The sequence below is a fragment of the Nannospalax galili genome, unplaced genomic scaffold (assembly GCF_000622305.1).
Source record: "Nannospalax galili isolate Female #2095 unplaced genomic scaffold, S.galili_v1.0 scaffold3, whole genome shotgun sequence".
Classification (NCBI taxonomy): Eukaryota; Metazoa; Chordata; class Mammalia; order Rodentia; family Spalacidae; genus Nannospalax; species Nannospalax galili.
In genome coordinates this window covers 681,782-798,331 of record NW_008351466.1, presented here as the reverse complement: position 1 = coordinate 798,331, position 116,550 = coordinate 681,782, and the positions used below count along the sequence as shown (strand labels likewise).

At 41.2% G+C, this 116,550-nt stretch overlaps 5 protein-coding genes across 6 annotated transcripts; 2 read left to right on the top strand and 3 right to left on the bottom strand.

Moving 5' to 3' along the window:
• Positions 1–16,330: 16,330 nt before the first annotated feature.
• Positions 16,331–20,014, bottom strand: Timm8a (translocase of inner mitochondrial membrane 8A). The gene is made up of 2 exons (XM_008848328.3): positions 19,634–20,014; positions 16,331–17,373 (listed from the first exon to the last, which is right to left on the bottom strand). The coding sequence occupies exons 1-2, from the start codon at positions 19,760–19,762 to the stop codon at positions 17,212–17,214; spliced, it is 291 nt and encodes a 96-aa protein (XP_008846550.1). The 5' UTR covers positions 19,763–20,014; the 3' UTR covers positions 16,331–17,211.
• A 507-nt stretch (positions 20,015–20,521) lies between these two features.
• Positions 20,522–65,314, bottom strand: Btk (Bruton tyrosine kinase). Its single transcript, XM_008848327.3, has 19 exons — positions 65,152–65,314; positions 53,818–53,988; positions 53,117–53,215; positions 48,631–48,699; positions 45,954–46,035; positions 35,852–35,980; positions 35,279–35,346; positions 32,859–33,046; positions 32,236–32,298; positions 31,608–31,662; positions 31,307–31,386; positions 31,003–31,130; positions 29,325–29,399; positions 28,541–28,712; positions 27,835–28,051; positions 27,081–27,145; positions 25,147–25,265; positions 24,129–24,286; positions 20,522–20,975 (listed from the first exon to the last, which is right to left on the bottom strand). Exons 2-19 carry the CDS (start codon positions 53,956–53,958, stop codon positions 20,904–20,906), a joined length of 1,980 nt encoding a protein of 659 aa, XP_008846549.1. The 5' UTR covers positions 53,959–53,988; positions 65,152–65,314; the 3' UTR covers positions 20,522–20,903.
• Positions 65,315–67,832: 2,518 nt separating this feature from the next.
• Positions 67,833–71,916, top strand: LOC103746226 (60S ribosomal protein L36a). Its single transcript, XM_008848359.2, has 6 exons — positions 67,833–67,845; positions 69,128–69,276; positions 69,666–69,771; positions 70,195–70,262; positions 71,451–71,573; positions 71,854–71,916. Exons 1-6 carry the CDS (start codon positions 67,833–67,835, stop codon positions 71,872–71,874), a joined length of 480 nt encoding a protein of 159 aa, XP_008846581.1. The 3' UTR covers positions 71,875–71,916.
• Positions 71,917–73,335: 1,419 nt separating this feature from the next.
• On the bottom strand, positions 73,336–83,841 carry Gla (galactosidase alpha). The gene is made up of 7 exons (XM_008848326.3): positions 83,578–83,841; positions 79,642–79,816; positions 78,528–78,705; positions 77,341–77,432; positions 75,782–75,943; positions 75,197–75,394; positions 73,336–74,853 (listed from the first exon to the last, which is right to left on the bottom strand). The coding sequence occupies exons 1-7, from the start codon at positions 83,769–83,771 to the stop codon at positions 74,590–74,592; spliced, it is 1,263 nt and encodes a 420-aa protein (XP_008846548.1). The 5' UTR covers positions 83,772–83,841; the 3' UTR covers positions 73,336–74,589.
• A 162-nt stretch (positions 83,842–84,003) lies between these two features.
• On the top strand, positions 84,004–89,854 carry Hnrnph2 (heterogeneous nuclear ribonucleoprotein H2). Of its 2 annotated transcripts, XM_008848324.1 has the most exons (3): positions 84,004–84,184; positions 85,751–85,820; positions 87,666–89,854. In XM_008848324.1, exon 3 carries the CDS (start codon positions 87,719–87,721, stop codon positions 89,066–89,068), a length of 1,350 nt encoding a protein of 449 aa, XP_008846546.1. In that variant the 5' UTR covers positions 84,004–84,184; positions 85,751–85,820; positions 87,666–87,718; the 3' UTR covers positions 89,069–89,854. The 2 variants fall into 2 exon arrangements, with proteins under 2 accessions (XP_008846546.1, XP_008846547.1); XM_008848325.2 differs by lacking the exon at positions 85,751–85,820 and having other exon boundaries at positions 87,666–89,670.
• Positions 89,855–116,550: the final 26,696 nt, after the last annotated feature.

Sequence of the window (116,550 nt, the reverse complement as noted above, 5' to 3'; positions counted from 1 at the left end):
ATAATTGTCTTTTGGGCTTGTGAATTGACTCAGCTGGTAAAAGCACTTGCCACACAAGCCTGCCGACCTGAGTTCAATCTCTGGAACCCAGAATAGAAGGATAGAACTGACTCCAAAAGTTGTCCTCTGGGGGCTAGAGGGATGGCTCAGCGATTAAGAGCATTGGCTGCTCTTGCAGAGAAACCAGATTCGATTCCCAGCACCCACATGTTGGCTAAAAACTGTCCTTAACTCCAGTTCCAGGGGAATTCAACACCTTCTTCTGACCTTTGCAGGCATTACATGACACAGGTGCACTTACATACATGCAGACAATACACTCATACACTAAAATAAAAATAATAAATACATTTTTTAAAGTTGTCCTTTGACCTCTACACACATGCCATGCATGCAGTGTGGTATGCATGCACCTACACACACACACGTATGCAGCACAGACACAGACACACACACACACACACACACACGAGATTTTAAATAATTATCTTTTGAGTAATGCCATATAGCAAATACTATTATCATGATCACTTGTTTTGATGTTTTGAAGACTCATCAAATTGACCAAATATGAATTTAGTTATATTTACCTTGCCCAGGATTCACAATTGAATCTGAACTTTTGCATTGTGAATTCAATACTTCTGGGGTACCTTCACCATTACTTCATTAATTATCACTATTTTCTTCCATTGTCCTGATTTGTCTTTCTACCGCTCATATTTTTTATTTCCTTACCTTTCTGTGTTGTGTTCTGTATCTGACTGACTGCAGTCATTATGTGGCATAATATATTTATTGAGTTTTTAGTTTTTTTTTTTAGTTTTTTATTTTTCTGCGTTTTTTTTTCTAAGCTAAAAAGTCTCACTATGGGGGCTAGAGAGATGGCTCATCAGTTAAGAGCACTTGCTGATCTTGCAGAGAACTTGGGTTTGATTCCCAGTACCTAACAACCATCTGTAGCTCCAAACCCAGGGAATCTGAAATCTTCTTCTCACCTCCAAGGGCACTGGGCACACCCGTGGTGCACTTACATACACGCAGAAAACACACACACACACATGAAATAAAAATAAATTTTAAAAATTCTCACTATGTAACCCAAGTATGTCTGGAACTTATGTACAATTCAGGGTGGCCTTGGATTTACAATCCTACTACCTCAGCCTCCAGAGCACTATGGTTAAGGCATGGGCTAGCATACCTGGTGTGATTTTTAATTTTAAAACTTTTTTCACTTCTGAGCCGGGCGTGGTGGTGTACGCCTTTAATCCCAGCACTTGGGAGGCAGAGGCAGGCAGATCTTTGTGAGTTTGAGGCCAGCCTGGTCGACATAGTGAGTTCCAGGCCAGCTGGGGCTACAAGGAGACCCTGTCTCAAAAAGACAAAAAATAAAATAAAATAAAACTTTTTTCACTTCTATAGTTATTTTTCAATACTATTTTATTTTCCTGCCTCTTTTTCCTTCTTTTTGAAGCAGAATTCATATAGTCCAGGATGGGCCCAAGCTCACTTATGTAGCCAAGGATGACCTTTAACTTTTGTTCCCTCCTGTCTCCACCTCCCAATATTACAGTATAACAACTGTATGTGTCATTTATATTGTGTCAGGTATAATCTAGAGATGATGTTAACTATGTGGGATGGTATTTGTAGGTTATATGCAAATAGACATCATTTTATATAAGGACTTCAGCATCCTCGGGGTTTGATATTTGCAGAAGGTTCTGGTGCAGATCTTTTATGGTTCAGAGGGAAAACAGTAGATCATATTTCGAGTCTACTACTAATTACATAAAAATTATGTTATATTTTCTACAAAATACAGCCACACTTTTAATATTACATATTCTTTCCTGTTCTTTTTAGTCCTTTTTTTTCTGAAATTTAAGTCTGTCTTACATTGATAATAATACTGAGCAAAGACCAATTTCCTTTAGTAGGAAATGAAAATAAAATGTGACAAGGAAAAGAGGTTGTACATGGTGAATTTTGATTGGTCATGCTCATCTCTTTCGCCTTATTCCTTATATTTAAGCCATAAAGAATCTACCTTGTGTGTTTGGAAATTACTCTTTTACCTTAAAAATCTACCAGGGTACCATCAATATGGTTTAGGTGGTAAAGCACTTGCCACCAAGCATGATTATGTCTGTTCAATACCTGGAACCTATGTAAAGGAGGAAGGAGAAAACAGACTTCTGTGAGTTGCCCTCTGACCTCCACACATGGTAGTGGCATGTGCATCCCATAAATACAAAATAAATAATATTAAAAAATTCATTTTGGGACTGGAGAGATGGTTCAGCAGTTAAGAAAACTGGCTGCTCTTACAAAGGACAGGTTTCGGTTCCCAGCACCCTCCATAACTCCAGTTCTACAGGATCTGCTGTCTTCTTCTGGTCTCTGCCAGCATTGGATAACATGGATACACTTACATACATTCAGGCAAAACACTGATACATATAAAATAAAAATGAATAAATGATAATTTTTTAAATCTTTTTGAGACAGGGTCTCCCTATAGCTCCAGCTGTCCTGGAACTTGTTATGTAGACCAGGGTGGTCTTGAACTCATAGAGATCCTCCTGCCTTTGCCTCCCGAGCCCTGGGATTAAAGGTGTGCACCACCACATCTGGCTAAATAATAAAGTTTTTAATTAGTTTTAAGCCAGGCATGATGGCACATCATGTACTTCCTCCCTAGTACTCTGGAGGAAGAGGCTGTCAGCTCTCTATGAGATTGAGGCCAGCCTGGTTTACATAGCCAGTTCCAGGCCAGTTGGGGCCACAGTGAAACCCTGACTCAAAAACAACAAAGGGGGAGAGGCTGAAGAACTGGTTCAGTAATTATGAGCACTGGCTGCTCTTCCAAAGGACCCAGGTTTGGTTCCTACTTACATGGAGGCTAACAACCATTTGTAACTCCAGTTCCATGGGATCCATCATCCTCTTCCGGCCTTCACAGCCCTTGCATGCACATGGTGCACTCACAAGTAAGCAAAACACTTATACAAATATTTTTAAATAAATTTTAATTTAAAAAATTAGTTTTAGCCAGGTGTGGTGGCACATGCCTGTAGTCCCAGCACTTGGGAGTCAGAGGCAGGCAGATCTCTGTGTGAGTTCAAAGACAGCGTGGTCTACATAGTGAGCTCCAGGCCAGCTGATGCTACAGGGGGATCCTGTTTCAAAAAGACCAAAAAAAAAATTAGTTTTAATCTACCAGGTCTCTAATTCCAGTCTTGTCCTTTTGTAGTGCTCAGTACACATGTGATTATAACCTTCTTAAAATATATACTTAAAATACTTTAAAGGTTTCCTATCACTTTTTGTGTAACTCAGTGGTAGATGGCTTACTTACCACGTATGAGGCCATGGGTTCAGCTGCTAGTCCTGTAAAAAAACCATCTAAGTTCCTTGTCATGACAAGATTGTATAGTCTATGTCAACTTTGTGAGTATCAACACAAGATTTTCTCTTGTGTGTCTTGCATTAAAATTGCACCAGATTACTGGACATTACCCCAAATTCTACATAGATCTAAGCTTTTATTTTAATAAAAAAAACATTTGATGAGTTTGTTTCCATTACGGTCAGGAAAGTAAAATTTAATAAATTCTAAGCTAGGCATCATGGTGCAAGTCTACAGTTTCAGTACTTCAGGAGCGGAGGCAGGAGGATAAGGAGTTCAAGGCTAGCCTGGGCTGCATGAGAATGTGACCCTTTCTCAGAAAAATAAGTAATTGAACAAATAAATATTAAAAACATTTCTGGTTTGGTTATAATTGGCATGCTTTAAGATTGAATTCAGTTAGTCTGGACGTTTCTATTTTCAGTTTTCAGTATTTTTTCACTGCTTTTTTCCCTGAGAGTAGATTATTCACCTATCATATGTAAGACACATGACTAATACACAAGACATTCTTTTTCCATTTTATATTAAATAGTAATCAATTACATAATAATTGTGTTACATTTTCTAAGTATTATAGCCATACTTTTTCATATTAATGATTCCTCTCTGTTCCTTTTAGTCTGGACTAGAGTTCATAGACTGAACACTGGCATGTAGCCATTCTCATGCTGTATTCTTTTGTAATACACAGAATTCTCATAACCAAAGAATGCGATAGAGCACACAAAACTGCTCTGTATCATAAATCCATGTTCAGAAGCATTGGATTTTTATGATTTTCTTTATGTAAATCTTGGTTTAAAAGCTACTTTAGAGCTGGGTATGGTATTGCATGCCTTTAGTTCTACCACTCTAGAGGCAGAGGTAGGTAGATCACTATGAGATCAAGTCCACCGTAGTCTACACAGCGAGTTCCAGGCCAGCCAGAGCCACACAGTGAGATCCTGCCTTCAAAAAGAAAAAACTATTTTAGGTTTTTGATGCTTGTCAAGATGTGGCTACCAACACATAAAAAAGTGACCTTACTCATATGGTGTCTTAGCCTTGTGTTCTATATTCCTAATGCTTTAATGTTCTGAAACAATTAGCCATTTAAGCATATGTAAAAACATGTCTATGGCACCCACATTTTTCCTTTTACCTTAGGTTCCAATATAACTTTCTATGGCCCTATTGCTAATCCTGTCATCATTCAAAATATTGATATTTTTATATCATGGATATTTTGAAAGTTGATGTTAAAATATTTTTTTCTCTTGATTACAGTTTTGGTGCCCTTTATGTTCGGCACATGAAGCTGATGCCTCATTCACCCAACCTTAATCTTAGCCTAGTCCTTGAATATAAATAATTTATTTGACATTGCTGGATATCTAACAGCAACATAGTTGAATCGGTGTCCTTTATGCCATATTATTTTTTTTGTACAGAGTTCAAAGTTTGAGCACCAATATGGGAAGAAATTTTAGTTTAAAAAATTTAAATATGTATATATACATATAGTATATGTGGTGTGTGTGTGTATGTGCGCGTGTGTGTATGTGTGTATATACAGCCATGTACATATGCACATGGAGGCAAGAGGTTAATGTCAAGTGTCTTCATTGGTTGCTTTCCACCTTATCTTTTGAGACTCTCACTGAACCCTGTGTTCACTGATTGACCAGGGACCTCTGGGGAGCCACATGTCTCCTCCTCACCTTGCTAAGGTTATAGATGTGCGTGACCTCACCTGGGTATTTATGTGGATACCATGGATGTCAACTCAGGTCTTCATGCTCATGCAGTAAGCACTTGACTGACTGAGGCCCCAGCCCCAGTCCCAATATATTTTTTTTTTTTTTTTTGATGATATGGGGATGTAGTTTAGTGGTTAGTGTGTGCTTTGCATAGGTGAGGCCCTGGGTTCAATCCCAACACCACAAATAATAATAGTAATAATAATTGTGTTATTTTGAATAGTTGATTTAATCACATTATTCAAAATTCAAAAAACATAAAGAAAATAATTATAGTAAAGTGTCCCTAATAGTACTACCTCCAAGTAGCTAGTTACTTTCCCCTAAGTGCAACCAGTATTAATAATAAATATCCTTCAAGGGATAATTTAGGATTATTCATGAAAATATGTATATATATTTTGTAATCTTTTTTACAAAAAAATGATAGCTTACTATGTCTTGAATTTTGGCATTTTAATTGAACAGCATGCACTGATATATTGGAGCTCGTTCTATATTAATATATAAAGAGGTTCCACATATTCATTGCTGTATTTCAATATTTCAATATAGGATTATTTAACCCCTACCTTATTGAGAAACACATGAGTTGTTTTCAGTTCGTTTTTATTACAAACTGTCTATATGGCATTTTGTACCATGAGTATATTTATAGGATGAATCCCTAGACATCAGGTTGTGGAATGGAAACTTTTTACATTTGTCAGTCAGATATTGTTAAATTACTGCCTATGGACATGGTACCAAGTTATATTCCCACCCAGTAATATAAGAGAGTATCTGTTTCTTTGCACCCCCATACAACAGTATGTTATCAGATGTTTGGTTACACAGTCCAATTGGTGGGAATAAAAAGTGACATACTTCATGTGTCACTTTTTATTTCTCTTAGATATAGACATCTTTTCACATGGTCAAGAGCCATTTTTATTTCCATGTCTTTAAACTGTTTCATCTGTGATGATTAATTGTACATGTTGACTTGAGTATATTAAGTGACACTGTGGTAGTGAAGAGGAAAGAAATATGGCCATGCATTTAATGTTGCTCTTTCTGTGTCTGAGATCATTTTCTTATCTCTGATTCTTGTACTTTACTATACTTTAGGACAACTAGAAGTCACTCTGTAATCTCTGTAATGCCTTTCCAAGTATATATTTAACTATACTGATAGAAAAGTTAAAACTAAAATGGAGAACACAAAGAGGACAGAAGCAAATACCAAAATTATTTGGTGAACTGTCTGCTAAGCATTATACTGGTACAAGCAGTAAATTACATAGCTAAGGTTGTCTAACTCTTGTTCACAAGATCTGCTTCTGTAAAGATGGAGACTATTTAAGGAAATTTCTGTAATGGCTTACATACACTTAGATATTTGTGTTGAAAGTCACGTAGGCTATAGTCTAAACCCACCAATACTGTGCCCATTAAAGAAATGACATAAAAAAGTCCTGTAAAGGCCTATGTATTTCTGTAATCAAGGCCCAGAACCTTAGCACATTAGCCTGTCTGGATCTATTATTATAATAATAAAGTGAGTTCTCCAACTCTCTGGGTGAGTGTTTGATATCTCAGCTGCCTTATTTTCCATAACAATTGTTTGGAAAATATTATTTCTGTGTGTGTCTGTGAGAATCTTTCCAGATTTGAATCAGTAGACTGAGCAACAAAGGGCCATCTACTTAAGTCCAAGCAGATACTCATTGAGATCTAGTGGGGAAGCCTGATGAAATCCAACTCAAAAAAAAAAAAACAAAAAAAAAACTGAGAATGATCTGGCTTGTTTTGCTTTTCTTTTAATATTGTTGTTATCATTATTGTTATAGGGGGCACGTGTGCAACAACAGGCATGTATATGTTGGTCAGAGAACAAAGTTGTGGAGCCAGTTCTCTCCTTTATGTGAATTCCAGGGATTGAACTCATGTGGTCAAGCCTGCATGGCAAGTGCTCTTACCCATTGAGCTATTTAGCCAGTCCTGCTTTTCTTTTTGTGGAAGGGTCTCACTCTGTAGCTCAGGTTGACCTGGAACTATGTAAGTGAGGCTGGCCCTGAACTCAAGATCCTCTTGCCTCAGCCTCTTGAGTGCTAGGATTACAGGAATGTGCCACCATACTTGGTTCCTAAGAAGGATCCATACAGTAAGGAATTGAATATGAACTGAAACTGTCTGCTAGAAATATGTGTAAAATGTCATAATGCTAAGTAAGAGCCTCTGTTTGCCTTAACTGGGGAGAATGGGACAAATTGTGGATAATAATACAGTGGGAAGAAAAAATCTGAGAGTGTTGCCAGCTTTGAAGAAGAAAAGGTGTCCTTGAGACCTGCCTCGGGAAAGAAAAATAAGAAAGTGCTAAGAAATGGAGACTAGCCCTTAAGATGGAGTGGTATGTCCTGCTAAACAAGGGTGGCAAAGAACAGTTGCTCAGAAGATAATCAGGCAATGTTCATAATCTTGGCTTTATAACAACAATGTGTATCTAGCAATGTCGTGATGTTAGATTCAATTGGAACAATACTCCTTTAGTAAATCAGGTTAGTTATATTATGTAGCAAACAGCTTAAACCTTAAAATATATCTATAGGACTGAATCACAGTTTGACAAATAACTGCTGAGTCCTTGAGCCAAAATGCCTGGAACATAACATTCTAAAGATAGCATAGACTGGGAGTGCGGGTGCTGGAGAGATGGCTCAGCAGTCATGACTCTGTAGTGTTCTTGCAGAGGACCCAAGTTCAGTCCTCAGCACCCACATCAGGTGGCTCAAAACTGCGTGTAACTCAAGGGGATCCAACACCACTGGCTTCCGTGGGCACCTGCACACCCATGTACATAACACCTACCCCAGCACACATGAACATAATTTTAAAAAAAATTAAGGGTTGGCAAGATGGTTCAGTGGCTAGGAGCACTGGCTGCTCTTGCAGAGGACTGGGTTTCAAATCCCAGAACCCACATGGTGGCTAACAACCATCTGTAACTCCAGTTCCAGGGGCTCTAACACCTTCTTCTGACCTCCACGGGCATTGCACAACACGGGTACACTTACAGTCATGCAGGCAATATACTCATACATATAAAAATAATAAAATAATTTTTTAAAAATTTAAGTAAATTATGGGCTGAGAGATGGCTCAGTGGTTAAGAACACCGGTTGTTCTTGCAGAAGACCTGGGTTCGAATCCCAGCACCCACATGGCAGCTAACAACTGTCCGTAACTCCAGTCCCAGGGGATACAACAGCCTCTTCTGACCTCGGCAGGCATTGCATGACACGGATGCACTTACCTACGTGCAGGCAATACATGCATACACATAAAATAAAAATAAAAAAACTTAAGTAAATTTTAAGGATAGCATGATACAGGTTAAACATACCTAATTTGAAATTTGAGAGCCTGAAATACTATGAAAGTCTTTTGTGTGTTGTGCTGAGAACCAAAGGCCATATGCACACTACAAAACATGTCTTTCTCTTTCTGTTATTTCTTCCTTTCTTATCAAAATAAAATGTTAAAAGTCAAATGAATTGGATGTGGTGGTGTAAGTCTGGAATCCCAGCACTTAGGCAGTGGAGGTAGGAGGATTGGGAATTCCAAATTGTCTTTGACTACATAGTGAATTCAAGGCCACCGACATAGCTCACACCGATCCTGTGATGGTTAATCTTGGCTATCACCTTGATTGAATCTGGGATTAATTGAAATGAGAGAAAGTTTCTTGATTGGACTATTTGAACCTAGAAGACCTATCCTAAATGTGGGCATTACCTTCTGATGGCAGCCCATATAAAAGGCCATGACAGAAGGGGGCCTTTGCTTTTTGCCTGCTTGCCTTCCCTCTCACTGGCAAGGTCATCTTGTTTCTGTGGCATTCCTCTGTTGATAGTAGAACCAACTTCTTTGGATTCCAATGTGGACTGAAGACTAGCAGACTTCCAGGGATCCTTTAGGCCTTCAGCACCAGGTTAGAACTGCTGAGACATCCAGCCTCGTGGACTGAACAACTAAGGGATTCTCAGCCTCTCATGGCACAGCCATTGTTGGACTACTTGCACTTTATCCTGTAAGCCAATATAATAACTCCAGATACACACACACACACACACACACACACACACACACACATCAGTTCTGTTTCTTTAGAGAATCCTGACCAATACAGACCCTAACTCCACTTACAAAGGATCCAACACCCTCTTCTGGCCTCTAAAGACTCCAAGCATGCACATGGTGAACATATCCACATGCAGGCAGACAATCATATATATAAAATAAAAACAAATATTTTTAAAAAATTATAGAATATTCTAAGTTATCCTTTAAGTATTTCTGAATTTAGAGGTTTGTTTATGCTCCTTAAATTGGAGGCATTAAATAATTTCAGAGCTTACCCAGTCTTTGGAACTGAGGATAGCCATATATGAAACTCTCTCTGTGTGGCCTGTTCAGATCCATTCTATTATCTTCCTTTCTAGCCACTTTTGTTGCCATTTGAACCCAAGGCATTCCTTGGGTTAGTTAGTCTCCAACAGATATCTTGTCTCTGTCTCTTCCTCCCCCTCCCCTCCCTCCTCCTCCTCTTCCTCCTCTTCTTTTTCAGCAGTGGGAATTGAACCCTGGGCTTTTCTCATTCAGGGAAAGTATTTTACCACTGAGCTATACCTCCAGCCCCTATTTGAAATTTTGTTTTGATACGGGATCTTGTTATGTTGCTCAGGTTGGCCTTGAACATGCAACCCTTCTCGTTCAGCATCATGGGTATCTAGGACTGCTACTCAGCTCCTACTTCCTTTTCTGTCATATTTTTTCCCTTTCAACCTTACTGCAGATTTCTCTCACAGCTTTTTCCTATCCCTAGTCTATCTCCTCCCCTTCATCCCCACATCTACCTCAATCCTTTCCTCTAGTCTCTTAACTAGTGAATTCTCTCAACTAGTCAAATACTCTTATCTCCATTTTTTTGCCCTGTTCCAGCCTCTGTACAGCTACTAAAGCAATATTTCTAAATGCATATATAAGGGTAACTGGAGGACTTCTGTTTATTTCAAGCAATTCTATATATTACTTGAGCTTTTAAAAGCATGCTTGGAGCCAGGCACGATGGCACATATTGGTAATCCCAGCACTAAGGAGATAGAGACAAGGAGGTTCAGGAATTCAAGCTCAGCCTAGGTTACATAACAAATTCCAGACAAATCTGAACATAAGACCTGATCACAAAAAAGCAGCAAAACCAAAAGAGTGCATGAAGTGTTTCTGTTATTTACTTGCCCATGCCCCAGTGGAAGGCTCCACATCCACACACATATGGCAGCACTAATTGGAGTCAGGGGGCTACTAACAGTAATAATTTTGGAAAGTACATGAAACTGAGAGTGAGATGGGAGATAGTAGGGGATAGATATGATCAAAATACATTACCTACAAGCATGAAAATTTTAAAGTATGTATTTTTCTTATTTTGTGCATGGGTGTTTGTCTGCACACACCTGTTTGTGTGCCTGGTACCTGCACAGGTCAGAAGAGAGCATTGGATCTTGTGGAGCTGGATTTGCAGGCCATTGTGAGCCGCCTGATGTGGGTGCTAGGAACCAAACTCAAGTCTTCTGCAAGAACAGCAAGTGCTCTTAACTGTTGAGTCATCTTTCTAGCCTCCAAAATTAACTAAAAAAATGAAAATATCATGTATTACTTCACTGTTTAAAAATCCTCCAATAACTTTCATTGGTTGTAGGAAAAAACTCAAAATTCTTCTTTTTTTGAGGAAGGAAGTTTATTTTGGCTCACAGTTCCAGGGGACATAGCTCAACACAGCAGGGTTAAGTATGACAGAAGGAGCAGGTTGGTCACATTTTATCCATAATCACGAAGTAGAGATCAATGGACCAAAACTCAAAATTCTTAACATAATGTATTCTCCTGGTTTTTTTTTTTTTTTTTTTTTTTTTTTTTTTTTTTTTTTTTTGGTCTTTTTGAGACGGCCACAGCTGGCCTGGAACTATGTAGACCAGGCTGACCTCAAACTCAGAGATATCCACTTACCTCTGCCTCCCAAGTGTTGGGATTAATACACACCCAGCCTTAACATAATGTATTCTCTTGGCGCTATTCTTCAATTAATCAGCTTGAAATGACTTCTTTTGTTTTATTAATTGAGACAGGGCCTCGTGTAGCCCAGGCTAGCCTCAAACTCACTATGTAGCCAAGGATAACCTTGAGTTTCTGATCCTTCTTCCTTCATTCCCTGAGTGCTGGGATTGTAGATATGTGCTACCACAGCAGACTTTGAAGTGACTTACACTTTCTCTTTTTTCTCATAGGTAATTACTCTGCAGCATTATCAAAAATGGTCAGTTCTGAGGCCAGTAAGATGGCTCAGCAGGTAAAAGTTGCTTGCTGCCTAGCCTGACAACCTGAGTTCAATCCTGGGAGCCACATGGTAGGAGAGAACAAGCTCCTGCAGGTTGTCCCTCTGACTTTAAATGGGCACTTAATCACACATAATAAATAAATGTAATGATGTTTTTTAAAGATGCTTAGTTCTGAATAATAACAAGAATAAATAAATAATAACAAGAATAGTGTTTATAGCATGCCAAGTGCTTTACATGTTGTCTCATTTTACAACCCTGTAAGGTAGGTATAACCACCTCAGTTTTATAGATAAACTGAGGATAAAAGAGGTTAAATGAGGCTTTCAGAGCTAGCTCAGTGGGTAAACTGCTTGCTGCACAAGACTGAGAATTTGAGATTAGATCCCCAACACCTGTATAAAAAGCTAGGCATGCAGGCATATGCCTGTGAATCTAACATTGGGGTACAGAAACAGGCATATCCCAAGGACTTTGCTGGCCAGCCAGTCTAGCCAAAATGGCAAGCTCCAGGTTCAGTGAGAGACCCTGTCTCAACACATAAAGTGGAGAGCTCCAGGCTAGCCACACCTGCACAGTGAGAGCTTATCTAAAAAACAACAAACCGCTGGGCTAGTGGAGCACGCCTTTAATCCCAGCACTTGGGAGGCAGAGGCAGGCAGAGCTCTGTGAGTTCAAGACCAGCTTGGTCTACGTAGTGAGTTCCAGGACAGCTGGGACTACAGAGAGACCCTGTCTCAAAAAGACCAAAAAACAAAAAATAAAAATAAAAAACAATAAACCAACACATAATATCTTAACTAACTAACTAACTAACTAAATAAATAAATAAATAAAATAGAGAGCAATAAAGGAAGATATGCAGTATAGACTCCTGGTCTCCACATTCATATACAGGCAAAGACACTTGCACACTCGTGTGCACACAACTGCATATACCATACACACACACACACACACAAGGTTAAATGACTTTCCTAAGGTCAAAGAGGTATTGCAAGGTTTTGAACCCAGTTCAAATTTGCCTTACTCTAAAATTTGTGCTTATTACAATATACAGGTTGAGTATTATTTATCCAAAGCACTTGGGACCAGAAATGTTTCAGGTTTCAAAGTTTTTTCAGATGTTTCAATACTTGCATTTACTCTATCAATTAAACATACACAATCCAGAAATCCAAATTGTTACTAGATCTGAAAAGTTTTGCGTGCTAATATGAAGCTCAAAAAGGTTAAAATTAAGAGCTGGGCATGAAAATGTATGTCTATAATTCCAGAACTCATGAGGTTGAGGCAGGACTGTATTAAGTTCAAGGACAGACTGGGCTACATAGTGAGTACCAGGCCAACCTGAGATACATAGCAAGACACTGTTTCAAAAAAAAAAAAAAACCAAGGGTTGAAAATATAGCTCTGTGGTAGAGTGCTTGCCTTCCATGTGCAAGGCCCTGAGTTCAGTTCCCAGCTCTACAAAACAAAAAGCTGTGTACACTGCTCTTGAGGACTGGAGTTCAGTGCCCAGCACATATGTATAGCAGCTCACAAACATCTGCAACTCTAACTCCAGATTTGATGCCAGAGGCCTCAGCTAGCACCTGCAGTCACCTATTAAAACCTTTTAAAAATATTTCAAATTAATGGCTATGGATAGTTAAGTATGCATGAGATCCTGGGTTTGATTCCCAGAACCACACAAAAAAAGTTGGGCTGGGGATGTAGTCCAGTTTATAGAGTGTTTGCCTAGCGTTCATGAAAGCCCAGCGATCCATCGCCAGCACCATAGGATCCAGGTTTCACTTAGAATTCTTTTAAAAATGAATTATTATTATTATTATTATTATTATTATTATTATATGTGTGCATGCATATGTACAGGGACAGAGTCCCACAGTGTGTATGTGCAAGTCAAGAATAACTTTTGGAAGTCAGTTCTCTCCTTCCACCATGGGTCCCATCTATGGTGATCCCTGGAAATGAACTTGGGTTGTCAGGCATGGTGGCAAGTACTTTTATGTACTGAGCCATCTCACTAGCCTTCATTTGGAGTTTTTGACCATATTTCTGAATCTTGGTTTGCTTTTTCTTATTTTACCTTCTGTATATTACTATGTATCAGAAATTTCCATAATTATATTGAATAGTCTTTGTTTTTGATACAGATTTTTGCAAGATATAGCTTCATATGGACAAGTTTTGTTTCTTAAAAAAAAAAAACAGTTCATATATGAAACGTCCAAGTGCTCAAATGCTGCTCGCTTGTTAATCCTGTATTGCCACACTGCAGTGAAGTTTTCAATACATGAACCCGTGGGGAATATACTCAAACCATATCTAAATAATAATTTGGAAAGGTGAATCTAAATAGCACCTTTACTTCTACATAGATGGAAGATATAGAATACCAGACATTGCTCCATCACCCTTTGATTCTAACAGATGTCAACAGAAATAAATCTGAAGAATATGAATAATTAAAAAAACTGTGCTATTGAGTCATCTTCTGAATAACCTCTCGTTAGTTCAAGATTTTTTATTATAGTATTATATCAGGAAAAACTTTTTAAAAGGACTATCAGATTGCCTTCCTTTGTCTCTTGTAAAGATTTTTATATGAGGTTTATTAACTTGTTACATTCTTTATTTTATGTGTATGAGTGTTGTGCCTATGTGTGTGTAAGTACAACCTGTGTTGTGCAGTGCCCACAGAGGACAGAAAAGTGCATTGGATCCCCTGGAACTGGAGTTACAGATGGTTGTTTGCCACCATGTGGGTGCTGGGAATCAAACCAGGGTCCTCTGCAAGAGCAGTCAGTGCTCTTAACCACTGAATCATCTTTCCAGCCCAACTTGTTACATTTTCAACTTCAAGCTTCATATCTTTTTTTGACATCCTAATTATGATTTTTACTTTCCTTGTATCTATTATTGTAAATGTTAGTTCATGGATTCATCTGTATGGACTTTAGGGCAGACAGTATGCTTGGTTAGTCTGTAGGAGATCTAGGACAATGGTTTAGGTACCAGTAGGGATATGGGCAGGTAAGCTTCCAGGAAGATAGTACCCTCCATACCAAAGCAGCTTAGCCTTTCTACTTTATATATTAGGCTTCTAAAACTTCATTTCAGGAAGGGAGTTTTCTAATCTAATCCTTTTATTTTATAGATGAATCTTAAATTTTCTTTGGGGCTGGAAAGATGGTTCAGCAGTTAATAGCAAGTAGTACTTTTGCAGAAGATCAGAGTTCAGTTCCAAGTACATACATCAAGCAGTTCACAACCTGTAACTCCAGCTCCAGAGGGATCCAAAGTCCCTGGCCTCCCTGTGTACCTGTGCTCATGTGTACAGACCCACACATAACCACAATTTAAAATAACAGATCCTTCTTGGGGGGACTATGTATCTCACTACATAATCCCTGGTTGTCCTGGAACTTATTATGTAGACCAGACTGGCCCGGAATTCAGAGGTCAGCCTCTGTCTCTGCAACAATTTCCTGCCCTAAAAACAAATGAGACTTTAATATTGAATGAGAAGGAATAACATAGTAATAAAACATGTAGACTAAGACTAAAGAACTCTGTGTCACTTGAAGTTTTACCTTCACACATTAAATTTTATAGAGAAAAATTCAACATGAATATATAGATAAATGTATTTATCGGTCAAATAACATATCCTAAGTGCCTGAATTCTGCTCCAACTGAAAATACCACTTTTTTTGAGACAGGGTCTCCCTATAGCCCCAGCTGGCCTGGAACTCACTATGTAGACCAGGCTGGCCTTGAACTCAGATATCCACCAGCTCTGCCTCCCTCTGCTGGGATCAAAGGCATACACTACCACGTCCAGCTGAAAATATCACTCTCAATAGTACTATTTCACCAAGCAACAGTCAGACTCTCTTGGGATTTAAATTATATTACATCACTCATCTGCTAAAATCACTCAAATGACTGTCCATGATATCATGCCTGGTAAAAAACAAGAGACCTTACAATGGCCTACTCGGCCCTACATGACCAGTACATGCCACTCCTCCAGCCTCAATCGAGTGTGCATTTTGCTACCAAACTTTTTCTTACTCTTCTTAGTCATGCCATGGCCTTTTTGTTTAACTAGCCTCATATGGCAGGCAGCTTCTACCCTGAGACATTTGGACAGTTACCTCGGCCATTCTTCTCCCAGTCACTCCACAGGGCTTGGTGGCTTAGTTCTTTCAGGTATCTGCTAAAATGGCACCTTCAAGGCTCTCTATCCATCTCTATAAAATATCAAAGTCCCACAAACATTTCCTAACACCCTTAGTATGCTGTTTCTACATGGAACTTAACTAATCTCTTCAACATTAGAACTGGTTTTGGTTTCGTACACTACTGAATCCCTCTGCCTAAAAACAGTGTCTGGCTTAGAGCAGGTTCAGTTTTGTTGAATTATATTTTTATCCAATCTGCAAAAATTTACTTGTAGTATGTTTATGGAAAAATGCTAAATGGGAACTTGAGGCCCCTAAAATTGTGTATTTGCCCAAATTCATGGATTTGTACTAAAGGTTCCACAAGTAGGTTAACTATCTATACTCTAGCTCAAGAGTGTTTAAAAATTAAGAGGAGGGGAACCCAGTCGATACAAGTTCTACTATTTCTTCCCTGTCCGTCTCATCTCAACATTCCCTCTTCTCACAAAAAACTTCAGGGACCTCTAGAATTGAGAAGAGTTACATTTTAGTCTTGGATTGAACCCACATGAAATCTCTGTGGGTTGCAGATAAAAACCAAAATAGAAAGCCGCTCCATCAGAGTTAAATCTTGTAGAGCTTTTATTTCAGTGATCAAAAGAATGCAGTTGATGGAATTTATGATTAATGTCAGGCATGCACCTCTACCTGAAACTGCTGTTAGTTTTTGACTGGCCTAAACATTGATCATTTCTTTAGGCACATCTGTGAATGTTTTGTATCCTGAAACGTGAATGTTCTGTAGCCTGATATACAAGGTAATTAACTTCTTCCTATGGCACTCTGGCAATGAGAATTACGCTCCTGAGCTAGATTCCTTTATAACTAAGGATTCTGGATTCTCAGGCAGCCTGTTCTACCTTGAGACCATATTTAAAAATAGTTATTTAAGTAAATTATAGGGGATGGAGAGAATCTAAAAGGCTGAATTTTATTAACTCTCCACAGAATCTTTCAGTTCTGATAGTCAAATGAAAGGTAAAAAAGCCCACAATTAAACAGTGCCAGGTCATTTTCCTACTGCTACCTTTTCTGACACAAAGATCTCTCTAAAAATCTGAAATGAATTCATACAAATAAGAGATTTACCTATGTGGTCCCACTATCAAATTATAGAAAGCAGTTCCACTATCAAAATTATACAAAGCAGTTAAGGGGACCTTGAGAAAGCACAGTCCCATATACAGTAATACGCATTTCATAGTTTCATTTATCTGTCAATTATTTTCACATGAGTAGCTTTAAAAACACAACCAAACACACATGACCCTCAATCCCCCCAACACAAAAATTGGTCTTTGTTCATTCTCAAATGACAAGATGTCCCAAGACTGACAAAAAGCTGGGAGTCAATCTTCTCATAGCCATTTCTTCAACCATATCTTCGACAGCTCTTTGTTTCTCGAACTACTTTTCCAAAGAGGTAATGCTGAGTGAGATCAGTCAGAAAGGCTTTCTGAGAAGACTGGTTTGGATTTCTGGGTCTGTTCCAGTCGATTCAAGATGAACTGGCTTGTATCAATGAAGCGTTCAACGCAATTCACAAAACAGGCCTCAGCCCGACTGTCCAACTTTGGCCCAGGCTTATCCATGCACTTCTCCTGTTCAAGATAAGACACAGAATCACAAAGGGAACTTGCAAACCCAAGTAGATGGGTTGGAACAAATTCTTTTGCTTACATAAATAACTTCACCTAAACTATCTGATGTGTTAATACTTCACATTTGGAACCCAGATTCAAAATTGTGTGTGTGTGTGTGTGTGTGTGTGTGTGTGTGTGTGTGTGTGTGATGTGATTAGATTAGAAAGACTGAGAAGAGATGAAATCTTAAAGGAGGTGGGAAATAGAGAAGGCGGGAATATATGTGATAAGAAAGCAAAAGGAACTGTGGGAGAGTAGAATATATGTGTATGAAGATACCACGATGAAGCCCATTACTTTTTATGCTAACGTAAAAAACTAATATAAAAAAGTTCACATTTGGTAACTTACCAATTGTCAGGCAATTTTATACAGACTTGCATTAAATTTTTGTAACAACCCTATGGAATAGACATCATTATCAACCTGCATGTTACAAATGGAAACTGTGGTACGGTTTGCTCAAAGTTACAGGGCTAGAAAATGGTGGAGCCAGGTATTACGGAGCAAGAAAATGGCAAAACTACAAATGAAATAACCTTTGGCTGGACTTGATCATAACCCCATCATGTTGCTTGCATTAAATGCCTCTAACTGTAGGAGAAATGATTAAAGAACAACTCATTACAGTTGGGCACCTTAAAAACCAACCAAGACAATCTATGAACTGATAGTCTGTAACCTTGTCTACTTAAGCCAAAGGATTATTTTTCTATTTTGTTTTGTTGTCTTCTGAGACAAGAATCTTGCTATGTACCCCAGGGTAGCCTGGAACTTGTAATCCTCTTGTCTGTGCTTCCCAAGTGGTACGATCAAAGGCCTATGCCACCACACCCAACAATCCAGGGTTTCTTTCCATCTCCTCAGGAGGAAAGAAAATTGAATTTTTCTTAAAAAGGGGGGCGGGGGCAATAGCTCACAGTCTTTAAAAGTTTTATTCTTTGACAATGTCATACTTGTTTATTATGTATTTTATCAGATTCACCAGTATGTTCTCTTATCCCCTCAACTCTTTCCCAAGTCCCATTCCTACTTTCATGTCTTTTTTAATGACCAAGTTTAATTACTTTGGCTTGCATGAGCATGGGTGTGGGGTTATTTCCTGGAGCATGGCCAATACTAGTGAATATACCACTAAAGAAAAATGACTACCCCTTCCCCAAGCTAGCTTGCAGATTCTTAAAGCGTTCTTAACCACGTGTACTTCAGACCCAAATGTAATGAAATCAAAGACTTTTTTAAAAAAGTCAAAAAGCTGGAGTTGACAGTGCTGTCCAAGTCTGTGATCCCAGCACTTGGGAGGTGGAGGCAGGGAGATCAGAAGTTCAAGGTCATCCTTATATATTCAGCCTGGAATGCATGAAACTCCATCTTTAAAAAAATATCAAAACACTCTGGTACAAGGCAGACCAGAATTGAGCATTTTGTGAGGGTCACAGTCCGAGAATAAGTAAGTTTACAGGAAAGGGGCTAAGGAAAAGAAATGCCTGTAGTTGGAAGCTGTCAAAATAAAAATTTTTCATGATTCTCTGCTTGATACATAGCCTTAGGGGCTCTCTAATTCCGAGTATTATTCCAGGTCTCTAAATTCTTTAAGTTTATATGTCAAAGGAAGGCAGTGTGTTGTGCTTAGCAACCAGAACACTGTAATCTCTGCTACAAACAAATGCCTTCTGCCCCTTTGCCAAAGTCCCCTCACGGAGCAGACTCAATTTCTCAACCTTCAGACCCTAAACGGGTTAGTATTACACAACAACCCACACCACGAAGGCAAATAATGTGTATGCTGGGAGAAATTATGCCGCTTTTCTATTTACTGGGCTAATGCCACTTGTTTTTTCACCAGGAGGGGTTATAACTGGGTAATCTAGGTAAATCCCAGGGAGTCCAGAAATAACAATGGCAGGCTCTCTCGGATTCGGGCTCCCAAAAATAAAACCCAGTATTGGGGACTCTGACCAACCCTGGAGGCCAGCACTAAGCAGCTTCAACTTCGGGTGCCTCAGAGTATTGGGTGGGATACAGGTGTGAGCCTGTGATTCCCCAGTCACAGCCTCCCTGAGTAGTCACCCTTGTCCTTCCCGCTCGGCCCAAGGATCTGAGCAGCCAGAGTGCTGCGGGATTCCAGTCTCTGGAGTCCCAGACGTCCTAGAGAGTCTAGGGGGGCAAGGACATTGAAATGGGCACAGTGTCCAGATCCCAGCCCCGGGGTCCTCACCCAGCAAAGTTCCGTCATCTGGTGCACCAGCTGCTGGAAGCGCTGCTTCTGTGTCTCCACCTCGATGAAATGCTGCAACTGAGGGTCCACCGCGCCCAAACCCCCGGCGGAAGACGACGAGGAATCCATCCCAGGGCGACCACGCGGGCCGAGACGAGCTCAGAACCGACTGCCCGACCTTCACGTGTCTCGGCGACGGAACCGGAACCACAACCCGCCGCCTGGGGTACCGCCCCGTGAGCTCACTGCGTCGGCGCGAAGCCCGACCCTGCTCCCCCTGCTCCGGCGCCCAGCTTTCTCGCCGGCCGGACCCACTCCCTGCCGCGACCCCGCGGCAGACGGGGGCCTGTATCCAGAGGCACGCGGCGCTGTCCGAGAGCGAGCCAAAAAGAAAAGGAAAGAGTAATGGAGAAAAGGAAGTTACTTCATACCACGTGGCCCTTTTGAGGGCAGGTCCTACAACTCCGCCCTGCCCACTTCCAGATTGGCCCGCGCTTTCCCTGCGGTGGCCTCGCCCCCACCCAGAACTGTTCTGCCGGTTAACTGACTACCTCGTTCTAGTTTCTTGATAGTTTTTCTGTTGATGTAGGTAAATGAGTTCTGGCTGAGTTTGTTCCTAGCTCTAAGATTCGTTCAAATGATGTATGTCTACTGTGCATACACGTGGAAGGCTTGTAAATTCATCTCGGATTCTGAGGCTAACTTTAACAAGAGCAAGAGCCGTGAAATGGCGAGGATTCTGAAGTTCTTGATTAGGAACACTCCAAGACAATAACACTCAATTTTCTGCAATACGGAGATAAGGAGCTTCAGGGCGGCCGCGTGATTAATTGATATAGGAGAGACTTTCATTCTTTGTAGTAATTTTATTGTATCAAAACACTCTCCCGTTTTAAAGGCGCCAGTTCAGGCTATCCCGCCCCAAAACTCTAATTAATACCTACCACCCAACGAGCTGTTGGACACTTAGAGGAGCTATTTACATCCTTCCCTCCCCCAAAATGTTCCCATTCCAAATTCAGTCTGTTAATAGTCTTGGGAAATTTTGTCTTGAGGTTAGGGGTAATACCAGGTACAGGAATTCCCTGGCCTTTGCTCAGAAGCATTATCCCAGGGAATGAAAGGGAGACATTCCTAGGTGTAGAGGGGCCCTTATGTACTCAGCAGGAGCACCTAAGGCTCCAGAGCCTGTGAACCTGGGAGTTCCTCAGAAAAAGTGGAACCGTGGCTTGTAGAGGTGAGGAGTAGATCTTGAAGCTTATCAGACAGCTCAGGATTCTTCATCCACGACATCTAGAATGTTGCTCAAGAGAATTTTGAAAGTGGGCCGTTCATCTGCTTTCTAAAACCAAAGAAAAGGTACAGTGTTACAGGGGCTAGAAACTGAAATCCATGAGAAATCCAATGATAAACAATAAAGTATTAAGTTTATTAAGTACATAGAAAATATCCAACAGCATACCCTCTTGATAGCACACACAAAAGAAAAAAGAAAAAAAAAGTATGAAAAATGAAATAGCAGCCTTCCATAAAGGCCTTGTGTTCTTTTTTAAACATTTTTAAAATTTTTTATTTATTATTATTTTTTAAATTTTATGTGTATTGTGTGTATTGCCTGCATGTAGGTAAGTGCACCCATGTCATGCAATGCCCAAGGAGGTCAGAAGAGGCTGTCGGATCCCCTGGGACTGGAGTTATAGACAGTTGTTAGCTGTCATGTGGGTGCTGGGATATGAACCCGGGTCTTCTGCAAGAATAACCAGTGTTCTTAACCACTGAGCCATCTCTCCAGCCCCCTTGTGTTCTTTTCATCTTTAACAACTCAAGTATTTGTGTGATAAGAATTGGCAAATTAAACTGACAAATTGATTAAAACTGAGGACAACAAGTTCATTACCTAATTATACACAGTATACACTCATCTTGGAGCTGAAGTGAAAAGAGCTCTCAAGCATGCTTTAACTGGTTGGCAGAACAGAAAACCTACAAGCAGGGATAATGTGTAGTTAGGTTTCGATGCAGTTTCTAAAAAGCTAAATGAACAAGGACTTGCCATTGCCTGGCATGAACCCTGAGCAGCTGGGGCCTTTTATTGGTCTGGCCTTCAGATAAAGGTTCTTTTGGAGGACCACGGGCCATAAACTCCAGAAGTTTAGGGTTTTGTTTTTGTTTTTTTTTGTTTGTTTGTTTGAGACAGGTGTCACTCTGTAGCCTGGAACTCAGTTGTAGCTCAGGCTAGCCTCAAACTCATGGCAATCCTTCCTGCATCTACTTTCTGAGTGCTGGGACTACATGCATAAACCACTGTGCCTGACTGTTTCAGAGGTATTTAATAAATCAGGAAACATTCATGACAGAATGGTCTCAATCTATCAGAACCAAAGGGCCACTTCTTTCTTAGTGCTTTGAGTTGTTTTTCTTTTTAAAATTTTATTTTAGTTTATGTGTATGAGTGTATTGCCTGCATGCATGAAAGTATACCATGTGTGTGCAATGCCCATAGAAGAGGGTGTCGGACCCCTGGAACTGGAGTTTGGGATGGTTGTTAGTCACCATGTGGGTGCTGGAAATTGAGCCCAGGTCCTCTGGAAGAACAGCAAGTGTTCTTATCCACTGAGCCATCTCTCCAGCCCCTTCTTTTCACTTTTTAAGACAGGGTCTCACTATGTAGCACTAGTTGGCCTGAAGCTTGCTATGTACAACAGGCTGGCCTCAAACTCACCTACCTCTGCCTCCTGAGTATTGAGATTAAAGGCGAGTGCCCAAAGAATTAGCATTCATTTCCTGCTAGAGCTTTAAGTTATCAAATCAAGATTGCTAAGGATTTTCTGAAAACTAGATGAAAGGGTAAGAGAGATGAATCAGCACAAGAGAGCTGACTGTTGTTGCAGAGGACCTGGGTTCCATTCCCAGCACCCACAGCCCAATTTCAGGGGATCTTAGGCCTTCTGACTGCTGCTGGCACCTGCGTACACATGGTGCACATAAACTCATGCAGGCACATATAAGAAAAGAAAGGAAGAAAGAAAGAAAGAAAAAGAAGGAAAGAAAGAAGAAAGGAAGGAAGAAAGAAAGAGAGAGGGAGAGAGAAAAAAAGGAAATAGTGGAGGAACAACCCAAGGTAAAAGCAGCAAAGAATTTTGAGACAGGATCTTCTTGTAGCCCCAGCTTTCCTGGAACTCACTATGTAGATCAGGCTGGCCTTGCTCTCACAGAAGTCCTCAAAACCACTGCCTCCCAAGTGCTGGGATTAAAGACGTGTGCCACCACATCCAGCTTTGTTTCCTTGTTTGAGACAGGGTCTCAGGAGGCTGGCCTCAAACTCACTATGTATGACTTTCAACTCTGATTCTTCTGCCTCCATGACCCAGGTGCTAGGACTGCAGGCCCTGTACCACCACAGCTGGCTTGTGAGGTACTAAGGATCAAACCCAGGGCTTCATGCATGCTATGTAATTACTCTGCTAAGTGAGCCATATCCCTAGCCCCAGAAAAGAATGCATTGTTTGCAACAGTGGGACAGGTTCCTTATTTCCAAAATACCACAACTGCCCATCCGCAACCATCCGTATGGAAACAGAGTCTTACAGGCTCCTGGAACCTTGCTTATATGAACCTACAGCAATGGTGTCATAAGACCCATGGGTGCACAAGACCCGTGGAAACTCAAGTAGACAAAAATCCAGCATAGAACTGGGGAGATGGGCAGCAGGCCCCAACCTCAGCCAAGGAAATATTGGCAGTTGATTACTGCTAGGTGAGGGAGAGTTGAACTTTAAGGGGGTGACTTTAAAGGCTGACTAGACCCCAGCGAATGACCTTGCTTGAGGGATGTCTAGGTACACTAACTTGACTCAATAGGCCTTAAAATAAATGACAGAATGCATGAAATCTGGTGGGGGATGGCTTTTTGGAGAATGCGGATGGGAGAGGGTATAAAGATGATTAAGATGTTTTGTATGAAATACAAAAATTCAATAAAAATACACAAAAAATTAAAAAAGCAGAAAACAAAACAAAACAAAAACAAAAACCCGAGCAGACAAACTAAAACTATTTAAAGCCACTTCAAGGCAGTAGAGTTTTTAAAATCTCATTTAGACTTTCAGCCAGAACAGGTTGGTGGCTGGAAAAGTGGAAGACAGACCAATGAGTTCCTGAGGAGTTCCAGGTAAAGGATGACAGACTTTGGAACATCTGCACACTAATCTGAGTCCCTTTGGTTGTCTGCTGTGGTAGATGACATGCCCCACAGACTCCACTCCTTAAAGCTGAACTACATAATAGAATCTGTTAATGATACACTAGTGAGAACTGGGGTGGACCTGGGAAAGCCTTTGCCAACAGAGGACTGGGATGCAGGCTGGTATCAGAGAGTACATGCAGCTATCATTCTGTGCCCAGATGGCATGTCTTGTGGAGAGTGGGGACTGGCCAATTAAACGAGAAATTAAGTTCAAGGGAATAATTTAGGCAGGATCTCTATAACACTCACCTCATGCCAGCAGCTGTACATGATGGTATATACCCTCTCTGAGGCCAGATGAGGCCTGTAGAGACGTAGGCCTTGAGCAATGTGTTCAGCGGTCTCACTGTTACTAAATCTCTCATATGGCATTTTCCCCAGGGAGTAAATTTCCCACATTAAAACTCCTAGAAGATGAAAAAGTATATTAAGTCAGTTAGCAGTCTTTTGGAATAGTGAGGGTCCTAATCTATCCAGATGAACCTCAAAGATGAGAATGAGCTGATTTCCTCCTCTGTGCATTTTGCATTTATATAGACTTCTGCTATAGTTCTGGCTACACTGATGGCTATCTGCATTTCACTAGACCATTCAGCGACTTTAGAAGAGAGGCTGCATCTTATTGTTTCGGCTGTTACTGGATCTGGCAGCGTGACTAGTACATAATTAGTATTCAAAAGCTTTTGGGTATTGAATGAGTTGTTTCCCAGGATATACTGTAAATTCTAAGAAGACAGGGATTATGTTGAGCTTACTATGTGTGTCCTCAGAAACCCCTGAGGTTCCTGACACATGGTAAGCACCCCCTGAAGATTAGACGAATGAAAGCAAGAACAATCTCTCTGTGCAGGATGCAAAATTGAACATTCCCATTACATTATCTTCCTTTGAGTTGTAATCTGGATTATCTCTCTATCTCTCTGCCTCTCTCTCTCTCTCTCTCTCTCTCTCTCTCTCTCTGTCACAGCATACATGTGGAGGCCAGATGACAACCTCAGGTATTGGTCCTTGCATTCTACTTTGTTTGAAACAGCATCTCTCTTCTTGTTTTTTGGTACATTAACAAAATTAGCTGGCCTATGAGCTTCTGGTGGTTCTCCTGCCTCTGCCTCCCATCTCCTGGCAGGGGCATAGTGGGATTACAGACACCCATGGTACTGTATCCAGCTTTTGTGGGGGTTCTGGAGATTTGGATTCAGGTCATCAGGCTTGCATTTACCCACTGAGCCATCTCCCCATCCGAATCTGTATATTCCTGTCTACTTACCAAAAGCCCAAATGTCAGATTTGCTGCTGAACTTGCTATACATAAGGACTTCTGGTGGAGACCACCGAACTGGAAATTTGGAGCCTACTGAGCTGGTGTATTCGTCATCCAAAACGTACCTGTAAGGGAGTCAAGACTTGTTACTGTTAGGATTTGGGCTGCTTGAGATTTGCATAAGTCTTCTTGGCACACTCCTAAGGGCTACATAAATACATGTTTACAGTCTTTCTCAAAAGTCCCTGCTGGCCAGCCAGTGCCTTCAACAAATGTTACTTTTAACAAGATCCATGTTTCATTTTTTTCTTTTAAAAAAGTATTCATTTGCCTTTTGAGGGATCGAACCCAAAGCCTTGCACATGCTAGACTGGCACCCTATTAATGAGCTACATCCCTGATCCTTTCTTTTTTATTTTTATTTATTTTATTTTTCAATATATTATGTGTATGAGTGTATTGCCTGCATATATGTGAGGGCACCCAATGCAATGCCGTGGGCAGAGATCAGAAGAGGACTTTGGTATCTTTTATCCCTGATCCTTTTTATAGTTTTTTTTTTTTAATTTGAGACAGTCTCACTGACTTCCCCAGGCTATCCTTAAACTTTTGATTCTTCTGCTGCCTCAGCCTTCAGAGTAGCTGAGATTACAGGCCTGCATCACCAGGCCTAGCTCATATCTTGAGTTCTTATTTGGCTTTCCTGATTGAAAATGCAGTTACAATAAAGATAAACTGTAATAAAACCTAATAGGTACTCCTTTCCTCTTCTCCACAGCCCTTTCCTTTGTCTGCTTTCTTTCTTAACATTTTTTTATTCTGCAGTTGCCATTGGAGGTTAGACCAAAGAAATAATAAAGTTAGCAGTTTAACAGATCAAGATAAGATATTGGAGAAATAGCTTACAGCAGCAGGAGGAGGAAAAGAAGGAGGAGGGGGTGAGGAGGAAGGAGCAGAGATAAAGAACTGGGGATAGAACATTAGTGGAGGAGTCTGGGGTGGTGACTCATGCCAGTAATCCCAGGACTCCAGAAACTGAGACAAGACGCTAAGGGAGGATGCTGAGGCAGGATTGCTGTGAGTTCAAGACCAGTCTGGGCTACAGAGTGAGCTCCAGGCCAGTTTGGGAAACTCGAAAAACCCAAAAGGTAAGAAATAAAATGAGGCCGTGCATCATGACAGCACTACAATTTATTGCCAGCACTACAGAGGCAGAGGCAGGTGGATCTCTATGAGTTTGATGTCAGCCTGGTCTACATGGTGAGGTACAGGCCAGCCAGGGATACATAGTGAGACCCTGTGTCAAAAAAAAGAAAGAAAAGAAAGAATATAAGAGTTAAAGAACTGACTTAAATCAGAATAAGAAAAGGAATATGCAGATGGTAGGAAACACCAGAATGAAAATAGAAAAAAGAAACAAAGGGATTAAAAATTATAATGCATCCCTATGTTTGTACTGTGCTATTTTTACAATATATTTTATTAAATTTTTTTACACTTCATATAATACATGTTAATCAGATTTAGACCCCCTCCCTATCTGCACTCCCCCATAAGTCCCCCGCAGCTCCCCCACCAGATTTCATGCATTCTGTCTTGTATTTTAAGGCCTATCAAGTCAGGTTTGTGTCCCCAGATGTCCCTCAGTGTAAGTTCATCTACTGGAGCCTGGTCATCACTTACTTAAAGAAGACCAACACCAACTCTCCCCCACCCAGCAGTGATTGGCTGCCAATAGTTCCTCAACTAAGGTGGGGCAATAATCTCTATTTTTGCTTTTAAAAAGGTCAATATGAAGTCAGGTGTGGGTGGCACATGCCTGTAATCTAGCAGTAGAAAGCCGAGGCAGGAGAATCATGAATGTGAGAGCAGGTAGCATGGACTACACAGCAAGACCCTTTCTCAGAAATAACTAAATAAGATGAAAAAGGCACACTCACCTAGACAGGCCGAAGTCAGACACTTTAACCACTCCTTGATCATTTACCAAACAGTTTCTAGCCGCCTATAATGCAACAGATACCAGTGAGACTGCATCCCTGGCACACAGGTTTAAGACAAAGTTTCTGTCGATCAGTGAAATGAAACTGAGACTAATCGCCATCAGCTGAAGGCACTTTTCCATCTAATAGGAATTAGTTGATGCCACTGTGTATGTGTGTGTGTGTGTATACATGTGTGTTGTGTTCTGTTGTGTGTGTGGTGGATAAACATGTTCATGTGTGCCTGCAAGTGTGCATGAAGCTGTGCACATGTATTTTTGTGCATGGGGAGGCCAACGTTGACTGTCTTCCTTGATCATCCTCCAGTTTATTTCTTGAGACAGGATCACAAAACTGAAGTACATCAATTGGGCTTGGATAGCTGGCCAATGGACTCCAGGCATCTGTCTGTCTCCTCCCAATACCCCAATTCTGGGGTTACAGACATGTGTCACCATGTCTGGCTTTTACGTGGGTGCTGGGGATCTCAATGCAGGTTCTCATGTTTACTTCAAAGGCACTTTACAAATAGAACCATTGTCTGTTGGAATTAAGGCTGAAGACAGTGGACTGACTCACCACTAGGACAGAGGCACACTTAACTTGTGTTTTCTAGAGAAAATTAAAATCATAGCAGTTGTAACCCTCCTCTACAGTGTGTGGTGCTCATTTCACCCCTTTTAGCCCCACCCCAATCCATCTGAGGTCCCACCAGGTCTCGGTGAAGGAACTGCTTCGACTCCAAGTATTCCATTGCTTCACAGACATCCTTGCACATCTCCAGCAACTGCTGAGTCTGGAAGCGGTGGCGCATCTCCCTCAGGTAGTTCAAAAGGCAGCCATTGGCCATGTACTCAGTGATGATGAAGATGGGCCGCTGTTTGGTGCAGACTCCGTACAACTGCACCAGCTTCTCATGGGAAAGATTCCTACAGGAGAAGCAAGGAGGTAGTCCTCCCCTCTTGCCTCTGCAGACTAGTCATAAAGGGGCAGGGGAGCAAAGGGGTTGGCCTAAGATAGAGCATCAGATAAGTTACCATAACAGCAAGGTTACTTTTCTCTTTTCCACTGTGAACCCCCAAAGTGCCTTATATGTGAGGAAGAGCAGGGATTTGGAGCCTATCAATTGAACAGGAAACAAGCCCAGGGCTAACAAAACAATAAGGCAAAATTACAATCATCCTTTCTTTGAAAGGCTCATGCTCTACATCTACTCCCAAATGCTACTGGGATGGGCCACATAATGCTCGACACTATTCTTAACCAGTATCTATGTCAGAGAAACGATTACCTGAGCAGTCAGAACTCCCACCAAAGATTAACCTCGGGCCCTGATCTCATATTTCTCTCATTGTAAGTGATCTTAGACCACTCTTCCTACAACCGAATTGAGAGTTGAGTTTGGGGATGTAACTCACATCATGACTTTGGCTTCTTCAATGAACTCATCCTCAGACATGGAGCCTTCTCTGATCATCTTGATGGCCACGTCATACTGGCCTCTCCATTTCCCATATTTCACTACCCCAAATTGTCCAGTCCCAAGCTCTTTCAAAAAGGTCAGGTCCTTTGGATCGATTTCCCATGATCCTGTCAACAAAGTCTTGGTGTGATTCTTTGGGGAAGGCATATATTCCCTACTAGGGAAGAAATGGGAAATGCAGCAAAGGGATTCTCAGGAGTACTAATCTACATTTACTTGGGTAAATCTCAGGGGGTGGGGGTTACTAGCTGGAGGAATCTGGGCTTTTAAGTACAAATTCATCATATTGAAGGAGTTAAACTAAACAGCCTTCCAAAATCCATTTATGATTATGTTAGTAATGACAGTTAATTAACTCAGAAATGATGTTGAAAAAAATGTTAAACACTTAAAAATAACTGGTGAGGTGACTCAGCAGGTAAAGGTGCTTGCCGTCAGGCCTGACGACCTGATTTTGATACACAGAATCCACATGGTGGAAAGAGAGAACTGTTGTTCCACAAATTGTCCTCTGATTGCCACACAAATAAATAAATGTAAAAATTAAAATACAACCCCAATCAATTCCTCTTCCAGTTCCAGTAGGAACCACTAGAGGGAGAAAAATCATTAAATAAATAAATGCCTTGACCTAAGAACACTCTGTAAGGCAATGTCTACAGACATAACTCTTGTAACTAACTGCCAGTGATCCCAACCCAAGAGAAATAAGCAGTTACCATAGCCCAGGCCCGCAGTAGAAGGCGCATTTTTGTTTTGTTTAGACACTGGGTATTTCAGCCTGGATATGAGTCCTGAAACAGAGAGGTCACATGGTCAGCACTGCATAAGGGATTCCTTGCACATCATCACTCAAAGCCTAACAATTCTAATATGAATCTTTCTAGCTCATTTTGAATCCCAGAAGATCTCCACAGACATTGTTTTCTGAAAGTTTCTCCCCTCACAAAAGTTTTTGGGATCAAAAAAGAGAAAACACTAATTGAAATATACTCTATTGCTGAGTATAGTGATTTACAACTGGAATTTTAGCACCCTGGAGACTGAGGCAGGAGAATTTCTGTGAGGTCAAGGCCAACCTTGGCTACATAGCAAGATAAGGTCTTGACCTTATCTCAAAATCAAATAAAAATAGAAATTAAAATTCCTGAAAAATGCAAAGAAAAAGAAAGTATCTAACTTGTATGTTAATTCAGGACAAGGAACTCAACTTACTGTGCTTGCTTCTAGAACTGAGTGAATTGCTGGGTGCACACTAGGAACATGAATAACTGCTAATGAATACTTTCTGGTTCAATTAGTCACTAGCCTCTTCGTTATCTTTCCTTAGCAATGAGCATCAGTAAACAAGTAAGGCTGAGTCAGGAGAATCATGAGTTCAAGGGCAGCCTGCGCTACAGAGTTGTAGGCCAGCCTGAGTAACATAGTGAGACTCTGGGTCAAAATGAAAAGTAAAACCAAAAAAAAAAAAGCTGGAAGTATATTTCCATAATCAAACACTTGCCTAGCATGTTCCAGGACCAGGGTTCGATCCCCAGCACTATATTTAAAAAGTAGAAGGCTAGAGAAATGGTTCACCAGTTAAGAATTGGTTGTGCTCTTCCAGAGGACTTGAGTTCAGTTCCCAGCATCCATGTTAAGTGGCTCAAAACTACCCAAAACACCAATTCCAGGGGGAAGTAATGCCTCTGACCTCCGGAGGCACTTGTACTCAGACACATATACTCAGATACATAAACATATATGTAATTAAAAATAATAAAAATAGCTGGGTGTGGTGGTCACACCTTTAATCCTAGCACTCGGGAGGCAGAGGCAGGTGGATCTCTATGAGTTTGAGGCCAGCCTGGTCTACATAGCAAGTTCCAGGCCAGCTGGGGCTACAGGGAGACCCTGTCTCAAAAAAACCAAAACCAAAACCCCAAAAAACCCTCCTACACATAATAAATAAACAAATAAATAAATTAATTAATTAAATTAAATAAAAATAGGGGCTGGAGAGCAATTAAGAGCACTGTTTGAATCCCAGCAACCACATGGTGGCTAACAATCATCCAAAGCTCCAGTTCCAGGGGACCTGACTCCATCTTCTGACCTCTACAGGCATTGCACATCATGGGTGCACCTACCCATAAGTAGGCAATACACTCATACACATAAAATAAAAATAATAAAATATTTTTAAAATAATAAAAATAAATATTTTTGAAAAGATAGAAGTCAGTCCCTATTGGGTGCAAAGTCGAACTGTCTCTTGCCTAGCACTCTATCTAGCATGACAGGTTTATTTCCATAGCTAATTCATCCTGCCCTGTGTGGCTGTTCTTCCTCTCATCTCTCTGTCTTGACTTGTGCCTCCTGTTTCTAACAGCCTGCTCAGTTGTCTCAGGTACTCACCTGCAGAGTTGTGCTGATGGTAGTTAATGAGCTCAGGGATCGTGCTGAAAAGGTGTTTCTCAGCCAAGTAATACTGGCTCTGAGGTGTGGAACACACAACATAATGGCGTATCACCCCTTGAGGGTCCCTGAAGAAATGGATGTTTAGTCAGTAACTTGGAAACAAGGGTTAGAAAAATACAAAAAGTGGAGTGAGATGAGTTTTGAATTTAAGGCAGTGGAAGTGGAAGAGGCAACTCATTAGGGTGTACTGGGAGGGCACCCTTGGCCATTTACCCACGGGCCTTGGAACAGTAACACTTACCCTGTAGACTTAGCAAACACAGACACAGTATATTTTCCAGCTTTGCTGGAATCTCTGACGATGAAGCCTCCTTCTTTTCCCTGAAACAACAACAGGTGAAGGTGTTCCCCAGTTCTGGACTTTCATTTACTGTGCACACAGAATGCCCATTGCTTGTGGCCTGTACTCACCTCTTTTTAAAAAATTTTATTTATTTTTATGTATTTTAGTATTTTGCTTACATGTTTGTAAGTGCACCACATATGTACTGGGAGAGGTCAGAAGAAAGCATCAGATCCCAGATTCCTGCCCCTGTACTCACCTCTTGTTTTAGTAGTTGCTCGGCTTGACTCCGGGTCATGTGCTTGGAATACCACCTGTGAAGGGAGAGGGCTTGAGTGACTTCTAGCCTTGTCTAAGTGGCTTGGAGGTTAGAGTACCCTTCAGGGCTCACTAGTTCATATGATTCCATCAATCATTCAAATGTTATCAAGGATCTATCATGCACACTGTACACAGAACATCTTGCCCACACTCAGGTTGGCAATGAGGGCTCATGGAAATGGAGAGGGCAGACAGGGAGCAGTGCTTACAGAGAAGGTGTTAGAGACTGGGTCACTCAAGAAACTCGACTTCAGTGGTGAGGGAAGAAAGTACCCTAGCTCAAGTTTGGTGTTTTTATGCATTCAAATGTTTCCCACGATGGTGTCAGTTCTTTAAATGTAATTCTTCTGAATTTGGCAGTATGAAAACCTGCCCAGCAGGACTTGCGGGGGTGTGACACAACAAGACACAGACACTAACTTGGCATGGTGGCATCATGTGACCGAGTTGTTACTAATTTAAATATGTATCTTGAAATAAACGAAGCTTGTTGAAAGTATCAAAAAGTATATACTGTGTTTTGTTCCTCCTGGAAGACTGTGTGCTGAGAACATAAGCATACTCACTCATACATTTCTATGGAGTCTTCTGCTTCAGTGATGTAGTTACTAGGGATGTAGCCTTCCTGTCTGTAAAAGAAACAATACAGATTACACAGTACTTCGTCATCCTCAGGGACACAAATTTCTAGGCCCACTTCCTTGAACTTAAAACCAATCTCAAATGGAGATATAAACATATACATGTATTATGGCCTTCCCACAGAAATGAATATGTCTCTGATGCCTGGTTAGTCCAGTGAATGTTGGTGATTCTCAACCTTGGCATTGTATGTATGTGCATCTGAGGGGTGACAGAGACTACATGCAGAGCTGTATGCTGGGGAATACTTGAAGAGAGAGTATTCACTGTGCTATGGGAGTAGCCATCTCTGGTCCACGGGACAGGGGAATCATGATGCAGTATGTTGTGTTGGGTAGAATGGGCAGGCACTACATATGCTCTGCTAGGGTGCATACACTCACTCATTTTTTTTGGTCCTTTTTTGACACAGGGTCTCCCTGTAGCCCCAGCTGGCCTGAAACTCACTGTGTAGACCATATTGACCTTGAACTCAAAGATACCCGCCTGCCTCTGCCTCCAGAGTGCTGGGATTAAAGGGGTGCGCTACCACCCTTGGCTTACTCACCCATTTTTATCTCGTGCTCGCCACCATGGTAGGTTGCTCTCCTCCAAGATAAAATATTCCTCACCCTTTCGCAACTGCAAATCATTTGCATTCATTGGCATGTAATCATAAAGGGCCACAACCTTTTTCAGCTCACTTGTGGAGACTGGTGCTGCTGTTGGCTCAGGGGGGAGTGGTTTTTTCAAGATCTGTGTAGTTAGGAGAAAAAGTAATTGGGGGAGGTGGTTAGCGAGTCAGCACATACTGTCCTCTTTTCTTCCAACCCTCTGGTTTACCAAATCAGGCATAATAAAATTTTTGGTCCGCATCCATGCAACAACCATCTTAGGCACACATGAAGATCACCCAGGGAGTGTTTTAATACTCTTATCCAGAAAGTGTTTGTATTCTAGAGTCAAAGCCAGGAAAGCTGTTTGGCACTAAACGTGCATGGTAGCAAGTGACGCTGAACCTCAATTTTCTTCCTTACAAAATAAGCATGGTAATACTTTCTAAACCTCAGAATGGAGTTGAAAATCAAGTTTTTTATTACAGTTATTTCTTTATTTTGGGGGAGAGTGCACACATGTCACAGTGCATGTGCGGAGAACAAAGGACAACTTTTGAGAGCTGGTTCTCTCCTTCTACCATGAGAGTCCCAGGAATCAAAGTCAGGTTGTCAGGCTTGGTGCCAAGTATTTTTATCCACCAAGCCAAACCATCTCTCAGTCCCCCGACCCCCGCCCAATCATATTTTGAAGTGAGATGTTTGCCATGGTGGGACATGACTGCAATCTCAGCATTCAGGAGACAGAGGCACATAGATAGAGTATGAGGCAAGCCAGGCATGGTAGACACACCTGTAAGATCAGCACTTGGCAGGTGGAGGCAAGAGGATCAAGAGTTCAAGATCATCCTTGATCCTGTCTCCTTCAGAGAGAGAGAGGGGGGAGAGAATATCTTGGGATAGATAGTCTGTATCTCAAAATAAAAGAGAGGAAAGAAAGAGGGAGAGGGAGAGGGAGGGAGGGAGAGAGAGAGAGCGAGAGAGAGAGAATGATAGTGTAGGAATGACTTTTATTAATGGACATAATCTGGACTAATGATTTTTTCATTAACTCCAGCAAAACCATGTGTTCTTGGGACCAATGATGGGGCATCTCCTTAGCAACCTCAGTATGATACTCAGCCCAAAAAGATACTAAATGAGGGGCTGAAGAGATGGCACAGTGGTAAAGTTCAGTTCCCAGCAACCATACAGCAGTTAACAACCGTCCATAATTCCAGTTCCAGGAGATCTGTCACCCTTTTCTGACATCCATGGAGATTGCATGACATGGGTGCACTTTTATACATGCAGGCAAAGCATTCATACATATAAAATTAAAATAAGTCAAAAAATTTAGAAATATAGGGGCTGGAGATACAGCTCAGCAGTTAAAAGCATTGACTGCTCTCACAGAGGACCCGGGTTTGATTCCTAGCACTCACAATGGTGGCTAACAACCATCTGTAAATGCAGTTCCAGGGAATCCAATGCCCTCTTTTGACCTCTGCAGGCACTGGACAACATGGGTGCACTTATACAATGCAGGCAATACACTCATACACATAAGATAAAAAAAATAAAATATTTTTTAAAATATATAATGAATGGATGTGGATATGCTTGCAAGTTAACATACTAAAGTGCTGCAAACAGCACACACACCCATTGGAAACAGTGGAGGCTGGGAAGTACGCGTGACCTTGGATGAATGTGAACTAGGGATGAAAAAATCAGAAGGTTGGTGAGGATTAAGGGTGGAGCCAAACTTGAACTTGTACTTCCCCAATGAAGCTGATGATACCAGTATGAATAAATTAGGGGTGTGGCCTGATGGGGTTGGGGTACAGCAGGAGAAACAGGGTTCCAGAGTCACTTCTATCAGCACAGGGTGAGAACACAAACAGCTCCATCTGCACAGGTTGCGGGGACAAGAGAGATCCATCACACAGTTCTGGGAGAAGGAGGGTTCTAATAAATAGCTAGGGGAACTAGCGTCCTCTGAGTTTGGCCCATTCTTAAAAATTTCATTTAAGAGTCAGTCTGTTTGTTCAGGTGATTATGATGTTGGTGTAATAATAAATGTCTCAGTAGTGGTAGAATCTAGAAGTGGATATATGAGTGTTCAGCTCTAAATTCTTTAAACTTTACTATATGTTTGAAAAGACTTTATTAATTTTTTAAAGTAAGTGATTAATTAAAAGGCTGCAAGAGCGACCTGGTAACCCTCTTTTCATTGAAGAGGAAGTCCTAAGAAGATGGGCAAATTCTATCCCTCAGTGTAAACACCAATGAATACTTCCAAGATCCAGGGAAGTCTAAAACTCTGGTGTATTTTCAGGGTTTGACCACAAATTTCCACTTAATCAAAAAATTATGCAATTTCCTTCTATACCTGGTCCTCCTCCGGCGTAGGGGGAAGAGGCTTTTTCGTTTTTCGATGAGAACTCCCAGGTTTTAAGCCTGCAAAACAAGAAGCCAATGATGATGTGGAATGCATTTTAGGAAAGGGCCCAGTGACAGTTTGGTCCTGGACATTGCTGTTGTACACAGTGTCCTTAGGCAAGTCAGAGAAAGAATCTAGGTGCCAAGTCACACAGCTCAGCAGATTTCAGTTCTCATTAACTAATCTCTCCCCCAGTGGTCAAAATGAGCAAATTTGTGTTGTATCCCTGAGTTATCCCCAAGGGTTGATATACCCTTGGGACTGTGATGGAAATAATGTCAAAGAAAGGAGAAATTAGGCTGGCGGCATACGTGCACGTGACACACACACACGGAACTGTGTGCATCCTGATCTCTTCCATTCCTAGGGACGTAGCTACATGAAGCCCTAGGTTTCATACCCAGCACTGCAGACACAAATACATAGACACACAGATTCATGAACATGCGCACACACACACAGACACATATATACACATACACACATAGATGGGAGGGGAATTATGTAGATCAAATCTCTTACTTCCATTCCTGTTCTCCAAAATTTGGCAGCCCATAGCATTTTTGGCTGTTTGAGAACAGCAGAGATACTGCCCGTCAATCCAGAAGCAAGGGTGGTATTTCTGTACCAGGTCACTATTGTACCGGATTACTGTTGTAGGAGAGAAAAAAGAGAGATCACAGAGGACATACCAGAGAACATCCAATTTGCTTGTTTTCCTCTTTGATGGAGGTTGGTGCTGAGCTTCAAACAACTGCTCCCCCCGAACCACCCTGGAGGAAGCAGACAGCAAGCAGCCCAGTTGGTTCATATGACTGTCTTTCCTGTGTGCGTTGACCCAAAGCAGTTCCTGCAAAGTGCTCTTTAGTGATCTATCATGATGAGTATCTCCAGTCAACACGATAAGATTAGCTGATGGCTCCAGAACCCAACGGCAGAGATACTATGTTTTCCCAGTACTCATTACAATTTTCCTGTATGACAGGTGTTGATTATAACCTTTGTTTTTCAAGCTGGGTGTGGTGGTGCATGCCTTTAATCCCAGCACTTGGGAGGCAGAGGCAGGCAGATCTCTGTGAGTTCCAGGCCAGCCTGGCCTACATAGTGAGTTCTAGGTCAGGTGAGGCTACAGGAGGACTCTGTCTCAAAAAGACCAAAAATTAATAATAATAATAATAATAATAATAATATTTGTTTTTCAGACGAGGGCAATAATGTGGCCAGGCCAAACTTATTCTGCATTTCAGTATCCCAATTCCCCAGTTCCCAGTTCCAGTCACTTTTTTCTTGTTTGTTTTTGAGACAGAGTCTCACTATGTAGCCCAGGATGGCCTCAAGCTCATAAAAATTCCCTTGCCTCAGTCTCCCAAGTGTTGAGATAACAGGCATGAGCCACTATGCCCAGATCCTGAGTCACAGGAGAATTTGTAACATATGTTTATAGAATAGTCAGCAGAGCTGAACTTAAGGGAAAATGCAGGTGAGTCTGCATGTAGGAACACTCACACACACACACACACACACACACGCACGCACGCACGCACGCACGCACGCACGCACGTGCACACGCACAGAACTTTCAGGTTCCCAGTGTTCCCAATCATCCTCAGGCCACTGACTGAGGTAGGTGGATTTTTTTTTTGGTATGCTGATTTTGTTACCAGAGATAAACACCATAGCTCCATTTCCTTCCCAGGGCTGGTAAGCTCAAAAAAAATCTTCCAGAAGTCGAAGTAATTTACAGAGTGATTTGCAGACAGGTATGTGTAATTACTGTTCATAATTCAGTGAAACCTTGAGAACCTTAGAATGAGGTGAATTTAAAAAGAATTCAGGAGGGGCGGTGCTGCTGGACAGATGGCTCAGTGGTTAAGAGCACTGGTTGCTCTTCCAGGAGGACCCAGCTTTAGTTCCCAGCATCCACGTAGTGGCTAATAGCTGTCCTTAACTCTAGTTCCAGGGGATCTAACGCCCTCCTCTGGCCTTTGTGGGCATTATACAACATGGGTACACTTACATACATGCAGGCAAAACACTCATACACATAAAAATAAATAAATAAATAAATAATAAATACATTTAAAAAAGCATCCCAGGCTGGGGATATGGCTCACCTGGTAAAAGTGCTTGTTGCTAAAGGCTGAAAACCTGAGTTTCAGTCACTAGATGAAAAAGCTGAATGTGGTGGACGAGATAGGAGTTAAAGAGAGGAGAGTCAAGATGGGTAGTGGAGACAGGAGACTGAGCCTGATGCTTATATATGGAGTAGAAATAAGAGAGACTGTGCCTCAAAAACAAGATGGAAGATAGAGAGATAGATCAGCAGTTAAGAGCAATGACTCCTCCTGCAGCAGACCTGGGTTCAGTTCAGTTCCCAGCACTCATATGGCAGCTAACCACCAACTACTGTTCCAGTTCCAGGGAATCCAATGCCCTCTTCTGGTCTCCATGGGCATTGCAGGCATGTGGTGCACTTACACACATAAAGGCAAAACACTCACACACATGAAACAAAATTAAATAACTCTTTTAAAAAAACAAGACAGAAAACAGACTCCCCAAAAGCTGTCCTCGGAACACGTGCCGTGGCATGTACACAGCCACACATATATACACAATATTTTTGAAAAAGGCATCTAAGCATCATGGTGTCAGACGACCAAGAGAAGGAAACACAGTTGACACAGCTGACAATAGCAAACACTAGGACAAATACCCAGGCTGGTCCAAAAACATGCACATTACTGCTAAGGAGAACAAAACTAAAATATTCCAGTGTAGAAAATAACTCAAGCCTTAAGTGCTTGCTACTCACACTGTACTCCTTTAAAGCTTTGGAGGAGGCCTAGAAGTTCTAAAGGTCATGTTTATTTTGTAGGCAAAAGTAGCATTTTAAAAAGTTCCACCCCCATGTCAGGTGTGGTGGTGCATGCCTTTAGTCCCAGTAGGGAGGCAGAGGCAGATGGATCTTTGTAAGATTGAGGACAACGTGGTCTATATAGTGAGTTCCTGGCCAGCTGGGGCTACCATGTATTACATGCCTGTAATCCTAGCACTTGGAAGGCTGAGGCAGGATGATCACAAGTTCAAGGCTTGGCTGAGGTTGGGAATGTAGTTCAGTTGGTAGAATGCTTATTTAGTATGCACAAGACCCTGGGTTCAGGGCTGGAGAGATGGCTCAGTGGTTAAGAACACTGACTGCTCTTGCAGAAGGCCCAGGTTCAATTCCTAGCATCCATATGGCAGCTAACAAATGTCTGTAACTCCAGTTCCAGGGGATATGATGCCTTCTTCTGACCTCCATGGATATTGCATGACACGGGTGCACTTATACACATGCAGGCAATATACACATAAAATAAAAATAAAATATATATTTTTTAAAAGATCCTGGGTTCAGTCCTCAGCACCTCATAGACCAGGTGTGGTGGCATACACCTGTAATATCAGGTCTCATCTATAATCCCAGGACTCAAGAGGTAGAACCAGAAAGATCAGAAATTCCAGGGCATCTTTGGCTACATAGCAAGTCCGAGGCAAGCTGGAAGTACACAAGACTCTGTCTCAAACAATTAACCAAAATAACAACAAAAGCTGGCATCTTGCTGCTTTTCTTATGGATGTGTGTTGTGTGTGTGTGTGTGTGTGTGTGTGTGTGTGTGTTTGTGTGTGTGTGTGGTGCTGGGGATGAACCCAGGTCCTCAAGCATGCCAGGAAAGTGCTCTACCATTGAGCTACATTTCCAGCCTGTCAGCATGGCTTTCAATATTTTAAAATTTTTTTATTTATTATTTTTATTTTATGTGTACACATGTACTGCCTGCATGTAGGCAAGTGCACCTGTGACGTGCAATGCCTGCGGAGGTCAGAAGAGGCTGTCGGATCCTCTGGGACTGGAGTTACAGACAGTTGTTAGCTGCCATGTGGGTGCTGGGATTCGAACCCGGGTCTTCTGCAAGAACAACCAGTGTTCTTAACCGCTGAGCCATCTCTCCAGCCCCAGCTTTCAATATTTTTAATCACTCTCCCCTGCCTCTCCTCAACCCCGACTTTTCAGTGCTCCTTTCGCTATTGACAAGCTCAGGGTGGTGGCAGTTGTACTACTTATAAATACTTTGAAAAACAATAAAACTAATCAAAACTCTGACTGCCTTTAATTTTTTTGTGAGACAGGTTCTCACTATGCAGCCCTGACTGGCCTGGAGCTCACTATATTGACCAGGCTTGGCTCCCAATGCGTGGATTAATGATATATGCCACTACTCCTGGCATACCTTTAATCATTATCAGGTACTGGTAATTCTAAATAATGTCACTGAAATTCCACCCTACTAGGACTAATTGCTCTGACCACAACCACCTTCTGCCTCCTCTCCACCATACCATTCCATTCATCAAGGACTTTTAAATTTTTTTATTTATTTTTGTGTATGAATGTTTTGCCTGCATGTATTTAAGTGCACCTGTGTTGTGTGATGTCCACAGAGGCCATAAGAGGGCACCAGATCCCCAAGAACTGGAGTTATCAAAGGTTGCTAGTTAAGACCCTCAGATCCTCTGTGCCTTCTATAGGACTGGGCACCAGTAAACGTCACAAGAATATTTAACAATTGGAGACTCTAATAAACTAGTCTATGATTATATGCTAATGAGCGGAAATAAGGTTTCTTGCCCCCTCCATTCCTACCATATTCATTAAGAATCCTCCCAGCAGGGGCTGCAGAGATGGCTCAGCAGTTAGGAACACTGACCGTTCTTGCAGAAGACCCAGGTTCGAATCCCAGCACCCACAAGGCAGCTAACAACTGTCTATAACTCCAGTTCTAAGGGATCCAATAACCTCTTCTGCCTTCCGCAGGCATTGCATGATACGGGTGCCCTTACCTACATGCAGGCAATACTACACATACACATAAAATAAAAATAAATTTAAAAAAAAGAATCCTCCAAGCAGAGCAAAGCGTGACAGCCATGCCTGTAATCCCAGCCCTTGGAAGTTTGAGGCAGAAGAATTGGTAATTCAAGGCCAAACTTCTAGGCTAGTCTGGTCCCTAAAACAACAACAACAAATAACCCCTCTTACATTCCCAAATAGTATCTGTTTCTTAAGACATCTCTTGGGTCTCGTTATGTATCTCAGTGGCAGAGTGGTTGTTTAGCATGTGACCTTGCTGGCTCATGGCTTGTAATCTCAGCATTCAGGAAGCTAAAGCAGGGGGGTTGCCATAAATTTGAAGTCAGCCTGGGATGCAGTGAGTTCTAGGTCAACCTGAGCTACAAAGTGAGACCATGTCTCAAGAGGAAAAAAAAGCAAAAGAGCAACAACAAAAAAGGAGTCTCTTGAAGATCCCTTCTTTTCCTGTTTTTAATTTTTTTGTGTGTTATGTGTTTTGCCTGCGTGTATTAGACGTGAATCATCTACATGCAGTGCCACAGGAGGCCATAAGAGGGAGCCAGATCCTCTGGACCGGAAGTTAGGGACAGTTATGAGCTGTCATGTAGAGGCTTGGAATCAACCCCAGGTACTCTGCAAGAGCAGCCAGTGCTCTTAACCACTGAGCCATATCATATCTCTAGCCCCAGCAACCCTTCTTTTGTTGGCTATCTAGAGCTGGTATTTCTTGCTTCTTGGAAGAGGATTACAAAAGCAGTCAGAAGGGCTTAGGGGAGACTGCTTTCTTAAGCAATGCACAGGTGCACTGTCAGGGAAGCACCAATGGCTGGTACTTAATCTCTGAGTACTTGATAGGTTGATCTAATCTATTCATGTTATTAGGAGAATGTCTAAAATTCTTTTTCAGACATGCATGACTTACTCTTCCCCATATATGTCACTGAGGCTTTGTCTGTGCCATTATTCCATTCATTTTGGTGAGGTCAGGATGATGATGATGATGATGATGTGTGTGTGTATCTTTAAATTATTTATTTTTATTTTATGGGTATGAATATTTTGTTTTGCATATAGGTGAGTGTACTACATGCACGTAATGCCCATAGAGGGTAGAAGAGGGTGTCAGATCCCCTGAAACTGAAGTTACAGATGGTTGCTAGCTGCTGTGTGGGTGCTGGGAACTGAACCCCATTCCTCTGCAAGAGCAGCACGTGCTCTTAACCACTGAACCATCTCTCCAGTCCCAGGATGTGATATTTGAAGTTCAGTTAAGATAGGATTTATTGAGCTTGACCAGAGAGTCAAGAATGACTGTAGGTTTGAAGTATATAGTTCAACAATACAGCATGTACTTAGCATGAACAAAGCCCTGGTTTTACTCTTCTCCCACCAAAAAAAGTGTAGGCAAATGCTGTTGGCATAATATAGACCTGTCCACTATCATATTCAAGGAAATGGAAGGAAAGAGTCCATAGCTAAACCCCAGGGATAAAACCATTGCATGGAAAATGACATTGAGAAAAATACTACAAACCAGGTGTAGTGATACATATCTGTAATCCTACCAATAGAGAGGCTGAGGCAGGAGGATTGCCACAATTTCAATGTCAGCCTAGGCTACAGATTGAGATACTACCTCAAAAACAAAAACAGAGAACACTTGCTGTTCTTGCAGAGGACATGGGTTCCATTCCCAGCACTCATATGGGGACATACAACCACTTTTAACTCCGTTCCAGGATATCCAATGCTCTCTTCTGGCCTCAGCAGGCACTGCATGCATGTAGTGTGTACAGGAAAAACACTCATACACAAATAATAAAAATAGGGACTGGAGAAATGGTTCAGTGGTTAAGAGTACTTGCTGCTCTTGTAGAGCACCCAAGTTCAGTTCCCAGCACACATATGGCAGTTCCTTATGGCTTCCAAGAGCACTCACTACACAACACAACAGGTTTGGATACATACATGCAGGCAAAACACTTAAAATAAAAATAAATAAATCTTTAAAAATTATAAAAATAAAATATTTTTAAAATAAAAGAAAAAAAGTGTGTGGGGGGAAGGGGAGGCGTGAGATGGCACAGCAGATAAAGGCATTTGCAACCAAGCCTGATGACCTGAATTTGATCCTCGGGTTCCATATGGTGGAAGGAGAGAACAGACTCCCACAAGGCAAGTTGTCCTCTGACCTCCACAGTCATTCCATGGTGAGTGCCCACACACATGTGCACACAAAGTAAATCAATAAAAATGTGATTAAAAATTTTTAAAGGAGGCTGGAGAGATGGCTTAGCAGTTAAGAGCACTGGCTATTCTTCCAGGATTCACTTCCCAACATCCACATGGTGACTAATAACCCTCTGTAACTCCAGTTCCGGGGGGTCCAACACCCTCTTCTGGCCTCTGTGGGCATTGCATGACATGAATGCATTTACATTCATGCAGGTAAAACACTTATACATATAAAATAAAAATATATAAACCAAAAATATTTATTAAAAAACAGAAAAAGGGGGCTGGAGAGATAGCATAGTGGTTAAGAACACTGACTGTTCTTGCAGAAGACCCAAGTTCGAATCCCAGCATCCACATAGCAGCTAGCAACTATCCATAACTCCAGTTCCTGGGGATCCGACAGTTTCTTCTGTACTCCACTGGCATTGCACAACATGGATGCACTTACCTACATGCAGGCAATACACACATACACATAAAATAAAAATAATAAATAAAATTTTTTAAAAAACACAGAAAAAGAAAGAAAAGAAAAATAGCAGCTGGATATAAAGTATGTGAGATCCTACTTCACTTTTTCTTTTAATTTGCTTTTTTAAAGCAGGATGTGTATGTCTATGTGGGTATGTGCATATGAATTCTTGTTTGCAAAGGCCAGGGGTGATATATACTCCAGGAGCTGGAGTTACAGGCTGTTGTGAGCCACCTGATGTGGGTGCTGGGAACTAAAGTTCTCTAAGAGCAGTATGCGTTCTTAACTGCTCAGTCATCTCTACAGCCCCATCTGAATTCGTGCTTTAAAAATTAAGTGATAGGATAAACTCCATCCCTAGGGGCTCCAACACCCTCTTCTGACCTCCATGGGTACCTGCACACATGTAACATATATTCACATAGACAAAGACACACACACACATAAATAAAAATAATAAAAATAAATCTAAAAATTTAAGGTATAGCTTTCATGGGATAAATTACCCAAATCTAAGGTGTACAGCAAACCACATTTGTCTACAATTGCTTAATTCACGTGGATTCAGTACTTTAGAAGGCTCTGCAGTGCCCCTTTTTTATTAATTTCCCTCCATCAATAACCAGCATTTGGATGAGGTCTCTTTTACATGTTAGTGAATTCTACTCGGTGCTTTTTAAAACAAATGAAGGATAGCATTGCTAGAATGGTACTTGATGGTTCCCAGACTAGCTCATGTTTGTCATTGCTAGCACATAGGACCCTCCAGAGATTGTTAGGACTTTCATCTGCATCTCCATACTTATTTGTCAGAAGGTGCTTATGCTTTGACTCTTTTGCAAGTCCAAACAGGTTTGATAAGACATTCTCCTGGGGAGTGGGGGGTACCCCCAGCAAAATAGAAGAGAATGCAAGATTGCACTTAGCCACACTGTCTACCAACCACTAACAACCCCACTGAAGTGACAGTTTTTCTGTTACCTTAGCTTTCTGTTTAGCCTGTTGTAATTTTGCTTAATAGCAAAACTTAGCTAACATGGTAAGATTAATATCTTAGTAAATCAGGCTTGAAAACTGGATACTCTTACCATGAATATAGTGGTACTCAAAAAACATTTGTTGGAACCAGGCATGATGGTGCACACCTTTAATCTCAGCACTCAGGAGGCAGAGGCAAGCAGATTTCTGTGAGTTTGAGGCCAGCCTGGTCTACATAGAGAGTTCCAGGCCAACTGAGGCTACAGGGAGATCCTGTTACAAAAAAAAGATTTTAAAAAATTTGTTGGACTATGAACTATGGTGGTTTTGAAGTTAGTGTTCGCGGGGTAAAGGAGCTGCTAACTTGAATGTGTCACAAGTTTCTTCCTCACTTCTCCTCAGCTAGTCTGTTTACTTTCTCCTATTTTTCTTTTTTTAAATTTTGCTTATTTTTTTATTTTATGTGTGTGCGTGTATTGCTTGCATGTAGGTAAGTGCACCCGTGTCATGCAATGTCCGTGGAGGACAGAAGAGGCTGTCAGATCCCCTGGAACTGGAGTTACGGACAGTTGTTAGCTGCCATGTGGGTGCTGGGATTCAAACCCGGGTCTTCTGCAGGAACAACCAGTGTTCTTAACCACTGAACCATCTCTCCAGCCCCACTTTCTCCTATTTCTAAACTAACTTGCTGCCAGCCATCAATGTAGAATCCCAGTGAGTTTTGGGTGTTTACTCCCACAGAAAAGTCAATTCACATATTATTTATCAGTATCTTTCTGCATGAGGTCCAAAAAAGTACAAATACAGATGCCCTCTGTAGTTCTGAGTCAGTCTCTGGGACTACATCTCTGGCTTGTAACAGTAAACTGGTTCTGAGAATGGAGTCTTCAGTCTGAATCCAGGCCCCAGTGCTCATTGGCTATGTGCTCATGAGCAATTATGTCACCTTTTCCAACTTCAGTTCTTTTATTTGGAAGCAGGAGAATGGTAAATCATAAAATTATTGGGAGGATGAAATGAGCCACTATATTTGAAAAACAGCACAGACCCTGGTGTATAGCATATGCTCATAAAATACTCATTATTATTGCTATGAGTCCAAGATTTTTGTGAGAATTAAATGAAATAAATATAAATATAAGCTATTTAGCACACAGTAAAAATTCAGTAAATAAATGGTCCTTTTCTTCTCTTCCTCTTTCAGCTGGAAAGACTTGGTAATTATTATTTGTACTAATCACATTTTTCTTTGGGGGAGTGAACAAGACTGGGAGCGCCAACCCAGTCTTAGATTAGTCTGAGTATCAGAATCTAAATGTTTATTAAGACAAAGGACTGTCATGCAATAACCGAACCATGGCATTATCAGGCTGCCCTCCTTCCTGTTTCTCTAGGCAGCCTTTCCTGATGTCAACTCAACCAGTTAATCTTTTAGTCACTTGACATCTGACTATAGATATATGCATGAGTATATGTGCACACATCCTGTGCTGCAAGCATTTTCAAACAAGTTCACCTTTATCACTCCACAAATTAAAAATTGCACTGGAGAGGGCCAGTGAGATGGCATATCGGGTAAAAGTGCTTGCCACACAACACTGATGACCTGAATGTGATCCTTGGAATCACAGGGGAAGGAGAGAACTGACTCTTGAAAATTATCCTCTGATCGCCACACAAATGTTGTGACACACACAAACACACACACACCTGCCTTCACATACACACACACACACACACACACACACACACAGCTAATCAATCTATCAATCAATCAATTAAAATTTTTTAAAAGATACAAAACTTCATTGGAGAGATAGTGGTGGAAATGGATTGCAAGTCTTTTGTATTATCTTCTATTCATAGAGTGGAACACTAAACCACTGAGACGAAACATACTCTCTCTCCCTCCCACTCTCCTTCCTCCATCTTCCCCTCCTCCCTTTTCTTTGTACCTCCTCTTTCCTTCTCTCTCTTTCCCCTATCTCTTATCACATTTCTTTTCCTTTTGAAAATTACCTGACTTTCAAAACAACTCTTACCATTTTTGAGCTGGTGAATCCAACGCTTTCTCAGTTCTTCAGTTGGGGAGAATACATAGAGCGGTCCTTCATCATATACAACCTGGAATAATGGACACACCAAATTCCAAGGTTAGGATTCAGAAAAAGACCTTGAGACAGTGAATCTTCTTATTGATTTATTTACTTATTTTTCTAATTTATTATTTTTTTATTCCATGTGTATGAATGTTATGCCTGCATGTATGTAAGTGCACCCGTGTTGTGCAATGCCTGTGGAGGACAGAAGAGGCTGTCAGATCCCCTGAAACTGGAGTTACAGACAGTTGTTAGCTGCCATGTGGGTGCTGGGAATTGAACCCTGGTCTTCTGCAAGAACGGTCAGTGTTCTTAACTGCTGAGTCATCTCTCCAGCCCCTAGTTAGCTATTTTTATTTTATGTGTATGAGTGTTATGTCTACAAGTATATAAGTGCATCTGTATTGTGGAGTGCTCATGGAGGACAGAGGAGGGTGTCAAACCCCCTGGAACAGGAGTTACGGATGACCGTTACTTCCCATGTGGGTGCTAGGATTCGAACACGGGTCCTCTGCAAGAGCAACCACTGCTCTTAACTTCTGAGCCATCTCTCTAGCTTCTTGAGGCAGGGACTCTTAAGGTACAATTTCATGTATCCTTTATAGAAAACAAAAATCAGGGTCTTCAGTCAGCAGTGGTTCAGAGGTCAGGGGAACAGCTTGAAGAATCCCTGAACTGTTCATATCCAGGAATGTAAGAATTTGAAGCACTTACCTTTTGAGTACTCTTAAGTCCACTTAATGTGTATTTTGATTTGTGTGTATATTTAGTCCACAAGGTTTTCCTTAACTTTTGAAGGAGATTTTTATGATCTCATTATTAAATTTTGATTGCTATGGAAGAAAATTGAACTGATAGTCTATATGACTTAAGCCTTGATTACTACATATGGTTTATTCACTTGGACAATATAGGGAAAAATTTTAACTCATGGCTATTATGCTCCGCCCCCCAGCAGCCCTCTCTCACGAATACCAGCCCAAACCAAACAAAATTGGAACTACAAACTTACTTCAAATTGAGTAAACATAGGCACCAAATCAATATTTTTAAAATACTTGCCATGTTCATTGTGCTAAGTATTATAGAGATGCATGAAATATGAAAGATTTTCTTCTGAAGCCAAGTATGGTGACATATTCCTCTAACCCCAACACTCTGGAGACTGACTCGGGATATTAAATTCTAAGCTAGCCTTGGATACATAATGAAACAGTATCTCAAAAAGAAAAAAAGATTTTATTCTAACCCTCAGAGAGTTAATAGGCAGCACACAATGAATTCTAAAGTCAAATATAAATTATTTTTGAGTTATGAATTATTTTGGATTATATAATTATGGTGTTTAGTACTATTTGCTCACTCAGCCAAACAACATCATCTTATTCAAAAACAATGGTAGTAAAAACTGTCTGAAAAACCCTTCCTTCACAAGTTTTTTTTAACAGTCAGGGACATGAAGGAAATCACTTCACATTTTTCTTTTTGCTCGTTGGTCTTGCTGTGCTCATAAATCCATGACAGAAAGCCCCCTCCCCTGAGACTTTCCACTTCCTTTTCTGGTTTTCACTGCTGCAGAGGCTGCTATATATTCACAGCATGTGGCCTACACAGTTCTCAGGACACAAGCCAATTTGAAGCTCAACTCTCACGCTCCTTTATGACTTACACTACATCTGACAGAAACATGCCTATCTGGCTGGCTCTTCCCCTATTTCAGATGAGAACAGAACTTAGGTTTATGTGTGTCTAAGCCTTCCCCATACCGACTGTCATAATACCACCCCTTCCCTCCCCTTTTCTGTCTTTTCAACACACAGGACCACCATTAAATAGATAGGCAGAACCAAAAGGAAGTGAAATGACCACTCAGCAAGCAGAGGGTCTTTCTCAATGCAGACCTCATAAACAAGACACACCAGAACAGAACTGGTGCGGCTCTATAATCTCTTTGAAGTGTAGCAATGGAAAGAAACTGTGTTAGACTGGAAAAATACAAAAGAAAATATTCTTCTTGTTTTTTTTCTAAGAAAATATTTTATTAATTATTTTTAGTGTATGAGTGTATTTCCTGAATGTTTATAAGTGCGTCTATATTGTGCAATGCCCATAGAGGTCAAGAGAGGATGTTGGATTCCCCTGGAACTACAGTTACAGATGGTTGTTAGCCACCATATGTGAATTGAACCCAGGTCCTCTGGAAGAACAGCAATTGTTCTTAACTGCTGGCATTGCCATTTTCTGAAAATGTATCTAAGGAAGAGTCATGAGGACTGACTGTTCATTTGCAGATGAATGATTACTTTTAATCACCTTATTTATTCCATAAACATCCTCAACCCCTTGTAGAGAAGATGATTTAATACTTGCGCCTCTTACCTCCAATGTTGGCTGCCTTGTGAATAAACCTTTCTCGTTTCTAAACTAAATTCAGTCAACTCAATTCAGAGATCAACGTACTGTACAGTGGGCCAAACACGCCTGGTCCCCTAACATGACTTTCATGACCACTTCAAGTTCTGTTCACTTGGATGTAGTATCCTTCCCTCTTTCATGTACCCCATCCTTAATGACTTCATTGCAGAAAACTTTCCATAGTGACTTAGATAAAATAACTCACCTGGAAGGGGTATGGAAACCTCTCAATGATTGAAATCTGCTCCATTTCGCTAGATTCTTCACCTCTTCTCTGTAATGAAAGAAGAGAGTAGGGTTACCAAAGGGTGTGTTGCTCTTTTCTGGATTTCTTTAGGCATTGGCTTCACAAAACTCTTCAAAGTCAGTTCTTTGTTTAAACTTTATTTGTTTTTACTTATGTGTATGTTTGTCTTTGTGTCTGTGTATACAGGTGCCACAGAAGAAGACATGGAAATCCCTGGATCTGAAGTTACAGGTGGTTGTGAGCTGCCCCACATAAATGCTAGGAACCTAAGTCAGTTTCAGCAAGTGTTCTTAACGACTGAACCATAGCTCCATCCCCAAAGTCAATTCTTAATGATCACTTCACATAGCCCTGTGGAGACACACATTCACAAGATCCAGCTCATATTCATTCAAGAAAGCCTCATACATTTCACATCATTAGTAAGAACAAAGTTTCTCAATAATTAGTGCTAGGAAAAATATTTAGCCACTAATATTAGGGGAAAGAGAGTAATCAGATAGCTATTTCACATCATACCCCAATGTAAATTTTAAATGGATTCAAGAGATTTATATAAGAGTAGAACTTTAATCGGATGGGCTGTATCTCAGTGGTAGAGTGCTTGTCCTGTGTGCACAAAGCACTGGGTTCAATGACCAGAACTACAACAAATTTTTTTTAAGAAATTAGGATCTGGGCATGGTGGCACACACCTGTAATCCCAGTGCTTGAGGTCCTGAGGCAGGAAGATTGCAATACATTTTAAGCTAGCCTGGGACACACAATGAGCTCAAAGCCAGCCTGGTCTACATGGGCTACAGAGTGAGACCCTATCTCAAACAAACAAAAAAGAAAGAAAGAAAGAAAAGGAAGGAAGGATGGAAGAAAGGAAGGGAAGGAAGGGAGAAACTGTTTAGGTGGAATAAAATAAACCAAATTTAAGGATAAATATTAAACTGGAAGACTATTTTCAACATTTTAACAGTTAAAGGATTAATACTCTCATACCAAAATGTCTTTGAAAGCGTTAGAAACATAGCAAATACTTCAACAAAAATATTAATAAGCAAATAGCAAATGATCAGAAGAAATGATTGTTCAAATTTATAAGTAAAAGTAAGTCAGCAAGGGCTGGACGTGGCGGCCCATGCTTTTAATCCCAGCAATTCAGGAGGCAGAAGCAGAGGCAGATGGATCTCTGTGAGTTCAAGGCCAGTCTGGTATACAAAGCAAGTTCCAGGCCAGCTGCGGCTTCAGGGAGACCCTGTCTCAAGAAACAAAACAAAACAAAAAAGTCAGCAATGAAATACTATTTTTATTCACAGTCAAATTAACTAGTATTTGCCAAACATTGTGGTGAATGCCTTTAATCCCAGCACTTGGGAGGCAGAGGCAGACAGATCTCTGTGAGTTTGAGGCCAGCCTGGTCTACATAGTGAGTTCCAGGCCACCTGGGACTACAGGGGGACCTTGTCTCAAAAAGACCGAAAAAAAAAAAAAGAAAAAGAAAAAGAAAGAAAAAAAGAGAAGTGCACTGTATGTTGTGTGTCAAACCTATAATCAGAACACTTGTAAGATTGATGAGTTCAGAGTCAGCTTGCGCTACATGGTGAGACTTTTGTCTAAAAAATGGGGACTAGAAACATGGCTCAGTGAGTAAAGTGCTTTCTCTACAAGCACGAGGACATGAGTTCAGATCCCCATGTAAAGAGCTTGGCTCAGTAGTACATGGATACGTGTCTCTAAACTGCCAGCACTGGTGGGAGTGGGAGTGGGAGGCTGTTGGAAACAGGCAGGTTCCTGGAGCCTGGAGCTTGGTCGAAAAGTCTAGCTGTCAGCTGTCAGTGAGCTTCAGGCTCGGTGACAGACCCTGTCTAAAAAAAAAAACAGAGGTGGAGACCAGTAAAATGGCTCAGAAGGTAAAGGGGTTTGCTGCTAAGACTGATGACCAGTAAAATGACTCAGAAGGTAAAGGGGTTTGCTGCTAAGACTGATGACCTGAGTATCAGGTGGAAGGAGGGCACTGACTCTGTAACTTTCCCTCTGACCCCCAGATGCATACCATGACACATGTATACTTACCCTACACCAAAAAGTAACCAAAGGTGACTAGTAATAATCAGATATATAGAGGTTCAAAAATTTTAATGTCAATTGCATTGAAAATGAATTTTTCTGTATGAAACTGTATTTTAATAAGGAAATGGAGATCTTTTTTAAAGGTTAAAACCTCATTTAATTTTATGTCTTGTAAGATTTATACTGAGTACAAAATTGTATAACTGTATTAATTCAACTGTAAACCTAAAATTTACAGCCAATTTTGAAAAAGATGCATCTTAGCTCAGAAAGTTGTTCTTGAATATGTCAATGCTGTTGTAATGAAATGCTCCTTCTAAGTATGTGGTTATTAAATAAATAATAAACTGAAGAAAAAAATCAGCACACACACCCATTCCAGGCAATTTTGCCTCGCCACTTGCTGTGGTGACATGTGTCTGGATGCCAGACTCATTTCAAGTAAATAAATTAAAGAAGGTACAGAGTGACAGAAGAAGGCACCCGACTTGAACTTTTGACCTCCACATACACACAGAGGTATGCATGCACCTGCACACACATATACCACACACAGAAAAAAATGTAAAACCAAATAAATTTAAAATACCAACTCCCCCCCAAAGAAAAGGAAAGAAATGTAGATTGAAAAGCAAGATATGTAGTATTATTACATTATAATTATATAATATCTTGTTTTATTACAGTGTATGTATTGCTAGTGGAGAAAAATATCTGCAAATCCGTATACACCAATATGCTAATTGTTATTTTGACTAGATAATGGACTTACATATAATTTTATGTTAGTTTTGTGCTTTATATATTTTTCCAGTTTATCTTAGTTTTTGTGTTCTATATATTTTTCCAGTGTCTATACTTAATATAATCAGGAAAAATAAAGATGGCATAAAAATCAGCTCAAATTAGTAGGTGTTGTGCCTTGAAAAAACTCTGGAAGTTTATGCGAAATACAGAATGAAATGATAAAGAATCTACTCTTATGCTTACAATATCAGCACTTAGAAGACCAAGGCAGAATTTCCATAAGTTAAAGATCACCCTGAGATACATAGTGAGTTCCAGGCTGACCTGGGCTAAAGAGTGAGACTCTTTTTGTGTGTGTATGTGTGTCTTTTTGAGACAGGGTCTCCCTGTAGCCCCAGCTGGCCTGGAACTCACTATGTAGACCAGGCTGGCCTTGAACTCACAGAGATGGGTCTGCCTCTGTCTCTGCCTCCTGAGTGCTGGGACTAAAGGAGTGTACCACTACACCCAGCAAGAGTGAGACTCTTAAAAACAACAAGAACCAAAATGAAAACGAAACCAAAATAAAACTCTTAAAAAATCTCATGGGACTCAAGTTCAGACACAAAGACTCACTAACTCAAGTCTTCAACTCTGACACTGGTAACTAAGGGAAGAAATCCAGTCATCTCTGCCCAGTGTAAAAACTTGGTATAAAGTTAACTGAGATATCCTGCATATCTGCATACGGAAGAAAGATGCTGAATTTTCTTTATTTGTTGAATCTCTCTCTTTCTCTCCTCTCTCTCTCTCTCTCTCTCTCTCTCTCTCTCTCTCTCTCTCTCTCGGAGCATTTTGGGGGGAGGTCAGAGGACAACCTCAGGTGTTAGGCCTCACCTTCTACCTCGTTTGAGACAGGGTCCCTTGTTTCTTGTTCAGCTGCTGCTTGTGCCAGGTTAGTTGACCCTTGAGTTTTCAAGAATTCTCCTGTCTCCACCTCCCATCTTTCCATGGGAGTGCTGGGATTAGTTTTGTGCACATTACTGAGTCTGGCTGTTAGTAGATTCTGGGGATCCTCGGGTCCTCAGGCTTACCTAACAAGTACTTTACCCACTGAACCATCTCTCAATCTCCCAGCCTAAATTGAATTTTCTTTCTCTTTTTTCTTTCCTTCTTAAAAATTACATTGTGTGTGTGTGTGTGCACCTGCACAGCTCTTGTATGGAGGGTGGAGGTCAGAGGTTAACTTTCCAGAGTGTTCTTTTCTGTGGATCCAATGCCAGTTCTCAGACTTGGCAGCCAGCATCTTTACTGGCTCAGCAATCTCGTTGGTCCCTGGAATGAAGGATTTTCTTCTTTTTTAAGACTTATTTTTGTCTCGTGTGTGTATGTATGTATGTATACCTGGGAGACCGTAAGAGAGCACTGGAGCCACCACATGGGTACTGGGAACCGAATCCAGGTCTTCTGCAAGAGCAGTAAGTGCTCTTAACTGATGAACCATCATCTCTCCAGTCACCAGTGAAGAATTTTTCTAAGGGAATACAACTATGGTCCACAATGCATTGCAGCACTACCCTTGTCTTTAGAGCATTTTTAAAATCCCAAGTATCTTAGAGTTTGCAACTCCCCATCTTTGACACTGGCCTCTTCTTACCGGAATCTGTCTTTCTGGTGGAGGATTTTTTTCAGGAACTACTGTTTCAACGCAGGTGATCTTCTCAACATCTATTGAGCCTTTCTTACTACCTCTTCTCTGAAAAAGAATGAGGAAGAAAATGGAGGAAGATTAAGATGATTAAGCAATCAGATGTTTCTAATTTGTTATCTAATCATCCACTGTGGTGAGGTGGCACCCACAGTCTATCAGAGCCTGGGTCTTTTGTTGTTGTTTTTTCCTTCTATTTTTGTCATAGAGTTTTTACACTGTATCACTGTGTAGCCCTGACTGCCCTGGAACTCCTATGTAGCCCAGGCTGATCTCAAAGACACAGAGATCTCTCTGCTTCTACCTCCCAAGTGCTGGGATTAAAGGAATGTGCCAGTTAGAACCTGGTATTTTTGAAGAAAATATAATTCCCCAACCCTCAGGAGGCAGAGGCAGGCAGATCTCTATGAGGTCAAGGCAAGCCTCGTCTACACAGCAAGTTCCAGGCCAGTTGGGGCTACAGAGAGGAAAAAGAAAATATAATTCAAGATCTATTCACCTAACCTTTGAATGCCAAATGGAAGAGTAGATGATTATAAGACCTTTGTCATAAGAAATAACCTCCTTCTATCATCCTGCTGTTCCATAGAAGAGTCAAGACCAAGTCCTTGAAATGGTGAAAATTCAGACGTCTCAGTTGAGAAACTTACCCCACGTTCAAAGTCATACTCATAGTAGGAAAGTTTGTGAACAGTCAAGAGAAACAGGCGCTTCTTAAAGTTTAAAGGTGATGTTTTCTTTTTCTGCTGGGAGCGCTTTAGAAAGATGCTCTCCAGGATCACCGCAGCCATGGCTTCTTCTTTCTGGAACTCACTCTTGTGCTGTTGATAATGAAAATTCATTAATCCTCATCCCTGCTGGTTTCCCCTCAACTTTGATACCTATTTCAAATAGAACATGTGCAACACTAGCAAGGAGTCTTGCTTCTACCTGCCCTCCTCCCACAGGCCCCAACTCTGCCAAACTTTAGGTATAATGGATTCACACTGAACTGGAGGATTGATTCTGCATTTTAAATTTGCAGAAAACTGGGTTTGGAGGCTGGAGAGATGGCTCAGAGGTTAAGAGAACTTGATGTTCTTATAGAGGACCTGGATTCAGTTCCCAGTGCCCACATGACTCACAACCATCTGTAACTCCAGTTCCAGGGGATCTGACCCACTCTTCTGGCATCCATGGGCAGCAGGCACACACATGGTACACATATATACACACAGGGAGACACTCATACACATAAAAATAATCTTTTTAAGAAACGGGTTCCTTATGTAAGGCAATGGATGCTCTAGATGTCCAACAACATGGATCTGAGTGGCAACGTCTAGACACTGAGCTATACTATTTATCCTTTTATAATATGTGTATAGAAACTAAATGGAAAAACCCTCTGTACAACTCTTGACCCGGACATTCCCATAAGGGGTAATGCAGGTGCCAGAATTCCACTAAGGCAGATATTGGACTTTCAGTTCCCAGTTTCCTAGACAGTGAATGCAGTTTTTCAAAAGCTGTCTCACTGGGGACTGTAGTCAAAGTTCTAATAAGAGCATAAAGGCTGCACCTGCACTTATGGACACACAATAACTGCTATCCAACTGAGTTTTCCCAGCCCCTAAAAATGATGTAATTGTCTTGCTGGGTTGAATACCAGCTGTGCTCATTTAGGAAGAGTAATATGCTGATAGCCTCAGAAAACGTAGAATACTCCAGAAAATTCCACAAAACAACCAAAGATTGTGTGGGTTGTGTGTTTGTTGCTGAGGATTGAACGTAGGTCCTTAAACATGTTGGACAAGGATTCTACCATCGAGCTACATCACTAGCCTCGTCTAAATTTTTATTATATATTTTTAACTTCTTTTCATTTTTTTGAATTTTCGCGAATTTCATGCAATATATTTTGATCATGTTTTGACCCCTTCCCCTATCTGTACCCTATTCATCTTAATACATCCCGCTTGACTTTATGTGCTTGGACCTGCTCACCAATGGCTTCTTTATAAACCCCCCCTCCTTATTTTTAGACAGGATTTCCCTTTAGCTCCAGTTGGCCTGGAACTCACGGTGTAAGACCAGGTTGGCCTCAAACTTATAGAGTTCTGCCTGCCTCTGCCTCCCAAGTGTTGAGATTAAAGGTGTGGGCCACCATGCCTGGCTCGGATTAATTTTTTAAACTCCTTTTGTTTTTGGTGGTACTATGTGACCTGAATAAATAAAGTCAGTGCTTTTCTTATTTTCTGCAAAGCTGATTTTTGCTGACTGTAGGGTGTACAAGGGAGTGGTTTTGTTAAAGCCTGCTGCTATCCTATCCACACATTTATTTTGCTCTTCCTGTGGTGTAGAGAAGTCTATGAACTATCATGCTGGGAAGACAAAAATAGATTACATGAACGTCAGAATGTTCTGAATGATCCTTTTGCCTTCTGTCTACCATACAGATACTGCTCCCCTTGCTGTATAAGTCTCTTCCCTGACTCTCTGCTCAAAGTGGTCTCCCAGCAGAGTAACAAACTGACAATATTATATCTACTCAGTCCTACTGCCCAGTTTCAGCTCAAACTCCAGAGAAGCTCCTTTTAATGTTAGAATCATTCATTTACCTAGGAATAGTGATAACAGAGTGATCAAAATCTATTCCTGTGAACTGCTAACTCATCAAGATCTTTGTAATAATATCACATTTGTTTCATGGTGAATGACAATCAAGCAACTCTTTATAATCAAAAACCCAAATTACAGAAGGCACAATAAAACCCTAAAGAAATTGAGTAGGATATGCAGTAAATAGGATCAAAAGCACCCCGACAAAGTATGTCCAACTGTGTGTCTGCTAACAAGCAAAGCACTCACGTCATTTACTTTTCATTGTGTTGTAGGATCTTGGTGGACACACTCCTTGCCAGAACCAGCATCGGCTTCAGTCTTAATATCTGTTCTTATGTTCTATAAGATATGTACTGGATGCTGCCTTCTTTCTTTCCTTCCTTCCTTTTATCCTTCCTTTTTCCTTCCTTCCTCCCTCCCTCCCTCCTTCCCTCCCTTCCTTCCTTCCATTCTTTTTCCCTTCCTCCCATTCTCCCTTCCTCCCATTGTCCCTTCCTCCCTTCTTCCCTTCCTTTCTTTTTTGAACTAATCCAGTTCATACAAGAGGAAGACTTTGTCTCTCTGAAATGTCTGTGTTGAGGTAGGGTTTAGTGGCATGAGGAAGTAACCATCACCCCTCTGAGTGAGCAGTAAAATGGCCTCTACCTTTAGGCCACTGAGCTGGATGATTACCTAGATTTCCTTGGTTTGGGCTGCTTTTCTCCTGTTCCTTATGATGTAATCCAGACTCACACAACCAGAAAGTGTAGCATTTCTTTCTTAGGCCTACTGGATCATTGGTCAATAATGTAAAAGGAGAAATATCTATCTTTATGTCTTATGACTTCCAGAAGGTTGGCATGTAATGAACTGCTATACAATAACAGGTCGAGCCACTGTCTGTAGACACTTATTGTGGGAAGCCCTAATTTTTGCCTCTAACAATTTCATTGGTCCTACAGAGTCAGTTCAACTACAAAGTATGCACAATGAGGGCTGACCGTGCACCTTACTCATGGGGTAGAAATGGAAGAGACATGAATCTCTCTGTCTCTGTCTCTGTCTCTCTCTTTATCTCTCATGTACACACACAGATTCATGTATTCATACAGACAAAAAAGAGAGGGAGAAAAAATAATAGAAAAAATGAATTCTTCCTGTGACATAGACATTATCAGATTACAGCCGGGCATGGTAGCACATGCCTTTAGTCCCAGCACTTCGTAAGCAGAGGCAGGCACATCTCTGTGTTCCAGGCCAGCCTGGTCTACATAGTGAGTTTCAGGTCAGCCAGGACTGCAGAATAAGACCCTGTCTCAAAAAAGTAAACATTACTAAGCTACAACTATAAGAATTACACATAGTCACCTTTAGCAGCCTCTCAGCTATGTATGCAACGGTAGTATTAAAAAAAGAGGACGCTTATTAAAAAGCATCTAGCCATCATACAAATTGCACTATGCCAAGGAATTAATATAAATAGCACTTGAATAGTCAATAAATGAAACTATTACTGGCAGTTAGCTTTTCATATGATAAAATAAAACTCTACTCAGAACAACACTAGAGCAATATTCTGTAAACTGTACAGTTTGCCTATGATTCAGGAGAATCTATGACATAGACAATTACTTAGAAATAACCAATCAATAGTACTTCAAATGGCTACTTAACTAGAATATCTAAGAATCAGCTTTTCTCATTTTTCATTTGAAGTACCAGGTAATTGACCATTAAGTGTCTGACCATTTCATTTCTGTTGGCGGGTGGAAGAGAACTCTTGCTTCAACGCCCTCTACCTTTTCAGGAATTTCAATTTTTAATTAATTAATTTTTATGTATATGAGTGTTTGCCTGCATGTATGTAAGTGCATCCCTGTCTTGAAATGCCTGTGCAGATCAGAAGAGTGTGTCAGATCCCCTGGAATGGAGTTGTAGATGATTGTAAGCCACCATGTGGGTTCTGGGAACTGAACCTGGGTCCTCTGCTAGAGCAGCCAGTGCTCTTGACCCCTGAGCCATCTGTCCAGTCCCTTTATTATATATTTTAAAGATTTATTTTATGTGTGTATTTGCCTGCATGTATGTATGTGCACTACGTGCATGCAGTGCCCACAGAAGCAAAAAGAGGGAGTAAGATTCCCTGGAACTGTAGTTACAGGTGGTTATGAGTCACCAAGTGGGTGCTGAGAATCAAACATAGGTCCTCTGGAAGAGCAGCAAGAATGCTTAACCTCTGAGTTATTTCTCTAACCCCTATTTTATTTTATTTTTTTGTGATGCTGGGGATGAAACTCAAGGTCTTGTACACGGTAGGTGAGTGCTCTATCACTGTGCCACATACCCCAACTCCTGTCAGGCATTATTATGCATTATTTCATTTATTCTTCAGAACAAACAAACAAACAAGAAAACTAAGACTTGGGGAGATTATGGGACTTGTCCAACTTTATTCATCCATAGCTCTTGCCATATTATGTTTAGCTCTTTCTGTTTCTGTGGTACACCATTACTTCCCAGATTGATTTGGGTTGGTTTTACTTTTTATTTTCTTTTTGAGGCAAGGTCTCAGGTAGCCCAGGTTGACCTCAAATTTGCTAAGTAGACAAGAATGACCTTTACCTGATCCTCTCTCTCCTGCCACCACCTCTTGAGTGCTGGACTTATAGGCCTGTATCACCATAGCCAGTTTATGGGGTACTGGGGATCAAATTTAGGACTGCTTGTAGCATGCTAGACAAACACTCTACCAACTGAGCTATATCCCTAGCTGGTTTGGGCCATTGTTTTGTTTTGCCTTCTATGAGGTGTGATGCTATCTACTTTAGCACCCTGGTATTCTGTACATCTGTCATGGAAGAGCGGCTGAGACAAACTGTATCTTCCATGAATACTCAGTAAGAGAAGAAATGTTGACTCATACAGGGGTGAGAGAGAATCCTGAGGCCCTGGCACTTGCATCTGCATATTCCTCCAGGCTGGTAATGATGATCTGTCCCCTTAACTATCAACCCTTCTTTCTTCCACGTGAGGACACTTTTTAGTCTCATGAGGTTTTCTTAGATTTTCCTTCTTTAAACTTCCCACAAGGAGATTCTATCTCACTGGTGGAGTCCTAGAGTAACTCACGGTGGTTTTTCCGGATTTTTCATGGTTAGTGGAAGGAAGAACCATGCTTAGATGACACACCTAACTCTTCTGCTCTTCTATTTCCCTAAGGATTTTTTCCTTAGACACAGGCAGGGCCTTGCTATGTAGCCCAGACGAAGAATAGCATTATACTCCTGGACTCAGTGCTTGGTATCACAGAATTCTAAAATTGTGCCATAGCATTCTGTATTTTTTTGTTTTTGTTTTTATTTGTTTGTTTGTTTTGAGACAGGGTCCCCTTGTAGTTCCAGTTGGCCTGGAACTTGCTATGTAGACCAGGCTGGCTTCAATCTCACAGAGATCTGCCTGTGTCTGCCTTCTGAGTGCTGGGATTAAAGGCATGGGCTACATGCCTGGCTCCTTGGTTTTTTGTTTTCTAGAGGCACTGTCTCACTGTGTAGCTCTTGCTGGCCTGGAACTCACTATGTAGACTAGGCTGGACTTAAGAAGATCCACCTGCCTTTGTCTCCAGTGCTGCGATTAAAGGTGAGTGTCACCAGTCCCAGCTGGCACTGGGTTTTTGTTGTTGCTTCTTTGCTTTTTTTAGGTTTTTGGAGACAGGGTCTCTCTCTGTAGTCCTGAATGATCTAAAACTTCCTATATAGGCCAGTATAATCTCAAATTTGTGGCATTCTTCTTTCCTGAATCTCCTAAGTGTGATGATTACAGGTGTGCACCACTGCACCTGATATACCATAGTTTTGTAAGGAATAAAATACTATTGATGGAGCCAAAATTCCCTGTCTAGTCTAAAATCTTAGTTCCCTACTTCCTTAGAGGGTACCAATATCTTCATACCTAGTTATATTTTATATTATTATTACCTAAGTATTCACAAAGGACAGATAGTGTTGCTTTGCATATTTTAAACAGTTATATATTCTCTAGTCACTTGCCCTTTTTCCCCTCAATGTAATGTTTAATGATTTTAGTTCATATTTTAGTTCATTTTATGTGTATAAAGTATTATCTAAAAATATAATCCAATTTACCTATTTTCATTTTGATTGACACTTAGGCTATTTGTCTTCAATTATAAATAATGTTTCAATGAATATTCTTGCAAAATATTTGTTTGTTTGTTCATTTTGTTCTTTATTGTGTGTATGAGCCGGGGCCATACCCATACCACTGAGCACCTGTGGAAGACAGAGGACAATTTGTAGGAGTTAATTTCCTCCTTCAACCCTGTGGGTTCTGGGGATCTACCTCAGGCAGCAAGCACCTTTGGGCACATCATTTCTCCAGCCCTCCATGAACATTCTTGTAGATTATGTGATCATAATTTTTGCTTTCAGAATAAATTCTCAGTTATTTAGGCAAAGTGGCCGATCCAGGTTCAGCTCAGCTGCCGAGCAATGAGCTTTGTGTTCATCCTCACTCTCCAGCTCCTGCCTTCTGACCCTTCACTGTGGAATCTGGTTGAATTTTTATAGGTCTCTAGAGGGAGAATATGACTGGTGGGCTAAATTTGGCCAACCAAAAATCTCTTTTGTATCCCAACAAGCATTCATCAGATTCTGACTGATATTTTGATAGGCTTGGAACTGGAAGAAAAATCTTTAAGATGTCATGTCCATGGTAATAAAGCAACCTAATTAATATTGTTAAGTTCCCAAGAAACACTGTTTGAACTCCACTGAAACCTACTTATTTTTTCATCACTACAGATAAACAAATTCATGGTGAAGATTTCTACTACATCTGGCTTATTTTTTAAGTTATTTTTTGTTTCCCCAGGGTTAAACATTTTGTTTTACATATCATATCAAAATAGCACATATTCATTACAGAAAATGTTTCAAGTGTGAGATGTTAAAGGTAGTCAATTACAAACATTTTATATAGATGTATTAATATTTTGGCATGTTTCCCCTTTCTATACATGCTTCTTATTGTATTTGGGATTATGTTGAACACACTGTGTATAGTTCACTTATTTTTTTCTAAAATATTTTATTTTTTATTATTTTTATTTTATGTGTATGAGTGTATTACCTGCATGCATGTAAGTGCACAGGTGCTGTGCAATGTCTGAGGAGGTCAGAAGAGGGCATCGAATCCCCTGGAACTGGAGTTATAGACAGTTGTTAGCCACCATGTGGGTGCTAGGAGCTGAATCCATGTCCTCTAGAAGAGCAGCCAGTGCTCTGAGCCATTTCTTCAGCCCCCTGGTGTTTCTCTCTCTCTCTCTCTCTCTCTCTCTCTCTCTCTCTCTCTCTCTCTCTCTGTTTTTGAGACAGGGTTTCCCTGTAGCCCCCAGCTAACCTGGAACTCATCATGTAGACCAGACTGGCCTTGAACTCACAGAGATCCACCTCTTCTGCCTCCTGAGTGCTGGGATTAGAGGTGTGCACTACCATGCCCGGCTCTGGTTCTCTTATTTTTACCATTATCCATCCACCCAACATACTTTTTGTCAAAAAAAATCTAAATTATGTATACTACATTAGTCCAAATGGGCATGGTGGCACCACCCTTAATACCAGCACTCAGGAGGTAGAGGCAGGCAGATCACTGTGAGATCAAGGCCACCCTGGTCTATATAGTGAGTTCCAGGCCAGCTGGGGCAAAAAAGTCAAAAAACAAAACAAAAAGAAAATACCACCATCACCACCACCACCAAGGAAAAAAAAACCAAACCCAAATCATTATTCCTATCTAGGCCTGTGACGCATGCTTGGTATCCCAGCACTCAGAAGGCTGAACCAGGAAAATCACATAGTGTATTTAACCCAGCCTGGGCTACATGGTGAAACCCTGTCTCTAAAACTAACTTAACAACATCAATAATAAGACTAAATGGTTTGAAATATAGCTTAGGAGTAGAGCACTTGCCTAGTATGTACATGGCCATAGATTCAATCCCCACTACCACAGAAACAAAACAAAATTCACCAAAACCTTATCCCTGGTTGTTTTCCCATGTTATCCGTGTCTCCATATAAGCATCTTTATCTAGTCAAAAAGTCTATGCAAGGCTGGTGAGATGGCTCATTGGGAAAAAGTGCTTTTGTCAGCAAGCCTGATCACTTAAGTTTGATCCTTGAAATCCACATGGTGGAAGGAGAGAACTGACTCTGACTTCCACATGGGTGTACACACACACACACACACACACACACACACACACACCCCAAATAAATATAAAAAATTAAGTCTGCACATTTTTCATTTTGATGCATATTGCAAAAAATAGTCTCTAGAAATATTGTAACAATTTCTACTCTAAACAGGTTTTGAGAGTCCCAGGCCCCTTTCTTCCACATCCTTATTTCTTTTTTACTTGATTTATAATAATTTTTTATTCTGGTTTTATTGTAGGCTAATTTTTTTCATTGAGTCAGTGATCTCAAATTCTAGGATATTTTAACCTCCCACTTGTCTAAGATTCAATTCCTCTTGACTCTCTAAAATTTCCTAAGAGAGGTGAAACTCTATTTTCCTTTTGTGAAGAGTCATCAGTGAGATAAGTGCATCCTTAAGGTTCAAATAACCAGTATAACTCTAAGTTTTTACATTGTGTGGCTTATTTGGAGAAGACTTTCAAAGGGTGAAGAGGAAAACCTTTGAGGAAAGCTTCCAGGTTTATAAAGTTCTCACATCATCTTCATTTATTGTATGTGAATCTCCACACAAACTGAAAGTTACACGTGGCCCAATTGTTTCAGGGTCCTCAGGAGTGTTCCCTCCCCCCTCTCCTGATGGCTTCATGCATAACCAAACAGGTTTGAAGTAAAATAGGTCAAGGGCTCCTTCTCAATAAAACTTCAACAACTCCTCCTCCTCCTCCTCCTCCTCCTCCTCCTCCCCCCCCCTGCCTTCTTCTTCCTCCCCACCCCTTCTTCTGTTGGTCTCCAACTCTAAGCAATCCTTCTGCCTCAGGCTCTGGTGTGCTGGGATTGCAAATACACACTACCACACCCAGCTCTTCTCTAATTGCTTACTTAGCTCTGTTTCACTCAAACTTCTAGCCCTCCGTTATCTTCAGACCTCAGTAGTGCTGAGGGAAAAGCAGAGGTTATCGGATGACTCTTTGGAGAACACCCAAATTCTGGTTTTCAGAAGCAGTATCTTCCCCTTATACCTAACTGACTTCCTGGTATGGCTCTAGACCAATGACAAGAAACTCTATAGGAAATTTGATCCAATGAAAATAACAAATCATAGTGACAATTTAAAACTGTATCAAGACTCTATGAGTGGATGGAAAGTTACACTAGTTCTCCCCCATAAGACATTTACAAAGGATTCTAAATGAAAACATCAATGGCCACAAGCAATAGCAATTTGGAGTATGGCAAATTAAATAGTCTGAATAAAAAGGTGAGGCCAGGTGTGGTACCACATACATGTAATCCCAGAACAAGTGAGGCTGAAGCAGGAGGTTCACAGGTTTGAGACCAGTTTGGGCTACGTGGCCTTGACAAAGTGGCAAGATACTGTTTCTAAGTAAATAAATAAAATAAATAGGTTAGAATAGAGCAGATAAGGTATGGGTATAATGCTTTGTTTCCATGAATATTTATAGCTTATTTCAAATAACTGAGAAAGGCTACAGCACTTGTTCTTTAAGAGTTTGGCATGCAAAGTGACAGAATGAACTGAACTACTAACAGCAAAGAGGACAGCCCCTGAGCTGTGTGGAGTCCGTTCCTCTCTGTCTCTGTCATACACACACACACACACACACACACACACACACACACACACCAGCCTCTGGACTGCTGGAGCTCTGTCTCGCTGTGTGGAGTCCGTTCCTCTCTGTCTCTGTCACACACACACACACACACACACACACACACACACGCCTCTGGACTGCTGGAGCTCTGTCTCGCTCTCTCTCTGCCTGTCTGTCTGTGTGTGTTTTCTGTGTCTCTCTGTCTCTTTCTGTCTTTGTCTCTGTGTGTTTCTCTGTCTCTCTTTCTGTCTCTGTCTCTGTCTCTCTCTCTTACACACACACACACACACACACACACACACACACACACACACCTCTGAACTGCGGCTGCTCTCTCTGGAAGGCATGGGATAAACCTTCCAGCTTTGAGACCTGGATAGCCAGAAAGTTGAGATTCTATTTGGAGGTCTGGCAGCTCATCCAAGATTATCTTTCTTGATCATTGTCAGTCAGCCACCTCTTTTATTCTAAATTTCACACCGTTTGCCTCTAGGTAAACCCTGTGGAGGCACTGGTAGGTCTCAGGCAGAACAAAACTAATAATGAACAGCACTTGCTATTGCCAGGGCCTCTTTCAACCACTTTCCACTTATTTACACATTAAGTTCTAGCACTAGTCTTATGAGAAAAGCAGGCAAGAAGGTTAGCAGTAAAGACAAAAGGAAAAAGAACCTGAAGAGAGAGGCAAGAAAAATCTAATGCAATTTAAAGATTATTTATTAAATGCTGACTCTGCGTCGGGGGACATGCTAATCATGGTGATCAACAAAATAAATTGGATAATAAATTGGATATAGAAAAGAGGGGATACAGAAGAGAGAGGGAAGGAAGAGGAGGAAGAGGGAGAAGAGAGGAAATGAGAGGAGAAATAATGAAGACAAGAGAAAAGCCAGCCATGCACATGGTGAGTGGAGAAAGCTTCGCTGTGACCTCAGATGTTGGCCACACTGTCTCGGCTGAGGTGGAGGCTGCTTTCCTCTGGTTCCATCTCCTACCCACTTTTACCACGAGGTTGTCCCAGGCTCCAAAGAATCCTTCCTACAAGTCAGCTCTTATCCAGGCAATCATAGACCTGCTGCAGGCCAAGACAGTAGCCTACACCCTAGTCTAGCTGGGGCCTTTCCCAGCTCATTCTACCGATTAAGATGTAGGAACTTTTAACGTTTTCTCCGATAAAGCAGCCTCTTGGAATCCCTTCTTCTGAGGCCCTCACTGATACAAGTACACATTTTGAGTTTTTAAGCGATATTTGATCCAAAGGGATTGCTTTTTTAGCCTACTGCTATGTGCAATATTTCTTTTCTACCAAACATTCACTACCTATTCAGCTCACTTTTTTTCTTATCCCCATAACCCCCCCACACCTGACCAGTCATCCTCAGAAGACTCTTACAGCCCCCCTGATCTCTGGAAAGAACTGTTAGGGCCTTGTGCTGGTGACACTCCCACTCTCCGTCAGCCTCCTCTGCCAGCATATATGTGGCACCAGCCATGCTTTCCATCTGGCCTTTGGGGTCCCAAGAAAAGTTCCTACCGCTGCTGCCCAGCCCTTGCCTTGGCCCATACCCACCTCAGTCCTGCCTTAATGCAGGTAGCTTCCCAGATGTAATGAGATGCCAGGACTTGGAAGGTGGGACTCGATCTCTGAAGACACTGGCCCTGGAGACATATTCTTACAGTCCAGAGAGGAAGGACAGTCTGAGCAAACCCCACCCTTTCACAGCCACTCAGTTCCCTTTTTTTGTTTCCTGACTTAAACCAATGTCTTTTTTTTCTTCTTCTCAGCAATATGGTGTATCTGGTTCCCTGCTACTGTCTCTATTCCACTCCCACCCCCCAACTCACCCCACCCTTCATTTGCTTGGGACGTCTCTTACACTAGTATCTTAAGGCCAGCTCTGAAAGAAGTTTTATTATTGTTACTGGGGTTACTGAGACCCTAAGATGGGGCTGAGTCAAACATCTCATCAGACTACCCTCCCTAAGGTAAAGGGACAACATACCTAAAGGACTGTGGGCATGATCAGCACAAGGAGAGGAGAGATGCTCAGGCTGGTAGAAATAGAACAAAGGAGTGTCTTTAAGATCTGTCCTCTGAGGCAGGGGAGACTCGGGATCACACAGTTCAACCCAAAGGATAAAGAGGGCTCACAGACAGACTCTGAAGTACATAGCCTGACAGAGGCAGAGACAAGACTTCCCCGGCTGAGTCATTTTCTAAGAAAGCATTTTTTTCCTTCAGATAAAAATGCCAGTATATAAACCCACACAAAGACCTGTGCCCGACCCTGTTTTTTGTGAATGTTCTTTTGTGAATTTCCTTCCTTTAAGATTCAGTCTTATAGCCAGGCAGGGTTGGCACACACCTTTAGTGCCAGTACTTGGGTGGCAGAGGCAGGCAGATCTCTGTGAGATCAAGGCCAGCCTGGTCTACACAGAGTTCTTGGCTATCTGGGGCTACATGGAGACCCTGTCTCAAAAAGACCAAATAATTACAAATAGAAAGACTCAGTCTTATGAACCAGGTCACGGTGAAACACACTCATAATCCCAAATATTGGAGTGGTGGAGGGAGGAGTAGCACAATTTCCATGTATAGGCTACATATGATATTCTGTTCCAATTTTTTTCCTCAAAGAGCAAAAACGTGCACCGTTCTTTTTAATCCTGTACGGCAGTAAACAGGACTAGTTGTGTTATTTGAAGCCCCTAGTTTATGTTCTAGCTTCAATATTCTGTTAGAGGATTCTTGAGGAAATGCCAGCAGTATCTACTGCAGGCCATGATGGTTCAAAGCCCCTGGTGACTGATTTCCTTGCTCACCTTGAATCCTGGGGTACTCTCACATCATATAAGGTTCTGTTGTTGGTGCTGTCTGCTCAGTATTTCTCTTAAACAGCTTGAAGGGGAATAGATGTGGCCTAGTTAATGTGTAGATAGAGGAAGGGTGTGTGTGCTACTCTAGATGACAGAATCAAGGCAATTAGTAGTCAAAAAGACCTTGATCATTTGGGTTGAGACGTTAAAGTCAACAGGGTATTTTACCAGTGTAAAGAATGATGCCTCATAATTGGGCCCCAATTCTGAAATTCGAATGAGTGCTGGTAAAAGTAGGGGAGCAGCAGACCTTGTAAAAACGGTGGTGGGGGAAGGAGATTTGCTGATAGTAATCAAGATAAATATCATGTTAGTAACATGGCTGACAGAAAAGCCAAGAAATGATGGGCTTTCTTATAGAAGTAAAATGCTTAGAGAAAAGTGAATGTGGCACACACTGTTCAAAGCCAGACCATACTTAGAATCCTGTGCTAAGTTCTAAGTGCATCATTATAGGGGAAATTAATGAACAGAGGCCTGCCCAAAAAAGAGGACTGGTAAACGAATTTTGCATTATAAGATAAATAAGTTGTCAGGTATGGTGGAACACACTTTTAATCCCAGTACTTGGGAGGTAGAGCAGGCAAATCTCTCTGAGTTCAAGGACAGCCTGGTCTACATAGCAAGTTTCAGGCCAGCCAGGGCTACATAGCGAGCCCCTGTCTCAAAAAAGAAAGAAAGAAAGAAAACTTCTGGGGATCTAATATATAACATGGAGACTGGTAGTTAATAATACTCTATTGTTTACTTGAAATTTTGTAAGAGAGCAGACTTAATTATCTTCATCCATGCACACAGACATACAAACTGGTGGGTAACTATGGATGGTGATAGACGTGTTAATTTGGCTATGGTAATCATTACACAAAATGACTGTATACAATCATCACATTGTATACTTTGCATATATGTAATAATGCCAACTAAACATATTAAAGTAGACAAAAAAAATCCCCAAACCATATCACATGGGAAATGATTTTTAAAAAGTTTGATCAGATAAAGGAAGACAATTGTTTTTATATTTCCAGGTTACTAACATTTGAAAAACCTTTATAAACTTCCTAAAGGCAGTGAGATTGCTTACAAATTTGAAGAGAGGAAAATACTGTTGGACATCAGGCAAACACTACTGGGCAAAGAAATGTAGTAAGCAATGGTACTTTCATTATTTTAGCAGCAGAGACCATGCAACAAAAATGTGGGTGACCAGAGTTAGTTCAAGGCTCATGGGTGCTCCTGGAGCATTACATAAGCAGAATAAGTCAGCAGAATACTGCAAGGTACCTAACATTAGTCCCTAGACCTCTACCTCCTCCTCCTGCATTCTAGTCCAATTTTCTGCCTTGCAAGTGCCCCCTTCCCCTGTGTAATATGGTGCTTAAGTGTAAGTCTATGGTATTAAACGACCTAAGATCCCATTCCAGCTTGAAAATAACTACCTATGCAACTTTGGATAAGTGAATTTTATGCCTCATATGCCCCAGTTTCCTCATTTGGTAGCTATTAGTAATAGGAAACACCTCCTGGGATTGTCAGTATTAAAAGAAGTTACATGTAGATGCTTGGTATAAGTGCTCTATAATTGTTAGCTACTATAACTGGCAAGCCACAACAGGAACAGTAAAATGAAAGGAACCAGGCTCTGAGGCTGGGGTGTAGTATAGTTGGAAGCTTGCTTAGCATGCACAAAGCCTTGGGTTCCAATTCCAATAATGCATAAACCAGGCATGGTGGCACACACCTGTAATCCCAGCACTCAAGAGGATCAGAAGTGTACAGCCATCCTGAGCTACATATGGATTCAAGGCCAGCCTGGGCCATGTGATGCCCCCCCATTAGCTCTTATAATCAACAGGCCATAACAGTAGCATTGTATGAAAGTAAAAAGAAACCAGGTTCTGGACCCAGACTGTCTGGGGGTGTGTATCCTGAATCCACTCTGGACTGTTGACATTGGACAAATTAACATTCCTGAATCAATGATCTCACCTGTAAAATGGAAAGAACAGTCACTTTCTTTCTAGAATTACTGTGAGAGTTGTATGAGACAGTATTTTAAAGCTCAGCATCCTTCAACCTTTTTCTGCTGGACTGTCTTGAAAACCTTGCACATGTCTGCTGCCAAGGGAAGGGAAGGGGAGAACTGGTGGCTATGTTTTCTCTGTTGGCTGTACTTTTGCTATTTCAGAAGCCGAATAATTTCCTTGTTAGTTTTCAGAACCAAGAGCAGTCAGTTTACTTTTTTGGCTAAAAGGTACTGCTTTCATTGTTCTTTATCTTCAAAGCACTCAGCCTGAACCTGGTCACTGATTAGATCCTTGTGTCCCGCTCCTAGAACAGTGCCTGAAGCAGAATAGCCATTCAATAAACATTTGTTGAATGGGCCCACTGACCACGTGAGAAATGAACAGAAGCAATTTGGATCCCGTCAAGCTTTCCTTGAAGCAACAGTTCGCCCTGAAATATATCCCTAGTCTCCTTCAAATGGGACAGGAGCGCAAGGCTGAGATGAAGGATCCCTCTACTAGACCCTAGTTCAGCTCCAGTACTGGAGATCAAATAGTCTGAGAAAATAGTCTGCCAATAGGGCTGAAGTAACGAAGGAGAGCCCTTTAAGCTGAGCCCTTGCTGAAGCCGGCGTCCGCTGCTCTGACGAATCATCCGAGCCATCTGGGGGCGCTCCTCTGGGATCCTCACGGACTCTATTGTCGCTGTCTCCGACGGGTCTGAGGAAGTGCACCCAGGCACCTCCTATGTACTTCCTTTTCTGGCCCAGCCTCTTTCTTTCTGTGCTGCTAGCGCTCCCGCAAACATGGTAAGAGCCTGTGTCAGGACTCGGTAGCATCCAGCTTAATCCTTGCGCCTCACCGGGATGGTACTGTCTCAGGGTGGGTCTAAACTCTTGCATGACCCCAGTGTACCCAAGAAACCCAGTACTGCCGAAAGCGAGCGACAGGGAGGGAGCCGGGCAAAGGAACTGAAGCACTGAGACGATTTAGCAGTGGGTCCGGTTATTAAGTCATTTCCCTCTTTGAGACTCAAAAGTGCGCTGTGCTTGGTGGCCCATGTGGCTGGACCGCCTTTCAGTGCTGCAGGACCGTTGTGTGTTAGTAGTTGTAGGGTTCATTAACTTCAGCTGGGTCCACGGAGTGCACTGTGCCATTGTCCAATAACTGCACGTTCCGAACCTTTTATTTTTGTTAGGTGAACGTTCCTAAAACCCGCCGAACTTTCTGCAAGAAATGTGGCAAGCACCAGCCCCACAAAGTGACACAGTACAAGAAGGGCAAGGATTCCCTGTATGCCCAGGGTAAGGTGCTTATGTGTGATTTGGTAGAGGTTGGGGGATTCAGACAGACTCTCGCTATGTAATCCAGGCTGGCCTGGAATAAGCAATCCCTCTGCCTCCTCCGCTCCAGTGTTCGGGTTGTTAGAATGCGCACCCGTGACAGTCTCAGTAATTTGGCTTTGATGTGCCATTTGTAAAATGTACTACAAGCTTTATTTTCGGTTTTTGAATTTTTGAGGCAGGGTCATGCTCTGTAGCACTGAATGGTCTGGTACTCATTATATAATCCAAGCTGGCCTGGAACTCAAGAGTAATCCGCCTGCCTCTGCTTCCCGGATGCTGGAATTAAAGGCGTGCGTGACCAGACAGGTCCGTAATTAAAACAGAAGACTTTTAACACGTGGCTATATTGCTTTACAATCTCTTAACACCTTTTTCTTCCAGGAAAGCGGCGTTATGATAGGAAACAGAGTGGCTACGGGGGGCAGACTAAGCCTATTTTCCGCAAAAAGGTTAGTGAGGATTACTAATGGACATGTTTTCCTGCTTATTGTGGTAAGAACCTTGGATTGTCGTCTCTAGCCCCCACACATCGCTGTATTGTATTAATCACAGCAAAATTATCCCACTTGCTGCCAGAGACATCTAGGCAGTGGAGCTGGGAGTGCAACCCAGATCTGACTAGTAGTCTTCACCATCTCAGTATTTACAATACTTCCCCAAAGGGTGAAAGCATGTGCCCTGCTTCCTAAGAACTGAAGTATGTGTACACTAGTCAGTCCCTTGGTTCACTTGCTCTTGGCATGTTTGAATCCTCAGCTCTGGGTTGCAGCAAAATTTGTTGCTGGGTTGCTTATGCCTCAGCGGTAGAGTTCTTGCTAAGTATGGGGGCCAGTCTGGATTCAATCCTTATAATGCCACAAAAAAGGTTATTCGGTGTCTCAGTAGGTGCCCGTCTGGTGGTGGCGCATGCCTTTAATCCCAGCACTTGGGAGGCAAAGGCAGGTGGATCTCTGTGAGTTCAAGGCCAGCCTGGTCTACAGTGAGTTCCAGGAGAGCTCCAGAGACAGAGACCCTGTCTCAAAAAAGACCAAAAAAAAAAAAAAAAAAAAAGAAATCTTAAGATTCCTTGTAGTAACCATCGAAGCCTTCCACTGGCCTCAGGTTGAATGAGTTCCTCTAGCTTTAGCAACCTCTCAAATTAGCACAGTGACTGGAATGAAGCATTTGCTCACAACTCTGCATCTTTGGTCTTCAGTCAGCCTGGTTGTAGAAAATAAAGGAGTGACTTAATTTGGTGCAGCATATAGCTTGGTCTCAGGGTACTAAGAATGCTTCTGCATTTTCATTCATGCAACTTGTTTAGAAGATGGATACATTTTGGCTTTGCAAAGGCTGTATTTCATAGTCACATGAACTGAACTTAGGTGACCTCTTTGTTTCACACAAATTCAAGATAGCATGATTTTATTTTTGAGATAAGTCTCCTGTAGGCGAGGCTGGCCTTGCCTCCCATCTCCAGTGTACTGGGAATACAGGCATGCACCACCCCATCCAACTTCAGTTTTGAGATTACATTTTCTCTTAAATTCATTGGTTTCTAGATTAATTTTGTTCTCTGTAGCTAAATACAAATGATGACAAAAGGTGGATTTTTTTATGCGATGGTTTATGGGGCATTTGATTTCATTTTTTTCTAGGCTAAAACTACAAAGAAGATTGTGTTGAGGCTTGAGTGTGTGGAGCCCAACTGCAGATCTAAGAGAATGCTGGCTATTAAGAGGTGCAAACATTTTGAACTGGGAGGAGACAAGAAGAGAAAGGTATTGTGCCTCTTAGATTTCTAGTTTCATGTATAGTGCTAAATGCTTGTTTAGTCACTGGGCCACAGGATCACACAGTCCTCGAATGTAATTATCATCGCTGAAGGTACAAGCTACATATCCCATATCTGAAATTCTTTAGTAGCATGGTGACTGAATTCAGGGCCTTGCACAAGCTAGGTGGGCACCTCCCAACTACCAAGCTGTACCCCCAACCCTGATTTGTGTAATGATCCTTTTCGAAACAACACCCAACACTTTTTTTCTGTTCTGTTAACAGGGCCAAGTGATCCAGTTCTAAGCTGATTTTGTAATGAAGACAATAAAGTCATGAGTTACTTCATTTGGCTGTGGTGGTTCTTTTAGGAGGGAATAAACTGGAGCTACCAGCAGATTTCCTGCCAATTTTGTGCTTGGTGGTTCTGAGTACGATTTACAATTGAGTCTTGCTGAGCCCGTGGGAAATGTGGTTTGCTAATCTGGTACTTCTAATCAGACCCACTGGCATCCCACTTACTGTATAATTGGATTTTTATCTAAGTTTTTACCCACTTTTTAAAAACGTAGCTGAGATTAATGCATGACATCATTTTTGTCTTACATAGCTGATAAAATCTCTAGCTGCGTAAGTGAATCATATGTACAAGCTGAGGCTGGAGAAAATGGCTCGAGGTTTGGATCCTAGCATCCACATGGCAGCGCACAGCCATCTATAACTCCAGTTTCATAGGCTCTGGTGCCCATACATACATGCAAACAACACACAAAAGTTATCTTTTTTTAAAAAAAGCACAAGTTACTGGTTATCATATAATCTTTTATTTCAAGGTAATAGACCACAAAGAACAGAATGATTTTGAAGTTTCTCATTGACACCTCAGGCACAGGACACTTTTAATACGTCTTGTGTTTAGATTTACACCCCTTTAAACATTTTTAACACAGTCAAGTGCAATTTAACTATGGTGAGATGATTATGTAAGACTATTAAATGCCTCCAACAAGTGTTACATTTCAAATCATATATCTCATCCTACACTTCTGACTGAAGGTTAGAATTTTGTATTTCAACAGTAAAACTGCAGAGCTACAGATACACTGCAGCTAAAAGTGTAGCTTAGCAAGGTGCAACAGTTTTTTAATTACCTTAAACCTGGGTTTAACAAAACTTAATTTTAAGAAAGTAGCCCTGGCTTGCCTGCAACTCTTATTGACCAGTCTAGCCTTGAACCCACAGAGAAATATCCTCCTGAGTGCTACTGGGATTAAGGCATGTGCTGCCATGTCTAGCAACAGTTTTTAAGTTTTTTGTGTGTGAATACATGTTAGAGGCCAACTTTGGGGAGTCTTTCCATCAAGGGTTCCAGGGATTGAACACAGGTCATTAGGCTTGTGTGGCAAGCATTTAGCCACCTGAGCCATCTTGCTGACCCAAACTAATTTTTTTCTTGGTTTTTTGAGACAAGGTTTCACTATGTAGCACTGAGTGGCCTGGAGCTCAAATCTTATCTGTCTCCCAAGAAAGGCATACATCACCATGCCTAGCTTTTTATTTATTTTTGGTCTTTCTGAGACAGGGTCTCCCTGTAGCCCCAACTGGCCTAGAACTCCAGGCTGGCTTTGAACTCAAGAGATCCGCCTGCCTCTGCCTCCCAGGTGCAAGGATTAAAGGCGTGTGCTAACACGCACGGGCTTATTTTTTAAAGGTGGACTTTACATTTAAATTTTTTTCACTTATTTATGTGGATGAGTGTTTTGCCTGCACATACATATATGCCCATGCATGCAATATCATTGGAAGCCAAAGGAGGGCTTTGGATCCCTGAAACTTGAGTCACAGGCTTGTTAGCAGGCATGTGGGTGCTGGGAACTAAACTCAGGTCATTTGTAGGAACAGCCACTGACCCATCTGTCCAGCCCCGAAATTTTACTTGTAATCTAGCTCAGGCTGGCTGGCCTTGAACTCAGTCCTGTCTCAACATCCTGAATGCTAGAAATTGATACACATCTAGTTCCTATTTTAAAAAATGTTTACAACTTTATGTTTATATACTTTGATCACTTCCCCATTATCCTCTTCTCTCACCGAATCCATCCCCAACAATTTACTTCTTTATTGATCAACTTGAATCTTCCAATTTCTCTGAAAATTACCCATCCTCCTTCAGTTTGTAATCGGCCTTTTTGTACTGTTCTGTGTACATTCAGGATATTGGGCGTGTACTTTTTCCTCATGAACTTTAAAAATTTTTTTGACGTAGGCTTTTGCTATATATCCCAAACTGGTCTCTCAAACTCTGCAGTCCTGCTGAATGCTGGGATTATATGTATGGGTCACCACACTCGGTGAGAAGGGGAGTATAAATGAGGATGGTAAAGGAACTTTGAAGCCTTGACTACCAGCTTGTTCTCACAATCAGTTGTAGAAAAAGTGGGAAACCAGAATGTTGCTTGAAATTAGCTATGCCTGAATACCCCAGTTTGAAGATCACTGTTTCCACTGTAGAGCCCCAAACAGGACAGTTCATCTAATGTAGGGAGGTTCTTTGGCATCTTAGGTCATGATTTATCCAGTTACCCTTGGTGAAAGTAAGCTCCTCTGCATTTGTTAGCTCTAGGTGACAGGCAACCAAAGCATCTGAGATTGTCAAATTTCTTCCCACCTGGTATTTGTTGGATCCTTTGAGGAAGCTGGTTTCATTTTCCCTATGGACTAAGGCTGTAAGCAAGCCACCGAAGCACCTCACTAGGCTGTGTATGGTTGACAGCTTGGCTCTAAAATGAGCCAGTACACCTGAAGCATCTTTTACAGTGTCTGGCACAGAAATGGTCAACTAGTTTCAAAAGCCTTTACAAAAACTTACCTCTAGAAGTAGGTTTTTAAAGTTCTGACTTTGGGAAACTTTAAGGAAATAGAGTTTTGTTTTGTTTGTTTTGTTTTTCTTGTTCCTGCTTCCGGACTGCTGGGGTTAAATGTGTGTACCACCATGTCCAGCCCACTTTTGCTTTTAGATATTCAGGCTTGTTCTAGCCGAAGCAAAACAGTCCCTGAGGGATTTATTTGAGTTTTTAAGGTTGAAGTCCATTCGTGGAAGCCAAGCTTGATTTTCTGGGGGAGGAGCTGTGTGACAAAGCAGCCAGGATTGCAGGCTACTCCTAGGCCCAGGGAGGCAACTTTGATGGTATAAGAACAGGGTCCACCAATTTCTTTCAGGTTTCTCACAGCTACAGCCCAGGATAAGTTTGAGAGAGGTCGTTCCCAAACTTCAATGCTGTTTTCCTGAAAAGTCATGAAATGAAGTGTGACTATGTGGTAACTCAGTAAGATGCCTTGACATTCAGCAATGGTAGAAATATCAAGCACTTGACATGTGGCATGGTTTAGAAATAAAAGTAATGGCTCTGGTAACAGTCTTTATAAACCACTTGTAGTCATCATGAAGCATAAGGGAAAGATCACTGGGGGAAAATAAAATAAATCACATCCTTACATAGCAGAGTTAGGCCCGAGACAACTTGGTACTTGGATATTAATAAGCCATCCCAAAATACCCCAAATCATAAACTACAGAAGGCAGGATAATATGTTCCTAGTCAATTGTCTCTCATAAAGCATTACTTACAGTTCTAAGATAGTATCCCTGCTTGCCCAAGGGGTCTTGGTTGATGGCGATTACATCCTTATCCTGAAGCAGAGCTTTGGCTTGAGGGCTGATTTGTCGGAGATCATTGGACATGAGCAGAGGAGCTGCCATGATAGCCCAGAGGGCCATCTGTGTCACTTGCTGATCCCAGCTGAGCCCAAAGTTGCCAATCACTAACTAGGACAAAGAGTGAAATCATTCAGATGGGAGAAGATTAAACTTTTTTTTTTTTAAGACATGTCTTATGTAGCCCAGGTTGGTCTTGAACTTGGAGCAATTCTGCCTTAGCCTCCGAAGAACTGAGATTAGAAACTGGTACCATCATGTCTATTCGAACATTTTTAAAGTTCCCTAAACGATCCATTGAGAGAATCATTTTTCCATAGCACTCTGATGTAAGTAACTCACAGAAGTCTCTTCCGAGGTGTGTAGTTCAGTGCTAGACAGTTTGCTGGGCATGTGCTAGGCCCTTGGTTCAGACCCCATTACCACCAAAGAAGAATAAAGTCACCTCCCACAAACAACCACCACCAAGTTTTGAACAAGGAGGGCTCAGGTCTTTACCATATCTGGGTCATTCCAACCCCCTGGTCCAGCGACATCAACAATTTCCTTTTGGTTAGTTGTTGTCCAGGACAAGATATTCTTTATGCTTCCCCAGGAATCATAAACATCATCAAAATTTCTCCAGTGATTGCAGTACTGTTGTATATCTGTGTAATTGGGCTGTAAAAACAGACAGAACCTTTTACCTTCTAGCTTCCCTATGAGATGAAAACAAACTAATTTACAGGAGGCACTGGTAGACTCTGTAGTCTATAGACTGAAAGTCTCCCCATAATGAACCTTAGGTAACTTTTAGATGTCTGAATATAAGAGAATTTTACTGGAAGACATACACTTCATAAGTAGGCCATAAAGCTTTAAGTCTCTGCTTAAAGTGACTTTAGTACTATTTATTCTGGAAATTCAAACTATATCTAGATTACTGGCATTATGAAAATTTTTTTTCTTACTGTGTCTTCAAACTTCCTAAAATGAGCATGTTACTATTTCTATAATAAAGTAATTATAGTGATCTTAATAAGTAAAAGGATTTATAAAATTACACAGAATGTTATCAAACACAAGAAAATCTGAATTCTAGGCAAGTCATTTGTGGAATGAGTAAGTGTAGATAGGCAGGTATGACACCTGAAGTTTAAAACGCTGAGGAAAAAGTCTATATAAACACTTTAATAAAATAGCAGAGATTTATTCCATAAATACACAGTCAACAGTTGACAAAGCCCGTATGGTAAGGATAGAGTGATAAAGGTCCCTACCCTCATAGAATTTACATTTTAGTCGGGAGAGGGACAAACCAGTGAATAAGTATAGCTGAGCTCTTTTGGGGAAACTAAAACAGTTAATGTGCTAGAAAATGAATGACTGGAAGGCTATTTTAAAGTAGAGAAGAGCTGATTATGTGGCATCTGGTCCAAGATTTCAGTGTTAAAGAGCTGAGCCTTTTAAAATCTTGGGGGAAGACTTGGCACAAGTAACAAGCAAGTGTAAAGCACAACATTATAGACTTGTATGAAATATCTTTATGTAACCCAGAACCATGGACAATGAATATACACCAATGGGAAAAAACAGTATTTGATAAACAGAAAGAAAAAAGTACAGTGAGAAAAAAAAAAACAAAAACAGAAGATGGAGAGGCAGGCAAGAGCCAGCATGATGGCATTTGATTTTGTTCCAAGCGCAAGGGGAAGCCGCTGACATTCTCAGAAGACAGTTCTGGTGCGGCTTGGAAAGCAGTGGGGGTGGGGAAGGAGCAGTAGAGAGATCAGGCTATTGGAGCAGTCTGGGTGAGACAGTGGTCTGGAAGGCCAGGGTGGAGATGAAAGGAAGTTCACAGCGTCAAGAAAGATTTCAGAGATCATACTGGCAGGATTGTTGAGGAGCAAGGCGTGATTGGTGAACAAAAGGAAAAATCAAAGATGATTTCCTACATGCTGGGAGCCGAGACTATAATCACAAGCAGTGGAGATGGTGAGAAGTGTTTCCTTGGAGGAGACCTTTGTCTCCTTTGTACCCAAAGTTCTGAAATTTAGATTCTGGGTTCACTAGCTCACCTTATGAAAAGGCCTCAAATAAAGAGGCCACTCACAGGAGTATACAATGCTTCTGCCAGTTCTGTTCAGGGCCAAGGACATGTACTTATAACCTGTGTGAGAAAACAATGGATAAAAATAAGGGAAAGAAGGGACTTTCCAGCAGATGCTGCACATTTTAAGAGGTTGCCTGGTTAAGTCCATACAGAGATAACTCTGAGGGGTTAGTGTAGAGATGGTGTGTGTATTGAGGAAAGGCAGGAAGAAAGATGTTTCTTTCTCTGTGACATCCTGGATTCTCATATAAGTTATAGTTACTGTGATTTTCAGAACCCTTGAACCAAGCATGCACAGTATTTGCCAATGGCTAGGCATGTAGGGATTCCACACACATGAATAAATGAGAGAATGAACTGGAAGACAGGAGGTCAGAGTTCTAGCACAATGAGAATAATTTCTAGTATTATGACTGGGCATTTAAAATCTGAAGCTAAGCCAGGCGTGGTGGTGTACGCCTTTAATCCCAACACTTGAGAGACAGAGGCAGGCAGATCTCTGTGAGTTCGAAGCCAGCCTCGTGGTCTACATAGCGAGTTCCAGGCCAGCTGGGGCTACAGGGAGACCCTGTCTCAAAAAAGACCAAAAAACAAATAAAATAAGTAAGCCAGGCGTGGTGGTGCACACCTTTAATCCCAGCACTTGGGAGGCAGAGGCAGGCTGATCTTTGTGAGTTGGAGGCCAGCCTGGTCTACATAGTGAGTTCCAAGACAGCTGGGACTACAGGGAGACCCTGTCTCAAACAAAAAAAAATAATAAAATAAAATCTGAAGATTAATTCTTTTTTTTTTTTTTTGAAGATTAGTTCTTAAGAAACCAAGCTACCTTGGACTCAAAGTTCTCATCTCAAATTCCTTCCTTTTGCCTGTGGCTAAATCTCTTCAATCAACCTTAGCCAAAGGCTAAGAAGTTATCAGGGCTAAATCTCTTGAATAAAACACCATTTGGGCTGGTGTGATGAGATGGTTCAGCAAGTAAAGGTGCTTGCCACCAAACCTGATGACTTCAGTTTGATCCCCAAGACCCACACATCGGAAAGAGAAAACTTCTGTAATTTGTCCTTTGACTTCTCAACAGGCACCATGGCACATGCCACCCCTCCCCACAACATACACATTCCATACAATAATGTAATAAAAAAAGAAACATACCATTTACCAAACTTTTCACACTGTCACAGTAACAGCCATCAAATTTTAGCAGATCTACACCCCAGTCAGCAAAGGTCTGGGCATCAATATCATAGTATCCAAAACTCCCAGGGAAGCCTGCACAGGTTTTATTTCCAACATCTGCATAAATGCCTAGCTTTAGTCCTTTGCTGTGGACCTGAAATGAGAACAGTCACCACAATAGGAGGACAATGGTGAAATGGGAGAAAGAGGGACTTATACTAAGGCTGGGGAAGAGAGATGTGTGCTTCCCCAGGTCTTGGGGGCTTGGTTCCAGAAAACTCTCCAGTTTTCTAGTTGAGTTTGTAATCCCCCAATTCTGCTCAAACAGTTCTAACTAACTCTGCAAGTGAACTATAGCGAAGAACTGAGGTGAAAGCTATGAACCACTTTACCATTCCTGATAGGATGCTAAAAGGTCTCATTTTCTAGGACAGCGATAGATTTAGTTTGAGAAAAAAAAAACTGATTAAATTTTACTTAAGCATCTCTGAGCTTCCTTGCCAACTAGGCTTTGACTATGTCTGTTCTAGAGAGTTCACTTTTAGCAAGAATCCTGCTGAGTTAAGTTATCCCCTGACTGTCGATGTTTCCTTTTAATAGTTTTCCATCTACTGACCTCCCACAATTTGCTCATGGGTTATAGATTCTCACTTGTCTTTTGCATTTGGATTGGAACTTGGCTCTTTCTCCTGCAACAGCACTGAATAAAATCCATGTTCACTGCTTTTAGCTAGTGTTGGGCTGCAACGATTTCTGGAATATTTTCTTCCAGCTTCTAAAACGTATTCGTAGTGTTGCAACAGCTTCCCAAGCTTCTATGGAGATACAGGAACACATATGACACAACCAAGTTCTCTTTTTCTCCTAGAGAACTCAAAGGTTTCAGCAAAATACTGCTTCTCTAAGATAGGCCTCAGGGGCTATTACAACACAAGTACAGGCTGATGGAATGATAATTCCACATAATAAGCCTTGGAATTTATTGTTCAGAATAGCAAACATTCCATTTTCTAAGTGTCACATGAGCTGTTTCTCAATAAGCATCTCTAAGTATACATCCCTAAATGAAAAAAAAAAATCAGACACTCACATAATTAGCTAGGTGGCGGATGCCACCAGGAAAGCGCTTGGGGTCTGCCTGAAGTCGGCCTTGTGAATCCCTTTCAGGAGCCATCCAACAGTCATCTATGCAGAGGTATTCATAACCTGCATCCTTCCAGCCATCGGAGACCATGAGCTCTGCCATCTGCATGAAGAGCTGCTCACTGATAAAGAAATTGCAGTAATCATTACAATTTATTAGATGAATGCTTAAGTATTCCCATTTTAAGGCACCTTGGAATTTCACAATTTATTAAAAAATGCAGTAATAATGTGGGAATCACAACCAATACAAGGTAAAATTAACTATCCTTGTAATTACTCTTCTTCTCCTCCCTGGCTACCTCTGCCCTAAGAACTCCAACCTAGTAGGGAGTGAGTTTGCCCAGTGTGGGTGAGACTCTGGGACCCATTCTTAGTGCCACAAAAGAAATAAACAAAACTGAAAATGTTATTGAAACTAAGAAGTCAGGCATGGTGGCAGCAGGCTTGTAATCCCAGCTATTCGGGAGAATGAGGCAGGAGATTTCCAATTCTAGGGTCTCCCAGACTACACAGAACTAAAGAAGGTTCAGTAGAGGAAGGAACTATACAGTGGGCATAAAAAACAGCAACAACAACAAAACAACAGTCTCCTTAGAAATAAACCTAACCTATTTGGAGAAAATGTTATCATTTACAACTGTAACTAGATGGGGAAACTATCTCAAAATATCAATATATCACAAAAACCCCAAACAAATCCCCAAAGGACTTTTGAAGGAATTTGGCAAAAGATTTGAAAAGCTCACTCAAAAGATTAAATATGTATGTTCTATAAAGGAAAGGAAGCTAGTGTAGCTTAGCATTGAAATACAAAGATTAATGGAATTCAAGAGTGATTTCAGAGAGATCCCTGCATCTGATATCCAGGATCTTTTACCTTCCTCAAAGAATACAAAGTTGCATAAAGTCTTCTCTATAAGCTCAACCTCACATTCCCTCTCTGGAATGCTGTCTTTATAACTGAGCCTTTTTTTTCTGATTTCCAAATTTATTCCGCACCCAAATAGAATGGTATTTGCTTTTTACCTTAACCTTATGATTTCTTGGCTTAAAGACCCAAAAGCTAGAAATAAAGGAAAGAATTTGAATGTCAGCTTACATAAACATCAAACTCATACCAAGAAGCACCTGAATTTGCAACATGCTACACCAAAAATAAGTGAAATGGAACAAAAACCCAGACATTGGAGCTACAAAAGGGTACTGACACAAAAGGGCAATCCAAAGGAGAAACAATGCAAAGAGCCAGTTTAACATGTGAAAAGACATTCAACCTGATTAGCGATTGAATGGACATAAGAGGGCCTGGGGTATATAGTATTTTCTGGCATGTGAAGCCCTGGGTTCAATTTCCACAGCTGCAGAAATATGCAAATAGTAACTCAATGGCAAAATTCCGGGTTGGCCATATTATTTCAAAACAGGCATTTTATACATTGTTGTGCACATATTTTTGTGAAATCTTTGAGGAAGGTAGTTTGATAGTATCAGAATAAGCATGCCTTTGAACCTATAATTAGTCTTTTAAGGAAAAGAATCCAGCCTGGCCTGGCGTGGTGGCTCATGCCTGTAATCTATGCACTTGGGGGGCTGAGGCAAGAGGATTGCTTGAGTTTGAGGCCAACTTGGCCTACAGAGTGAGACATTGCCTCAAAATTAAAAGAAAAAAAAATCAAGAGCAAGATATACAAAAACTGAAGAACCCAAGTACCTATGAACAGAAGATTGCACAAATAAATTATAGTATATACACATATACTATTATTTTAGTATATACACATATACTGCATTTTTCTTTTTTTCTTTTTCTTTTTTTTTTGCTTTGTGCCAGACACTCTACTCTGTATACATTTATTTTGGATACGGGGCTTTATGTATCCCAGGCTGGCCTTAAACTCTCTGTGTAGCATAGACCCTTCTGACCTTCCTGCCTCTACCTCCTGAGTGCGGGGGTTAGACAGACATGCATCACTGTTCCCAGTTTATAACGTGCTGGGGTTTGAATCCTTGGGCTTTGTACATGCTAGGTAAACATTTATCAACTGAGCTACATCCCCTGCCCAATTCAGAAAAAAATTAAGTTGGATGTGGTCTTATACGCCTGTAATCCCAGGAAATAGAAGGTGGTGGTAGGAGGATCTCTAGTTCAGGCCAGCTTGAGCTATATAGTGTGACTATGTCCCAAAAAAACCAAGGGCTAAGAATGCAGCTCAGTAATAGAGCACTTGTCTAACAGGCCCTGGGTTATGTGCACAGCACCCCAGGGAAAGTGAAACAAGGTAACCAATTTGCCCAAAAGTCACAATGAAGTAGAATTTGAATTCAGGCAGGGCAACAGGGTTTTGAGGCTACCCACTCATATATAAAGTTGATGCCATTTTTTGAGAGAGGGTCTCACTATGTAGCCGTAACTAGCCTGGAACTCCCTGTGTAGACCAGGCTGGCATAGAACCTAGAGATCCACCCACTTCAGCCTCCCAAGTGCTGGGACTAAAGGCATGTGGCCACACCCATTTTTTAAGCTTTTAAAACTGTTATGCCATTTTTAATGGAAATCAGTAAGATAAATGTTTTTATTTACATAAAAACAAATACAAGGTTGCATGTGGACATCTTTGATTATTTCTGGGTGGTGAAATGAACATGCATTCTTGTACTTGCATTGATCAGTTGCCACAAATTGTATCTCAGGGTCACAAAAGGCTTAGTCAGAAACTTAGCAGACCAGTTTCTTTTGTGATGTTTGATCAACATCCTGATTTTTATCTTTACAGACATTCAGATCAATAACTTATAGAGAGGGCTGTGGCTGGTGCCTTTGGAGGGGGCAGCTGCATCACTGGGTGACCTTTTCTTGTTTTCAATAATATCTGAGAGGCACTCAATATTTGATACCTGATACATGTATTTTTTGAGACAGGGTCTCAATGCGTAGCTTTGGATGGCCTGGGACTTGCGGTTTAGACCAGGCTGGCCTGGAACTCACACAGTTCCACCTGCCTCTGACTCCAGAGCGCTGGGATTAAGGGCGTGTGCCACTACATGAGGCTCTGATACCAGATTTCTAACCTTTTCTAGCTCACAGATTGCTTTGAGAATTTGAAGGTAAATACCTCTTCTCTAGAAAAAAAAATACATTTGCAAACATGGAATTCATTGTCCTATGCATTCCAGAATAAAGACATCTGTTTTAGTTACCTAATTGAGGTGTCATATTTTAAGTGGGGGTATTTCATTGAAAGCTCACTTGTGTGAGATAACTATTTTATAGCTCTTACAGAGTCAGTTCCCTGAGTTAAAAAAAGATATTATCCCAATTTACAAGCAGGAGCATCAGATAGGTTTAATCCAGTCTCAACTCTCACCTTTTTGATGTGTAATGTTCCTTCAGGTCAACCTTTCAGCCACTCAAGGGAAAAGGGCTGAAGGACATCTCAGAGATCCCATGGCTTCTCTAACTCGCTTCAATTACAGCCAAAGAACCCATAATCCCAAAAGAAGAAATGACATTGGTCTTAGTCACCCTCCTACCCACTCCAGCTGTGCTTCCCGCTAGCTCAAGGCTAGTACTAGACAAAGAGCAGAAGCCCACAAGAAGGATCTCAATGGAACCAGAAAGCAAATTAAGAAACCCCCTAGCAGGGTTACAGTGCAGGGAGGGATGGAGCGAGAATGAAGTGTTGACTGTTGGCTTAACTTCCACCCCCGAGAGGCTCAAAGTTTAGGGTTAGTCTGGATCCAAGCTATTTTGCTGGGGATAAAAAAAGCAGCAAAAGTAGGGTATCTAGCCCTCAAGCTCAAATGTTCTCATTCGTTCCACCAAGTACATCCACACGAATACACGGAAGGGAAAGGGAAAGGATCACTCGGTATCTGATACCTGATGCAGGAGTCAGGCTCTTCCTGGCAGTCAAGGTTGCACACGAAACGCTCCCAGTGCAGCCAGCCCATAGTAGGAGTCCTTGCCAAGCCATTGTCCAACGCCCTGGCCCCAAGAATGCCCCAGAAAACTAAAGTCAAGGGGCGAAGCGCAAGCTCGTAGCTTAGCCACAGTTCTCCACTCCAAAGCTTCATGGTCACAGGGAATTCTAGTGTACAGTTTCCTGCAGGTAACCTCTGCTTAAGTTTACCCGTGGGGCAGACCAATCACCGATGAGCTTTTCAATAATGACGCCATCGTTTCTCTGGCAACTGGACGGTTATCTCTAGAGGTGGACCAATGATCAATCACGTAAGACGTACCATTAACCAATCATACTGGCCCTCTCTTCACATTGGCCCACCCCATTTCCAAATAAGAAGGAAGTGCGGCACCTCAGTGATCCCGAGTTAAAGCCGAGAGTTGCTCACGTGACCGAGATCTCACATGACGTAGGCGCTCACGTGATCAATCGCTTACGTGAGCAGAAGTAGTTCTCGTCGTCGTCTATCGTCTCGCTATAGCCATTTGAGGGAAGAAGGAGGAAAATTTCCCGGTCTCGTTAGAGGTTGGTGTGTGGGTGGAAACTGGGGACCCTGGGGTGGTGATAAGGAAGAGCAGAGCGGGGTCTTGGGGCCGCCTCCGCCTTTTTCTTGCTTGACTCCCCCCCTTCCTTCTCCCTCCCCCTTCCCCCTTCCCCCTCCCCGAGTGCCGGGAAGCGGCCTGTGCTGCGCCTGGTGGGGAAATGGTGGACGGTCGTGACTGTGTGCGTGTTTTTGTAAATCGGTCTGTGCGGGCCAGTCTTAGGGGACCTCCCCTCCTTCTCCCCGCAAGAGGGACCCGTAAGATGAAAAGCATTGGAAAAAACACGGCCTCGAGTTAGGAAAAAAAAAAACAACAACAACAAAAAAACCCTAAGACCAGCGGAGTTCGGCTCCATCCTTTCAGGCGCTCAAAGTACCATAACTGCCCTATTGTTGCGAAAGGCCCCAAGTGAATTATATCCTTAAGAGTCAGAGCTAGGCAAGTGATGCGTGCTCGAGAAGCGCCCAATAAATGTTTTCACTTAATTATTTGAACGTTTGTTTTTCTGCTTATAACAAACTGCGTGTTGAATTTTGATCATTTGAAAAAGTAATATATTCGTTTAAAAGAGACACAGTTCAGCGCTACTCAACTCTAGTGGTTGCAGTTACTAAAAGTGTAAGTGTAACACATGTATAAGTACACAAATTCTTAACTCACAAAATCCTGGTTTTTACGTTAGGTAACAGGGTTCTGGTGGCCTAATCAGGAAATGTAGTAAGGAAGCAAAACCTTCCAGCCACTCCAGAGGCCCTGTTGAGGCACAAAGTAGGGTAGAAATCAGCACCACGGTCCCTGGGATGATCCGTCACTGAGAATTAAGGATGACTTGTGGGAAGACTGTTAACATTCGAGATGCAGGCACGTACTGGGCGGCTGGTAGATTTTGAATTAAATCCACTGTGCACCTTTTTCATGAGGCCCCGGGGTTCCAGACCATGTCAGATAAACTATCCATATACAAAATTAGAACATTGTGTAAAAGTTGCTGTGCTATATCCCAGAAAAGCAATCATTTAAATTTTTAAAATTAATTGCACTAAAATAATTATTTTAGTGGACGGTTAAGATCGCACAAAAAATTGAAAAAAAATAACCTGTCACTCATAAACCACTGTTAAGATATGAGGTTCAATCCTGTGCACCACATACACACAAAAGGTTTTTAAAATAGTTGGTGTATTTCACATGCTTATATTTTTCTAATATTGTTATTTTGTTTCTATATAGTGAGTTTAAAGAATTTAAGCTTTAAGGAAGTATGTAGGATAAAAAGTGAAAGTCGTCCTCTGATCCCTTGCCTTCCATTTGATCTTAAATTTTGTATTACACGCATGTACTTGCACATCTCCCACACACTTACTACACATTTGTATAAGTAGGATTATATTATGAATATTCATTCATTTAATGTGTTTTGGAAATCTTTTTAGGTCAGGGCAGATCTCTCTTTAAGAAGTGGTTGCATAGAATTCAGTTTTAAGGAAGAAATATAATTCAGCCATCTCTGTTGATGGCTATTTAGTTTTCTAATTTTCTGCCATTACAGTGCTGCAGCGAACATTTTTATGTATTTCTGTTGACCAGATTCCTGGAAGAAATTCTAGCAGGGTCAAAGGGTATGTGAACTTTTTATTTTTTACATAGTTGAGATTATAAAATAGTTGTGAACTTGGACCACTTAAAACTTTATATTGACTGCTTAATATTCCATTTTTCTCAATAAAATACCATTCAAAGAATATGTAGTTCAATTAAGTGCTGCTCTTAATTTCAGACAATCTCCCTAAGGTACTTAACCTGAAGTGGATTTTCTGTCAGAAGGTGTGGTAAATATTACCAAAATGTTTTTCCGGAATAGTGCATCAGTTTTCAACTCTAGTGTATTAATTTGTGAACTTTCAATAATGTTGAGTTATTGTCACTGTTTAATTTCTACTATCTTGATGGGTGAAAATGGTGATTTTGCTTTAACCTTTATTTTCTGTGATTGATGAGGTTTGAATATTCTCAGATTTTTTTTCCCTATATACTTTTCGAAACAGGGTCTCCCTATAGGCCGAGCTGGCCCAGAACTCATTATGTAGACCAGGCTGGCCTTGAACTCACAGAGATCTGCCTGCCTCAGCCTCCCAAGTGCTGGGACTAAAGGCGTGCACCACCGCACCCAGCTCCCTATATACTTTTAATACCTTTATTCACCTTATATTTAATCTTTCATAAAGTCCTGCAGATTCCATGGTTTTAACATATGTAGATCACACTTTTTTTCTCCCTTTTTTATTGCTGTTTTCTTGAGGTCATTTCTAACTAATTTCCCCGTTTCACCTACTCACCTACTCTCCCTTTCTTCTGTTGAGTGATATGCTGCACTGTTGCCTAGGTGATAAGTGTGAGAGGACTGTAATGACATCACTTGTCTGTTTAAAACCCACAAAGAGGCTATATATATATATATATATGTACATATATAAATATGTATATATATATATATATATGTGTGGGAGTTTTTTTTTTCCATCAGTGGGATAATGTCCCAATGTTATAATAGGGTTTGAGAGAGGTACCGAATCATCATGCCTGTGAATTGTACAAGAGTCTTACATCAGTATATTCAACAGACCCCTCAGGTTCTGTTCTCCTTACCAGCCTTGTCTTTTGATTTTGTCCCCTCTTCCATTTTGTGCTCCTGTGAAGTTCTAAAAATTTATTTATGGATCCCTGAACAGGATGGCCTGTTTCAATTAAGCATTCTGCCTCCAATTGATGCAGTTCATCAACCAATCTTTCCTTTATACTATCTGCTCTTATCTTTGGTGAAGACATACAATTCTCCAATAGGACTGTAAGCCCTTTCTGGCATTATTGATTCTTACATATCAGAGCTGAGTACTGGACCTGGCACCTAAAACATATTTGAATATGTAAACTCCCAGTAATGTCTTTTCCTTTTGTCTCTTAGGCCTTAATAGTTCTCTAATTTTATTGATTTGCATGCATTCATTTGTTGATAAGGATAAGGATATTAGAGGATTTGTTGTTTCTTACGAGTTTTGTTTGCCTTTTAATTTTGTTTAATCTTTTGGTCTAATGAAATTTTTCATACATAGTCAGATACAGTCAAATTTTATCGTTATTTTTATTTTTCTAGCTATAATGTTAATACGTGGTCAGTGCAGAAAATTTAGAATATGCAGGAATGTCCAAAAAAGGGAGGGAGTAAAATCCACTGAAACAAAAAGGTCCTATAATCCTACTATCCAGAAATAACCACCACTAATTATACCTGATACATAATAGACATTGAATACATAATTGTTGAATGAATGAGTTAATTTGGTACATTGTTTTTGTTTATGCAGCTGTCTTTTTAAAAAGCTACTGATGTACATTTTTATTATAATAGTTTCTTTTAAAAAATGTGTACAATTTTCCATGACAATAGTCTTCTAATTTTTTTTAAGCCATATTGAAATTGCATTGAGCCAAGCTTGCCACCAAGAGCCCAACAGTCACCATGATGCTGAGCACAGAAGGCAGGGAGGGGTTCGTGGTGAAGGTCAGGGGCCTACCCTGGTCCTGCTCAGCCGAGGAAGTGATGCGCTTCTTCTCTGATTGCAAAATCCAAAATGGCACATCAGGTGTCCGTTTCATCTACACCAGAGAAGGCAGACCAAGTGGTGAAGCATTTGTCGAACTTGAATCTGAAGATGAAGTGAAATTGGCTTTAAAGAAAGACAGAGAAACCATGGGACACAGATATGTCGAAGTATTCAAGTCCAACAGTGTTGAAATGGATTGGGTGTTGAAGCATACAGGTCCAAATAGTCCCGATACGGCCAATGATGGCTTCGTCCGCCTTAGAGGACTCCCATTTGGCTGTAGCAAGGAAGAAATTGTTCAGTTTTTTTCAGGGTTGGAAATTGTGCCAAATGGGATGACACTGCCGGTGGACTTTCAGGGGCGGAGCACAGGGGAGGCCTTTGTGCAGTTTGCTTCACAGGAGATAGCTGAAAAGGCCTTAAAGAAACACAAGGAGAGAATAGGGCACAGGTACATTGAAATCTTCAAGAGTAGCAGAGCTGAAGTCCGAACCCACTATGACCCCCCTCGAAAGCTCATGACTATGCAACGTCCCGGTCCTTATGATAGGCCAGGGGCTGGCAGAGGGTATAATAGCATTGGCAGAGGAGCTGGCTTTGAAAGAATGAGGCGGGGGGCGTATGGTGGTGGGTACGGAGGCTATGATGACTATGGAGGGTATAATGATGGGTATGGCTTTGGGTCTGATAGATTTGGAAGAGACCTCAATTATTGTTTCTCAGGAATGTCTGATCATAGATATGGAGATGGTGGGTCCAGTTTCCAGAGCACCACAGGGCACTGTGTACACATGAGGGGGTTACCTTACAGAGCCACTGAGAATGATATTTATAATTTTTTCTCACCTCTTAATCCCATGAGAGTGCACATTGAAATAGGACCTGATGGCAGAGTTACTGGTGAGGCGGATGTTGAATTTGCTACCCATGAAGATGCTGTGGCAGCTATGGCAAAAGATAAAGCTAATATGCAGCACAGATATGTGGAGCTCTTCCTGAATTCTACTGCAGGAACGAGTGGAGGGGCTTATGATCATAGCTATGTAGAACTCTTTTTGAATTCTACAGCAGGGGCAAGTGGTGGAGCTTATGGTAGCCAAATGATGGGAGGGATGGGCCTATCCAACCAGTCTAGTTATGGGGGTCCTACCAGCCAGCAGCTGAGTGGAGGATATGGAGGTGGCTATGGTGGTCAGAGCAGTATGAGTGGGTATGACCAAGTTCTTCAGGAAAACTCCAGTGACTATCAGTCAAACATTGCTTAGGTTGAGACGGAGCACTAAACAGCTACCACAGAAAAAAGCTGTGCATTTATAGGAATTGGATAGAGCGAAAGGGATGTCTAGCATATCCAGTATGATTGGTAAATGGGAAATATAATTGCTTCTGATCACTATTGGTCAGCTTCTTTCTTTCTCCTTTTTTTTTAAAGAAAAAAAATTAAGTTTAACAGTTTTGCATTACAAGCTTGTGATTCATGCTTACTGTAAAGTGGAAGTTAAGATTGTTTTAAAACTTTAAGCTCAGTAATTTTGAACACTGAAATATTCATCTAGGATGTAATAACAAGTTCAGTATTGACCATAACTGTTTAAAACAACTTTCAACTTTCCTCAAGTTAGTTATGTTGTAGGAGTGTACTTAAAGCAGTAAGCATATTTAGTTTTAAAGCAGTTTCACTTATGTTAAATGTTGCTCTTATACCACAATATATTGAGAACTTCAGATGCATGTTGAGAAACATGCTTTTCTGTAAAATTCAAATATAGGAGCTGTGTCTATGATTCAAAGTGACAACATTTGGCATGTTTGTTAATTCTAGCTTTTTGGTTTAATGTTCTGTAAGGCACGTGAGTGTACACTTTCACTTTTTTTTAAAAAAAGATCTGGGACAATTTTGAGATGTAATACCAATACTTTAGGAGTTTGGTCATGTTTGTATGGAATTCTGAGGCTTTGATTTAAATCTTACCTTGTACTGTGAATTCCATTTAGATGTATTGTACTAAGTGAAACTTGTTAAATAAATTTTCCTTTAAAAACTGGAAAAATCTTGTATAGTTTGATTTTTTATTATGTTCTATTATATAGGCATACTATAATTGACTTTAAAATACTCTGCCATTGAAATTTAAATTTTTACTATTTCTTTTCTATTTTTAGAGACAAGGTCTCTTGTAGTCTAGGTTGGCCTCTAACACTAAACACCACGATGACTTTGAAATTCTGATCCTCCTGCCTGCACTTCCTGAGTACTGGAATTGCAGTCATGTGCCACCATGCAGTTTATGCGGTGCTGGGAAGCAAACCCAGGGCTTAATATGTGCTAGGCAAGCACTATATCAACAGGGCTCTTTGAAACTGTGTGTGTGTGTGTGTGTGTGTGTGTGTGTGTGTTTGTGTGTGTGTGTGTGTGTGTGTATGTGTGTGTGTACTGTGAGTGTTCTCTGAGGCCAGAAGAGGACATTGGGTGTCTTTTTCTATCAGGCTCTGCTCCATATTGTCTTGAGACAGGGTCTGTCACTGAACCTGAACTAGGCTGGCAGCCAGAAAGCCCAGTTGATCCTCCTGTCTGTGCTGCCCACAGCACTGAATTTACAGGTGTGGGTGGCCATACCCAGCTTTTTTTACATGGGTACCGGAGATGAGAACTCAGGCCTTCATTGCTTACACAGCAAGCACCCGCACCCACTGAGCTGTCTTTCCAGCCCTACAATTTTCGTTTTCTTTCTTTGATTAAGGTTGATTATTTTCCTCTTTGTTTTTAACTTACCATCATCTCTATAGGACTCTTAGAGGCTTTGTGTTTTATCAAGACAATATTTTCCAATATCCAAAGAAGTAGAAATCAAACAACTTTCATTTAACTCTAAACAAGAATACCTTATGCATCTTGGCTAAAAATATATTGGCCTATGTTACAGAAATAATCCAGTATCCTCCATGAATCCATTAATAAAACCTTTAAATCCCCTTTATTTTCAGGATTTTTCAGGACATATAAAGCTTATGAACCACCAGTTCTGAAATTGTTCTTCAATATCATTTGCAGAGCCTGTTTAGATGTTGATTGCTGGATTCCATCCTGGGAAGATTCAAATTCATTTCTGAGATGAAGCTCAGTAATGTGCTGAGATTACTTAAGACCACATTTTGAGACTTAACAGTTCTCCAACTGCTAAAGTTCTAACCTTAAAAGGAACTTTAAGAAACAACTTCATGAGTTGGAGAGATGGCTCAGAGCGTTAAGAGCACTGTTCTTCAGAGGACCTGGGTTCAGTTTCTAGCACCCACATGGTGCCTAACTCCAGTTCCAGGGAATCCAATGTCCTTCTGACCTCTGCAGGTGTAGTATGACATGGGTGTACTTACATGCAGGCAAACAATCATATGCATAAAATAAAAATTAAAAAATTTAAAGAAATACCTTCATTTCTCCCTTTGTCTCCCTTTTCTCATTTCAAGTAGCTTCACATTTTGAAGTGCAAACCACATTTGATTGTGCATTTCCAATACCTTGCAGTTCCCAGGAGAATTCTGAGCCCCTGTGGCCCTTCCATCTGTGGGTACTTTGCATTTCTGTTTGTATCACTGTGGTCGTTAGCAATTTCACCTCTAGACATTTAATCCTGAACATGCTCAGATCAGTAATGGCTGCACACAAACTACCATTTTCTGGTTATTACTACCCAGGACCTGGATTGTTATCCTTGAACCGTTTAGGCCTTGGGATCTATAGAAAAAAATCCAAATTCATATGACCTGATCCTGTATTATTTAGGGACACTTTATTGAGCAACTGTTTCTGGAAATAAAACTGAAGATGGCAGTGAGAGATTTGAGATTCTCTGAGGATTTCTAATTTCTGCTACAGTTGACAGGAAAGCAGGAAATCTTTTTTTGACTCTCAGTGTCATTAAGCCAGCCACTACCGTTCCCTCCAAAGCCTATTCAGAAGCTGTCCTCAGAGGAATAAATTCAATGGTTCCACAGTGCTGAGTAATTTTTCCAGAAGTTTCTCTAAGTATAAGTGAAAAATCTCTAGTTAGCCACTAGATGTCACCAAGTCCCTGGAAAGGATAGGCTGATGGAGATTATAGTGTCTTTTGCTGCATAAAAGGGAGGGGAAGGAAGATTGTTCAGCAGATAAAGGTGATTGCTGCCAAGCCCGATGACCTGAATTTGATCCTTGGGGACCAACAAGGTGGAAGGAAAGAACCAACTTCTGCAAGTTGTCCTCTATCTGACCACTCATGTGGTTTGCCCCCCGACCCCCAATGTAATAAACTCAAAAGGGCTCTGAGAAGCAGTCAAAAAGAACCCGGGGGAGGTCAGGGGTCAGTGCTAGAGATGTGCACTGAGGGGGACAATGATACCTGCAATGTCTGTTGGGGCAGCAGCTCACAAGCTGGCATACACAGCATACCCTACCACCACTAGTCACCTGACACAAACACTACCCAGGGGAGTATTAGAGGCAGTAAATTGGACAACTCACAAACACCCTTAACCACTAGTTCAAGCTACTTGGCAAGATCAGGAAGAAAGTTGTCAGCTACAATAATCAAGGCCTGAGGTGGTCCCCAGCAATGGCTTGGGTCAGCGTTCTCAGGGTGTGATTTCTTAGGAATGTGAATTTTCATCCCGGAATGACTGGACTGAGACACCCTGTGGGGTGTAAAACAAGCTGTGTTTTAATAAGAGCTTACTGTAGTTCTGCTATTGTGCTTATGTATGGGCTCTGTAATTCACCCATCCATTTATTTTAGAATTCATTTATTTGACCATAAAGCGGGTGACCAAAATAGAAACAATCCTATGTGTAAGCATAGCATATCTCATCCCCCAGCAAAATGATAAGAAAACGTGATGCAGATGCAAAATTCATCTGTACATCAAACACCTTTTCCATCGAGGGAAAGTCTTAGTGCTATCAGTAAAAATGAGATTTCTCCCAGATGGGCCTTGGGCTATTGCACAACTGCTGCTAATAGACTGAAATTCCATTTGTTTTCGTAGTATCAGGCAGAATGTCGTGAGAACCTTTTCACAACCTGCTCCCACACTGACTGCAACTCAGTCTTGTGAATGCAAATCAGACACGTCCATGGACTCACTGGGTTAGTGGGTATATGACTTCACAGAGGAGGTGAGAGGTTAGGTTGTACCTCTCTTGGAAAGTTTGTATGGAACCCCACTTCCCAATCAGTGGCCAGCACAGATAAACATAGAACACACATGGCTTCAGCTCTCTGACAGAAGTTAGGGTTCCAAAATAAGAGATGGGGTACTGAGGAACAACATTTAAGAGCTGTGACACATTCAGTGATTATCTTCTATATCACTTATCATCTCCCCTCCCCCTCTCTTCCTCCCCTCCCCCTCCTCCCTTCTCCCTCCTCCTCCCTTCCCCTTTCTCCTCCCTTCCCCCTCCTCCTCTTCCTTCTCATTTTTCTCCTCCTCCTTAGCTCCAGGACACTTTTATTAGAGTTTAAAAGAAAAATCCCAGGGCAGCAAGCAGTAAGTTTCAGCAGCTGGCGGGAGGAGGAAGTTTGAGTGGAGAAAGAGGAAAGGCCATGCTGTCTGAGTTAAGCCCGCATGGAGATCAGACACATGGCAGACAAGCAGGCACATGGTGGGGAGGGGAGCTTTTAAGAGAGTGAAGCTCATAGTGTTAGGGAGAGCATGTGTAGAAAGAAGAAAAGGAAAAGTTAGTTTTCTGAAAAGCTGCCAGACTTAACGAAGCTGCATAACGGCTGCTTCATTAAGTGACTGCCTTGCATATCTGTTTCTAATGTTCTGTCTAGCCCACGTGTTAAGACTTCTAGATGTCATTTCTTTTCTCCCTATTATTTTTCAGGGACCAAGAAGATCTGGGGATTGAACTGGGAGCCTTGAGTATGTTAGATACTATCACTGAAAGACATACTCAGCCTTCTTTAGGATATCTAATTGGACATTGCCAGGACCCTTTCCCATGGTCCTTTTACTGCTGTTCCCTCCCTCCTTCCTCTTCCTGCTGTCCTTTCTTTGCATTGGGCCTGTTTCTCCTACACAAGATGTCTTTAGCTTTCGTTGCTATCTCCACCTTAGAGATGAAGAAACCGAGTCTAGAGAAAATGAGAATCAAGTATCCTGGGGAGATAAATGTCCTGGAGCGAAGCAAGAAATTATGGAAGGAGGGGAAGTGAAGGACATGTCAGAGATCCATAGGGCATGGTGTAAGGGTAGGTGTTCTTTGGGACCTGTGGGGTCAGGGTGTTGGTGACCAGTGCTGGTCACTCTCATTCAACCAGCTATTTCCTGCTCTAGCCAGAGAGCCCACAATAAAGCAGTGAAGATGAGGCTCAGGAGGGTGGGGCTCAGGAGGGTGGAGAGAATTTGGCAGGAATTCATCCCTTCTTCGCCCTTCTGGATTCCTAGAGGCTTTCAAAGACCCCGCTCCCACCAGTAAATCTCACTTTAGGCATAGGAATTGTGAGGCGGCTGCCGGGAAATGGCTGCTAAATCCCTGCGGGAGCTGGCACAGATCTCCAAAGTAAATAGAGTGATCAAGAATGAGGACTGGAAGATAGTGTCGAGGAAAGGAAGAACGGTAAGGTGCCTGTACAGTTCAGAGAGGAAGAAATACCACTTTTGTTAACCACTGCCCGGAACCTGGACAGACTCACCCTCTCAGACCTCTCTCCTTTTGGTCCCACTGGGCATGGAGGGAAGACAGGAGATAGGGAAGTCAGGGACGTGCCCCCCTCCGTTACTATCTGCCAGCGTAAGTACCCCCTGCCAGGGTTGTCTAAGGCTGGTCCCCATGTCCGGACTCCGAATCAAGGGTAGCTTCAGTAGCAAGTGGGAGGGGGGCACTGCAGCTACATCTTCCAGAAGGCGTCCCGTTACCCTACACAGAGCTCCTTGCTTGGCACACCCACGAGGCCGCAGAATACAAGTTTATTTTCAGTTGAGTGTTGATCCAACTTTTATGGCTTGTGATTAATGTTTTTCCTTCTGTTGTAGAAACCGCTATTGATGACGGGATCAAGGACAAACAGCTCCCCAACTGTCACAACACCATATTGGAACTTTTAAAAGTTCTGAAGGCATGCTGTTTTTAAAAAAAAAAAAAATTCTAGGCTGGAGAGATGGCTCAGAGGTTGAGAGCACTGGCTATTCTTTCAGAGGACCTGGGTTCAATTCCCAGTACCCACATGGCAGCTAACAACCGTTAATAACTCCAGTTCCAGTTCTAGGGGCTCTGATGCCCTTTTCTGACTTTTGGTTGACATACGTGCACCTACTTACCAGCAGGCAATACATTCATAAACATAAAAATATATTTTTAAAAAATTTCCCTATCCATCTGCTTTCCTTTTTTTTTGGTCTTTTTGAGACAAAGTCTCCCTGTAGCCCCAGCTGCTGTCTTGGAACTCACTACATAGAGGAGGCTGGCCTTGAACTCTCAGAGATCTGCCTCTGCCTCCCAAGTGCTAGGATTAAAGGCGTGTGCCACCACGCCCAGCTACTTTCCTTTTTTATAGATTTTTTTTTCTGTGAATCAGAATCTTAAAGTGTTTGACCACTGCACTGAACCTTCTCTCCTTAGTTCACAATTATTTTTGCTTTGTTTTGTTTTTGAGACAGGAGCTTACTATTTAGTCCAAACTAACATTGAACTTTCTGTGTAGCCCAGATGACATCAAACACAAATCCTCCTGCCTTAGTCTCCTAAATGCTGGGATTTCAGGCCTGTGCTGCCATGCCCAGATAGTTCACACTAATTTCTGTTCTCTCAATCTTTTTGAGAAAATAGAATGGAGCAGTTAGTATTTGTCATTCTCAAATTATTTTATAGGTGATTATTTCAATATTTTAACTTTTCCAGTTAAGCTGTGTCCCTTGCCCTCTTTGGTGGTGCTGGGGAAGGAACCTAGCAGTTTGCACAATCTAGGCATGGCTAGATTTGGCTGACCTACCATAAGCCATTCCTTTTATCCTTAGGTGAATGTGATGATCTCCAAAAATATCTTTGGGGTAGAGATTGAGGAATGGCTACAAATCGACATGAAACTTTTTAAGGTAATAAAAATCTTCTGCTCTTACATTGTGATGGTTTGTGTAACTCTAAATTTACAAAGGACTATTGAATTTACACTGAAGAAGGGTGAAATTTTTGAAATCTACATTGTTCCTCATAGAATGTCTTTAAAATGCCTATGGGTGGTGATAAATGGCTTAGTGGTTGAGAGCACTTGCTGCTCTTGCAAAGGACCCACATTTGGTTCCTAGTATTCATGTCAGGATTGGGGATAGGCACACAACTACTTACAATTCCAGCTCCAGGGGAACAGACCCCCTTTTCTGGCCTCTGAGGGTACCCAGACATATGTGGCACACACTCAGACAAGTGTATACATACAAAATTTAAATTTCTTGTATTTATTTATTTTTATTCATTTAAAAGAATTTATTGAATTTTCGTGTATTTCATACAGAACATCTCAATCAATCTTAATCATCTTCATATCCCCTTCCTCACTGTCCCCTTCCCATTGGCCCCTGTTTGGAATTCATACATTCTGTCATTTGTATTAAGGCCTATTATGTCAAGATAGTGTCCCCAGATGTTCCTCAATGCAAGTTCATCTACTGAGTTCTGGTCAGCCTATCTAGAGTCCCTCACTTTAGGAAGATCAACTCTTCCTCACCCAGAAATAATAAGTTGCCAATATTTCTTCAGCTAAGATTGCGGTCTGTTGTCCATTTCCCCTGTCTTTTTGAGACAGGGTCTCCCTGTAACCCCAGCTGATCTAGAACTCGATATGTAGATCAACTGGCCTTGGTCTCACAAAGATCTGCCTCCTCTGCCTGCCGAGTGGTGGGATTAAAGTTGTGTGCTACCATGCACAGCTCTTCATTTTTATTTTTTTGTATATGAATGTTTTGCCTGCTTATATATAAGTGCACTCATGTCATACAATCCCTGTGGAGGCCAGAAGAGGGCATCAGATCCCTTGGAACTGGACTTATGAATGGCTGTTAGCCACCATGTGAGTGCTGGAAACTGAATCTGGGTCCTCTGCAAGAGCGGCCAGTGCTCCTAACTGCTGAGCCATCTCTCCAACACCATGTTTTTTTTTCTTTTAAAACAATTTATTTTTATTTTTATGTATATGAGTGTATTGCCTGCATACCTGTAAGTGCACCTGTGTCATGCAGTGCCCACAGAGGCCAGAAGAGGGTGTCAGATCCCCTAGAACTGGAGTTATGGATGATTGTTAGCCACCTTGTGGGTACTGGTAACTGAGCCTGGGTCCTCTGCAAAAGCAAACAGTGCTCTTATCCTCTGTGCCATCTCCCATAATTGTTTTTAAAGGAATCTTTTAAAAATGCCTGTGATAGAGCTGGGTGTGGTGGGGCACGCCTTTAATCCCAGCACTTGGGAGGCAGAGGCAGGTGGATCTTTGTGATCTTTGTGAGGCCAGCCTGGTCTACATAGTGAGTTCCAGGACAGCTGGGGCTACAAGGAGACCCTGTCAAAAAAAAAAAAAAAAAAAAAAAAAATGCCTATGATATAGTAAGTAAAGAATAGTGGCCGGGCATGGTGGCACACACCTTTGATCCCAGCACTCCCAAGTGCTGCCTCCCAAGTGCTGAGATTAAAGGCGTGTGCCACCATGTCTGGCTTAAAAATAACAATTGTACGTATGTGTCATTATGGGCTACATTGAAACACTTTAATACATGTATATAAGATATACTGACCAAAGCAAGGCAATTAGTGTTTCTGTTTCCTTATTACCTTATGACTCGAGCTTCAAGTTCCTATTCTCCAGTTTTCCACAAAATCTATAATAGGTTATTTAAAATTAATGTAATAGGGCACCTTCTTGACCATAGCTACGCCATGTTAAAGTTTAGACTGACTCTGGTCTCTGAAATTATCAGGCAGTTGGCCCAGAGTATGGGAACACATGTCAGCTGAACCCTGGTTGTCTTGGGAACAGGTCAGAGTGTCCTGGAGTATACCTGCTAATTGCAGATTTATGGCTTCTGTGGGTTATGCTTGGCTTGCTTCTGCAAAATAGTAATTGTTACTTAATAGAACAGAAATTGCTAAGGGGACTCTCTACCTGTAAGCTCGGGAACTTAAGCTTTTCACCCCTGGTTATGGTTTTTCTGTATAAAAACTTACCCTAGAGATGGCTTGGTGCTACACACTTGGGTTTCTGACAGCCTTGTGTAGTAGCCCTGACCAGCAATGATTTTCATTAGGCAAAACTTTGTCTGGATGGTCTTCTCTGGTAAAGCACCCCACAACACTAACACTACACTAACCCCATTTTGCTATAGAACCCCAGAACCTGTTACTTCCATCTAACTGTGTCTTGATACCTTCCTAATAGTTCCTTAAACATCCTACTTTTTTTTTTGAGATAGGATCTTATGTGGCTCAGTCTGACTTCAAACTCATTATGTCTCTGAGACTGTCTGATCCTCCTGCTTCTGAATTGCTGGGATTACTGCTGTGTGCCACTATTTTCAGCTGAGGTTCCACTTCTTTTTTGAAAAAAAAAATTGTTATGGGGGTAGAGAGATGGCTCAGTGGTTAAGAGTACTGGCTGCTCTTGCAAAGGACCTGGGTTTGATTTCCAGCACTCACATGGTGGTCAACAACCACCTATAACTCCATTTCCAGGGGATCTACCACTACTTCTCAATTTTTCTTCTCTTTTTTTATTATTGTTACACACACACACACATACACACACACACACACACACTACACTGAGTTCATTTGGTGGCGCTCATGTGTACCTGTGTTTAGGACTATCCACTTGGGATTCGATAACCTCTCAGGGAGCTAGTCCCTGGAGAAAAATGATTCTTCCCTCCTCAGCATCATTGATTGCCTATAGCTCTTCCTCTTGTGATGGGACTCTGTGACATTTTCCCCATCCACCTTGGCATGTCAACTGGTTTTATCATTATGTAGATCTTGTTAGTCTACCATATTGTGGAGATTTCACTGATGCTGCTTCCCTATCATGTCTAGAATGCATTAACTGGCAGGTGTTTTGTCCTTCCGGCTCTTACATCTTTCTGCCTCCTCTTTCAAGATGTTCCCTGAGCCTTAGGGGTGGAGGTTGCATTGTAGATGTATCACTTAGGGCTGGGCACCTCACAGTCACTTTGACTAGTTGTGGATCTTTGTAATATTCTCCATATGTTGTAAAAAGAAGTTTTTTTTGATGAGTGATAAGAGTTATGCTTTTCTATATAAGGACATGTATTTAGAACATAGTAAAAAATTATGTTGGGTAGGTAAGTGACAGAAATACCTTTGTCTCTAAAGTCTATGACCTTTACAACCATGCGTACTTGGCTATGTTTATAGTATCACGCATGATTTCCATCCCATTGAACCGATCTGAACTCCAATTACACAGCTGTTGATTGCCCCCAAGATAAAAGTGCCACTACTGTACCAATAGAGAAAGTTTGTTGGGTTGGTCATTGTTGTGGTTTTGTAGATTTTACAACTGGGTAGGAGCACTGATTAGTTTTCTCCCTTGGCAAGTTGCATAGTATCATCTGATACCATGAGATCTAGTCTTCAGGGAGGAGGCTTCCAGGTCAGTTCCAGCTTAATTTTTCCAAGTGCTGTTTCTGAGGTATGTGGTGTCTTCAGCAATGGGGTCTTATCTTCAAGTTCTGGGAGGCAATTAAGGACTGTAGTTCTACTTCTTAATAGAGTTAACAATGGAGCAGTTAAATTTCAATATGAGTTTTGTAGAAGGTAAATACTGAACTCATGGAAATCTTCATTCCTATTTCTTGACTGAACTAAAACCCTTGAAATCTCTTAGAGTGATGAGTGTTTTGCATGCTAGTGAGATAATTGGTGTTTGGGACCCCTTATGTAGCTTCATGATGGGGGAAGATAGTTACTAGAAAGGCTAAGTCATGGGAACAGGAAGATGGCTCAGTGGGTAAAGACACTTGCTCTGCAAGCCTGGTGACCAGGAAGATGGCTCAGTGGGTAAAGACACTTGCTCTGCAAGCCTGGTGACCTGAGTTTGATCCACAGAACCCACATAAAATGTGAAAAGAGAGAACTGATTCGACAAAGTTGTCTTCTGAATGAACACTGTGGTATGCTCCCCATAATATTTTTTTTAAAGGATTAAGGCATGGTTAGAAGGTTGTAACTTTCATCTCCACCCTCAACCTCTGTGATTGGAAGAGGAGTTGAAGTTTATGGTGATCACCAATGGCCAATGATAGTTAATCATACTTACATAAAGAAATTGCCACAAAATCCTGGTATGCAAGGTATGTGGGGGCACTTTTGTGAGACGGAGCCCTCCACGTGTGGGATCTGACACTATTTTCAAATGTCACGCTGATGTTTGTTGCAGAAATGATTGGAATAGGAAATGGCCCATGCACTCTACGGACTGTGGAGCTACAGAAACATTCTCTATGACGAGAGAATAGGAAAACAGCACTTTGGTTTCTTCTCCTTGTGGCTTATAGGGAAAGTGAGAGGGGCTGAGGTGATGAGGGGTCAAGGAGGATTTCTCAGCTGGGCATGGTGTCACATGCCTGTAATCTCAGTATTTGGTAGACTAAAGCAGGAGGATTAGGAATTCAAGGCTGTCCTTGGATATATAGATTGTTTGAGGTCAGCTTGTGCTACATGAGACCCCGTCTGTTTTTTTTTTTTTGTCTGAGTGTTTTTGAGACAGGGTCTCTCTGTAGTCCCAGCTGGCCTGGAACTTGTTATGTAGACCAGGCTGGACTTGATCTCACAGAGATCTACCTTTCTGTGCCTCCCGAGTGCTGGGATTAAAGGCATGCCCAGCTGAGACCCTTTCTTTAAAAAAAGGAAAGAAAACAAAACTAAAAGGGGGAGAGTTTCTCAGTTTCTGGCTTACACAACTGGATATGTGGTTTGAGGTACTAGTCAGAGAACCAGATTGAGGTACTTATTCAGGGATGAAGAGTGTAAGATTGACTTTAGACATATGTAGGAAGTGCTTCGAATATACCTAAGAGAAGCCATATAGATGGATGGGTAGATCTTGAGCTCAGGAGGGGTCTCTACATTGGACTATACACTGAGCCATTTGTATACAGGTGGTGATAACTGAAGCCACATGTGAGTCTTTAGTCAGATAGTGTCAGAGTGAGACTATAGAAGACAGGAAAGAGTCATAAAAACACCAATATTTTGTGTGGAATAGAGGAGCATCAGCTTGCAAGGGAAACAGGGAAAGAGAATCTAGAAACTGCTTTACAAAAGAATATTAGGAAAGGCCTCAGCTGGTGAAGGCAATGGCAGACTGTTTAAAAAATAAGGAGTCACTTATTAAGTAGCTGAAAGACCAAAAAAGATGTGGACTGGTGATACATATGGCACATTCAGAAACATGGAGGCCTTGAAGCATCTGTTGGGAGTCAATGATTGAAAATATAGCAGAGATAAGGGGTTCACCATATAACACATTTGCTAAGAAAGAGGAGGATCTGGGACCCAAAACAAACGTGGAGTATATGAGGCAAGGAAATTGTTTTAATTGAGAGGCTGTTCATAAGGCTATGTGAGCAGTCATGGTAAGTTTATGCTTGTTTTGTAGAAGAGGAGAACAAGTTCTCTTCTGACATTCCCCCACCATTTTTTTCTCTGTAAATGGAGTTTTGTCATATGCTTGTAGAGAGAAGAAGGAGAGGAGAGATTGAAAGAGAGTTTGAAGAGAATGGAGAAGGTTCAAGGAGTTGTAAGGGTGAGAACAGGGTGTTGGTTGGCCATAGAAATAAAGGACTACTCAGTAATCCTGCTGGCCCATTTCAGGTTGTCAATGGTAAATTTACTGTGAATCTCATTTTTTTTGTGAAGGGCTTTTCTAAGTGTAATAGTGTTTTATTTAATCTCCAGAGCAACCTAATGAGTGACATATTATTACTACCTCCTTTTCAAAATGATGAAATAGAGGTCCAGCAAACCTGTGTCATTTGTTTCAGGTCTAAAAACTAGGTTTGTAGCCAAGCATCACATCCAGATAATCATGTTCCAACACCTACAGTCTTAACCATTAAACTATGCTGTGTCCTAAAAATAAGTCATGGTTGTGCTTTACTATTGTTAAATATAGATCTACATAATCACATTTAATGACTGCACTGTATTTCTTTGTGTGAATGCAGCATGCATTATGTTGTGATCTGCGCATTTTTTTTTCTTCCAATAGGCACAAGCTGAGTTGCTGGAGAAGAATAAACGCAGCACACATTATGATGTGATCTAAGCATTTTTCTCCTAATAGGCACAAGCTGGGTTGCCGGAGAAGAATAAACTGTTGTGTGTTCCTTTGTCTCCTGTGCTGTGTAGGAAGAAAGCTCAGAAAGGCTGGCAGTTGTTTGCCTTTCTGGGCCTGATTAGAGGCTCTGTGTGAACTGAGCCTCAAAGTGTATTGGGCTCTGCTTCTTCCATAGAGAGCATCTCCATGGATTTGCAAATTGATTATATGCTTGACAGTCTGCTCAGTTAATTTCCCAGAAAATCTCTAGCTAGGATTCTGCATTCTGAAGACAGCTAGTAGTTAACACCACATCCATGGTCAGTATTAGAGATATGCAAAGGGACAGCAGCACTTGCTAGAGCAGAAAGAACACAAATGTACATACAACCTTGCACACTAGAGACCAAACACTCGTAAGTCCAACGCTTCCCAGGAGAGATTGATGAGAGAGAAAGTAGGCACCACTCACATACGTACCCAATGAGTGAATGATTCATTTGTTTTATTTTTGTGTGGTGCTAAGGAATGAACTCAGGACCTTACACATGCTAGGCAAGCACTCTACCACTGGGATACACCTCCAGCACAGGAAGATACATTATAGACTGCATGGATGAGTTATTTGGCAAGATCAGGCAGGATGTTGAAAGGTACAATCATGGCCTCGGCTAGTTGTGGTGGTATTCACCAGTAATTCCAGCACTCTGCAGGATCCTGAGTTTCGGGTTAGCCTGAGTTACATAGTGAGACTTGGTTTCAAAAACTGAAACCCATAATAACCATGGCCAAAGGCAAAACACTCATACACACAAAACAAAAATAAAATATTTTTTAAAAAACTCATGAGGCCAACAGCTTTCTGAAATAAAAGGGTTTGTTGGGCCACCGTAGAGTCTAACTAGTAAAAGATGTTTCCACAAACTATCAGAAGCTGTTCTAGTTTGTTTCTCCATTGTTGTGACAAAACACTCTGACCAATACCAACTTGGGGAGGAAAGGCGTTATTCAGCTTACATCTCTTGGGTCACAGTTCATTAGGGAGCTCAAGGTAGGAACTCAAGGCAGGAACCTGGAAGCAGGAGCTGGAGCACAGGCCATGGAGGATCACTGCTTACTGGCTTGTTCCCCTGGCCCCTGCTCAGCCTGCTTTCTTATGCAACATAGGCCCACCTGCCCAGGGGTGGCACCGCCCACAGTGGGCTGGGCCCTCTCATATCACTCAGCCATCAAGAAGATACCCTACAGACATGACCACAGGCCAGTCCAATGGAAGCAATTCCCCAACTGAGGCGCCCTCAACCCAGGTGTGTCAAGTTGACACTAAAGCTATCCAGCACAGAAGCAAAGATTGGCAGGCATTAGAAAGCTCTTTCTGATAAAGGGCTAGGAATATTTCAATAAACTTTGGGGAAGGAATGCACTATTTCCACTGAACATATATTGATTGTAGCTAAAGTGGGAAACAGCAAGATAGGAGGGCAGCCCGTAAAGATAACTAACTACTTATTGATTCTGGAATGGTTGATGATAACAGTCTAGAAAGTTTCAGGATGGTGACCGACTGTGATGGGATATAAGTCACATATTCAACATGAACAGTCTTCATATTGATTTCATCAGAATCTGTTAAATTATTAACTTCTCTTATCTTTCCCCCATCCATCCTAAGGCTTTGTGTCCAAATCTGGGACAAATTTGGGATTTTTTTTTGTTGTTGTTGTTGTTAAAATCTGGCTCTTTTTCAACAGGGGAAATTCCTAGCCAAAGGAAGATTTCTCCAAGACCAGCCTCAAGGGCTATTATAAAAATAAAATAAAATAAAAATAAAAAGAAATAAGTAAAAGCAGCTATTGATGGAACGAAAGTCTATTTGCTGTGTCTGGTATCAAGCTGAGAGTCCTTTCACAACTCCCTCCCACACTCCTGGGTTCAGATTTGTGAATGCAAAGCAGGTATATATCCCTGAGGTCATCAGGTTAGCAAGTGTGTCAGCACTGCAGCCTGCAGTCTGGGGAATTCCCCACTTAGGGACCTGCATTCAGATAAACCCAGATCCTTGACTACACCACCTGGAAGAATATGGAGATAAGTCAGAGTAAAGCAACATTATCGAGTTTACTGAGTAGAGAGAGATACGGGAGAGCACACACTTCAGATTTAAGCATGGTTGTTTAGAGAGAAGGATGGCTTTAGGTGTCTTGAGAGATAATGATTATTGTGAGATTCTGTGGCTTTCTAAGTCATATTGATCAAATATGGTCATGACAAGGTTTAATAATCAAGCAAAAATTTTAAATAAAGCTTAATAAAAATGGGAAAATGAGCTGGTTTACTTTTTTTTAATCTCAAAAGTTTCATAAATTGTGAGGTAGTTTCATGAGATACACTGTTTAGATTGAGGGATGAGAAACAGATTAATACAGTTAAGGCCATAAACTTCTGGCCTTAACGGCAGGTTGTTTTCAAAATCTTTATTTGAACCGCCTTTCAGAAAACAACATTATCTACGTGTAGGCAGTTTTGATTTTATCAGTAGCATAGGAGTTTCTAACTCCCAGTTTGATTCTAGAGTGAGGGGCTTCTTCCGGTCTCATGTGCACATAATTTTCCCTGTCATTCTATCCTACCTTTCGGGAAAGAGCCCACTGAGTAGGTTCTGGGCTAGGCTCTGCCTATCCTGGAACTCGTGTATGGACCCCATCATCCCCAACAGTGGTCCATGCAGACATGCACAGAACACACATCACATGGCTGCAGCCCTCTGATAGAGGTTAGGCTTCTGAAAGAAGAGACGAGTATACAGTAACATCTGGGCGTTACTGTGACATAATTGGTGATAAATTTCTTAGCCATATACTTATAAGAATGAGACACAGGTAACAGTGAAAAACAGAGAATGGAGATTTATTCAATGTAGCCACATTTGAAAGAGGAACAAATAAGGCCCAGTAAACCCCCATATCTTTTGATGAGTCCTGAGATAAAGTTTAGAGTTTTTTGTTCTGCATTTTTTTTTTTGAGACAGGATCTCATGCAGCCCAGGCTGGCCTCAAATTCACTCTGTACCTTAGTACGGTTTTGACCTTCCTATCCTCCTGCCCCTGCTTCTTGAGTGCTGACAGACATGTACTACCATGCTTAATTTATGCAGTGCTAGATTTGTGTATTCTAGGCAAGCAGTCTACCAACTGAGCTACATTCTCAGGGAGGTATAGGTTTAAACAAATAGTCAAAGGTATGCATGACTAAACAGTTTGGGTCAAAGTATGGTTCCATCCATCACTGACACATCTTTGTCTCATCTTGTAGTCTGTTCTGCAAGGTGGTCTGATAAATTGTCAGCACTATGTGAATCTCTTTCCTCGGAGGCAACACCCCAAATCTTCCCCTTGACTGGCACTAGGGCCCCAGTCTTTTCATTTTCTCAGCATGGAATTTCTTGGGAAAATTCCAATTTCTTGAGGTTTATTGCCTCAGTAATCTGATAGTTGAAGAGAGAGTCTCAAGGACCTCTTTGTAAATATCTTAACCCCTGTCGGTATGGTTACAAAAGACCGTAGTCATTTAGTAATGAACCATACCCTAAGTGCCAGACTGATAGCCTACCCTAGGCCAAGACTCCTCTTTTCTTATATACCTCCTTCACCCATGGGCACGCCTAACCCTAGCCTCCTTGTGTCTGCATAGGCTTTTAGCTCATGAGCAAAGACTCTGTAACACAAGGATGGAAGAAATGATATGGTCTAATAATATGCAGGATTTGGCTCAACCTTGACTAAAAGGCAGGTCCACACTAGGCAGGGCCCATCAGAGAGAACAGCCCATCCCATTCTCCCTATAAAAGCTTCTCAGACCTTACCTTACCTCTGTCACTCTTCCTTCAATGGTTTGAATGATGGTGTCTCCTCCAAAATTCATGTTTAAACCTAATTCCTTATCCAACAGTATTAAGAGATGTGCCCTTTGGGAGATGAAGTCACGAAGGCTCTGCACTCATAGGGATTAGCATTCTTACAAAACAGCAGGATGGAAGGAATGTTCTCTTGTCCTTTGTCCCTTCTGTCATTTTGGAGATTTGGTGTTCCTCCCTTCTGGAGGATGTGGCAACAAGGTATGGTCTTGGAAGTAGAGTGTAGTCCTTACCAAACACCAATTCCACTGGTACCTTAGTCTTGAATTTCTCAGCTTGCAAACCTATAAGATCTAAATTTCTTGGAGTTAGAGGGATGGCTCAGCAGTTAAGAGCACTGGCTGCACTTGTAGAAAATCTGGTTCAGTTTCCAGCATCTCCATGGCAGCTAACAACCCTATGTAACTCCAGTTCCAGGGAATCTGACACCCTCTTCTGGCCTTCACAGACACTGCATGCCTGTGGTGCACTTAAATCCATGCAGGCAAAATGCTCGTGCATATAAAATGTAAAAAAGATTTTTTTAAAAAAGGAAAAAAGAGAGCTGGGCGTGGTGGCACATGCCTTTAATCCCAGCACTCGGGACGCAGAGGCAGGTGAATCTCTGTGAGTTTGAGGACAGCCTGGTCTACATAGCCAGTTCCAGGCCAGCTGGGGCTACAGGGAGACCCTGTCTCAAAAAGACCAAAATTTTTTAAAAAAGGAAAAAAGAAATAAATTTCTCCTCCTCATAAACTTTTCCCCCATATGTTTTGTTATTATAGCATAAATGATCAAGATGCATTGTATGAAATTTGCAAAAATTAAATAAACTTTTTTTGTCTTTTTTTTGAGACAGGGTCTCCCTGTAGCCCTAGCTGGCCTGGAACTCACTATGTAGACCAGGTTGGCCTCGAACTCACAGAGATCCACCTGTCTCTGCCTCCCAAGTGCTGAGATTAAAGGCATGTACCACCATGCCTGGTTCAATAAACATTTTTCAAAAAAAAAAGGACTAAAATAGACATTTTCCTTTACCAAATATTTGGTCAAGCTTGTCAAACCCATCTGCTTAACTAGGTTATGATTTTGGCCTGCTGCCTTTGGTCTGTCATTAGAAAGTACACTATCTTGCTGAGTGATTCTAACAAGAATACCCCTACACTTTATATTTAATCATCCTTGATATCGGAACATGTTTCTCTCCTATCATTTATAACGAAATCTTTTGCCTGCCTTTACTGAAAATCCTATTAATTTTCTTTAGCAAAAATTTCCCCACCTTTTGTATCTCCATATAGTAAATTTCCCTGGTTTACTGATATCCCTTGCTCTGCTTTTGCCTGTATATCTCTAGCTTTCTTTGCTTAACTAAGAGTTGAATTCAATCTCTTACCCCTCTTGAAACAGTGTTAAATCCATTCCGCCTTACTGTTTTAAAAAGTGTTAGAATACTGTTTTCTCTCCTGCCCTGGCTTTTTTTTTTTTTTTAAGTTTTGTCTTTTGACTTTTTGCAACAAGGTTTCCTTGTAGTCCCAGCTGGCCTGGAACTCTCTATGTAGACTAGGCTGGCCTCGATCTTATAGAGATCCGCCTGCCCCTCCTCCTGTGTGCTGGGATTAAAGGCATGTGCCACCTCACCTGGCTACCCCCAGCTTTTTTGTGTGTGTATGTGTTATAATTGACAACTAAAACTAAATATATTCGAAGTGCAACTTGACTATATGACATATATACATTGTGAAGTGATTACCAGAATTAACACATCTGTCACCTCACATAGTTATTTTGTTTGTGCACATGTGGCAAGGGTACTTAAGATCAATTCTCTTAACCAATTTTAAGTATACTGTACATTATTACTGTACTGGTTGGTTTTCTGACATAATTTTTAGTTTTGGACTGGAAGGCATGGTTCTAGCTCAGAATCCTTTTTAAATGTATATTTTTATTGGATTTTAGTGTATTTTATATAAAAAATCTTAATCAGATGCCTCTTGATGCAAGTTCACCTACTGGAGTCTAGTCAGCCTATCTAGAGTCATTCCCTCAAAGGCTATCAGCTCTCCCTCACCCCACAGTAATCAGTTGCCAATAGTCCCTTGACTAAAGTTGGGGCCGGCTGCCCATATCCCTAGTTCTGTGCTGGGTTTCTGTTTGATTGAGTCTTCATGGGTATTGTGCATGCTGTCACCATTGCTGAAAGTTCATATGAGCAACTTCTTAAGTTCTCAGAGGCCTAAAAGACTCTATTTCCTCATGCATCAACCCAGGCTCTTACATTCCTTCCGCCTCCTCTTTGGCAATGGTCCCTGAACCATGGGTAGGTGAGGTTTAATATAGGAATCCTATCTAGGGACACATACTCTGTAGTCTTTTTTATTCTCTATACCTTGGCCAGTTGTGGCCATTCATCACACTCTGTTGCATGAGAAAGCTTTGTTAGTGAGAGTTGATGAATGCATTAGTATTCTCTCTACCTTATTCCACTATATTTCGTGAGCCTTAGGTATAGAGTTTCCAATGTAGATGTGTCACTTAGGGATGGGCATCTCTTGGACACATATTCTCTGTGTGTGTCCAGTTGTGGAATTCTGTAATAGTCTCCATCTTTTGCAAAAAGAAACTTCTTTGATGAGTGGTGAATGGTATACTTGTCTGTAAATATAAGGATTCAAATTTAGCATACAGTAAGAGATTTCATTTGTCTAGAGATATGTGAGAGATAGGTCTCTCTCTAGGCTCTATGACCTCTCCAGCCATGTGTATTTGGCTATTTTACAGTGCCACCCATGAGTTCTCTCCCATTGAGAGGGCTTTAAACCCAATTAGATAGTTGTTGATTGTCCCAAAGATAAAAGTGTCACTACTGCACCACTACAGTTTGTTATATTGGTCATTATTGTGGTTATTAGGCTTTGAAGCTGGGGTTGGACCATTGATTGATTTTCTCCATTAGCAGTTTGCATAGTATCTTCTAGAACTATGAGAGCTAGCTTTCAGGGAGGAGGCTTCCAGGTCACTTCCAACTCCACTGTTCCAAGTCCTGTGTTCGAATTATGAAGAGCAGTAGGCTCTTACCTTCAAGTTCTGGGAGATAATCAAGGGCTGTGGCAATAGGCTTTGTTATTTTGGGAGTCTCTTGGACTATCCTGATAAACAAATTAAAGGGAAGTTTCACCTGCCTGGAACTGTGTTTCTTGTTATAAAGTCTTCAGGTACACATGTGCTCATGTTTAGATATTGTATGTGTATTTTTCAGTAGGTTTTTGAGCTAGTACATTTCCCTCTGGTTTTTCACACTACCTAAGCTTTATCTGTCTCTCCTCTCTTTCTCCCTGTCTAACCTTCCTCCTCCCTCCCCAGGTAAAATACTCCCATTTTCCCCTTCATAATATTTATCTCCTGTTACCCCTCTCTGGAGCTCCTTCTTCCCATTTACCCCCATGGTTATTGCATGTCCTTCCCTCCTCTCTTCCCATTTGAATACTCTCTTTTCTCCCTTGGTAACATCTGTTTCCTACTATCCCCCCTCTCAGGCTTTTTCTTTCCCTTTCCCTTTGTGGTTGATTTCAATTTTCTCTGCTCCTGCAGTTACATCAAGATATATACTCACATATAACAATTTTGTGCTAAGATTCACAAATGAGTGAGAACATACATCGCTTGTTTTTCTTAGTCTGCATTACTTCGATTAGTTCTACCCATCTACCTGCAAATTTCATGATTTCATCTTCCTTTACTACTGAGTAGTACTCCATTGTACTCTTCCTAACCACACCATTATCTCTTTCTTAAAGAAAGCCCTGGGTTGGGAGTGTGGCTTAGTGCTAGGGTTGTTGCCTACCAAGTTTGAGGCTCTTGTTTTGATCTCTAGCACTGAGGAAAAGGGGAGATTATTGAATATTCAGACCTCCTAACATGCTGGGATTGAATGTTCACAGGGCATGGACTCCACATATACATACATAATGTTACTACATCATCATATCAACTACATGAATGAATGTTAACACATGATTTTAGAGAAGAACAAAACTAGTCTCAAGAGAGGTATGAACAGTTTTGTCATTGATAAAGAAGCAGGTTGTTAGAGATTACAGAGGGGTGGAAGAATGAAGTTAGTTTTTCAGTAAAAGACAAACTGAATAAAGAGCTCGAATGTACATTCTAGTTGCACAAATGGTATTTATCATTATAAAGTCTCATTGGTCTCCTTGGCAAGAATTTGCTCCTCCAGCACCATTTGCAGGTTCCCTGTCCACCCCTTTCTAGTCTGTGCAAGGAGTAGAGGACAAGGTGGATCCAGGGTAGCCTCTGGAAGAGGAAAGCTTAATACTTGGTTTAGACAGATAAGAGGATTCCAAGTAGAAGGAACTAGAGGCACAAATGACTCTAGGTGACTGCAAAAGATACTTTGACAATAAACCATACTAGCCTGAACTAAAGAGAAGTGGACAGTGCTGGATTTTCCAGTAGGCAGACTAGATGGATTTAACTACATTTCCATTCTGACTTCATCAGTGCTTTTACCAAACCATTTTCACCAAACTAGAGCAATGATACATTTATGTCCACAATCTATTTGACTCTTCATGGGGATGTGAATTTAAAGCACTACAGATATGTATGTACCAAGTTTTATTATGGGCTTTTTCAAGTACACATAAATACAGAATTGTAACACATGTCCTATTCTCACCAACCAACTTCAACCACTATCAACTGATAGCCAATCTTAATTTATTAGTTATTTATTTTTAATTATGTATATGCCTCTCTCTCTCTCTCTCTCAATCTCTCTCTCTCTCTGGCTGTGTAGATATGAGTGCAGGGACTGCAGAGGCCAGGAACATTGGATCCTCTTGAAGGTGGAGTTACAGACAGTTGTGGGCCACCTGACATGAATGCTGGGAACTGACCTTGGGTCCTTTGCAACAGCTATGTACCCACCTAACCACTCTGCCATCTCTTCAGACCTGCCACTCTAATTTAAATATTTTTTAATTTATTATTTTTATTTTATATGTATGCATGTATTGCCTGCATGTAGGTAAGTGCACATGTGTTATGTAATGCCCGCGGAAGACAGAAGAAGCTGTCGGATTCCCTGGAACTGGAGTTATGGACAGTTGTTAGTTGCCATGTGGGTGCTGGGATTCAAACCCAGGTCTACTCTAATTTAATTCCTCTATATTGTATGCTTCTTTGCCAGATACAGAGGTGCATGCTTGTAATTGAGAGGTTATAGTAGGAGGGTCATGAGTTAAAATCCATAATTTCAATATTATTATCACTCACAAAAATTAATAATATTCCTCAATGTTATCAAATCTCCACTTAGTTTTCTAATTTTCTTACATATTTGTTTGAAACAGAGAAAATAAGATCTATTCATTCTGTTTCAATGATACTTCAGTCTCTTCTAATTTATTGGTTCCCCACCTCTCTGTATTATTTTAAAGCTATGATTCAAATTTCTTTGTTGGAAAAAACATCAGGCTGGGCCAGGTGTGGTGGCATATGCCTGTAATCCTAGTACTTGGGAGTCAGAGGTAGAAGTGCATCTCTGTGAGATCGAGGACAGACTGTCTACAGGGCGGGTTCTAGTCCATCAGGAGCTACAGGGAGACACTGTCTCAAAAAGAAAGAGAAAGAAAGAAAGAAAGAAAGAAAGAAAGAAAGAAAGAAGAAAGACCTAGGCTGTTTAACCTGTAAAATCCACCCCCCCATACACATTGTGAATTTTGCTGATTATATCTCTGTGCTGTTAATAGAACTCTCTGTTCCCTGTATTGCCTGAAAACTAGTAGATCTAGAGGTTTATACTCATTCAGGTTGGGTTTAGGCAAGAGTATTTCACAAGTGTCATGTACATTTTCACAAGGAGGTACAGGTATGGCTGATTGAGTCTCTTTTTTGTGATCTTAGCAGTCATCAGTGATCACTGCCTGTATCCATTATTTCATCAAGGGTTTATAAGATGGCAGTATTCCAATTATGTAATTTCTTCTTTATTTCATACTTGGAAAATATCTATATTTATTTGTCCACTGTGAGAGGCAGTTTGGATTCCATTAACTTTATCATCTAAGGATGGTAAATGAAGCAGGAAAAGTATTACTGTAAGCTCATGAAGTTTTGCATTGTATTAGTCACTTTTGTGGTGCTGTGATAGAAACACTGACCAAAACTACTTATAGAAAGAAGAGTTTATTTGAGCTTATGGTTCCAGGGGAATTACAGTCTGTCATGGTGGGGAGGCATGGTGGCTGGAGGTGGCTGGAGCAGGAGCAGCAAAAGTTAAGCTCTCACATCATCAAGCAGGCTCAGGAAGCAAGAGAGCAACTGGAGATCCCGCAAGGTTTAAGAACTCTCTAAGCCCACCTCCAGTGAAGTGCTTCCTCCAAAATAGCCACACCTACGATCTCCCAAAACAGCGCCACCATCTGGGGACAAAATGTCCAAATATTTGGAGCCTATGGGGGACATTTTCATTCAAACCACCACAAGCATTTACAATTTATTTATTTTTATTTTATGTGTATGAGTGTTAGGCCTGCATGTATAGAAGTGCACTTGTGTCATGCAATGCCCCCAGAGGACAAAAGAGGGTGTTGGATCCCCTGGAACTGGAGTTATGATTGGTTCTTTACTGCCATGTAGATGCTGGGATTCGAACTTGGGCCTTCTGCAAGAGTAGCCAGTGCTCTTAACCACTGAGCATCTCTCCAGTCCCAAGTTTTATATATTAAATGTACTTAGGCAACTCATAATAATTATTATTCTTAATGCTCAGATTGGCCATCGTGACCCATTTCAAGTTTCCCATTTTTTCTTTCTTTTCTTCCGTCTTTTTTTCCTTCTTTCTTTCTTTTTCTTTTCTTTCTTTCTTTTTTTTTGATGAGGGGCCCTCACTATGTTGCCTAGCCTCAGTTTGAAATCACAAACTCGTTTGCTTCAAGTAGCATATGCTACAGGTATATTTTATCATGAATAGCATTTCTGAATGCTTTTTTACTAAGCCCCACAGTCTTTGATAGGTTTCTTACTTTCTAGTATTACCATTAATAAAATAAGATGAATAAGTCACTTGAAATATTTACGACATGTTAGTTGCATGATTGCAACTCTAAATTACCATTTACTTATGCTTCATACAACATGATATAAAATACCTTGCCTCTAGTTTATGGACTATTAAGTTGGTATACAAGACAGTTAAAGTTTTCTTTAATTCAATATCCCATGAATTTTTGTTTTAATAGAAAAATAACTGGCCACCACATGATTTTAGGCCTAGATGATTTCACTTTCTTTTTTAAAATATTTTTCTTATTTTTATTTTATGTGTATGAATGTATTGCCTGCATATATGTATGAGCACCCATGCCATGCAGTGCCCACGAGGCCAGAAGAGGGCAATCAGATCCCCTGGAACTGGAGTTACGGACAATTGTTAGCTGCCATGTGGGTGCTGGGATTTGAACCCAGGTCTTCTGCAAGGACAGTCAATGTTCTTAACTGCTGAGCCATCTCTCCAGCCTGATATATTTATTTTTATTTTATGTGTATGAATGTTTGCCTGCATGTGTGTATGTGAACCACATGTATACTTGGTGCCTGAAGAGGCCAGAAGAGGGTATCAGATCCCCTGGAACTGGAGTTACAGTTATGAGCCTCTATGTTGGTCCTGGGAACTGAATCCGGGTCCTCTTCAAGAACAGCAAGTGACATGTTAGTTGCATGATTGCAACTCTAAATTACCATTTACTTATGCATCATACAGCATGATATAAAATACCTTGCCTCTAGTTTATGAGCCATCTCTCCAGCCCCTTCTTCCTTCTTTTTTAAAATTAATTTTGTGTGTATGAATGTATTCCATGTATGTAAGTGCACCTGTGTTGTGCAATGCCTGGAGAGGTCAGAAAAGGGCATCAGATCTCCTGGAACTTGAGTTAGAGAGGGTCGTTAGTCACCATGTGGGTGCTGGGAACTGAATCTGGGTCTTCTGCAAGAGCAGCCAGTGTTTTTAACCATTTAGCCATCTCTCCAGTTCCCTCCCTTTCTTCCTTCTTTTAGATATGTTCCTTGCTGGAATATAACTTGGTAGTAGAGTATTTGCTTATAACTTGTAAGGCCCTCGGTTTGATCCCCAGCACTACTGGAAACTAAACAAAACAAAATGGAAATTCTCTATTCAGTATGAATTTATAGTCAGGTGTAGTGACTTATAGTTATAACCCCGGCATTGGGGAGGCTGGGGGATTGCCACAAGTTCCAGTCTGGCATGGGCTAAGAGTAAGACTCTGTCTCAACAACTCTGACAAGAGCACCATGAAGCATTTTCATGTTCATTGGGCCTGTTGGCATATACTTAGAATCCTAGCACTCAGGAGATGGAGGCAAGGGGATTTCAAGGTCAGTAACTACACAGTAATTTTAAGGCTATCCTGGGATACATGAGGCCATGTATCAAAAATGGAGCTACTCAAAACACTTTAATTTTCAATATACTTGATATAGGCCATTCCTCCATGTACAATGGAGGGAAGTACTGGGATCAGCAGTGAGACTGGTTATAAGTCCGTCATTTATACTTGACTTCTTTCTGAACAGCTCTACCAGGGCCGGGTCTGTCTTTTGTTTTCATTTCCTGCAGTATTTGCTGTGTTGTTTAATCACTCGTGTAAGTTTTCATTTTGCCCCTCCTTTTCTTCAAGCTTGCAGTTTTCCCTGAAGGTTTTTTTCCTCTTGACATGTTTTAGTTTCAACATTTACAGGAGCAAGTTTAAACTACAGTTTACAGATCTCATAGTCTTTCTATCTATGTCTCTTTAGCTGAATTAACTTTCTTCTTACCAATCTTGGCATTTGCCACAGTGGACAGGTGGGATCTTAGGTGCCTGTGGGTCTTCACAAAGCTGGACTGCCTGGACACTAGCCTGAGATACTGTGTTCCTGAATTAAGAAAACAGTCATATCATATCATAGCATATTGTATCTATCATATATCATATTATATCATATATCATATTATATCTATTTTCTATCTTATATGTACTCAATACCCCTTTTTCCCTTTTTTTCAGAGAAATATCACACCTCACATACTTTTTACCGTCTTACCTTTTTAACCTAGCAATATACTGGAAGATCACTTCTGAGTAAGATATAGCATACATATACATTCTTCATTCTTTTGAGGCTGGGTCTCCTTGGAGCACAAGCTTGCCTGGAGCGCAGTATGTAGACCAGGCTGGCGTCAATCTCACAGACATCTGACTGCCTCTGCTCCCCGAGTGCTAGGACTAAAGTTGTGCACCCGCTCTCATATTTTCACTTTTAATTGTTTCATAATAATTCATCTAATGAATATATTGAAGTTAGTTCAAACAGTCCTATTGGTGGACATTTTAGTTTAGTTTGTTTGAAAAATATTTTGTTTATTAATTGCTTAAAAATTTTGTAAGTTGGGTGTGGTGGCACATGCCTTTAGTGCCAACACTCAGGAGGCAGAGGTAGGTTGATCTCTGAGAGATGGAGGCTAGCTTGGTCTACATAGTGAGTGCCAAGCCAACTAAGGTTACAGGGAGACCCTGTCTCAAAAAGACCAAAAAATTATGAGTGTTCTGCCTGCATGTATGTAAGTGCACCCATGTTATGCAATGCCTAAAGAGGCCAGAAGACAGTGTTAGATGCCTTGGAAGTGGTATTAATGGATAGTTGTTAGCCACCATGTGGGTACTGGGAACTGAACCCAGGTGTGTGGGAAGAATATCCAGCGCTCTTAACAGATGAGCCATCTCTCTAGCCTCTAGGTTTCTGTTTTTTTTTTAAGTCGTTGTCTAGGCTGGAGAGATGTCTCAGTAAATAATGCTCTTACAGAGAACCTGGATTCAGTTCCCAGTACCCACATGGCAACTCCCAATCTAACTTCAGTTCTACAGGATCTGGTGCCCTCTTCTGGCTTCCTAAGGCACTAGACACATACATGTTACACACATAACAGACAAAAACACATAAAAAATGAAAAAAAGCTTGTTATTGTAAATAGAGCTGCAAGGAGTGATCTAGTATATATTTCGTAGTACTTTTTAAAAAAATTTATTTTTTCTTGAATTTTTGTATATTTCATACAGAACATCTTAATTATCTTTATACCCCCTTCCCCAATGGCCCCCTCCCATACCCCCCCACTGGAATACATTCTGTCTTTTGTGTCTATCATGTTAAGGTTGTGTTCCCAGACGTTCCTCAGTGCAAGCTCATCCACTGGGATCTAGTCAACCTATCTATATCCCTTTAAGAAGATCAGCTCGAAGCTGGGCACGGTGGTGCATGCCTTTATTCCCAGCACTCCGGAGGCAGAGGCAGGCACATCTCTGTTAGTTCAAGACCAGCCTGGTCTACATAGTGAGTGCCAGGTCAGCTGGGGCTACAGAAAGACCCTGTCTCAAAAAGACCCCCCGAAGAAGAAGAAGAAGAAGAAGAGGAAGAGGAAGAGGAAGAGGAAGAGGAAGAGGAAGAAGAGGAAGAAGAGGAAGAAGAGGAAGAA

Coding starts and splice junctions, on each gene's coding strand:
- Btk (XM_008848327.3), bottom strand. CDS start 53,958: ATGGCTGCGGTGATCCTGGAGAGCATCTTTCTAAAGCGCTCCCAGCAG. Junction 48,700..53,116: donor CACCAGAAAGACAGATTCCG/GTAAGAAGAGGC, acceptor CTTTCATTACAG/AGAAGAGGTGAAGAATCTAG. Junction 35,347..35,851: donor TTTGGAGAACAGGAATGGAA/GTAAGAGATTTG, acceptor CTTGTTTTGCAG/GCTTAAAACCTGGGAGTTCT.
- Timm8a (XM_008848328.3), bottom strand. CDS start 19,762: ATGGATTCCTCGTCGTCTTCCGCCGGGGGTTTGGGCGCGGTGGACCCT. Junction 17,374..19,633: donor AGATGACGGAACTTTGCTGG/GTGAGGACCCCG, acceptor TATCTTGAACAG/GAGAAGTGCATGGATAAGCC.
- Hnrnph2 (XM_008848324.1), top strand. CDS start 87,719: ATGATGCTGAGCACAGAAGGCAGGGAGGGGTTCGTGGTGAAGGTCAGG.
- LOC103746226 (XM_008848359.2), top strand. Junction 69,277..69,665: donor CTAGCGCTCCCGCAAACATG/GTAAGAGCCTGT, acceptor TATTTTTGTTAG/GTGAACGTTCCTAAAACCCG. Junction 71,574..71,853: donor GAGGAGACAAGAAGAGAAAG/GTATTGTGCCTC, acceptor TTCTGTTAACAG/GGCCAAGTGATCCAGTTCTA.
- Gla (XM_008848326.3), bottom strand. CDS start 83,771: ATGAAGCTTTGGAGTGGAGAACTGTGGCTAAGCTACGAGCTTGCGCTT. Junction 75,944..77,340: donor ATTTGAGGCCTTTTCATAAG/GTGAGCTAGTGA, acceptor CTGTTTTTACAG/CCCAATTACACAGATATACA. Junction 75,395..75,781: donor GTTGGAATGACCCAGATATG/GTAAAGACCTGA, acceptor TCTTTGTCCTAG/TTAGTGATTGGCAACTTTGG.